The following is a 144,179-nucleotide window of genomic DNA, read 5'->3' on the forward strand; positions in this document are numbered from 1 at the left end:
ATCTGCAGGAACATATGGGGGCACTTTCGATTTTCCCCAAGCTGCCACAGCAGACTCGTGATGAACTAGCCAATAGGCACTTGAAAAAGTGTTTTTTTAAAGCCAAAGTTGAAGCAATGGGCACTGCTGTGTGGCAGCACAAAGTATGTAAGATTTAAGCATTTGTTGGACTTCAAAGTTGGAGGTGAACACAATCACAGCGATCCATCCCTGTCATTTGGCAGGCACTTTGAGGACAGTCTGTGGACCTCTCAGACCTGTGTTCAAAACACACAGTGGCAGTTTTACTTCTTAAAATGGGCCATTTATTCAGAATTATGCCTCCCAAAAAATGTCCATGCCTGCAGCCATTTTCACATCACCATGCATGTTTAGAAATGTGAAGCCGAGAAGTAAAGCACCAAATGGTGGTTACTTACCTGAACAACTACCTAAACAATGCGTCAGATCAAACATACTCCAAACACAGCCAAACCAAACCAATGCTTTCAGGCAACTGTTGTATAGAACATACAAAAAAAAAAAAAAGAATTGAACATATGCCACGCACCAATACACTCTTTGATGGCAGTGACCTCACCAGAGGGAAAATACACCATAAAGTGCCCGAGACATCAGAGCACATTCACAAACACCACATGGACACCAATCTGTGGATAAACCTTGCACACAAACATCTCATGCAGAAATCCATCATTCAGTAACTGCTTTTTATTCATACTTAGGTCTACCAAATTTGTTTAGAATTACCCCAGACCACAAGTATAAATATGTGATGGGGGTATGGTTATGTTAGAATATTGCATTTGCTTTTTTCAAATGGACTGGTACTTTCTACTCAGTTGAGCATACCAAGTCTTATTCACACAAACATTCACACAGCATTTTTATTTTTATTTGTGTCTAAGCACTTTCTAACATTTGCACACACTTCAATAGATGCATCAGTAGCAACTTGGGCTTGAGCACCTTACACAAGGAAGCTTCAGCATGTGGAATGGAATATTATTTAAGCCTTTTTTTTAAAGAAAACCATTGTGGTGTGGGCGTGGTCTCTGGCCGGCTGCAGAGGAGAAGTGACGCAGTGAGCTCCCGGGGCAGCGCAGGGGCGGGGTGAACAGGTGTGCTGGGATGTGAAGGTGATTGTGACTCTTTATATGTTCACAGTGACAGTCGGAGGGGAGGAGAGCAGATGTGACAGCGGAGTCAGTAAAACAAAACCACAGTGAAACCAAATCTGCAAATAAAGAAGTGCTATCATTACGTCCGTGTTCTGTTCATGTGCAACGGGTCCAACGTCACAACCATAAAGACAGCCTGAAGGCAACCATGACTTTTTCATACTTTGTTGAGCTATGGTAAAAGTATTTTGATAATTTTCGAATGTTCCACTTCCAGGCTTACACCGTATATAAAAACTGGTTTAGGCACTGTGATATCAACCATGGGTCTGTGGTATATTAAAGCCTCGCAAGTAGCATTTTGGCCATTGTGGCTTTTTTTTTCAAAGGCTAAAATTGTCTTATTTAGATGAATTACTAAGTTATCACTAACTAACTATAGTGAGCCTAGTTAGCAATGGTTAGATACCTGCTATTCAGTAACATGCTAGAATTTCACTTTAGCATCTTACTAATTAGCACCAAATCTGAAAGACTAACTTCTTCTATCAGTGGCCCAAGTTATCAGCTAGATAATTCCATTAAAAACCACTAAAAGTGAGACCCAGCAGATAGCAGTGAGCTGTAGCTGCCAGTGCTGGTATACCAATCAGTACAAGCAGGTATACATAACCTTTAACAAAATCTATAGGAGACAGTTATTTGAGAAGAGTCACCTGCTCTGCAGTTGTTACAAAGGGGACCAAAATATTGTTTTGAACTAGGTTTATTTCTGCTGTGAAGCTGGCATTTTAACATGGGAGTCTATAAGTATTACCCAGCCTCACATAAGATAGCCCCACTGTTGGGAAGTTTACATTCAAATACTAGCACAGACTTGCCATAGTGGATATTTTTATTTTTCTCCCCCTATAAAAAAAAAACATAGAAAATGTGTTGTTTCAACTATGCTACAGCATATTGGGTAGATATTATCAGTTAAATAGATTTTAGGTACATGAAGTATAATCACTGAATCCACTCCTGTCCTTGGCAGAAATGGTGCGAGAGGATTTGTACTTTGAGATAAAGGTCAGCTGCACAGCGAGGTCATCCCAGAAATTAAAGTGCCATTTAATACAAGTGTGAAGGAAAGATGAGAACTAAAGTAAGAATAAAGGTTAACCTTGTGCACCTTCCTCTCCACCAAACATGGTTCCACATTATTAAGCCAGACCACTTAGACATGAACATGACATTAACTTTTTAATAATTGGTATTGCCAGGCCGTAAACAATATAGCTGTCATCATAGAGATGAAGCCTGTATTTACCGTGTTCCCTCAGACTGCAACTACCGCTCACACCCAGAAAAGTGTGGACCATTAAGTGGGTTATCATTCTTTATTTGTGATCAATTATGGGTTAATATGTTTTCCAGCCTCCGGGCATGTTTTCTAGCTATATGTGATGCATGGACTTTTGTGTTACTCTTGCTGCTGTAACACAATTTAAAGCATTATGAATTTTCTATTGACCTTCTGTGATGGTGGTTGTTTCATTGCTGTATGGGAAATAAGAGAAATATATCCTTCGCAGATCCATTCTTTTCGCTGCAGGCGCACAGCGTTTTCATCATCATAATCATATTGATTTTGGCAAAACATTCATATCCTTGGTGCAGTGGTAAGAGTGTAATTACGCAAGGACATCATCTTCATCATATCAAAGTCTCCTGCTTGGGGACAAACGACTATAAAAAAAAAAAGCAGGTAATGATCTGCTTCACTATTCACTCCACCCACACATTTAAAAGACGTTTTTGTTTTAGATATTGGTGTAAATTGGGTGGCGAATGCTTTTTTAATTTGTGCCCACTTATGGTTTGAAAGCCTGTGTGTGTGTGTGTGTGTGTGTGTGTGTGTGTGTGTGTGTGTGTGTGTGTGTGTGTGTGTGTCAGCACACAGGTTGGAAGTGTGCTGACACACTGAAAATGTTTTTCTTGGCACGTCGTCACACACTTATCAGGAGTCTACCAGAGAAATTCTGCTCTGAAATCTGTCCTTCAACAGATTTTAGATTTACAAATGACAGTTTGATTCATGGAATGAAAGCAAATTTGCATGTTGAAGCACTACAAGTAAATCCTAGAAAGAGGTGATATTATGAAAACTAATCAAAGTGTTTTAAAATATTTTTATTTTGCTTTTAAACTGTATAAAGTCAGCCACAAGAAAGCATTTTGACCATGAAATGTACATTTATGTGATAAAGTGGCTTAATATGACCTTTTTAATCCCCAATATAACTGATTTACAAAAAAACAAAACAAAAAAAACACACGTGACTGCTGTTACATGTTTTTGCATATGTTTAGTCTATTAGATGTCAGGCATCATATTAAATTTTAGACTAGCAGTTTTAACTTCCTTAAATTAACATTTTCCACCAGAGTATTGTTTTTAAAGCAACTCATAAATCACTAATCAGTCAAGACCTCCTTGAATAATATATATATATATATATATATATATATATATATATATATACACACATACATACATACATATATACACACAGTTAAACCTTTAATCATTCAATACTCAAAAGTAACATTTCTAAAGCTGCCATAGAATGGAGCTGATGGCTGCCTGCAACACAGGAATCAATCTAGAAAATAACTTAATGAGTCAGAAAACGCTTTATAACAGCATCCAAAATTGCAGTTAATGGGCTAAAACAGGCAAATCCAGCTGTTTAATGTGGTGTTAAGCAGCACTATTATATTATATAAGGCTGAAGCAGACAGGAGCATCCCTCTGACATGAATAGAAAAAGTCAAATATCTACCGCAACACAAGGTGAGATTAAAACATGAACATAAAGACAAATATGATGCCTGTTGCCCTGGAGGCCCGAGACCTGTGTACCAGGCAATCACGTTGTCTCTACTTACTTTATTGCTTATCGTCTTAGTCACTCTTTTTCTCCCTTTCCTGCCAATCTTTGCTTAAAAATAAAAGCAAAAAAAACCCAAGAACTTCTGTCCATTAGCAGACAGTTTGTGTCACTTGACCTTTTTGCATCCTCCACATTCCTGACATCCATTAATGCATTTCAGTAACCGTGAAACCAACAATACTGAAACCTGTTCTGAGGACATCTTGGCCTTTCCAATCATATTTCATTTGTGGGGGTGGGATCCTCTCAGCAGGAGTTCTGCCCTTTGAAAATGGCTCAGCAATCACATTTTATAGGAGAAAAATAAGCGACTGGGCAAAAAATATCAATTTAGTTTGTTTTGCGGGGATTTTTTCATAGATTTTTTTTTGGGGGGAGGGGGGGGGGTTAAAATTGTCTTGACTTTTTAACCAGTAACTACTAATCTTATTATTATTAATTTTAAGAACTGTATTCAATTCAGTGGATTGATTGTGCCTCACATGCATTTATCTGACAAGGTTTATCAGAGTTCAAAAGACAAATGAATTTCAATGATATTCAGTGTTATCATAACCATAAGTACCACCTTAGGGTTAAATTCATCTCAACTTTGAGGTGAACAATGGAAGTGATATCCACAGAAGCAAAGTAGTGATCGGCTGTCATTTACAAAGTGATAACCAAACTGTTGGGTCTGTGTTTCCACAAGCCCCGCTAATTCTAGAGACTTATTCATCATGAAGAAAACAAGACAGTCGATCGATCAATCACTTGCGCAAGGGAGGCCTTTGTCCACCACGAAAATGACCTCGACGACGACCTCCCTTGCTGCCTTTTTATTGAGAGACAGTTCACACAAAACACGTCAGAACAAAGCCACGCCCACATGGTTCTCAGACAAGGCATTGTATGTATATGTGTGAACTTCTGTAAGAATGTGTGTGTGTGTGTGTGTGTGTGTCAGACCTCCTGCTGACCAAAGGGTCATATAACATAAAAGCAGGAGGAACATCCTTGGTCATAAAGAGGGTAGTCTCCCCCACACCCAATTTATGGTTCACCCTAGATAACACAGTGAAACCATACAAAGGGGAGGAGGTTTACCAACATCAAACAGACCTTCACAAGGATGTGCCTGTGATAAAAACACTACTGCCCCCCATCCAGAACCTCGAGAATCTGGGGAGGGGAGGACAGAAAGAATTCATTTCACAGAGTTAAAACAATGTACAAATGGTAAACATAAAAATGACAAACATTTAACAATTCACTCTAACACAAACCACTGTGGATGTGATAGTAATCTCCCTGTCACTCTCAGAGTGGATGGGAACTGTCTTTGAAGCGACATCTACTTTGTGTAATCGGGAACAGTTTACACTTATTAAGTAAAATAAGTGCACAATATATCCAACCTTATGCAAAATCCTTCCTATATTACACAATATTTGTGCACATGCTTTTTGCAAACTCCTGCTAGATGATTAAGAGTTTAGCGATGAAAATTGCTACACAGGTACATCTTAGGTCCCTGAAGCCTCTAATATTAGATATTATGATGTCATCATGTTACCACCATAGCAACCATCTTCATCCAGATAAGTTTATCCATCTACAGCCCATTATGAAAGCATTGTATCATTTCTATTTTACAACAAAAATGTTATTATGTATGATATATTATGATCCCCTGTTGTCTAGCAACTACCTAACAATGGACTAAATCGTAGAAAAAACAATACTGTAGCATGGGTAACAACTATTTTAATATACCATCATTGCCATCACTGATGGCACATTATATATTAGATTAATTCTTTGCATTTTTTTGTGGTTTTATTATTTTTAGTGGCTCAGTTCTACATTGCAGCAGTTTAGTTGCACGAAAAGTAAAACTGTGACTCTGAGAGCTGACTGTGTCTTTCTGAAGGTGTCATCTTATGTGCAACATTATCGTCTGTTACACCAGTTCTCAAGTTTCCGTCTTCCCCTTGACACCTCTTTGCTTTAGATGTGTATTAGCACCTAATTTCATGTAGCGTGAACAATTTCCCTTTTTACTTTTGTCACAACACAACTGCTCTGATCACATGCCAGTGACAGTATTTTACAGTTAGCATTGCCTATTGCTCTAATGAGTCTATTTACACTACTAAATTTGTTGTTTGTTAGTATTTGTTTATGGTATCATTTCAGCCACCTTAACAAAGCAGATTAGGCAGCATTTTAAAGCGATTCTAGTGCTGATTACTTGATGGGTCAGACTGTCCACTTCAACAACAACAGGTATGAGTTGCCAAAGTGAAGAAGGATTTACTGTAGGTTTGTACAGAACAGCTTATAAAAGAATGGGTAGCACTTTACTAATGCTTCATAGTGTGACATTATTATAAAGTATTAGCAAGCCTTAACTCATCATTTATATAGCATTACCTCTCCTTATTATGCTATCTATATATACAGATATATTATTATGACTATGATTATGATTATTATAAGCAGTGATAGCTGTACATAGTTACACCGTGCACAGAAGTGATGGTACATGGTGTAAAGGCAACAGAACAACATATCTGTTAACTAAGGATGAGTACTGATACATATATGATCAGTTAAGCACTTACTGATGCTTAATAGTGAGACATTATTATAAAGTGCTACCAAAGAATGATATGAATCAAATCTGGAACAGTGAACCTCAGAGAAAATAACAACAATTTAGGAATAATAAAAATGTATTTTCTTATAAATTTATAGGAGTGAGGCCTAAATACCTATCTAGATTTCTGAACATACTTATTATCAAAGCTGTAATCCAACACAGCCTTACAGGTGGTAGCAACAAGTCACCTTCTTATTTTATTGTAAAAAAATAAAAACACTTTTAGCTTAATGTTTTACTAAATGTAAGATGTTGAGCAAAGGGAGTCTGTACATATTTACTAACTCATTCTCACAGCTTTGATTCATAGTGGTACATGACAGGTTCAGTGATTTACTTATTGCATTTTTAAAATTTTGAAATAGTTTGGTGTGTGGTGGAATGGTTCTGACAGTTAATGACTGTTAACTCATTGTGTGTGCGCACTAATTGATGTTACAGCTTTGGGCTCTAACACAGTTTGCAACATAAAGAGCTGAAATGACTAAAATGGAAATGGAATGGATTCATTCATCTTCCTCCTGTTCCAATCGCCCAGATCTGTTTCCACCTACTGTTTCTGTTTGCTTGGATTTCTCCTGTTTGGTGCTATGCACGGAGTTAAGGTTTGTTTCCTTTGGTTATTCCAAGGTTGTTTCTGTGACGTCACGTTGTGTCCCCACGACCCATTTACGGCACATAAATGCCTGTAGGATGTGATCGGAGAGTTTTTGTTGCTTACTTAGAGGAAAATTGTAATTTGTTCAGCTTCATATGCTCAACATTTAAGCTTCCCAGAATTTTCTTCACACTTAAGATTCATTCTTACCCTACAATAGCTAATGCCAAACCCAGTAAGAACTAGTTAATAATGATTTTAACGAAATATAAATAAACAGCTCATTAAATCAGTATTATCTTATTGCAGATAGTGAGATTTGTTTTTGATGTATTTTGTATTTGTGCCAATAATAATTTGTGCTCTCAGAGACCCACAAAGAATCACAGGCCTGCTTCACTAAACAATCCCTGTGCTGTGAGCAGTTTTTTGACATGAAGGTCAAAAATTTCAGACAGTTCAGTCACTGTCTCGCTCTGTCTAGGGCCGTGTACAAAGTACAAGGTTGTTTGCTGCAGAATTTAGAGTTACATCAGCACTTGAGCTAAGTCGTGATATGAGGTGAAATCATTGAAGACAGAAAGTATAAATAGTAGTGCATAAGTGATCCGAGTGGCAAATCTCATATGGGACACACTATTTTAGCTGCTATAGCCTGCATACAGTTGCCTCTGCAAGCCACATTGCAGGCCTACATCCACCCAGCTCCTCTATTTCAAGCATTCATGCCATTTCTGACATAACGTCAGGCCCATTGTAATGAAGCCTGATCCCATTTTGACTAAAGTTATGATTACTGTAGTATGCAGCATGAGTTCCACACTTCAGGAATTCATTGAAAAGGATATTTATCCAAGTATTTTTTAAGAAAATTTGATATTTTGTTCAGTTAATGTTTAAGCCTGTGAAAATAAGGGGATAATATGTCTAAAAATGGCTCCAGGCCCTAAACAGGTATTGCAATACTTTTGTCAACACCCTTGAATTAAAGCTGTAAGCTCACCCTTCAATCACACCTTGATTGTTTGATTTAAAATCCACTCCGATTGGATACAGAGGCAATTTTACAAAAACTCTGCCCCATTACAGCACAGGGCAACAAGTCCTTCAGCTGAAGTATCATAATGGCTGTTTGTTCCTATCATTTGAAATGAGCCATGTAAGCGTTCCTGAAACAGCATGTGGCAGCGATTCTCTGTTAGAGTTAGAAAAAGATAGAAGAAGAGAAGAGCTTACTTTTAAACCTAAGTTAACAGGCTTCCAGATCTCAAGGTGATGGCTCAGAACACATTTTCGTGCTCTCACTATGTTCTGGAGGGTGTTTAAATTTAGAACACAAACGCAGGTCATGATGAGATGCTTGTACAAATGACCTATGGTTTTGTTTTTTGAAGGAGGACAGTCTCCTGCAGAAACAGTTGACAGCAAGGAGGGAAACAGACTCAACAACTCATTTCAGACAGTTTCTCTCATTAGCACAAGGGGCATCAGTGGCAGCAAGCCATCTGACCTGGTGCTAACTGCCTGTCAAACACTAAATTCTTTGCCACATTGGTGTCAAGGCTCGCATCCTCCCCATAGCTGTATGTGCTGCGGGGACGCTCTATAAATCTCTCCACTGAGGATTCAACCCATTACAATAAATAGCCACAGTAAAACACGAGCTTTTCTAACAGCTCATCCGGGATAGCCCCAACATGCTGACAAGCAGCACCATATTAACTCTGACAGCCCTTTTTTTCCAGCCGTTGTACAGCACTGATCAACAGCAGCACACATACAAAGGCGTGTTTCCCAAAGAAAATCTCTGCATTAGTGATCGAGCGAAATTCACAGGAGGAAACTGATATCCATAATCCGTGCTGTGGTTTATTGTTGCTGAGGTATCTTCCCTCAGAGAGGAGGTGTCTGAGTTGCAGCAAGAATTGCATGGGCTTTGTGTTACAAATTGTTTCCTTGTTAATGATACCTCATTTGCCTTTCATCTGAATAAAATGAGGAGCCAATCAATGGGATTAACCGAGGGAAAAGAGAAGTGTGGAGTCAGCTGTGGTTTATAATGAGGAAAATTCTATAGTTTGGACTGAATCTAAATCACAAAGAAGTGTTTTTAACAAAGTAGGTGTATGTGTGTGCATCTTATTCTTACAGAAACTGGTATTACATACTGTGAAACTCACAGGAAAACATGGCTGTGGTGAAGCTTTGTTGATGTTGATGTCAGAGGCGAATGGCTAGACGTGATACAGTAGGCAAGAGTACCCCTGCCTACTGCTCACCTCTCAATTTTAAATACATGTATACATTGAGGGTTCTCGGGAGGGGCTATGCGCTAACCTACTGCTCTCTGGCAGGTAGCTCCATGCCCTCCTGGGTTTTAAATGCACCTTAAAGGGTCGGGCCCTTTCGGGAAGTGGGGTCCCCTCAGCCTGGGCCTGGGGCTCGCTCCACTCTGGCACAGCTGGCTGCCAGCGGAGCTCACGGGCATGTCATTGCAACCCCCCCCCCCCCCCCCGGCTTCTGTTCCACGGCTGCTGGGTGACCCCTCATCTGGGACTCTCCTTATCTCTTTCCGGGAGATTGGCACGGTTGGTCTTCCCTGGAGTCTTGCACTCTGGGGGTCTCTGGATGTCTAGAGCCTGGATCTCCTCCATACCTGCCTTATCCCCTGGGGGATTAGGCTCTAGCAGATTGTTACATGAAGGAACCTTTTGAAAACAAGCGCGCTCATGCTCACAGGTGTACACACAGGTGCTCACAAACAAACTACACCTTTTTTGGCTTCTACCTCAAAGCACACCGTGCGCTGTCTATCTTACGTGCTGCACAATAATATTCAATATTTAGTATTTACTGTTATATACACATAGATTATTGCGATGTAGTTTATCATATTGCTCTCTTTTTTTTCTCAACAGGTGATCCAGGTAGAAAAAGAATTAAAAAAGGCAAGAGTAACTCAAACAAAAGAAGATTGTAAGAATGCCATTGACTGGTCCAATGATTCTTGATTTCCGCAGCAACATTTATATTAGTGTCAGAATTTGGTGTGAATAATATGAAAGCAACATCCTTCCTTGTGTCAGCAGTTCAGGCTGCTGATGGTGGTGTAATGGTGTGGGGGACATCATACCACACACTGGAGTGAGCATCATTTAAATGTCACAGTGACACAGTGCTTGCTCCAATACTCTTGACCATGTCCAACAGTGTGTCCATCTTCTGTTGGCTGCTTTCACCATGGTGACATTCCATGTCACGAAACTCAGCCAATTACGTCACTGTGCTGAAATACCTTCTATATTCACCAAATCTCTGTGTGATGCTGCCATCAAAATATAAACCAAAGTCTTTGATATTTCCAGCAACTTGATAATTCTATGACATTATGAATTAAGGCATTGTACCAAACAAAGTGGCAGGTGAGTGAAAGTTGGTGAAAGTGGTGATGCATGCTCGATCAGCCTAGTAAGGAAATCCCAGAAATTTGATTCTGTTCTAGATTTTCCGTGGGAGGAATGTTTCATCCAGATGAGAAAATTAGCTTTAGAGATCAAAACTGTTTGTTTGTTTGTTGTTGTTTTTTACACCACATTGTAACCTTGTTTCTGTTGTCAAGTATTGATTATAAACTGTATACAAGATGGTTATAGCTACTATAATGTCTCCAGCTGCTTTTGGGTCATGCTAACTATTGCACCAGTGCACAAACACACTTAAAGTGGTTCAATTCAGTGACTTAGGTTAGCAGAGGTCAATCACAGATGACACCTAGAAGCTACAACAGCCTTTGCCAGCATCCCTGTGCTGTTAGGTAACAGCCTGCCATCATTACCTAAACAATGACCTGATAAATTTAATAGATTTAGGCCTTAATATAATTAAATATTTGACTAAATGAAATATTTAATAATGTTGAATCAAGTAGGAAGCTTTAGTTGCACACATCGAAACTGTTTTGTGTACCAGGCTGTGAACATGTTTATTTCTCCTGTAAAGATGGGTATGCTAACAATGCAGTCTATAGGAAGTTTAAGAATTGGCTCCATGTGGCTATTAGAGAAACTGCACTTTTTTCTCATTTCTGCAGTAACTTTATTTTTCAGACCTGGAGGGTCTGATTAGAACCTAAATTAAACAACAAGGTCTTTAGAAACTACCGCATTTCAAAGTTTAAGCTGGTGACTGCTCATTTTAGCAGCTATAATGAGATCTGACACATTTACTCAGCTGGGCTTCATTACGTTTTAGTTCGCTAAACAAACACAAAAGACATCTTGACATTTTACTGATTAATGTGCTCTCTGCTCATCAGTGTCTGTGCCAGTTTAGTTAAAAGGCAGGAGATGCTTCACACTGTGCAATTTGATTTTTTTTGAAGACGTAACTTGTGGGCCACGTGGGTTTTGTGAAAATTCTCCTTGCATGTCTCAAAGGTGCAACTCTTTAGAAGAATAGAAGATGTCGTGTGATGAATCAGATCCAGTTTAATATTCATGCTTCTGGAGAGAAGGGCACAATTATTTGACAGTTGCTCTATGAAGGACTTCGTGAAGTGAACATCAGAGGCTGACATCAGTACAAAATTGATTCATTCAGTCGTGCATTCAACTATTGGTTGTGTGTCTGGTTATAGCTTTTTTTGAAATATCTTGGACCACCTCAATGCAGCAGAAACTGTTTCAGTCAGTAACTGCTGCAACACTGTGAGGCCAAAAAGAATAACCTCAGGCTCTGAAGATACAAAATGCTTGGAAGAATTTTCAAGTATAATAAGTCACTGTGCCCCAATCACTAGACCAGGGTGACATGTGAAAAAAAAATCCTCCCATGAAAATTACATTTTGCTTAATCAAAACTGAGAACAGATGACAGACTTACAACAATGAGAGAGAAAGAGAGACACAGGTGTTATTATCTCTTCTCTGAAAATTCTCAGCCAGCAAATTTGACAGAAGAGAAGTAAAGCACAGCAAATGCTACATCCAATTTAGGGAATACAGAGGCATTGTTCTTTTGCACTCAAAAGCAGAAGGAGGAGAAATCGATGGGAGAATTCTCGAATACTAAAGACGGCGGTTATCCTGGCCCAAAAGTGTCAATCAGCAATCATAGTGGAAAACACCCTAGCCAATTATGTTATTGCACACAGTGAAGTTTCAGAAGCTGTAATCATATAAAAGTGTAAGCAAGCAGAGTAGGAGTAGAACCAGTGGTTTAAGTTACAGGGTTAGTAAAAGAAACAATAGAAATTTCTATTGCGAACTTCAGCAGATTTTCTTTGCGTACAAGCTTTGAACATCTGACCTTGTGGATTAAGCAAACTGAATTCAAGAGAAGCAGATGTTACATGATATATAGGGCTGATTTCCAGCACCTAGACAAAAGGTAGAATCAGGTGTCTAATCAGTGAATACCACATCCTGGTCTGCACCAGGTTTGCATGGCATTTCACAAAAACACCATTCAGCACAAATGATGTTTAGATCTGGTCTCTAAGAAAAAAAATATTTAAAATTAATTAGGACATTACATTTTGCACTGGTTGTAGCTCAGGAGGTAAAGCAGGCCATCTACTACTTAGACGGTTCGATCTCTGCTCTCATCTTCATGCCAAATCTCCATGAGCAAGATACTAACCCGAAGTTGCTGTCCACTGGTGCAGTATGAATGATAGACAGAGCACACTTAAGCATAGAAAAAAGTGCTTGTGCATCAGTGGATGTGGCATGATGTATGAAATCCTTTGAGTGCTCTGGGAGAGTAGAACAGTCCTATATGAGAATCAGTCTGTTTACCATTTAAGATTTAAATTTCACTTCATTGCAGTCCTTGCATTTGAAAAAGCTCTCTTAATCTCCTTCCTCTGTTTCTCCATCTTTCTCCATCTCTCGGTGTCACTCATTAACCTTTTTTCCTCTCCTTGGCAAACACAGCAGCTGTACATTTGGCTAGCAGACACATTTATGACTAACCGTGCAGAATCCGTGTCTGAGTTTGCTGATGTTTGTTGATTTGTATGAAAAGATGCATTTGAAATTGCCTGCCACTAAAAAAAACATTACTCGATTCATGGTCACCCCTCTTCTGTAGTTCTAGGTACATGTCAACCACAACTTTATTTATCCCTGCAGTGCATCACAGCAACAGAAAGGAAAAAAGGATGTGTTCATATGGCTGCTGAGGTGAAATGCTTTATTGTAGCAGGACTTTGCTTAGACACCAGTGTACCTCGCTCAGCAACCTTCCAGTACCAGTTACAGCCCGGTTCTAACTGAGGATGTGGCAGAAAGTTTGAACCCTCTGCTCCACCTCTCCCCCTTCAGCTGAGTCAGTGTCTAGGAGTGACAGAGCAGCTGTGATTATTTTCTAATCAGTGTCTCCTTTTTATGCAGCAGCACCCTGGGACCTGCACACTCCATGGAAGCACAGCTAAAGATGGCAGCTGGTGTAGATGCAGACACAGAAAGCCTGGGCGATTGACTGGGCGTGCACGGCCACACTAGGCTGTGCTGAAGGTCTGTGTTGTATGTGAAATTATAAATAACAGTGAGCAAACATGAAAGGTAAGTCCATTTGTGAGTGAGCTTTGCCACACAGGAGCATACAGCATGGAAAGATCTAAAATCCCAAATGGATTACAGTTCACTTTCATTACATTGCACCTCCTCACAACAACAGCGACTTTAGCACATTGTAAGGTAAAGAGTCTACAAGATTATAGATAGAAGCACAACAATCTAACGATTCCCCCATGAGCCCTTGGTGACAGTGAAGACAAAAACAATGAAGTATAAAGAGCATAGAGTGACAGGCAAGTAAAGAGAGGAGAGAGTATAGAGATGCCACAAATAAAGAATGAAATCATAAACTCTTGGCATGTTGGTGGGGCCAGCAGCCACCGACCATGAAGGTGGTTTAAGAGCCAGAGAAACCTGAAATAAAGGGGCAAGGACAGAGAGGACATATCACAAACTACAAGGGAGGGCATAAAAAATTAATGACATGATATTTAAATGCATGCAGAGTAGAAGAGAGGAAAGTAGAGGAGAAGTGCTTGGTGCGTCATGGGAGGTCCCCCAGCAGCCTCAGCCTACAGCAGCGTAAGGGATGTTTAAGGGACATCAAATTAACACATTATCAAGTCACACTGGTGGGTCTTATTCTACTTAAATTAAGTAAAATTGCTTCACTGCAGGCGCCCTGTAGTTAATCCACTAATCTGTGTAATGCCACCATATTTCAATCCAATAATTGAAATGGACACGTTCATTCTAATAATGTTGCAATTGTTTATTGTTTTAAGTTGATATTTTATGTGTCTATTTTAAAGTCATGACTACACTGTGATATAAAAGTCAAAACCCGATTGAATATTTGACTTCGGTTTGTTTCCTTGGATGCTCTGGAACAGGACCTGGATCGGGTCTAATACATTCAGACAGATCGGTGATTCTCAGTGGGGCAGGTCCTCCTCTCATGTTTTATTGTGCATGAATGCAAAAACTTTTTGCTTCTGAAGCGTAAGAGACACTTCATTAGAGCAAGCAACTAGAGAATAATTTTTAACAATATGGAGCCGGACAGGACGCTGACACTCAGACTTGCGGCCATCTTTTCTGGGCTACAACCCTTTTCCCCATGGATTGCAGTGATAAAAGAGACTGTTTACAGACAACCTCCAACTGTCGCAAGGCTTAGTTTTACTCTTTTGACTTTTTAATGAAACCACAAAGGCTTCATACTTGCTAAACCCCCAGAGCTCAAAAAAAGGCCTTTATTCTCACATCGTCATCCAAATGTGAAACCTGTGGGGCCCAGCAGGAACCTACGGGCAAGACCAGCAGGGGAAACACTGATGCACAGTAAAATGTGAAGTGTAACTTATTAAAAACCCATGAAATGACTCTTTACTTTCAGAGTCTGTATGGTACCAAATCACTTTCAAAGTCTAGAAGAGCCATATGGCTAGGAAAAGCACAGCTATAATAATGAGCATTAATAACCAAACTCAACACCTGGAACCGAGCCATTATTAAACTAATGTGTGTGGCTTCTGGGCTGGAACTGCACTCATTAGTAAAGCAAATACACAATAAACTTGTTTTGTTGCTCATTTCAAAATATATAGTTTAAGTCTACTTTATATTAATATTAATGACAGCGGTCAAGTCTTAGCAGACAAGTGTCATTAATATCTATAAGGCTTAGGAGTAATGTCCAGTGTCTCATTCCAGCTGTGGAAATGTCAATAAGCAATAATGGCTCTCTTTTAGTCCTCTCAGGTCTGCAGTCAACAAAATAAATTGGACCTAATTGCAGAAAAAACAGAGATGGACAGACTGTGCAATGAACACATGGACTTTATATACACTAAGAGAGGAATAACAATGCACAGTTGTCCATGACAAAAATCAGTCATTGTTGCTCATCGACGACAAAAGATTTTTTTATTTTGCAATAATCGCAGTATATAGAAAGAAGGTTGCAAATACAATGAAAACTACAGATCCCTGAAGTTCATAGAGGTGGGATTTTTTTTACACTTGCTTCATGCTTTTAAATGTGACACCAAGAACCATAAGTGTTGAGCTAGGAATGAGAGAACAATTTCACTAATCAGTCAAACCTGCGTAAAAATAAAACGGCAAACCCTTTGCGTATAGGAAAAAAAACATTTGCGTTCTTTTGGTCACCCACACAGAGGTTAGCTTGCAACATCCGTAACCTCTGGGTCACTGTTTTCAATCACTTGGCAATTTCGCTGGTCATGTACTGGTCTGACACAAACTGACTGCACTCCGTCACAAACTGGGAAAGGTTTGCAAATAACTTGCGTGTTATTTATAAACACAGACAAATTAAGCAATCAATCTGAGTCAGTCTTCACTGATGAGCACAATTTATCTACGGCACATCCATTTGCAGCGGAGGAATCGATTCAGCAGGTTGCCAACTGGTTGTATTCTGGTTATATTCTTGTGTATCCCATCCCGTACTAAGTACTTCACCATATTTGGAGGAATACCTGAATATCTGTTTCTAATCTAAATTTATAAGGTTCTGGCTGGACTTTGAGTGTAAGTAATTCACTAGCTGGGACCACATCCTCAGTTACGATGCGCGATGATTAGGGATGGGTATCGTTTAGGTTTTATCTGATACCGGTGCCAAACCGGTACTTTTGAAACGGTGCCGGTGCTTAAACCGGTGCTTAACGAATGGAGAACACAAAATTGGTCCAAAAACCTCTCATGTTCAGCTGTTTTTTTAGTAAAAAGATAACAATGTTAGCCTTTTCTGCAGCTATAGGGCATATATGGTATCACTCTTGGCTGGAAGCAGTGCTTTAACAATGGAAAAAACAAAAACTTTATCCAAAAACCTCTCATGTTTAACTGTTTCCCACTTTTTATTTGGTCATTTTTGCCTTTTTGGCCAGGGTGAAGGGAGTATCTGCCATCAAACAAGAAGACAGCCGCATGTAGCTATGATGGTGTTTGCTAGTTCACCTTACATACATTAATGTAATAACGTGGTTAGCCTACTCAACGTAAATTATACACGAACAACATTAAGCTACTCACGCAGAGAAGAACGGCTGCTGCTGCCATCATCATCCTCATCATTTCTGCTACACTGGCAGGGCTAGGGGCCAGGACTCTACTCTTCAGCTTTTTGGGGGATGTTGCTAACTCTTCGTCCGATAACAGGCACCACACCTGCAGTAGATGCGCTCGGTGTGAGGTCTCGCAGCAAGCTATCAAATACGGCGCATTTTTCGGCTTTTAAAAAAAACGCTATGCGTCGCCAGGTGTTTCATCGGATTTCAGGTGTTACCTCCTTTCCACAGTATCACCTTAAAGCACTTGTTGCAGGCTGCTGAGTTTGCATCTTTTGCTGTGAAGTACAGCAAGACTTTTGACCGCTTCGCCTTGGGCATTTTTAATCTGTAGCTCTGCTCTAAAAGAACGTACGTACCTGGACCCGCCTACTATCCCCGGAAACGTAAAATGATTGGCTAGAATTCAAAGTGTATCACATCTCAGGAAAAAAAAGCACCGAAATAAAGCACCGAAATGTGCGCTGCTTTTCGGTCTGGTTACTACCGTTTATGTCAGAACCGGTGCCATCATGGCACCGGATACCGGTACCCATCCCTAGCGATGATAGATGAGGGACCATTTAGTGGTGCTGCGGTTTGGGGAAGGCCTCAAAGGGGACTGGCAGCGGCTCCCGGGCCGGGCAGATCCCCATGTACTTACGAGAAGTGAATAGAAGGGGGGTGTTGTGGATTTTTTTTACCACCCTTGCCCAAAGAAGGGAAAGGCAAAGACATAAATTGAAAATCAACTCAAGTTAACTCAGTCAGCAAAAATGCTCAAAATCTAATTGTAACATCCTGAGTTGAATCCACTGCGGCTCTACTTTGTTGAAATGTTTTCTCTACAGTGATGTGGCTAATGCAACGTTAATGCACCAGCTTTAAAGGGGCACGTCCTCCTAATGATATTAATATGTAATCCAATATAAAAAATTATAAACTGTCATGCAATACAAGATTAAGCATTGCTGACAGAGGTTTGCTGAGAAAGCTAATTTGTTTAGCCAGATCATTTCCATTTTCTTTCTGTTATAAGAGATAAGAAAGCTCTCAATCAGAACTGCTTATGAAATATAGCATTTGATATGTACAAGTCACAAGCTGTAAAGCGTCTGCATAATGGAAAAGCTGTTGGATGAATGTCTTTCAGTCTGATAATGAGCCTCTTCAGGCTTACAGCTTCCATGCAATGTTGAATCCTGTAGGTTTATTCTTATATAAAACTCCTGCTGCACTTTGAGAGTATTCCTTTACAAAGAAACTTCTTCCAGACACATTTATTCCAGCAAAATGAATTCAGTCGTTTATCGCCAATAGATAAATGTACATCTGACGCAAAATCTGGTGTTCATCTGAATTGCTCTGCAAAAAGAAACTAGAACATGAGCATTGCAACGTTTTCTGAGTATTTTGTATTGTGTTTGTCTTATATCTCAAAATCTATTGAAATAAAATTTATTTATTTTTTTTAAAGAGGTTTCCTGTAACATCATAAATAAGTAAATAACTTGTGACTGGCTCCTTATATATATTTGCGTTAACAAGAAGCTGAACAGATGTACCTAACAAAAAAAAGCTAGTGAGTGTATTACAAGTTTGACCATTTGTTATATTTTTCAATCCTTGGTTTCTGTGTTTACTTGGTTCCTGTTCTTGTGAAGAGTTCAGCTTTATTATTCTAGCCTCTCTGGTATTCCTTTTGTATGGTTTTCTTGTCTCACCTCTCTCATTACTTCCTGTTTTGCTTTGGTAGTTGTCTCCTGGGTTTTGTTGAGTTTTACTTGCTGCCCATTGATTGCGTTGATTATCTGCACCTGTGTCTTTCCTCAGCTGTTTCTGCCTCTCTGATCATGTGAATAAATAGTCTTGTCCCTCCACTTAATCTTTGTATTCTTAGGTTTTAATTAAGGATTTTGATTTATTTTATGCCATTGTGGCTATGCTTTTTGGACTTTTTTGACATTATTCAAAGGTTTTGTTGTGGCTCCTAAATTAAATTTAAACAATATGAACAGAACCAAACGTGTAAATTTCAGGATGAACTGATCAAAGTTGAGTCATTTCACATGCACTCACTATTGTAATTTTTTTTCTGAGTAGTTATTTTATCATATCAGTCACACTTAGACTCAATTAAATGTCATCACAGATATTATAACAGATATCCCAAAAACAATTCGGTCTTAGATAACCAAACAAAGAACCTGAAGACTTTTTTTATGATTTTGTTTTGCTTTGTAAAAACACAAAATAGTTTCAGGTCATTTCTACAACCAAGGTTTTGCTCTATAATAGCATATTTGCCTCTTCGTGGCAGCTGTTGCATTTTTAAGGCAGTTATGAAGCAAATAATATGACCTTATGTGTGGTTACCTGTCACTGACCATCTATTAAATCTGTGTTCCAGTTTTAGTGAGTGGAATTCTGCTTGTTTAGCCCTAATTGGCAGGTCTGTGTGACAGAGTTTATAAGCATATCATGGCAGCTGGCATTTTCTAAAAAATTATTACTCCAACCACTTGTTCAAATAAATGCACCTCTTCTAAAAAAAACAAAAAAAACCCCAAAATCATCTCAGTTATAATGTTAAAATCGTCTATCTTGCTTTTTATTTATGTGCGTATTAAAGTGACGCAGGATTAAAGGTTATTAAAAACGGTCTTCTATAATTGCGCATTTTAAAAAACTGAATTAGGCTTAAGTTGACTGATTATGCTGCCTTTTGGAGCAGCTTTGTGGTCTCAGGTTAGTCACCTCCATCTAAAATGTTGACAGGTCAGTTATTTTTCCCTTTAAATTATGGTACTAAGCTGTGAATATTCCCCTCTAGTCACTTTCCAGAATTACTCAGCTTTCTCCAGCATCGTTCACGCTTGTTTAGGTGGATCAGTTACAGCCTGCGCCATGTTTTTTAGAGTCAGAAAATACACTCATCAGTGTCTTAACTAAAGAAGAAGCGGCACATCACAGACACAAATATGTGCAAACATGCTGAACTAAAGCAGGAAGTTATTTTTATTTTGATATGAGAAAAATATCATCTGTAGAGGCTCTGTGCAAAACAGGGATTCTCACAAACTGCTTCTGATGTTATGCTTTGAGTTAGAGAAATGGTCAAAAACTAATAAATAATGACTTCTGTTTGGACTGTCAGATACCCCAGCTGGAAGACATAATCAATACAGTGGATTAGTGCCAACAACATCTGATTCAGCAGCACACACATACACAGGTGCAGATGAGATCAAAGGGAAAACTATTTTTCTTGCACACTAAAAGACACACGGGTGTCTTGAATCTTTAATTTTCAATAGATCATTTTGTTTGCTCTGTGATTGTGAATGATCACAAAGTCAAAAAATGTTTTTAGTTTAAAAAAAAAATCAAAATTAAATGAAAAATTAAAACTCGAATTTAGAGAAGTGTTTGTTGTAGAACTGCAAATTATAGCTATGAGTTGCGTGTTTGCTTTAATTATCCTGGATGTGTGACCACCTGAGGCATGACTGAATACAGAAAGATTCGAGTCTCTTCCTGAGACTTCTGAAAAAATGCAGAGCTGCCGCCTGAAATGCCCACAATCCACAGAACAGAGCACACTCACCAGCCATTTTATACCCCACACCTGTGCAACTGCTTGCTAATGTAAATATCTAATCAGCCAATCATGTTGCAGCAACTCAATGCATTTAGACATGTAAACATCACTGTGACATCCTGCCGAAGTTCAAACCGAGCATCAGAATGGGGAAGAAGATTTAAGTGAATTTGAACATGGGATGATGTTGGGGGTAAATGAACTGGTCCGATTATCTCCCATACAAACAATTCTAGGGTTTACAGAGAAGGTGGGTTTGCAGAAGGACGGCTCATTGCAACCAAGTTATGGAGAAGAGTATCTCTGAACATATAACACAGAACAGAAGACCATACCAGATGCCACTCCAGTCGACCAAAAACATGTTTTCAACACCAACTAATGACAATCAGTGGACTCACTGAATCAGTTGATAAATGCACGTTTTTACACAAATTAGATCCAGCCTTTGATCTTATTCTGCATTTAAAATAAAATCAACAAAATAACATATTTTGGGAATATAAGATATGCGGTAAAAGGAAAAAGAAACAAGCAAGCAATATTGTATCCCAGTGAAAATTACAGAACTATAACCAATAGTTAAAAACTACAGTGTCATGATGTGCTGTGTGGCAGGCAGGAATAAGGACCCAAACGCAGGCCTCAAAACAAAGGAGTGAACAAGAGAAGGCGGCTTTATTTCTGATGTAGATAACTCTTCATAGAAAAAACAAAACAGAAAGCCAGGAACTAAAATATAAACACTAACATTCTGGGAAGGTAAGGAACTAAAGTGGGAAACAGAGCTAGAAAACTACTAAGCATACAGAAGGGGGGGAAAAAAACACACTGCATTGTGAGGGTACGACACAATGCAGAGCAAGGAAAACACAGGGCTTAAATACACTGATGGAAAACGAGGGAATGAGACACAGGAGGAGAGCACAGCTGGGAAAAATCAAACATGACAAGACCAAGGGGAAGCAAAACTAGAAACACTGACATGAGACGAGGGACCGTCAAAGTAAAACAGGAAGTATAACGCAGTGATGCGGACTTGACACTGAGACATAGAGACCTGACTGACCGGGAAGACAAAGGGAACAAGGAGACAAGACATAACACGTGGAACATGGGGAAGGCAAAGAAACAAGAATCTAAAGCCTAAGAACTAAGAATAAACACAAGCAGAAAATAACCCAGGAATATAAATTGCTTAATAAACACAAAACAGTGGGTCAGACCCTGGACCATGACATACAGTTAAATCTTCCCAGTGATAACTAAAACAAAAGTGGGAAATGTTGTCAATATCAATTATTAACATGTGATGAAAGAAATCACTGATAAATATCTCTCTGTTCCGCCAATTGGTAGAATCAATGTTTTTAAGGTCAATGTGTTACCACAGTAACTTTGTCTTTTTCGATACATTCCTCTGCCACCTCCAACAGATTTGTTCTTTAAAATCAAATCCTATTAGTGGGATTGGCGTCCTTTCTCTATTATACCTGCCTTTTGATAGTGGGTGGTTAAAATGTCCAAATGTATTGCTGTATTATCAGGCTGCACAGCTGGGGTCTATTATGTTTTATTTTTCAACAAATGGTATGTCTCATTATGCACTATATACAACAAAGCTTGTCAACCTTCCAATAGAAAGAACGTAATGTTATAAAGAAAGGCAGTATATGTTTGAAAGGCTTTGGGGGCTCTATTATTTAGCTTCGTAAAGGATGCAACAGAAAGTTTATCAGAATAACTTTATGTGGCAAACATACCATGTTTTGAACTGGCATAAATCATTTATTTATTTGAAAACACATTTGCTTTTTGAAGGGTAAATAGGAGAAATAGTTCATTATTTGTTTTCTCTTTAATTGCGTTGTTTTACATTTGTTTGAATGTGTTTATAAACTAATTAATAAATTGTACTTTACCTATCGGAGGCCCCTCTTTGATTGATCTGTACACCATATGGACAATGGAAGTTCTGTTAGAACTTCAGAGGTCCTTTGCAGAGTTTAGAAAACTTACTGGAAGGAGAAACATCTCAGCAGTGCTTCATCAGTTTTACAGTACAGACGGATGTAAGCCACTGAGTAAAAACACATGCCAGCTGGATGGGAATGTGCCAGGCAGAATTTAAGACTTCGAGAGCATATGGGATGTTCTGATGAGGAAATTTTTAACTCTTTGAGTTGAACATCATGTACCATGTGAAGTAGTAGTAGTAGCAGCAGGAAGCGCATGTCCCTGTCATAGCATTACAGTGAAACATAGTGGTGGCAGCATCATGCCACTGAGTTCTTTTTTGGCATTTACAATGACAGTAAGACTGTCTGGAACCGAGATAAAGATAAATCCAGCCAAATACAAGAGAGGCTACGTGACCTGAGTTGAAGCAAACAGTTTGTTTTTTCAACATGACAAAGCTCGATTAGTCTGGGAAAAGTCTCTAATTTAGTGGACCAGCCAAAGCAAAGATCTGAACCCCACAGAACCCCCTGTAGAGAAACACAAGTTTCACTTTCTTTCCATATGTGAAAGTTCGAAGCTGCCGTATTTTATGTTTTATGTGTAAAACATGTAATGTTCAAATGTGACATTTGTCCAAGGAGGGCTCTGTCTTAAGCACAGACGAAAACATCACCAATGGATCCTTGAATGAACACTCAAAACCTTAACAATTTAGCATTGTGAGGCATTTAAAGTCACAAAATATGAAGTCAATCCAAATAATTCTCTATGAGGTGCTCATTGAAGTGAGACGCCTGAAAAAACTGAGGTAAATTTGGGCACTGAAATCTAAATAGTTGATATCCTGATGTGGTTAGGATATGGTTCCTTAAGATAGGAAATTCAGCCACATGTAAAGTACATGCTTACATGCTTTTTGCTGTTGAATTATTATTAATATTTGGTAATATTTAACTGCTATATATATTACATACATACATAGATATGTATGTATGTGCGTACGTGTATATATATATATATATATATACACACACACACACACCTTGTGTAAGCCCTTTGAACTCTTCCTAATTACAGTGCCGGTGGTTTCTCTCCTAAATGAAACAACATTATGAGGAAACAATATTCCTTTCAACAGCCTGCAGAAAAAATAGGAAAGTCAAGCATCAACATCAGGCCTTCAGGTGATTTAAACTCCCCGAGAGAGTCATTGAGGCCATCCAATTATAGCGGTAATGAAATCAATTTAGCGATTAAGATAGAAGGAGCAGGTGGCCACCACCACACCCAACTGAAAACCTGAAATCCTCTTCCTTGAAGTTAATGAGCCAGAAAAGGAGGAATGGTCTCCGTGTGTAAGTATGAGGGAGGTTTGTATGCTTATCAGCCTGTCATATAATGACTGTGACTGGCTGCGTGACTTAATATTATGCAGTCTCGTCATCATCCTGCAAGAATTGGAAATGGAAGCCAGAAATGTCAGCTCTGTAATCTATGGGCAACAGCTTTTAGACAATCCTCAAACATATTATTAGGTGCAATAAAGTAGAGAAAACATCACATTCGCCCTCAAATGTCCCTGAACAGTTGTCAAAACACATTCAAATGTGCACTTGCAGCATGTGTGACAGGCTCACACACAGTATGCTCATCTTCTATTTAAAGCCAAAGTGAGGTACCCTTCACCTCGTCTGCACCTCCACTGCAGCAGGCTTATCAACACCGCAGAGCTCCGAATCACTCATGTGCGACCAGCTGCAACCGTGACGGACCGCCGGGCCAGGGGAGAGATGTGAGGCTCTACGACCCCCGGATGGATAATCATCGGTGTGTAAATGCCGGTAGAGGCACACCAGCTGTGACCGTGGTCCCAGAAGAGAGCTCTTTCGGGGATCTGACCATAGCATGGTCAATTAGTATGTTTCTTTATGAAGTGAAAAGACTGCTTTTCACTTAAAGATACAGTACACACCTTACGGACAGGTGTGCTGTGCTGTATTTTTAAGCACAGTCACTGACTACTATATTTTCTCTAGTTCTGTAAACAACTGTATTAGAAGTATTAGAACTTCTAAAGCAATTTTACATGCACTATAGAGCTGAACTACAGGGCTGTAATTTACAAGAGAGCATATCAGAATGCAAATGTTCTGCAGCTGGACTGAAAATGATCTGTTGTAAGTTTGTGTTGAGATGGATTACAACAAAGTGCATGACAAAGCTTACTGCCAACATGTGTTTGTCTGGTTTTAACAAGCCTTTCAGAATAATTGTTCAAAAAGACATCTTAAAATTCTCAAGCTTGATTTTTTTTTTCAAATGCTTACTGTTTATCATGCATACAACTATCATGCAAACTTGTAAATTTTTTTCTCTGGATAGACTCTAAATTAGGCACTACTGTTTGCATCTGCTGCTTGGTTTTGCCTTGTTTTGATTTTCACCAGTTTCTCAGGGAACTATCTGTCGTTACAGATGCTTAAAGTTACGAGTGTGCTTGCCAGCATATTGCTAAGTTTGTGTGTCTCTATTTAGACCTCAGCAGCTAAGGTACAGTGAATGCAATGGTAACAGAAACTGTCAGCTGTATCAGAAAATAAACCATGAGAGCGGAGGGAGTGAACCAAAACAGTTGAGCTGCAGAAAAACAAAATAATGATGTTGAAAATGCTTCGTAGAGGAGAGCTGAGTATTTCTTTGCAATTTGTCATTACAAGCAAAATATTTGGCATAAAACTTTAATGATTGGTAAGTGCAGCTTTAAATTGAAAATGTGAAATGAATGAGTGCATAAATGAGAAAACTAAATACAGATGCTTTTATATAAACAAGATAAGTGGCATTCTCCAGACCGTGCAACAGCTTCGGAAGTTGCAGTTCCTCTACTGGCCACTTTTTGGAGGCCGGCTCCAAAAAGCGAGTCAATCCCCATAGACTCCAATTTTAAACTGTTAGACTTTACAACAGAAATAAACGGTATTAACTTGGAGGCATGTCCACTTTGAATGGCAGGTGTGTGTAAACACAGGCAGCTATAGCTGCTAGCAGTCTGACAGGCGTCACTTCAACTAAACAAAGCTGACTGAGTTTGTGCTGTTTGTGCCTTTTACTGTGTTCCTAATGTGATAAATGATATGACTTCCTTTTTGGTTAATTATACTAAGAGATATCCCAAGACTTCTAGTATTTTATTAGTCTGCAATTTAGCCTTAAAAAGCAGGTGTCTGTGCATTTGCATATATTTATGCAGTTTATAAAAGCAGCTTGCTATCGTTAGTTGATCATTTATATTTGGCCCAGAGGGAGATAGTTAGTTAGACTTAGAGTTAAGAGTTACATTTTACATTAATTCACCAGGAAGCTGACAAAAATGTGTCTATTATTTTTATTCCACAAAGTGGAATCAAATGGGATCAACACTAACTAAGCCACTAAGTGGTAGACCACAGAAAATCACAGAGCGGGGTCAGCGGGTGCTGAGATTCGTGGTGCACAGAGATTGGCAACTTTCTGCAGAGTCAGTTTCTACAGACCTCCAGACTTCATGTGGCCTTCAGATTAGCTCAAGTGCAGTCAATGGAAAGGTTCATGGAATGGGTTTCCAGGCCCAAGCAGCTGCCTTCAAGCCAGTTTGGTGTGGAAGACCTTCCAGAGTCCTGACCTTAACCTGTTTGAATACCTCTGGGAATTACAGTGTCTCTGACACAAATGCACTTCTGGAAGAACGGTCAAAAATTCCTATGAACACATCCTTCCCCTTCCCAGGAGTCAAACCTGTTATAGCTGTAAAGCTGGCCAACATCATATTAAACCTTACGGATTAAGAATGGGGTGTCACTCAAGTTCATATGTGCGCAAAGGCAGACAAGCAATTACTTTTGGCAATCTAGTGCAGCTCTGACCCACTAGGTTATGGACACTTGTCCTCTAGAGGTATACAGTGGGGTCTTGTTGCATCCTGTGATCACACAGTAGATTGTTCTGATTCTTTGAGTTCCAGGGTAAAACCTCAGCCTCTGTGGTCGGCTTTTTCCTGCCACATCATGTAAAATTGGCTTTTTTGTGTTCCTTGATCCGTCCCTAAGAGGTTTGTTGGGACACATTGTCCTGCTTTGGGATACAGTAGCCTTTGGTAGAAAGAGTAAAGAGGGTTACTTGTATTCTCAGAACACCATTAGGCTTTTCTTTTTACAGGACCTTTGCACCAGTGCAGTCTTGTGTTTAAAAATGCTGATCTAAGCTAAACATGAGGATGCAGAGACAAAAATATCCACGATCCATTACAGAGACACGGGTGGTATTGAAACTCTGGAAGATGCTGTTCAAGTAAGATGGTATACCGAAGAAAAAGATTCCTCACCACATTTTCATCAAGAGATGAGTGTACGTGTGCATGTGTTCCCCAGGAGGATGGCACAGGCCTGAACTTGACCCTCACAGTGAGGGCGTTTGATGGCTGTGCTGTGCCATCAGGGAGAGAAAAGGTTTCTACAAGACAAAAAATAGTAATCTCAATCACATGTGGGGAGTCTTTTGGGAGCACCGAGACATTTCCTGATGGCTTGAGGGCCATTTTGGACTGCGACAGGAGAGCACGCAGAAATGAGCTCACAGCCATTTCAGAAACCATGCATCAGGACCAACTGTCACTCTCAAAGCAGGATATCTATGCACACTCCAGAAAGATGCAAATAAACAGCACAACTCGGTCACGTTTTGTATTCACTTTCGATTTTTATTTAATTTTGAGCCTTTGTTTTCGAGTTCACGATGACAGTCTGATTTGTCACCTGTCAATATCACTCACGTGTGGTGTCCATATTAATCTCAGGCCTTAACATTTAGAAGTTAATTTGACAGGAATAAAAAATAATGGCCAGGCTTCAACAGTAGCTGTTTGCCAAACCTCTCTGCTTTTTCTTTTTTCTTTTTTTTCTTTTTTTTTTGGGGGGGGGGGTAATATTTAATTCTGGCCTGCAGCTTTAAATCGGTGATTCATAACTGCAAGCTATCAGCTGGAAAGACCTCACCTCTGGATTAGTGAAAGGTTTATTTGCATCCAAAGGAGCTAATCTCCTCCAGTTTCTTACTCTATGCTGATCTGAGAGAAGATCCTTATATGCATATATTCACATAGTTATGTGCAGGTGTATACCCTATAGCTGTAGGATTAGTGACAGATTAATTTTCTTATTTTAGATCATTCTGATCACATGATTAACTTGTGCACAAGCGGGGATGAGGTCTAATGTAGTCAGAAAACAATACAGTAGACTCAATCCTTCCACTATTCTTTCTCTGAAGGCCTTTTTAGATTCAGATGCCTTTAGCAAGTATTTTCTGTGTCAACAGGGTAAAATAAAAGTCATGAAAAGTTAACTCTGCCTCCAAGACAGAAACAAAAGCACAAAACTTTACCCTAGAACCCAATTTCACTGAATTTCTGCAGATGAATACAGGGAGGTAGAGGCTGTGGGATGCTGTTTTTTGTTCAAATGATTGCTTGAAATACCAAAGATGGATTCAGAGCTGGCGCGTGTTGTTCCTTTGTTACTTGTAGATGCCAGAGAAAGGAACTGAATCTTCAGCTCTTCTTCGCTGTAAGACACATCCCTGACTGACTTTCATGCCAAGTTTGGCTGCTCCTGCATCGCCTCGAATCACAGCTCCGTCACTGAAGTCACAGCAGAAAGGAACAGGATTGAAACAGGAAATCCTGGGAGAGACTCTTGAGAACAGTGTGGACTAAGTGAAAATGCTGTAGCACTTGGACTGATGCTTTAAAATGCATGTCACACGCCTGATGTGAAGTTGAAGGGGGAGGGCAGGTCAGTGCATTTAGCTGCAGAGCATGAATGTCTTTTAGAAAAGCAAGCTTACGAGTCACTAAATGATGCACCAACACAGCTTTGGGGAGGAGAAACAACTCTGCTTAATGCATTTTAATTGTGCAGCTAATATTCAGCATCTTTCCTTCATTTGTAAAACAGAATGCAGCCCTTAATGATGGCTTGGGGATGGACCTCCTCGCTCTGAAGTACTCCTTCATTGCAGCAAGACTGTCAGGAATCTGCTTGATGCGATTTGAACATTGATAATGCAATTTAATGACAAAGAAATGTTAAAGCTCTGTGCTGTATGCCGTGTATTTTCAGGGGGCTTTTAAAGTGACAAAACGGAGCTGAGGTCAACTGTGAAAACAAAAGTAAAATGAAGGCTGCTTTCATTCGGGCATAAATATGAATATCTGTGACACTGGAGAATGTATTTCACGCATTTATCTATTCAGTCCATGCACTGAGTGCAGTGGGGCTATTACCAGTTTTTATTTCCTAGTTGCGGCTACATCGTTAGCATTTATATCAACTAAATGTTGTTAGTGATATTAAAGCTGCAGCGATCAGTATGTTTATATTTTCAAAGGTTCGGTTTACTTTCTAAGATGCAAATGTGGTCACACCGTGGGTTCGGTGATGTGTTAATCATCTGTGATTGCCCATATAATTGCAGAGGTGTGTGCCTGTGTGTCTGTGAGTGTGCAGTGTACCAAGCCTCTGCCAACTTAATATTAATTGTAAATAGAAATGAGCTATTTGGCAAGGGCGCAAGGTGCTAAATTATCAAAGTAAATCAAACAAAAAAATCACACAAAAAAACCCAAAAAATGTCCAATCGCTTGTTCACCAAATGTACATTACTTGGTCATATTTGACCATAAGCTGTATGGTGTGAATACGCTGTAAATCCCCTCTTGTTACAGAGGCAGAAAGACCTTGGACTTCTGTGAATAAGAACAGAGAATGCACAATACAGAAAAGAAGCCTTTATAGGTTTTTTTTTTTGATTGTTTGTTTTTTTAAATAACATCTCAAGTCTTTGTGTTTCCCCTGTGAGCATCAGTATTGAACTATAGATGCATACCAAATACTTTATTCCTTCATCCAACCCCCCTGTGTGCCAACGCTTGAAGGATCTAAATATTTCCAGGAGCACCTGTCTTTGCATATCCCTGGTGATCACTAAGAGATATTAATTTTTAGAGGCAACTCTAAACTGTTACTGTTATAAAACAAAAACAAATAAATAAAAATAAATAGAAATAAGTTAATATTGTAAAATATGAACAACTTTATAATATCTTTTATTGTTCTATAAGCATTAATGAGCCTAAAACAGAACAACTATTTGTACTTCCTGACCTTGCCTGTAGACTATTTCTGCATTGCGTTTTTATATTTATTCTCTACTTACTCTCAAACCATTAAACTCCACTGAGGCTGCAGCTGAGACAATAAAAACTAAAACCGTCTTTAAACATTAATTTGATAAAATACTCAAGCACTCAATGATCCATCTAGTGTGTCTTAATGATAGATATGTGATATTAAGTCTGTTAACTTCCACAGTTTGATGGCTTTCTTTCCAGGCTTCAAATTGTATAGTCTTATTAACCAAAGTGCTTGAAGTACACATACATTCACTGAGCACTGTTGATGCTAAACTACTGTACAGTGATCGTCCTCTCACAACCCCGATTTATCTGGAGCAGCTGCGATTCTTTCTTTCTTTTTATATGTGTAAGTTCCTCATATTTTTTTTTTATTATACTTTATAGTTACTTATGTGGCCCATGGCACCCCTTTCATGTAAACACACATCTGAGTTCAATTTAGCTACGGTTTATACAGTATATCCAGCTTTTATACTCCCTGAATAACACCAAACAGCTGACATGTAAACTTGGAGGCTAGCTGGTGAATATAAAGATTCACCAATCATCTCGAGAGCCTTGAGAACAGAAAGGAGATTCGTTATCTGTCTGTCGACCTGATAAATATAATGCAAACAGGATGCTAAACTGACAATTGTTTGCTATGTTTATCAGAATTTGAACTATGTCAGTATTGTCTTATTTCACTACCATAAATCAGTCACTAAATAGCACAGCTTACCATAAACATCTCCCCATCCATTCAAGCCTCTTACCTTCAGCTTGTCACATGATGCTTGATGTAGGCTCCTAAGGCATCACATCTTATTGCACTGTTAAAGGGTCATTTATCAGCCTGCAGGGAATTTAAGTAACTCAAACGTCTTTACCATGATACCAAAGGCTGATACCATCATTCATGCAGGACACATAGACTGCAGTAACCAAGGGAAATGTAGTGAAGCTTGTTTCAGGTAAGAACAAACGTCTCTGAATTTTTTCCAAAACCAGAACCAGCTAATTTTTGTGCCTGAAGTAAAAAGCAACAATGAAAACATGATTTGAAGTGATGTGACTGTGCCAGCTAATCGTCATCTTTACGTATAAAGTTTTGGTTGGCATTCATGCTCAACTAGGAAACGAAATCTGTGCTAGGGCAGCATGTTCAAATCGTTTGAATCGTACTTTATTGTAATTTCTTTATGAACATTACTAATAAGACAAAAATACTCTGATACTCTTTCAAAGACTGCTTAAAATGTATTTTTTTCCTGCGGTCGCTCTGAGCGTCACCTCCAGAAGCCTCAGCAGTGAATTGTGGCCTTGATGTTATTTTGGCTTACCCCTGTTTAGTTGCTTAGATTTTCAATGTCAGGCTGACTGAGCCAAAAAAAAAAGGATAGCAAAGCATTTGCTTAGTGATTCTCCCACGGTAGATCCAAGAGGGGAGTTAAGATTCACATTTCCAAATGCCAAGATGTGATTATTTTTATTGCAAATGTCAGGGGGAAAAGTAGGCTGCAATTTTGTGCAGTTTGATACATTAGGCTTTCAAAATAGTTTTCTCACCTTAAAGGTGATAAATATTTCATGGCAGCATAAATATGAATGTGTATGCTTAGCAGTGATGTTTTAATCATAGTATGTGCATGGTATAGACTGCTTTGGAACAGAGAATGACTGGATTTTAATTCAGGCCATTAATGCAGCATTTATTTTAGGACTATTGAGATGTAGCAGAGGAAATCTGCCAATCTTTAATTAGTTGTAATTTTCTGCATTAACATTCTGCATGTGACATCTTCCACAGCCTGATTAGATTTAAAAAAAAAAAAAAAAAAGATAATTAAGAACTTCTGAAATAACTGGCATGTTTACTTTGTTCTTTTCACCCTTCACTGCATTATCATAAAAACTTGATTTTCCCCAGTGTTGTGTCTTTTTTCTACACAATCACTGCATTCATTTAGTGTTTTAATGCCCAGCGTGGCCCGAATGTAAATAAGGCAAACTATTATTCTTCTGTTTGAAGTGAGAATTCTGACTTCCTGCTACACTTCAGTATCGACCTGATAGAAAATAATAACCTGAAACAGGCTGAAGGGGAAGTGTGGAGATTTATATTTGCTGTGTTTAAAAGAAAAAGAAAAAGAAGGATAAGAAACTCGTGTAGGAAAAGGGAGCACCTCAGCAGTTTTACTGCTAAATGTCAGTTTACTTTGCGTGTTTACCGTGTGTCAGAGCAAACTTGCATATAATATGTTCCGCACGGATGTTAAAGTCGCTATCGTCTACCTTCTTACACCAACAGCCAGTGGCGGTCCTAGCCTGTTTGGCGCCCTGGGCGAACACTCCCTCTGGCGCCCCCCCCCCCCCCCCCCCCCCCCAACCACACACAAAACATATTAAGGATTGTACATTAACATAAAACTGTTGTACACACACACACATATGAAGAGAGAGAGTATGCATAGTATGCAAACGGCTACCAAACAGCCATCATAATTCATCATATAATTTAATAATAATAATATAATGAGAACAGGACAAATCAACAATTGACAATGACTAATTAATATTAAAATCTGTAACATAATGTATTGTTTGGAGTTTAGTCTGTTACTGTTGCTATTTTTACCATTTCTTCTTGGAGCAACTGTAACGCACATCATTTCCTTAGGGATTAATAAAGTATTCTGATTCTGATTCTGATTGTTTCAGGATGACCTGCCATTATCCAATCACACATCTGCTTACCTGTATCTTTTGCTCGTTTCTCCTCCTCTTCTTTTCTCTTTTTTCTAAACTGAGCACCTGATGGCTTAGAACTTTTCTTGTCCATCTTCCATTGGTTTTAATTTTGCACTCCAGTATGAACACAAATCCCCCAACTCGAGGATCACCACAACATAACCTAACAGACCTACACCTTAGTTCACAGAATCACTTTGTTTATTTCTGGTTTATTTCTGAGATTTCACACAACCCAGGACTCAAATCATGAATACATGATGGGCTTGGATTTACAACATTATGAATGAAATGTGCTCTATTTGGAAGCAGCAGGCCCCTCCTCCCCTTTCGACGGGTTGTGTGTGAGACTTTAAATCATCAAACTGTAAATTATAAATTTTAAATCGTTATTGATCTCTTTACCCCGAGTCCTAAAGTGTGTATTTACTTTCTTACTCTTCTTATATTTATTGTTTGTTTACTTGCACTGCTGTAACTGGAGCCTCGTCGTCTCGTCTCTCTATATACTGGACTGTAGCGGAGATGACAATAAAGTTTACTTTGACTTCAGCAGCGAGCAGGCGCACCGAGGGCTCTCGCGCTCACTTTTCGTGTACAGAATTTTGAAAAAACATCGGTGCAAATTATAAGTCTGTATCATGATGTCTGGTGTTTTCATGTTTGTTGGTTTGTTTTAATTTTGTTTTATTTTGCGAGTTGGTTATTAGATGCCGCTCCAGCCAGCCAGAGACTCCCCCGCCGCCCCGCCCTCTCCTCCCTGTGTCACAAGCAGCAGGCGCACCTCGCAAACGGAGGGCGCCCTTACTCCCAGCAAATGGGCGATAGAAAATCGATCAGTGCCTGTGCCATTCCCAATATGCGCTGGCTGACGTCGGGGAAGCATGAGTACAAGCATTTTTTTTTTTTGCCGATGCCCGTGATGCCGCCCCCCACCACGATGCCGCCCCGGGCAACTGCCCATGTCGCCCGTATCTAAAACCGCTACTGCCAACAGCAACACCACCAGCAGCATTTAGACTCCAGGGTGTCCAGTCACTATTTCCTGCCTTCATTTGGTATATTGCTCTATGAAGCTGCTTCTCATTGGAGTCTAACCACCAAAGATATAAACTGTGTGTTCATATTTTTTGGAGTAATTTTCACTCTTTTCTTCAATCTGAATTTTTGTGTGTGATTTTATGAATGACACAAAGTGGCACACATTTCAGCAGCTTAAAAAATGCTACTTGGTTACTGAAATATGGGAATAGGGGTTTCAAATAAGTCTCATATGAACATACACAGACTTGCTTTTGTTTTTTTAATTTTGCACGAGGCGTGGGGTTGTTTTTTGACATTTCTTTAACTTGAAAATTAGTAGCCAGTAACATCCACAGTATAGGTTATATATTTATGAGACATGATTGCATTCCATCATAATAGATGCAACTCAAATGCATTCAGGCATGTAGACATGGTCAAGATAACCTGCTGGAGTTTAAACCGAGCATAAAAATGGGAAACAGAGGTCATTTTGTAGCATAGCGTGCTAGTGACAGATAGCTGGCATGAATAATATAGAGCACGTTTGGGATGTGGTGGACCATCATGGCTGTACTGCCGACAAATCTGCTGCACCTGTGTGATATCATCATGTGAATATGGATCAAAATCTCTAAAGGATGTTTCCAGCACTTTGTTGAGTCTATGCCACAAAGAATTAAGGCCCAGACTGCCTGTCTCCTGATTCTGTTGAGTTTCTTGTGTTCCCTTTGCCTACATTTCCCATTGTTACTTTATCTGCTTTTGGATTTAATAATAAAGATTTATTTATTAGATTTATTAAAAGCTATACTCAATGTCTACACTTCAGCCCACCTTAACACTAAACCCGAAGCTAATGTGTTATAGGGACTTTCTTAAGACTCTCTGAAAGACATTTTTTGAGTCTTCGCTGATGGTGCATCTTCATCTGGTACGCGCTGTTCCAGCTGCATTGTCCATTTATGCTCTTACTCTGGATATCACCAGCTAATTTCTCTTTGATGACATCATGCACATTGTGAACACGTAAAGCATAAAAGATTGATGCCGCTATTGGCAACCTGTTGGAGCCATTAGCGTCTCTTTGCAATGTTCTCAATTTAGGTTTTTTTATAAATTAGCTGGAGACATTAGTGAAGTACCAATTCTCGAAGGTAGTCAAATTAACAAACTACTTTTGATGAAATCATTTCAGCTGCTTTCATACTAGTACTGATACAGCAATTAAACCACAATATAACACAAGGGAAAGTCCTTCAGTTGTATTAACCTGATTAATTCATTATTAATCAAATCCATGACACCCCCACCAAGTGGGAACACTAACAAATAACACATATATAAAATAAGGATAAGGAAAATGAACATACAAAAAATGGCACTACCAAGTATATTAATAACAAACTGTTGCTCAAAAGGTATTACAAGCCAGCCTTTATGTAAAATCAAAGTGTGATATGTAACATTTTGGAGGAATTTCCAGTAAAATGCCCCCTGTTAGCATTTATACCCTGCATGTGTATAAGAACTGAAGGTTTGATGGCTTCACAGTTGAGAGTTATAATAGTTTTTCAGGGACTTTACTAAAAATGGCTCTTATCACCTCGAGCTTGCATCACTTGTTTTCCCAGCAGCTTTCACACATTTTCAGTGCGTCTGTCTCTTGTTTAAAGCAGATATTATGTAAGCAGCAGTTTGCTCAGGTAACTATCCCCTGTGTATTTTAATGCAATACAGTCCGTTCTTCTCTTCCACCTTTTGTGTGCGTTTGCCTGTCTCCTCTATTCACTATCCAGCAGATGACTTGAGAGCCAGGATCAACATTTATTTTATCTCCCAGCTCTCTTCCTCCCCACTTGTGCATCCCGAGCACATCCCTTCCTCGTAAAGCGAGCAGGCAGAGGAGAAAGTAAAGGAGAGCGATGGTGCCCTGTAGGAAGGGGGAGGGTTGACTGATGATCCAGCCCCGCTACACAGTTGGTTGTCAGTGTAAAAATGGCCCCAGCATCACATCCATTCAGTCTAAACTACAGAGAGCAGGCGGGAGCTCACTTCAGCTCTTACTGCTGTGCAGTTGCACATGCCTGGTTTTGACGAATCCAAGTGAGAGATGTCAACAGAGAGCACGGGGCGTGTTTCCCACTGCTTTCTCTGGATGATATGTAACCTATATCATATTCCCTGTTCTCCTCTCTGATGTAAATATCACTCTGTTTATTTAGCATTTCTCATGCAGCTAGTATCCACCTACAACTTTTTTTTTTAAATGGCCTCTTTAAATAGTTTTTGTTTTAAAAGTTATAACTACTTTTTAATTATTTCTTTTAACTTTCAAGCAGCAACACTTGGATCTCATGGCTATCAATAAATCAAGGCTTGGCTGACTAATTTCCTTGGAGGAAAATACGGAAATAACAATAGAACTACACAGACGACAATTTTATATGAAGGCTGTCGCTGTTTGTATCCCAGTGCAGCAAGAGGACAGACATTCGATTATACTGGCAGTCTCTGCCATTGACGTCACCACTGTGCACGCCTCATTTATTGATGTCGAATCTTCCCTGATATTCTCAGTATTTGTCTGCTGAAAATCAGGTTTGAAAGAGACAGGGCCGTGAAAAGAGAGGCACCGTGAGGGAGGATGGACGTGTAATGATGCCGGCCGGTCGCAGGCCGATGGAAAATGTCATCTGTTTGTTCATGTGCATGGCCATCAAGTGTCTTTTTTTTTCATCGTGCAGCAGAACTTTAAAATGTTAAGTCAATCTCAGGATGTGGAGATTTCAAACATGTAAAAAGTGGCTATATGACAATTTAATACAGACAAAGAAGCTATTTATTCATGTCTGGAAAATTAAGCAAACGCAGAAATGCCATAAACCTGCATTCTTTCTAATTGCCAGCAGAGGCGAACCTCTAGTTGCAAAAATAGATCTCGAAGTCTAAGCGGAAGCACAGTAAAGACTTTGCTTTTAGGCTTAATGATTTGAATGGTCAGTTTCAAGTCTCACTAATTGCAACATAATGTTCATTTGAGTTAATTAGAAGCCCTGATCAGAGTTTAAAAAAAAAAAAGTTTGCAGCATATTGTGTTGTGTACATGTAACCAGAAAGACGTGCATTTATTAATTAGACAGCAAATACTTGCAAACCTTCAACAATCTCTCTGAGAGTGACTTAAGTCAGGTCAAGTTAGACTGCAACTCTTTGCAGAAAAGTTGTCTTTTATCAGGTAACCTGTGCAACTGTCTCTCTTTGTTAGCCTTGTGACAGGCTGGTGACATGTCCAGGGTGTACCCTACCTCTTGCCCAATGGTAATTGGGATAGGCTCCAGCCCTGCTGTGACCCTGAATTAGATAAGTAGAAGAGAATAGATGAGCGCATATTACTATTACTACTGCTACATGCAGTAGCCTTAAGGGTGGATGAAATTAAGCCAGTATAGAATTAACAAAAGCCACAGGTCCTCTGATGGAAAAGCAAAGACCAGCAAGTGAATTTATTTTTTAAGGCTTCAAATGACCAGGTGTGCTAACACTGCTGTAGCTGGTCACCATCCTCACAATATCCCATTCACCAGTTTCACTTAATGAACTGAATTTCTCAACTGTAACAGGGGTGTTGCTACCTGTTTGTGCATGTCAAATGCAATGACTGAATAGGTAACACTGATTTCTGTATACAATACACCATCCAAATGTATGAAATTGGAGCTCTTTGTTAATCTCTTAATTAGCGATACTTTCCAATATGGCAGAGGCCTAAACACCAAAAGTGAGGCTTTAAATTTTCCAGAAAAGTTATAAGATAACAGCAAGTAAAGCTCTTTGGCTTCATCTGGTGACTAGTGAAAAAAAACTCCACTACTTCAGCATTATTTTCAAAGTGGTTTGCACCAAAGTGGAAGCATTTGACAGCTCAGGTCATAGCAAATCAAATGAGCATAGCAGCAGTTTATAACCCACAGTACTTCAGCATGTATATCAGTGATTATGTCCACTCATCGCTGTGCATTGAGACATGTGCAGGTGTGCTGATGTCTGTTCTCCTCTGCTCATAATTTGCTTATATATTTATGCAGAAACCACTGCTGAGGTTTTGCTCCAGTTTTTTCCCTCACTATTAAAAGCTTTCTGTGATGGCTGTCTCAGTACTCAAAGGAACTATATGCAGTACTGATGCCATCAGGTCATGACACCCACCTCAGATTATCCACAGTGACTAGTGTCCTGCCTGTCTGTCACTTCCTAAATCTTGCCAGATCAGACTCCCCCGCATCGTCGGCATCTACAATGAGGGATCTTGATTCTGGGGAGAAATGGTGTAGGGGGGTTGCCATAGCAACAGCTCATCCCCTGTCTGTCTGTGCAATTTGATCTTGTTTATCGAGTTCTTCTCCTTGTCAGTGCAGCTGCATGGAAACAACTCCGCATGCCTCGCGGCCAAAGGAACAGATCTGAATAGAAATTGATCACAAAAGAGAAAGTCCCAGAGAAGCTCCAGCTATAGTGTTAATTATTCTGTGTGGCCTAAAGTAAGTATAGTAGGTGCTATACAGACTCTATAAGTTTCTGTTGCAGACAGAGTAATTATTTTTGCAATGCACCATTAAGCCACCAGGCACTAGCCAACTCCTCTCTCTTTACTCCAGACTACTCAGCCTTCTGTGCACCACTATAAGATCTATTCTAATAATATAATAATAAGGACAGTTACAACAGCATGTCATTTTGGTTTCCTTTATATAATATATAATATTGGATTGGCAAAAAATATGAAGACAGAGCATCACACCTTCAAAGGATTACTAAAAATATAATTCCAAAGCCGTGGGCACTAAAGGATAAGTAAGGTCCATTTCCTGTTAAGCTGGCTATGTAGACTCTAGCATCCATTTACATTTTAGAGATTTGAGCAAATGAGAAATCATTTTGAGGAATTGTGTTTAAGTCTTGCTAAAAGTAAACACTAAAATTTGCCATCTGGAGCACCCATTTTGCTAACTGCATAAGTGGTGAGCTAATCACCATGCATCTCCAACATGTGTTTACTTTGTGAGCAAAAGACTGTAAATAAAAGATGAACAGGGCAATAACATTGCCTGCTGTTTGCCTCCACTATAGATTCATGGTTATAACAATCTTGGGTTTTTGAAGCCAGAAGGGCTTTTTTTCACAAGAAGGTTGATTAGTTCTTAGCTAATAACAGCAAGTATGATTGGCAGTATCTAGAAACTTCTAGAAACAGTTTCCAGATTTAAAATAAGAAGCAAAGATAATCACCGCCTGCTTTAAACCTACATTCTTTTTAATGGTCAGCAGGGGGTGATTCCTCTTGCGCCAGAAGGATTTACATAGAAATCTATTTGACGCTAACATGATGCTCATTTCATAAATTACTGTAGTCAGAGTAAAAAAGAATGATCAAACAATGTTTGCTTTTTGGGCGGCTAACTTTGGATTGTGTTAAGTAACATTTAATTCACTCGGATTACTGCTTAGTAAAATTAACTTTTCTGAAAGCCATAATATTTTTGAGAGAAACGTATTTAAAATGATTGAAATAACACCAACAGCACAAACTGTCAACTGATCTGGTTCAGTAACTTTACACTGTAAAAAGATTTAATTGAAGGCTGCAGAGAATAGAAGGCTGGATATTTACAAAAAAATACAAAAAAAACCCATCTCCAATCTCCAATGTCTTCAGATCTAATGATAGAGAAAAGTAGCTACAGAAAGCCAACCTTTTTCATCTAGATAAAAATAGATTTTTTGCTGCAAAGACAGATTTTAACAAATGTGCATGTTGGGTAAAGCTAACCACAGATTAGAGGTCCGAATCTCCTTCAGAAGAGTTTTCATTGCAGCATTTTGATTCACATTCTCCTCCCAACTGTTGATATTAAGATGGCTGCTTGAACTCTGGGAAGCACTGATGTTGGCTTTAATCTGAAGTGTGGTAATTGGTGATTTTGGAGGCTGGTAACTCTAATGAAGTCATCCTCAGCAGCAGGGGGAGCTCTTGATCTTCTTTTTTTCTGGGAATGTCCTCATCAGACCTAGTTTCATCAGTGTGAGTTTCATCATAGCGTTTGATGGGGGGAGGGGGTTCGCTGAACTTGTAGAAACTTATGATCCTTACTGAAATTTTTTTTACTCATATGCCAAAGTAATGATGGCCTGCTGTGTGTCTTAATTAAGTAGTTTGTAGTTTATTGCTTAAGTATGAGACCTGCAAGAGGTAAACCTTTAGACCCACAGACAAACTGTTTGTTGTTCAAATGCCCCAGAACACTTGTAAGACTTCACCAGGTCAACATCTGCAGACTGTCCCTGATCACCAGTTCTGATTAGTTCCTGCCCTGTTGATCTCCTTCCAGTTGCTAATTCAAAATGTTCTGTCAATAAATCTTTTGTACCTTTTATCAGTAGTCTGTCTGCTCTTTGAGTCCATGTTTTGCAAAATCATGACACAGAAAGGCCTCAGCTGGCCGGTGCATTCATACCCACTGCACTACCATGTGGTGCATGTATAGGGATGGGTGTTGACAAGATTTTCACGATTCCGATTCCATTTTCGATTCTGGTACGACCCGTCTAGGGCCAGGCAATAACATGAGTGAGGCACTCGCTGGGGGGACCACCTCCTCACAAGAACTCCATCTTGCACAAAAAAGGAAGTGGGGGATTTACTTTCTGCACTCGCAGCTGCGGATATAAAACAGGGAGCCAGTGATGAGTCATTCTGCTGAGCGGTTATCAATGCATCCCTACTTAACTTTTCATTCAGCAGTGGCATCAGTTTTGTCACATCATGGCCGCTTTCTATTCTGCCACTCTCACAGCAGGGAGACTTTCTTTCATCTAGCGTCGCCATAAATGTGTCAGCGACATCCATAACATCGTCAAATTTGCGCGATTGGGCACGAGTAATAGCACAAACAGGAAACACACTTGATATAGGGGTGGCAGCATCAGTGACAGAGGCAACAGGCGTTTCCACCACTTCAGGCGGTGGAAAAACTGTCCCACCAGCCAAGTCATTTCCCAGAATAAACGAAACCCCTTTAATAGGCAACTGGGAACTCACGGCAACTTTAACATGCCCCGTTATTACGGGCGAATGCAAATGCACCTTGTGTAGCGGCACCCGAAGAACGCTCATCTTAATTCCCCAGACTAACACATCTGAATCACAAGCAGTTTTTTCTGACAATGGCAGTACACTGTCCAACATAAATGACTGATGCGCACCTGTGTCCCGAAGAATAGTAACAGGCACCTTATCCCTCTCTTCTCCCATCACAGAAACAAAGCCTTTGGTGATAAACGGTTTAAAACGTGGCTCTATTTCGGCATCAGCATGGTGCAAATCACGGGTGGAATGCATTTTAGGCGAAGGGACAACTTTTAACGATTCTTTATCGATTCTCTTATCGATTCTTTTTAAAAAAGGAGAACACTAAGGTCGATTAGCTTAGAACTTTGTTTTATATCTTCTCTTTGAACAAGATAGAAATTTAGGAGTAACATGGCCTTACAAACCCAACAATGAGATCTTAAGAGATCCACAGCCTACGGCTCTTCAATGGGGCGTCACAGGGTCCCCAGGAAAAAAATTGTAAATGTAAAATAATAAAATAAATATTCTTCTGTAGCAATAACAAAGTATAACATAAATTATTCTGTAGCAATTACACAAGAATATCCAGTAATGTCCCTGCCTACAATTAAACACATTCACTTACCGAAAATCGGGGGCATCTGCTGTGGCAAATGGGTGCAAACCTTTGACCACAAACTTAGTCACTGCTCGGTGACATTCGTCTATCATGGCCTGAAAGGAGACGCTACCGGTAGACTGCAGAGAGAACTGCCAGCATCTGAGCCAGACTCTGTCTCTCTCATCATGGTCACCTAAATGCACAGTAATGGCAGGTTTTGTAATAAGGCAGATCACACTAACATAATATGCACTGTTAGTTGATTATTTACCTGCCGCATTAACGTTACCGCTGCTGCTGGGTTGAGATTCACGAGTCCGGAGCGGAATTAAAAACATGACATTCATTTAAGGTTATTGCGTGTTTTGTGAGCAAATTCTTTTGCATATTCGTAGTGTTTCCTCCCTTAAATGAAATATCTACGTTGCAAGTTGCCCTGTTGCAAGTATAACCAAACTTTTGAGCGTTTGAGCCGCTATGCCAGGTAAATGACGCTCCACAACGCTCCACAACGTGGTGACGTCATTCGGGGCGACTGGAATCGATAAGGGAATCGTTTGCAAAAATGGCAAACAATTCCAAGGAATTGAAACAGTGGGAACCGGTTCTCAACAAGAACCGGTTTTCGATACCCATTCCTATGCATGTAGTGAATGATTTTAGATGTGCCAAAAGCATAGACTAGTAACGATATTGTAAACAATCTGTCGGTTATTTTTATCATTTAAAGAAAGTTTTCGAATTAATGATAATTGCCATCTGGTTGGTGTAAAAACCTATTTTACTCTCCCAATATTTTAATAGGATTTTCATTACATTTGTGGCCACACCATCAGGAAGTCTTTCATTTGAGAGATCACCTGAACACAAACAAAAATTAGTTTGGGCAAATGCAGAGACGCTTCTCTTGTAGAAGAACTGAATTCATTATAGGAAAGATAGGGTTTTAATAGAAAATCATAATACAAGTGTCGAGGGCAGAGGGAGTTAGCAGAGGTTAATTTCATTCTCTCCTCCCTCTCTGGCAGCATAACGCTATCTTTGCTTGCACATTTAAAAGGAGGAGTAATTGAATCATTTATGTTGCAAAGACATTTGAAGGCCATACTTTTAAAACCAAAGAGCATACAGCAGGAACTTCTCAGAAAAGGTGTTTCAGAAAGCTCCTTTTTATAGGTTTGACAGGAGGCAAGTCGCTGTAATTGTTTTTCTTTACTTTTTCTACAAAGGGAATGCAGGTTTACTTGCAACACGGGAGAAAAGTGGAATTTGAGCCATCACTTTACGGGCAGCTCCGGGTCAGAATTGTATCATCCTGCCTGTTAAACTCTGGTAGTCCAGACCAGGATGCCGCACTGGCACGAAGAATATCGTGGTGCTCGCAGCATACCTTAGATCATCTCACAGAATAAAACGTTATAGACTCATTTGCAGTCAGGACCAAAGTGTACCCAAACAGTACTGCAGTAAATTTGAAACATGGTCATTCTGGTTCCAGTGCTCCAGAGAACTGAAGTGAAGATGATAAATGTCAACTTCCTTCCCCTGTCTTTTTCAGTCTGTCATTCCAAGCGTCATGCTATATCGATCATGGTGTGTCTCTTTGGAAATCACACTTAAGTTGACCAAGTTTAAACAAAAGATTAAAGCTTCAATGTGCGACAAATTCAAGTGATACTTTTATGAAAATATTACAGAATATACGGCCTCAATAATCTGTAATGTATTAGATGAGTTAAAGCGATTTGCATAATTCTTTTCAAGTGCTTTGGATTACTGCAGCATTGTAAATGAATGTGACTTACACACAATACGACTGCCTAAAGACTGCATTCGTCACTTTGATGATGATTTTTAGTCTGGGAAAAAAAAATTTCCTTGACCTTTTATTTTCTGCCAACTTAAAGCAAACAACGGTAAACAAGGTGAAAATGTGTGAATTCACAGTCGTATCGAATACCTCGTTTTCACTTTGTTGCCTCAACTAATCCTCCTAACATATATCTCCTGGTTTCCCCACAGAATAAAAAAAAAAAGATGTGGAAAAGATACAAATACAACCATGGAAATCTGTGAGACAGCAGAGAGCAGAAAAGACTGCACACAGAAAGTTTGTAGTCAGTATATTTTTGCTGGTATTTATATCATTGGATTGAAATAAGTTGGCAAAAATCTAATGAATATTAGGCCTGTTGTAAATGTGTTTGTTTCTTCGTGACAACTGCTTAGCAACAACTGATCTCCAGTTAGCAATCTGCTAATTTGAGGTTTTTTTCAACCACTTTTATTAGATAAATCAAATCAGCTTGTTGGGAAGCATTTATCTAACAAAGTGTTTTGCAGGTTACCTCTGTGGTGGCCATCTTGTTTTCCCAGTAAAGAGGAAGCCTGCCTCAATTGCAGCTCTTTTATAGGCCAGTCTATATTAAGAAGGCGTGGTCTTTAGAGTATTTAAAGGGAGCAGGAAATGGATTGGGAGCCATTTTGAGAAGTTGTTGTCTGCATGTGCATGATGTTGGCAAGAGACAATAAAACAATTACTTTAATTAAGATAGAGTGAAGTCTGATGTTTCCTTCACCGCCCCTCACTGCGTAACACAGCTATTTTTGGATTGCCTAAAATTAACTGAAAACATTTATATGTAGCATTGTACTCTTGACTGTGAGTGCAGAATGACTACAGTATCCCAGTTCGTGTAGAGTACTTCATGTGGCTGCACTTTGTAGTGTGAAGGCACTTATGCACTAAAAATATTACATGGTTTGAGACACGGCAACAGTTTCAGCTGTGAAATCATTGGGAGTCAAGTAGCTGTGCTCAGGGGGAGTCCAGCACTACCAGAGCTGCTGTGACACATTTATTGTCAGTGAAATAATGTTTCCTATGAAAAAAATCGGTTACTTTTACAACAGGGAGTTTTCAGTTTAAATTCAATAATATTTGCTGAAATATCTGTAGAAGTACCTTTACTGCAAATCTTTTACCACACTGTAAAAAGATTTAATGTTGATCTGTTCTGTTATACACCCACCCCCTTTTCACTTCAGAACTTAATTCTTCATGACATCAATTCAACAAGATGCTGGAAACATTCCAGATTTTTGTTCCATATCAACATGATAGCATCACACAGTGGCTTCACTTCCAAGAATCTCCCACTGTACCGGTTCTCTATCAGACTTGGATCTGATGACTGTGGAGGCCATTTGAGTACAGTGAACATGGGCACACACGTGGCCATAACAGGATCAGTAACAATTCTTAAGTAAGGCTTGGTGAAACAATACCCAGTTGGTACTAAGGAGCCCAAAGTGTGCAAAGAAAATGTCCTCCACACAATTAGACCACCACCATCAGCCTGAACATGTCATGGTTTCAGCTGTGGGCAGACAGGAAAGGACCCAAACACAGACTGAAACCCAAAGAAACACAGCATCATTTGCTGAATGGCAAAACTATACAAGGAAATTATAGCTAGCACACAATGAGGGACATAGGGGAAACGCACAGCCGTGGATGAGGGAGATCACGACGCTGGACAGAAGACAACAAAGGGCTTAAATACACAGGGAATGACGAGGAAACAGGAAACACATGGGGAAAACAGCTGGGGCAAATTACACACAACAAGACAGAGGACGCAAAGCTAAACATAACACGTGAGACGAGGTACCTTCAAAGTAAGAGAAGCAAAACAAAACATGGCGCACACAGACAGGAGACTACCAAAGTAAAACAGGAAGTAACTGGAACACACACACAGAGCCACAGACCGACACAGGCTGTATCCCAATTCAGGGTCTGCAGCCTTAAAGGCTTCATTTTAAGGCCGATTACGTCACAGCGACACGACGAAGGCTGTTCCAATTCAAAGGCTGCTCAAAATGCGGCCCTCAAATGCGTCCTTCATTTCCCTGAATTTTAAGGATGTGGCGGTGTAGACTTCATGGCCCAACATATCCCAGACTTCATAGCACGGCGGTGGGTGTGGATAATTTTGCCGAAAAAAAACGGTGGAAGCGGAGCGACCAAAGAGTAAACTTTCAAAAGTAAGTACTGAATATTATGTCACTTATTTATGTGCAAATGTTTAATAATGAAGAACATTAAAACATTCCTGTTGGCCACATGTTGGCAAAGTTATTACATTAGCGGTGTTTGTACTTTTAGTGTTTACTTTGTTTTAAAGCCGTTACTTTATACGCCGTTCAATAGTTGACTTTAATCTTACAGAGAATGTGATGATTTTGTGGATAATTAAAGTCAGTCATATATCCACAAACACAACAAGCTGAAAGTCAGTGATGCTGCTCGGTTTGCAGTCCTGAATATCACGGCACAAGCAGGATTCACTGCACTGTTAATGTTAGCTATGTTATATTGCTGCCTCTGTTCGGTGGTGTCGAGCCAAACTGACTTTAACGTGTGTTTGAACGAGCTGACGGTTCACTCGTTAAGCTGAAAGAAAGATGCTTTAATCACAGGAGTCACACGTGTGTCCACTGTACCATCTGGGAACTCTTCTTGTTTAGCACTCGTAATAACACAAACACTAAATCCTCCTTCTCTTGTGCTGTTTTGTAGCAGTGTATACACCTGAGACTGTCACCTGTCTGTCTGTCCTGCACTCTCTCTCTTTGTCTTTCTCTCTGATTGTGTAATAAAAGTATGAACATGTATTTATAAGTTATACTTGTGTTTGAATCCTGCAGCTTATCATACATTTGATTTCCATGTGTGACGACTGCAAGTGTTCAGAGTGAGGACAGACTGAGGGACCCACTGCAAAGCCCAGTGCAAAGCCTCATCTGTGAGGCTTTGCACCCCTGATGATCCACCAGGACAAACTCAGCAGTGTGTGAGGAAGAGGAGGAGGAGGAAGAGCCAGCAGCAGCTGACAGATGGAGAGAATAGACAGACTGTTCCCTGTTTGTGAAGGACTGCTAGAAAAGTTTAATATAACTAATTGTCTGTCCTGAATCAGTCTTATTAGGTAATGTTCAAATAATGTTATCATTCCAGTGTTTTCAGTGTGGGAGAAAGTACTCAGATACTTATCAAATCACACAGAGCTCATGTAGAAACAAATGTACAAAATATGTTCTCCTTCATTTCTGTCAAACAAAGCTGTATGAAACGTTTCCAGCTGTTAGTATCATGGTTGCTAGGCAACCTGGGCAGCGAGACGGAGGCTAGACCGTCCCATTTCACAAGCCTACAAGCCTTGCACTTCCAGCCTCAGCGGTCTTTAAGTACGCGGCCCTTGAGGACTGTTAAGGCTGCGTACTTTAAGGCTGCAGAACCTGAATTGGGATACAGCCACAAAGACATGACTGGCTGGAGAAACATGGAGAAACATGGCAGGCAGGGGAAAACAGAATGAAACACGAGGAGGAAATTGGTTATTTGATTTTTTTTAGATCAGCAGTTTCTGAAACATTCAAACCAGCCTGTCTGGAAACAGCAACCATACGACGTTCATATTCACTTAAATCATATTTACTTCCTCATTCTGATGCTCAGTTTGAAGTTCAGCAGTTTGTGAAGCATTAAAGTTCAGGATGTGGCTGCCTTGACTGGTGTACCAAACACAGGCAGCCATTACTAAAAGTTATCAGATGGGTCTTGATGCATTCTCAATCATCCAGGAAAGTAAATCTCCAAAAGTTGATTCTGTTCATCTGGACGTAGCGTTTTGTGGGAGAAACGTTTAAGGAACGGACCTCCCAGCCCATTGTTCCTCAGTGGGCTGGTTTCAGTCAAATGTACTGTTTATAAGATTGGGGAAACCTGCAGTCATCTGAAACTGAAGAAGTCACTTGGATGAGTGACGAAACATTTCTCCCACAAAACGCTACGTCCAGATGAACAGAATCAACTTTTGGAGATTATCACATGGGCTTTGCTACCATCAATTTGAGTCACTAAAGCGGACCTCTCAACCACGTTTCTGGTTCTGCTCACAAGATTTTTAATGGAAATATCAAAAATATATGAGTGAAATGCTACTATTTTATTTGTATGAAACTTAGCATTAATTAGCAGGAATCTGCTGTACCCAAACAGCCTATGAATGGAGTTTGCATGCTGCCCTCATTATGTTTGATTACAAAAAACATGTTGGTGGCTATAAAAGCTAAAACAGAGACTTAAAAAAAACATAAGATGATATAACGGTGAGTCCACCTTTTGCAAATTCTTTGTTGGGATGATGCGTGTATGTAGGTTTCCATTCATTTGTCCCTTAGTCCCAAGCAGATTCAATGGACGTGGAAGCTATAACACTGGCAAGACAGTGCATGTTCTACTGAAGACATAAGGTGGATTTATGGTCTGTCTAAACCAAATGTCAGATGACTGGATAGGTCCCCTTAAATAGGATGTAACTGTGCTGTTCTCTATAACTTTCTCAAACTGACCTTCCAACATTTACACCTGCTTTGAGGCACTTCTTATGGGAACAAACCTATCAGTGACTCCCTGAAGGCCTGACACCGAACAACGAAAAGCTCCCACACCTCACAAACCGCATGCAAGCACTGTTATTAATTTGAAGAAGCAACAGTACCGATTACTGTTTTGTCTATCGCTGTTTATAACAGAAAGGCACTAGGGTGGTGTCATTCTTTTCTTGTGTCTGTTGGCAAAGCGAATAACTGCATCCCTGAAAATGTCAAACCATTTCTTTAGCTGCTGTATATCCTTTCAGCCGAGCCAGGCTCTGCCCTGCTGTTTCATTGCTTGACAACAGTGCAGCGAGCAGCCAAAGCAGACAGTATTTTTCCAGTGAGTTTTCATTTCAGGGACAATCCTTGCCAGTAGGAAATATGCTCTGTCACCTGAATTTTTCTGAATGCCATGGAGCTGCTGCAGTGCGCTTCCTGAAAGCGCTCATTGTCAACAATGTGCAAGGTTATCTCAATGGCAGCAGTGAATAAATTGAAAATTCTGAAGTGTGAGTCAGCAATGCAAGGAGACACAAATCAGCAAGGTTAAGCATTTAAACTAAGGACACTTTGTTGCAGTTTATTGATGTGCAGTCTAACAAAAATCAACAAGATCTGACAAAAGGCTCAACTTCTGACAGAATTCAACTTTAATACAACTTCAAAAAAAACATTTCTAAAAAGAGGCCTTAAAAGTGCTACCGTGTACTTTATTGCACCTGACAAAGTGGAGTGAAACAGCACTGGGCTTCTCAGCATGAGCTCGCCTGATTCCTCCATATCTTTTCTGTGACAGTAATTGCCAATGAAAGAAAACATTTCAGAAAGCATGAAAAGTAGTGAAGATGAAAATAAAACATGTTCCAAAAACCTGTGAAGTTGGAATTTATAGCTTTGAATGTGAAAAGTAGTTTGATGACTAAGTTTGAGTGGGAGCTGAATAATAAGTAGCAGGAATATGAGGAGGAAGAGTGTTACTTTGCGCTGTTAAGCTGGCACACTATTAGACACACTGCAAGGATTGTAGAAACTCTCTTCTCTGCATTATCTGGCTTCTTGGCCTTTTTGATTGGGATTGAACCAGACTGTTTACCTCGAATTGTGCTCTGATGGGATTTTACAGAAAGGTTAGGTTACCGTCTTATCCCCATTTCAGCATCACCTTAAGCGAGTAAATAAACCTCCTCTCTGCCAGGCGGCCCTCTGCACATCTAATTCCAGCAGTTTTGGGAGGGAACACCAACAAGCAATAAGCATCATGATTGAATGGTGTCACACTTATCAAACGATGAGCGCCTTCATTCCGAGCTGCAGCATCTTCCTGTCAGGCGCCACCGCTTGCTTGCACTCGAGTTTAGCACAGCCTCCAAAGTGTTTTGACAGTTCCGGAGAATGTGCCGACGGATAGCAGACGGGGAAGGGATGGCGTCATATATTCGGTATCAACAAGCTGACACTCAGGACTCATCAAAGCATCACAGCTTCACAACCGCCGTGTGACAAAATGACACAGGCTCATGTCAGCGTGTCAGATTTTAACACAGCCACTTTCCAAGAACAGGCCACGAGGAGGAAAGTGGACCGACCCAGTGACCTGTTCTTTCCAGAACAGTTGTTGGACAATTGCGGTTTGAAGATACAGTGCATGGCCCGTAATAATCCCCCTCCCACTGCATCCCAGCCTGTCAGACTGACAACCTAACATTTTATAAGCACTGATGAATCCAGTTTTGTGTTGTGCTAACAGCTAATGTCATGCCTGCAGCAGAGGTTTGCAAACTGGGCCACAGAGGAAGGAGAAAAGCGAGGTAGAGGCAGTGAGAGGGAAGTGATAAATGCATGCTGGTGTTGCCTGCTTATCAATGTGGCCACACAGCTCATGGAGGCATTTTAAGTATTTCAAAATCATTAACACATAAATGCATAATTTTGTGTCAAATAACCAATCAATAATTCAGTAACATGCTTGACACTAGAGCTGGGCGATATATCGAGTTTTTAAAAAATATCGATATATTTTTATACGCGTTATAAGATGTGACAATATCCTTTATATCGATATAGTCTATGTTACGTTATAACTATATTTGTGGAGCCGCAAGTTTGCTTCTCTTTCGTCCACTTTTGTCTTTATGCAACATTACTCGCAGTGTTGCCAACTCCTCAGTAAGGAAAATCGCTATTGGTTGTCCTAAAAGTCGCTAGAAGTCGCTAAATGACGTCATCACCTAATTTGCATAATTGGTCATGCTAATGTAATTGTAACCTACGCTGCTGGAGAGAGAAATAACATCGTGGACGAGACAAAGTGAGCAAAAAACGTCCTAAATGCATTTGGAATTTATTTAGAACTACAAATTAAATTTCTTTTAGCAATTATTGTTTTTTGTAATGTCTTTCACGTCTTTTTTTAGAGACTTTTTTTTAGAAAAAAAGTCGCTAGGGGGTCTGAAAACTCGCTAAATATAGCGACAAAGTCGCTAAGTTGGCAACACTGATTACTCGGCCTCGCCCCTCCTTCACTGAACACAAATCCCCCTCCTCCCCCATCGCTTCACCTGCAGGAAGCGACAAGGTGGCCACGGCAAATCTCGGTTAACGAGTTACTGCGCATCGCCCCGTGCGTGGGGCTGGACGCCGTCAACGTGTTAGCTAGCTAACCACGCTAACGAGCTAACCACGCTAACGACATGCAGCCCAGAGGCGCTGCACAGCCTAAAATCCTTTCATTTTCTCAAAAGTTGACAGAGCGCCTTATGTATGAGTTCAGGTTGTGCTTGATGACCACCAACCGATTTTATGTGGTACACAGCGCTCAGCAATCTGTCAAAAAATGTTTTAATACGACTTTGGTAAGCTACGGTGCTGCACCGGTTGATGGATTGTCAGAGCATTACGGCGACCGAGGAGCCTCGCGGAGTGATACGTACGGTGCTTCAACGTAATATTACCCTACTGTGTATAAGGACCATAAATGGCACCTGTTAAGAGACGTGGTTACGAAGAGGATTTCAAACTCAATGCTGTCAGTCACACAGTAGAAGTTGGGAACAGAGCAGCTGTGAAATCTGTCTTTGTTACTATGCTCTGCGTCTTTTAGTTTACATTTTGACTGCACAATTGTGAGCTTTTTGTTATGCACAAAAACAACATTGTTTTCTTTTATTTATGCAACATTATTATTTAATAAATGCTCATCATTTATTTTTGAGTAAATTTTATGTACATCTATGCTCTATGTTAATAAAAGTGCCTGTGTGACATCTGGGACACAGCTTTGACTAAGAACTCTCTTTTTGTTCTTACTTTATGGCTTAAAATGGCTTAAAAAATATCGAGATATATATCTTATATCGCCGTCCAGGTAAAAAATATCGAGATATGAATTTTGGGTCATATTGCCCAGCCCTACTTGACACACATATCAAGGATGATATAACATCAATCAATACAGGGGTTTTCTGAATCACTCTTTGTCTCTTCCCTCACCCCACCAGTAGGAAGCCCCGGAGAAGACCAAGGAGTTGCTACAGATTATTTATCTCGGCTGGCCTGGAAATGACTCTGTGTGCACCCCCTCTGTGTGCACCCCTCGATGAGCAGGAATAGGTTGCCTGGGTGAGGGAAGTCTGGACTTCTCTGCTCAGGCTCCTGCCCCTGTGACACGGACAGACAGACAGACAGACGGAAGGAAGGAACAGTGACCCTGCAAACCAAACAATGACGCTTTCACGGTTACATTTGGACTTACACGTCATGCAAAGTGTACATTTACAAGCAGTGTTATAAGTGTTGTTACTCCAAAAAAAAGTTATATGATACACATTGTCACTTTTTGAAAGAGTAACACATTACATTACTTATTTACCACTGCAGAAAGCCATTCATTGTGCTACTTGTTATATTACTACATTACTCTGTAACATTGCCTTTATTGCACTGTTACTTAATTATCAGTTAACAATAGAAACCTAAGGCTGCTGTCCCACGCTCTGGACACAAACTCTTAGCCTAATGAGGACACACACAAGGTCCTTCTTTGAATGTTTAAGTACAAACACAAACCTGAAAGCAACGCTGAAAATCATCCCAAAGAACATTTCACAAAACAATTTTGGAAGCGCAGTGACTCTGCTGTACAAATAGAGACAAAGTAGAAATGGAAGCTACAATGGCACAAACGCGACGGGTCATCATTCCTCTTCTTACCTACTGTAAATTATGCTTTGGCTGCCCGGCTAGCATTGGCACACACTCGGCTTTAACATTGCTCTGCAGCTTCTTAGCTGCTAGTTTTATATATGGATGCTGTGCTTTAAGAAACTTGGAAAAGAAACTGAAAACCTGGAAAGAGTCAATTGCATGTTACACAGATTACACTTTCCCATCACATTCTTGTTCTTTTGAGCATTAAAAATAAAAATAATGTTTATATCACCACTCCTCAAAAGTTGTAGGTCATTCTTCTATTTTTTCACTCCCTGCACAAGAAAGGGGATAACTCTAAATGTGATTACTTTATTTTGTGCGATTTTAATGTGACTAATGAATATTGTTCAAGAGCATCCATGTAGGATGACTTGGAAACGACAGGCCTATAACACTAATACCATAATCCAGTGTTTATGCACTACCTTATGTGTAAATGGGACACTGCAGCAGCTTTTGGCAACATGCAGAATTTGACGCCTTGGCCAAAGAACTGTACCATTTAAGAAACAGACTTGGGATGATATTTTTGTGAAAGCAGCTCTGTGAATTCAAAAGCTAAACCATATTAAATTCTTCTGCTGCTCATGCTCTCCAGGAAAGGAATGTTTCTCTACAAGACACCTCATTCTCACTCTGACTCCACCTGATTTGCGGTGATAACCCACTAATTATGCGCATAATAATTTAGCGGAATTTATTTTGTCCCTTGCGAATCCTGTTGTTGCAAGATGACATCACCAAAAACAGTCCAATCAGTGAGTCACCTGTCAGTTTTGGTATGCCTTTTTGTTATACAGACCAAACTACAGGTTTCATAACTTAGATCATTATTATGCCCTAAGCTGAAGTGAGATAAAAAAAAATAATTGCCTGGGCTCCAAAAGTGTCAGACTCCTTATTTATGAAAAAAAAAACAAAAAAAAACATAAAGGCCAAAAACATACTGCATAATGATGAATACAAAACTCAGCATACACAGCTCCCAGCCACAATTCAGCCCTGCGACTCATTTACAGGCAATTTCAGGCATGTTTAAATTTAGGTTGAACACTGAGAGCTCACACTGTACAGTGGATGTTACGGGGAGGGACTGAAGGCTTCTTTACCATATCAATACCACCATCTAAAGTGCTTCAGTCCCTGATGTGAATACATTACCCACAGTTATATCAGCTGTGGTAGAATGAAATGAGAAAATGGTGGTGCTATTTCTGTGCGCTGTCAGCTGCATGCAGGCACAGTCCCCTAATTGCTCACCTTGGCCCTTGTGCAGCAAAGGCAGATGTGAGGAAAAACACATAACTCAACAACTGGCTCCGTGAATTAAATTAGTGACTGAAAAATTGATTTTTACTTTGCGTTTTCCAGTGAAACGAAATGCGAAATAGAAATCGCAACAGGCTTCACAGAGGGTATTATCTCAACAGTGACGGGCCTGAAGAATTATTTTATATCTTGATGAGGAGCAAATCCGACTGTGCATTGCGCTCATGTTTTGGTTTGTGCTTCTTAGATGCATCCAACCAAAACACCCCGAGACACGCATGCATTAGCAGCAGCAATCTAATTATTGTCATGTGTGGAGGAAAAGGATTCACTTGGTAACGTCTCAGGAGTGACGTGATGCCATAAAACCCTGGCTCACTCAGAAGGATTGGGAGTGCCAAGGTCTCTGTGGTTAGCTGTAACAATGCAAAGTCCTGTACTTGCAGGACTCCACCGTTTGGCTGCAGGATGTCTGTGGCACAAGACTGCCCTCCAGTGGAAGAGAGCGAAAAGAACCAGCTTTTCCACAGAAATGTGTCATTTCAAAAGGCCAGCACTGTTTCCAGTAAAATGGATTTGCTACAGAGTGGCTCGTTTTCAGAGTCGACTTTATTCCATAAAGATGAAAGCCACAGAATAAAAGCACATTACCCAGAGCGACATGGAAATGGACCACACAGGATATTGCCTTTGAGCTAGTACCAATCAAAGCCTTTGACATCTGGTTGCGCATATGTGTTAGAATCTGCCAGTCAGTGTGACAGTGGTCGGTTGAGGGCCTGCCTGCAAGACATGACTGAGGGCAGATAGAGTAGTCAAGAGGCCTTGATTTTTTTTGGTTAGGATGTGCCGTTTGAATAAAATTATATGGTGGGGCTTTTGGTGAGATGTACCTCAGAGAGCAACTAAGCAAATAAGAGCAGATGTTCTTACATTTTTGGATTTGTAAATCCGTGAAACAAATGTCTGGGAGTAAGGGATATATCCTTGACTTGCTTATAATGAATTTAACTGAGTGGCACAGAAATATGTGCTCTTTGCATTGCAAATCCTCAAACTATCTTGTTAACCTAAGACCGCAGGCTGTGTGAAGCATTTTGGATGTGATACCGATGCAATATGTAAAAACACTCCAGTACAAGCAAAACTGATGCATTCTTATTATAAATATTGCAAATGTGTTGCATTTATTTCCAAAAATATAACTGATGGAAATCATGTCGATTTGGGTTTTTTTATACTGAACCGGTATGCCAATTTCACTCACTAGCTAGTGGAGGTAGAGATAATTAAACTTGCTCAATTTTTGCCAACCTCCAAAGTGTAAAAAAAACAAAAAAACAATTATCCCACACCTCGCTTGATGTGACCTCACTAAACACTTTCCTATTACATTTATAGTTTCAACCACTACTTTCAAGTCTTACTGATAATGGTATGATGGTGATTTTATAAATTATAGTCCCATTAGAGTCAAAAAGGAGGATGGAGTACACTGTTCTTTGGGTAACTGCCCTTTTTCGAGTTGCTACTGCATTACTGTATTTTATCATGTTTCTTAGTTTTCAGTTAAATCATAAACCACTACCCCATTTCCAAAAAACGTTAGAACACATAATGGGAAAAAAAAGAAAAAACTCATGTACCCATTTTTTATTCATAACAAAACACAGAAAACACATCAACTGTTTAAACATAGATATTTGAGTATTTCATTTTGAATGTGATGGCAGTCTCGTAAGAATTGTAACAGGCCCATGTTTACCGCTGTGTATCACAGTCCATAAATGTTTTGGAAGTGAGGCGAGCTGCTGAACTTTTGGAAGAGAAACTCTTGTCTGGTAGAGGATACTAGCTTCTCAAATCTTGAATTTTTGTGTTTCATGATGCACTCGGTAGTTGAAAGGTCTGGACAGTAGTCAGGCCAATTCTGCAGCCAGACTCCTACTACACAGCCTTGCTGTTGTATGACACACAGTATGCAGTTTTAGCACTGGCTTACTGAAATACTACTTAATACTAAACTTAATAAAATATGCCAGGCCTTCCATGAAAAAGATCTCATCTGGATGGGAGAATATTTTCTTCTAAAACCTGTATATACCTTTGCCGCCAATGGTGCCTTTCCACATATGCAAGCTGCCAATTCCATAGATATTAATGCGCCCCAATACCACCACAGGTGCAGTCTTTTGAACTGAGTGCTAATAATGAGCCAAATAGTGACGCCCATGTTTTTTGCCAATCAGCATATCCTCAGTAGAATTTATAGGATGCATCTGCAGGTAATGCCAACTGGTGACCAGTGTCTGGTGAGTGTACTGAAATCACATTACATTTTTCAGGAATGTAGTAATGTAACACATTACTGTACTAAATTCAGTAATTACATTACAGTTCCAATCATGTTGTTACTTTTATTGCAAAAGTTCTTCAGCTATCTGCACGCTGGGTTGATAAAGAGGAAAACAAAAGATCAAACAAACATGCTTTTTTCTAGTTAGCATGCTGAAGCGGTCTAGAACTTTTCAGGATACTATTTTTATTTTTATTGCACAAAAGGACAAGAGCTCATGGTAAAGTGGAAACTGCATTCGGGACAGAATTAACCAAATAATCTCTACTAAGTGTAGTCACCGAATGGGACCTCTCTACCATGATTGGTACAAAAATAGGGTTTGCTTCTGTTGCTTAGCACTAATTAGCAGGTACTTAATGAGTGACGTCATGTTGGCTGCATCCATCATACACTTCATTCACATGGCTGTAACTTTGGTTAAACTCAACTCTGAACTTTTTGATGCGCAGTTTTCATTATTGTGTTTCTGGCCATTCGATCAATTGCTTCATTTTACGTTCTTAGTCACATCACCCAAGAGAAAATTTTCATTGATCGAGTCAGGCTGCGACTCTTGACGCTATGCAATCAATTTTCTCATCTCTGGGGCTACAACAGTGGCACGAGCCACATGGGACACTTTGTACCTGTCACATCCCATATGTCTGCCAATTCATCTTTCTGTTGATACGATCATCTTGACTCATAAAATATTATTTGTTCCCACTGCACATGTAAAGTATCTCTTATGTGATTACAATACGTAGAAGTCTGAGAAATCAGATGATGGCACTACTTTATAAGGAGCGTCTTATTTCCACTTTTCTTGTGAGTCTTTGATAGACAAACATGTACCCTGGAGAATTCTCTGAGCTCACTGTGTAAAAATTAAACATATTCTTCATTCTGCTCACAAACTCCCAACTCAGCTGGAGAGATTAAATTTCATGCTAAAAGAATAAGGGTGCACACAGGAAGGTAATTAATCACTTGTTTGGGGGTTTTCTTTGGCTCTCAGTGCGTTCTGGCCCCACTCAGAGACCCCTTCTCCAAAACCATCATGACATTTTTGTAATTACACCTTTTTCCCCCAGTGTAAAGCAGCTCGGCAGCTGTTGACAGACTGGAAAGGGGGGGGGGGGGGGTCAAACAGAAAGAGCACACTTATAAAAAGACTGAGCTTTAATGCATTTAATTCCACCAGCCACAGCAATGACCATTACACCACAATTTTAATAAGTTTGTAAAAAAAAATTTTTTTTATCAACTTGTCAACAACACATGACAGAAGTTATTTCAGCAATACACTTTAAAGTGAATCATAAAAGCAAAAGTTTAGAACATAATGTTTCTGTATTGTTCAAATAGATATTTAGTATAGCCTAAGGGGGCACGCGTCGCCTCAATCCTCAGCACACATTTTCTTCCCTAATTTTCTACAATGTTTGAATAGTGGGTGCTCATTTTAAAATGACCCAAGGTTCAAATAACAAAGGCAGTGAGGCCTGTAAGCTCACAATGAGAGCAGATGATGATCTTAAGCAAACGACCCTGGCTATAATCAGAGGCCCCGCCCACCTGCTGTTCAAATCTCAGGTTTGCGAGTGGCAGCCAATAAGAAAAAAGTCAGCTTAAAACAAGGGTTGCCTTAAAGGGGTGGGTTGAAAAGATACAAATGTGGCAGGTGGGGTTCCTAAAACTACTTAATGAATTGTGTGTGTCCAGATATCTGGGCAAATTGCAGATTTATGTTGGTTATTTGCATTTTAGTTACCTAAGAGACGGTGCTGGCACCTCTTGCTGCAACAACTGGCACAGAATTTCCTTCATGTTCCATCTGTGAAGCTTACCAGCTGTATGTCAAAGCAGAAAATAATCCAGACGTGGCTTAGAACTATTATTGTTTTCCCACAAAAGTCTAGAATATTGATTTCTTTTTCCACCTGAGGGACGTCTAAGGGGAAAAAAAGTTCTGGAGCTAGAAATTAGCATAATGGGTCTGCCTTAAGTTGCTCATTTGTCACTGAAATAGTTTTGTCTTGGTATAATCTAAATATTACCTTCATGTCAATGCCACTGATGAATGTAAAGCCATGGCAAAAAAAGAAAAAGTACACTATGACACTGTGTCATTATTTATTTAACAAAAATTAAGCCACAATGCAGGACTGTGTGAAAACCCTAGTATACCCCCTCACTGCTTCCATTGGAGTTAGAGTATATGTAGCAGCCAGGTGTTAATAATAAAATGCAGTTGACTAAATGGTCATCAGCAAGTATGAGCACCTCTCTAAAAGTAGAACTATTAATGGTTTGCTGGTCTGCAGCATTCAGATGTGTGTTAGCACAATGCCAAGGAGAAAATACATCATGATTCTGGAGAATAAAATATTGCTATTCATCAATTTGGTAAGGATTATAAGTCCATCATTCTCCAGTGAGAAAATTATTCACAAATAGAAACATTCAAAACAGCCACCAATAGGGATGGGTATCGTTTAGGTTTTATCTGATACCGGTGCCAAACCGGTACTTTTGAAACGGTGCCGGTGCTTAAACCGGTGCTTAACGAATGGAGAACACAAAATTGGTCCAAAAACCTCTCATGTTCAGCTGTTTTTTTAGTAAAAAGATAACAATGTTAGCCTTTTCTGCAGCTATAGGGCATATATGGTATCACTCTTGGCTGGAAGCAGTGCTTTAACAATGGAAAAAACAAAAACTTTATCCAAAAACCTCTCATGTTTAACTGTTTCCCACTTTTTATTTGGTCATTTTTGCCTTTTTGGCCAGGGTGAAGGGAGTATCTGCCATCAAACAAGAAGACAGCCGCATGTAGCTATGATGGTGTTTGCTAGTTCACCTTACATACATTAATGTAATAACGTGGTTAGCCTACTCAACGTAAATTATACACGAACAACATTAAGCTACTCACGCAGAGAAGAACGGCTGCTGCTGCCATCATCATCCTCATCATTTCTGCTACACTGGCAGGGCTAGGGGCCAGGACTCTACTCTTCAGCTTTTTGGGGGATGTTGCTAACTCTTCGTCCGATAACAGGCACCACACCTGCAGTAGATGCGCTCGGTGTGAGGTCTCGCAGCAAGCTATCAAATACGGCGCATTTTTCGGCTTTTAAAAAAAACGCTATGCGTCGTCAGGTGTTTCATCGGATTTCAGGTGTTACCTCCTTTCCATAGTATCACCTTAAAGCACTTGTTGCAGGCTGCTGAGTTTGCATCTTTTGCTGTGAAGTACAGCAAGACTTTTGACCGCTTCGCCTTGGGCATTTTTAATCTGTAGCTCTGCTCTAAAAGAACGTACGTACCTGGACCCGCCTACTATCCCCGGAAACGTAAAATGATTGGCTAGAATTCAAAGTGTATCACATCTCAGGAAAAAAAAGCACCGAAATAAAGCACCGAAATGTGCGCTGCTTTTCGGTCTGGTTACTACCGTTTATGTCAGAACCGGTGCCATCATGGCACCGGATACCGGTACCCATCCCTAGCCACCAATCTTTCCAGGAGTGGACACACAGAGGGTCAGAATGAAAGCTCAGAGAAACTGCCCATAAAAAACCCAAGATCTCCATCTCAAGCCTCATTTAGCATGTAAAATGTTGATGACAGTATAGTTAGACAAAGACTGAACAAATGTGGATTCTTGGGAAACATTTCCGGGAGAAAAGATTCTTCTGTCTAAAATGAATATGGTACCACAGCTTAGCTTAGTAAAGATGCAAACCACAATAAAACAAAGCACAAAGCATCTGGAACAATGTCCTCCTGACAGAGAAGACCAACATGGAGATGTTTGCTTTTGGTACTTTTTTTTTGGTACTGTGCATTACAGGCAAAGTATAGAGTCAAATGGGAGGCCATCTGTCCAAAAACTAAAGCTTGGCCAAAATTGACATGCAGCATGACAATGACCTAAACACAGCAGCAAATCTACAACAGAATGGCTGGAGGAGAAAGGAATTAAAGCGCTGCAGTGGCCCAGTCAAAGTCCAGACCTCAGCCTGACTAAAATACTGTGGCTGGATCCCAGAACGCTAATTAAGTTAATTTAAATGTAGCTTAATTTCCTTATCCAATCATGGAGCATGTATCATGACTTTGGCAGGAATTTTAAAACCTGGTAACAACTAGATAATTTATTATGTCCTAATATGTAAAACCTTAGAATTTATAGAGGGTGTACTTGGTTTTGACCGTGACTGTAGCTTGCGGCTATGACATGGAGAAATAGCATTAGAGTGTTATGTAACAGTTTGGACATATCCCACTGATCAAACAAACTTGGATCCTGAAGAGGAGTTTTATCCTTGAAGGTCCCGGATAACAGAAAGAGCTAAAACAGCTATTCTCGGAATAAAGTGAGGGGCTGTTTCAAGGCACGGTGCTCGAGCAGTTTGATGTATGTGTCTAAGTACGAGGCCAATCCCAAAAGTAAGGTCTTCTATTTTTTTTTTTTTTTTTTTTTTTTTTTTTACATCATTTTAAAGTTTGAAGACTTATTTGTTTACATAATCGCCATTTCGGTCGATGCATTTTTGTAGAAATTTTTGTAGGCAGTTTTACAATACCCATGTCATACCTGCTCGCCGCCGCCGCAGAATCGCCTTCCGAACAAATGTTCTTTCACCTTTGGGAACAGGTGGTAATCACTGGGTGCGAAGTCCGAACTGTAGGGTGGGTGGGTGATGAAGTTCCAAAGTTTTGCAGGAGAGCGACAGTTTGACGGACGACGTGTGGACGCGCGGTGTTGTGGAGAACGCTTGCACGCACAGTGCGCCGGTGCGCAACTGTGTTTGGGGAACGAAAGGGGGTATTGTTGACTTTCTCACTCTCAACTCAGAAGCGCATTTCAGAACCGGAGAAGAAGAATGCTGAGCAAGGGCGCTAACATTCTCTAAAAACGTCCATATGACATGGGTATTGTAAAACTGTCATAGAGTCTACAAAAATGTATCGACCGAAATGACGATTATGTAGAGGAAAAGTCTTCAAGCTTTAAAATGATGAAAATATTCTGAAAAATAAACGTATTTCGAAAACAATAGGAGACCTTACGTTTGGGATTGCCCTCGTATCTCGGGAAATTGTATTATTTGAATGGATTCATTGTATTTTATTCGCTGGTAACCTGATGTGATCTGTGAAGCTTACCAGCACAACATCAGAGCAGAAGCTAATCCATATAACGTTAGTGAAACATGGTGACATGTCCTAATGACAACAATTCTAATAGCTCCCTCATAAGTTGGAAGACTGTTTTGCGCAGTCAGACACATTCAACTGCAGAAAACAAATCAATAGATGCAGCTAATTGAATATCAATAGTTATGACCCCCATCAGGACCTACCTGAGGCACAGACAATTACCTGGCTAATTGTAAAAACCAAAGAGGACCACACAAAAGCAAACCACATGTATTCAAACAGGCCTGCTCATTGAACATGCAAAATTATGCCTGGCCTAATTAATTTGCCATTAAGACTGGATTGATGTCGCCCTTCGCGATTCACACAACCAACCCATAATTGCCTCTGGTGTTGCATTCACAGGTTGGCCTCATTACCGAAACAGATGCTAATTCTGCAGAGCGGCTTCAGGTTGACAGGTGTGTGACGTGTGTGCAGATCATTCCACTCTGTCGAGCCACGCGTAAAGTGAACCGAAGCAGGGAAAGTTGAGAACACATCATAATCGCATGCAGAGACATGCTCACGAGAACAAGGATTTTCTCTTTTTAGAGCATCTTTTAATGATAATGAATTTTAAATGGTAATAATTGGTGTGTAGGGAGCAAGAGCCTTAATGGCTCCGGAAAACAAACCCTGCAGCTGAATTATGAAGTTGTTCAACTGAACAATTTGTATTAGAGCTTCATAGTTTTTCCTTTTCCTCTGTTCATTAAGCTAACTGTTGACTAACTCCGTATAGATTTGTTTATGAAAAACACTCCATGACCAGAATTAGTGCAGCTGGTTACCCAGAAGATGTTTATTCTTTTGGTGATTAACTCCATTAATATATTTAGTAAAAACAAAGAACTACAAAAGCCCCGCCTTCCACCATGAGTTCAGCACTCTTGTCAGATTAACGCTGGTGTGTTTCAGCACTTTGGCTCAGAGTCAATTTCTCTGCCAAAACAGCCTCACATCTTCTTTGTCCGTTTCTTGGGTCTCTGGTCAAAATCGTCAACCATCATGGAGTCGGGCGAATGGGAAGCATAGCTTCCATCAGATCCCACCCCTCCGGGCGAGGGCCCCATTACTCCTCCTGACTCACTCATGGTGGACATGGGCCCACCGTCCTCAAACACATCTCCGCCCAGGACCCCGTGGTGGTGGTGGTGGTGATGATGATGGTGAGCCGAAGCTTGGCCTTCCTCGCCGTCCTGTGGCTCCACTTTTACCTGAGGCCACAGAGGGGAGTTGTTTGCCACACCTCCACCTTGGAAATGCATGAAACAAAGATGAATTAAGGAGCGGATTGGAATTTTTTTTAACCACTAAATGGGCAAATGGATTTAGTCACATTTATTTAAATAAACCTGCTGTAGTGAGAAAGCTGAAGGAGCATGAGAGAAACCAGTTATGTATAACTTTTAAAATTACAGTCGATGCTTTGAAAACCTTAGTAAATGAAAATTACGACTAAACAGAACAATCATTTATTAAAGTATATAAATGTGGTTAATTCCATGCTGTCGCAGTTCTATAATATATATTAACTTCTCTTTGTGCTTGAAGTGACAATTAAGATTAATTAAGAATCCCCATTAATTAAGATTAATTTAAGAATTCCCATTACCAAACAAATAACATTGCTACAAACTAGCAATGTTATTTGTTTGATCCCTGGCTGTCTGTCCTGGTCGTTGTGTCCTTGGGCAAGACACTTTACCCTACCGCCTACTGGTGTTGGCCAGAGGGGCCGATGGCGCGATATGGCAGCCTCGCTTCTGTCAGTCTGCCCCAGGGCAGCTGTGGCTACAACCGTAGCTTGCCTCCACCAGTGTGTGAATGCGAGAGTAAATGAATAGTGGAATTGTAAAGCGCTTTGGGTGCCTTGAAAAGCGCTATATAAATCCAATCCATTATTATAAAGTTGCTAATGGAACAGTGGAAAATGTCTGCAGTTCTCTGAGCCTGCTTCTTTTAGAAGTGTCTTCCAGTTAAAAGGGAGTTCTTCCTCCCCACTATCGCCAAGTGCTTCTTATAGGGACTCATTAGGGTTCTCCCTCAAATATTGTCAAATCTTAGAACTGAGTTAAAGCTTACAGACAACTCTGCAGTTGTAATTGAAAGAGGGTAATGCAACCACTTGGATCAGTAATGACCTGTTGTGGACACAAAGCATTTCAAACACTAAACTACTGAACTTGGAAATGACTACTTATCAGTCCAAGTGGTAGAAAACATTTAATTAGGATGATCTCACCTGAGGTATGAGGAGAATGGTCTCCATCCAGCCCTGAAGCCAGCCTCTCAGCATTGGCACCAAGGACCCCCATTGGCAAAGCCTGGTCCCCGGAGGCCAAGTCAGCCTCAGGCTCCTCACTAACAGGGAAGGGAATGTCACTCATGGCCTCCACCTTGATCTTCGGGGACTTGGAGTCCTCAAGAGCTTTCTCTGGATTTACCAGTCGCTCGTATTCCTCTGATAGATCCTTACTGAGCTGTAGGAATAAGATATTTCTGCGGTAAAGTAAGAGTCTGGATGATGTAACTGTTAAGGGTTTTCTATGAAGTCATTCAGCTCTAATTTAATGTAGAAAAAACATACAGTTAAACAGCCAGAGATATGAAACAGATTAGTATAAGACTTTGGAGGATGACAAATTGATGTTGTCTCATGTGTTTATTTTTAATTTCTATTTTCTTTCCAGCCTTACCTGCAGCATGTAGCTGTGATAGTCCTTGATCCTCACTTGCCAGAATCGCTGCAAGGCCAGGACGCTGCCAATTCCCACCTCATGGAACACCTGCTCCACCACATCTGGGAAGGGACTGGCTCCCAGTCGAGCCTCCCTGTCCACTGCCACCCGCAGCAGGCGGGTTAGACGCAGGTAATGCTCGTGGACCAGGTCTGTGAGCGTCTCCAGGACGCTTTCCTGAGCAGATTCGAAGCCAGCATGGGCCAGGACGGTCGCTACAGACTGATACAGTAGCTGCCTACAGGAGGGCCAACTCAGTTCTGTGACCTGTTCGCCTTTACCTCTAAAAACAGAAGAAGGAAGGAGATAACAAATCATTGTTGACTAAGATTTATATGAGAAATGTGGAATACACAGAAATTTGGGATTTAGAGTCCTTCAGTGTCTAAATCTATTACTTCCTTCTCCCATCAGCTGATCATGATGGGAGGTGGTGTTTGATTTCCCATGAAATTAATTTTTATAGATATAGAAGTATTGATTTAGAAAAGAGGACTGCAATCTGAAACTTACTTATAAAAGTCACTTTCAGGGTCGCTGTGGCGGAGCTGAAAGGGCTGTCGGGGGGCTTTGCTATCCACAGGTAGCAGGTCATCTGGCATAACAGGTGGGGTGGGAGGGCGTAACGGCAGGTTGGTATCAGCCTCGTCCAGCTTGCTGCCACCCTCGGAGGATGTTGAGCTCTGACCCTGAGATTGGGCTTGGGCTGCTGCCAGAAGACCTCGGAGACGGCGAACGTGCTGGCACAGCTGCACTGTGTGGATGGTGAGGCTGCACGGCTCAGAGGGGATATCAAGCATTGTGGTGGGCCGTGGGCGCTGTGCAGAGGGCTGGTGCAAGGGAGGGTCCTGCATCTCCACGGAGCGAAACTCACGCTGGAGCAAGTCAAAGGAACTGCGACTGGGAGGAGCCCCCGCAGGCCCCGGGATCTCACCCCAGTAACGCATCATGACGACACAAGGAGAATATAGACTGCAGTTGAGACTAAAACAGAAAGGGGGTATAGAAAATGTGAATAAGTTTTGAAAACATCAAGGCAACTATTGTTCATATTAATTTGTTCAGTATGAAACTGATTTTGTTTTAAATTCAAGCGATTTTATTCTTTGTTTTCCTGCATTACTGTCTGGTTTGGCTTTAAACCATGCATTAAAATGTAATTATTTCACTGAACACAGTGTGCAGCTGCCAAAGGAACACACTGAGCTTTGCTGAATCAAAGCTACCCTTTTGTCAGGTATTTAGTTAAGGCAATGAGCCTCTCTTAACATAATTAACAGTAAACCTATAAGTATTTTAGGCTCGCGTAAATTAAAACCTACTGTGCAAAACAAAAGATTGTCACGTATTTCTGTTAAACTCTTGTGATTTAGTTTGCTGGGATTTCAAAGCATCTTTAGAGAAGGACCAAAACTGTTTTATTTCTCACCCTAACAGAAGTCTATGAAGCTTCCTGCTATTTCTTGCAATGTTACAAGCATAGGTGTAATTCAAACCCCACTGTAAAATGTAAATAAATAAAAATAAAGTTAGTTATTTACAAGAAAAACACTTGAACAATTCAATTTACGTTATTATCCTGATCCACTCTGCACCACCAGTATTGCAATTACTTTAAATATTCTGCGAGGCCAATCAACCTCAATAATGCCCAGCTTTCGGGTTGTACTTAAATGCCTCTTGACAAAAGGTCTCTAAATAAAACCAATTCGTTAAATGTATACGACTCCGGTTAATTTTAGAGCAAATTACGCCAAATGTTGATGACAGGCGAACAATTTTAAACAAAGTTGAAGTTGTGAAATACTGGTTTTGTGAAAAGCTGAAAACGCTAACACAACATTTAAAAGATCTGTTGCAACTACATTGTTATCTCATGATCACTTTTCGTACATTTGACATACTTTAAGGGCAACATTTATGATAAACCAAGACAGCGTGGCTAGCAGCCTCTCCAAACTTAATAACTGATGAAAGAGCGGCAGGATACATGTCTATTCGCTATGCTTTTATGTGCCGAAAAGAAGATCAAACTGCATTGGTTCCTTTAAAGTCGGAAGTCTATGATTAACAAAAACTGATGTATTTCGAATGACAGAAAAACGCACAAAATGTCTGTTGTCTGGCTGGAGTATAAAGCTGGGTTCCAGGACCTTTGCGGTTTGAGTTACTGATGCCCTCGTTTATTTTAACTCAACGCCGAACTACATCTTTTTAATGCATCACGAGCATGTTTATTAATGTAAATGAGCTTTAAAAAACACATTGCTGTTACCCTGGGATGGAGGAAACGTCTGCTGTTGATTGAATGTTGAAGAAAGCTGAACAGGAAACTAAGGGTTTTCGTCCTTGGAGGAAAAGAACTCGGGTAAACAGCTATGTTGAATGTTTAGTTCCACAACAAAACGTTCGTTTTGAATTGTACAAATTAAAAAATATATTCATGTAACGTGAGACTGTTTAAGAATTTATAATATCCGACGGCTTTCCTTCGATTTACATAATTGATCAGATGTAGTTGTAAATTTTTAAAGGTTAAAGTACCCGGTCAGGTTTCAGAGCTGCACCAAATAAACATGGCCGCCTCCCCGCCAGCAGCAGACGTGATGGACACAGGCGACGAAATGAACTCTGTAATGGACTCTAATGAGCGTTTGGCACCAGAAAATGGAGAGGAAGCCGGAGAGAAAGACTCGGGTAAAACTAAACAACCAGAAGCGGAGGAGCCTTTCAAGAAACCGGCTCTTTTTGCGGCGCCTAGCTTCACCGCAAAACGCACCAACGTCACTGCTCCGTCCAAACCCATCACAGAAAATAAAGCTGACGGTGAAGGCAACACTTCTGAAAAAGGCCAAGAAAAGGACAAAAAGTCCGAAAAGGACAAAACCAAACCAGAAGCTAAACCTCGAGCGTTCACTCCTAATGCCTCCCAAGTTGGCAAATTACCCCCTCTCCCTTACACAGAGCCTCCCTGGGGTGGCACTGCTTCAGATACCCCGTACGCTCTTGAAATCCTAAAAAATGGCACCATAGTGGATCAGGTACCATTAGTGGACAAGAGCTACTTTGTGGTTGGACGTTTACCTGTGTGCGATCTCTCCCTGGAGCACCCCTCAATCTCCAGATACCACGCAGTGATTCAATACCGTGGAGAGGCCGGAGAGGACGCGGGCTGCATGGGAGAAGAGAAGGGCTTCTACATCTACGACTTGAGCAGCACGCACGGCACTGTGGTGAACAAGAACAAGATCCCACCGAAAACTTACATCAGAGTCCGCGTGGGGCACGTGTTGAAGTTTGGAGGAAGCACGAGGCTTTTTATCCTGCAGGTAATGTCTGTTGTGGTGATCAACGATGGCAGGGAGGGTCTCTAAATTGTCTTGATTTTAGCTGTTTGACTCTGTGCTAATCTTGCCTGGTTGGGCTGATCAAGTTCTCTTATGGATTCCTTGCAGCTACACAAAATTGTTTCTCTGTAGAATAAACAAAGGAAATTGTATTATGATTGGGCGACCGTGGCCTTGTAATCGGAAGGTTGCCGGTTCGAGCCCCGGTGTTCCAGATCTACTGGCGTTTAGATCAACTGGCGTTGGTCGAACAGATGTGTGGCAGTCTTGCGTTTCAGGAGCTGCTACCGACAAATAAGCAAAAACACGCCAAATGTGTCATCTGTGACACTTGTGAGGTTATCTCAAACACACTCCGTCAGTCTTGATGCTGTTGAACAACACAATGTTTAAAAATGTCGCGAGTTTACCTGGTGATATCCTCATGCGCGACGCGATCGCGAAAACAGCAAACAATTAACACCACGCCGATGTTGTTCACAGGTCAGCAGGAGTAAACGATCGGGAGACTCGTGTCGTCGTTATCGTTCCCCTCGCACGTTTTATTTCTCCGGTTTCAGCGTTTTTGCTTCACAACTAAAGCGAGCATTTTACTTTGTGCACTAACATGGACTCGAGTCAACCAGCGCCACCTCTGGCCAAGTGCCACAGCATACAGCCAGATCAACTTGTGACACACATCTGCAGCACGTTTGAATTCGTTTCATGCACAACACATTTGTACCTTTCAATTGTCTCTGTTTGTGCGTCATGCAAATAAACCTTTGACAAGAATGAAATGATATCATATATTCCTTATTGGCCTACATTTGTACAAAATTCCAAATTATATACACAAAGTCATAGAAATCACCACCCCTGTTCATCATGATTTTAATATTCTCTTTTTCCATAACAATGAAATACGCCTTGGACAAATATGACACATTAATATTTCATTAGCGTTGTCACATCACATCCTGTAAGCAGAGTCTGCCTGTGTCTTTTCTCTGGAAATGAATATTTCCAGCCAATATAGACAATCCATCAACATGGCTGGAGAGTTGGTAGTTATATACAGTCTGTATAAGTGTAGTTAATCTAATGAACATTTGCAAGGAGATGGCAGTTACTGTGAATTTACAGCAGTTACACAGTGATTAGTAATAAACAGCCAGTGAGAGTGAGTGGATTTAAGAAAGTCAGTGACTCAGGTGTGTCGCTTGGTTTGTCATCTGTTTGTCAGACTGGAGGAGACGTAGAAATCTTTTGTTTTAAATCTAAGTTAGGAAGATTCCTGTTTTAAAACAAGCACTTTTTGTGAGAAATGCAAGAAGTACATCTGCAGAAAGCACACAGTTACATTCTGTCCATCATGTGGACAAAACTGAAAATGTTGAACATTGAAAAACTGAGAACGTTGGGCAAGTTCAAAAGAAATGTTTGTAAGAACGAAAAACCAAATTGTTCCTACAATAGTTATGGAAAGTCAAACTGTTGTATGTCTGTGTTCTACATGTTTATCTCGTGGAAAATAAAGTTGCTATTGTTTCAGTGCAGTTTTTTGACAATCCTGAGTGGATTTACACAGTACGGGTCAAAATGACCTGCAACAAAATCAATGTCATTTTTTTGTTTTTCAACATAATACAAGCGTTAATTTCCAAAACTTGCATATGATCTTCAATTTGAAGCAGATCCACTATCACATAGCAGCTGGAGCAGTCTCCAATGGAGGTCAGTCCACTGCTGCCACCTGTGGCCAAATACCACAACCTACTACTAGATTAACTTGACACATCTGCACCTGCTGCTATGATCACATTGAGTAGAGGCTGAGTGGCTGCACTTACCCCTGGTACATCCAAATCTACCCACAAACATGTTGAAAGATGCAATCCCAGCAATGTGGATTGTCAACACTAAAAACAATCAGTAAGCAAAGACAACAGGGATCAATTTTCTCTGTTTATTTAGCACCCACAACATTAGTAGTCGCCTTCTGCACAGGGGAAGTCCACACACACTGTGTGGTACCACTTTCCGCAGAAGGTGCAATCTGAAATATTGAATGAGATTGTCGGGGTCATTGTCTGACTGTTTATTACTAATCACCTGCTGTACATTCACAGTAACTGCCATCTCCTTACAAATGTTTATTAGATTAACCATACTTATACAGACTGTATATAACAACCAACTCTAAAATGTTTGTTCGCAGAGAAAAGACACAGACAGACTATGCTAACGACATGTGATGTTACAACACTAGTGAAATATTAGTGTCATTTCATTCTTGTCAAAGGTTTATTTGCATGACGCACAAACAGAGACAATTGAAAGCTACAAATGTGTTGTGCATGAAACGAATTCAAACGTGCTGCAGATGTGTGTCACAGGTTGATCTGGCTGTAGGCTGTGGCACTTGGCCAGAGGTGGCGCTGGTTGACTCGAGTCCATGTTAGTGCACAAAGTAAACTGCTCGCTTTAGTTGTGAAGCAAAAACGCTGAAATTGGAGAAATAAAACGTGCGAGGGGAACGATAACGACGACACGAGTCTCCCGATCGTTTACTCTTGCTGACCTGTGAACAACATCAGCGTGGTGTTAATTATTTGCCGTTTTCGCGATCGCGTCGCGCATGAGGATATCACCAGGTAAACTCGCGACATTTTTAAACATTGTGTTGTTCAACAGCATCAAGACTGACGGAGTGTGTTTGAGATAACCTCACAAGTGTCACAGATGACACATTTGGCGTGTTTTTGCTGATTTGTCGGTAGCAGCTCCTGAAACGCAAGACTGTCACACATCTGTTCGACCAACGCCAGTTGATCTAAACGCCAGTAGATCTGGAACACCGGCTCCGACACTCTCGGTCGTGTCCTTGGGCAAGACACTTCACCTACCGCCTACTGGTGTTGGCCAGAAGGGCCGATGGCGCGATATGGCAGCCTCGCTTCTGTCAGTCTGCCCCCGGGCAGCTGTGGCTACAACTGTAGCTGCCTCCACCAGTCTGTGAATGGGTGGATGACTGGGTGTGTAAAGCGCTTTGGGGTCCCTAGGCGGGACTAGTAAAAGCGCTATCCAAATACAGGCCATTTACCATTTTTACCATTGGCTATGGCATTTGAGCAGCAGATGGGTGCGGCTTCTGTGTGCCTAACTATAGCTATGGCATCATACAGATTAAAGTGTTGGGGAAAACTGTAAGAAATGCCAAGTTTAGAGCTTTCAGCTTAAACAAATTATCTACACACTGAAACAGGATATATATGACGGAAAATACAAAAAAGACAACAGGTCTGTTTTAATATAGAGGCAATATTCATATGTACCAGAAGTATGATAGTTACTTTAAAAAGGCAGAATGATGTGACTGCTATTTGCCACAATATATAATAATACTTAGTAAGTGGTGTGAAAACACCACTTGTCATACCACCATATGTTACACTACAGGTACCACACACATCAGTTACCGCAAGCATCTTTTGCCGCATCATTGTTTACTTTTGAAAGGTTACATCAGGGTGTATCTGACACGATACAAGAAAGAATCGAGTTTTGTTTTTGTTTTGTTTTTTAATTTTTATATTAAGCTGTTAACCCATTAATCATTAAAAAATATATTATTGATTTTGAGATTTTGAGTGCCGTTTTTAGCCAGCCTTTTACATCAGGGATGTTTTGGATGCATGAATTTGGAGAAGGCATTCAACTTCATACCTCAGGGCAGTCCTTTGGTCAGTGTTTTTGGAGTATGACCCTTTATAATGAGTTATTCAGTCCCTATGCAACTGTATATAAACCTGGTTAGCATTGACTGCACTAAGTTAGACTCATGAGAGTCTAACTTAGTGCAGCCAGGGCTGCACTTTATCAATGATTCTTTCCATAACTCTTATGGACAGAATTTTTAAATACAGCCAGAAGGTGGAGGGTGGCTGGTGGCCTTAGAATCACAACTTTCCTTTTGTGAATGATGCCTGCTGGCTTTACCGAGCAGTGAAATCCAGCTTGTGCTCAGTATGATGAGTTCAGTTATCTTGGGGACTTCCTACCCTGGGGAGAGGTGGGATGAGAGAATAGACTGGTGCTGCTCAACATCAAAAAGAGCCAAAAGACGTGTAAAGCTGCTCCTGTATGTGTGCTTGCTGAGGTGTTTCTGGGCATGTCCATTAGGGAGGAGATTCAGGACAGGCTACAGAGAACATTTCTTTTAACTGGTTTGAAATGCCATGCTGTGTTTCTAGAAGAGCTGGGGAGAGGGAGAGCTGGCTGGGGAGAGAGAAGCTTGTGTGTTATGCAAAGAAAAAGAATCATCTATCAACCAAAATTACAAACATCCAGTACTGTAACTGATGTCTGCTTCATGTACCAGAAAAATGTTTTATGCATGTAAGATTTTCTGTTTCTAAAACGGTGTGAAAGGATATATTTAACAAAAGAGTAAACATTTTTGAGTGTTCAGCTTCGTTTTCTTTTTGCAGGGTCCAGAGTTTGATGAGGAAGACGAGTCTGAACTGACAGTGACAGAGTTGAGGGAAAAAGCTCGCAAACAGAAGGAAGAGCTGGAGAGGAGGATGATGGGAGATGGTTCTGATGAGGAAAAAGAAGAAAAGGAGGAGGATGAAAACAAGGGCGATGGCAGAGTGTCAAATGAAGACTCTGGCTGTTCGTGGGGAATGGGTGAGTGTGTCACTGCTGTTGCTGGATGAAGCTGGAGTGTGTTACATGTCATTTGGTTTGATACATGATTTCGGTGTTTTGGGTCTTTCTCTTACCTTTCACATTACCTCTGCACAAATCCTCCCTGCAGCCGAAGAAGCAGCTCCAGAGGAAGACGAGAACGAGGAAAACCCCTTTTCAACAGAATTCCACGAAGACCAGGAAGCAGCCTACCTGAAGGACCCCAAGAAGGCTTTGCAGGGCTTTTATGACAGAGAAGGTGAGAAGTATTGCAGGGCATTAAAAGACTGAAATCAAAATCAAGGAAATTAAGGTCTGTACATATTTGCTGGAAAAAAAAAATCAGTTACTCCAAAAGGTCGAGGGTTATTTTGGGCAAGTTGGCCTAAGATAGTTAAAAACCATACTTCAAAATGAAGGATTCAATTTCTTTGTTTTTTTTTTTTTATGACCAACAGCTGAAAATCAAAAAAAAACTTTAACTAGAACTCACAGACAACAGATTCTGCTTTTTTTTTTTCACTAAACTTCTTTCCTTGTCTTCTGTAGGGGAGGAGCTGGAGTTTGAGTATGAGGACAAGAACCACGGCACCTGGCTTTGTAGAATAAAGTAAGGGGAATAAATTCTTTTGTTTGTTTTTTTCCAGGCAGGCTGTGAAGTGTTTATTGAGCTGTATGCGCTGACTGTTAATTAATTAATTTTTTTAAAAACAGGCTGCCGGTGGACGACGCTACGGGTCGTCAGCTGGTTGCAGAGGTGACCCACACAGGAAAGAAGAAAGAAGCTGCCATCCAGTGCTGTCTGGAGGCGTGTCGAATGCTGGAAGCCAGAGGGCTGCTGCGCCAGGAAGCAGGTTTGTGTGCTCAGTCCCGTGTTGAGAGGACTGGAAGTTGTGTTGGAAAATTCAATAAGAGTTTCTGCATCTGATTTTCAGTGTCCCGTAAGCGCAAGAAGAAGAACTGGGAAGACGATGACTACTATGACAGCGATGATGACACCTTCCTGGATAGAACCGGCACAGTGGAGAGGAAAAGGCAGGAACGAATGAAGAAAGCGGGAAAGCTCGAGGAGCGGCCCGAGACCTATGACTCACTGGTAAACATCTGCATAGTTTTATAAATGACAGGAGCATAAAAACAACAGACAACAGTGAGAGCATCAACTGGGTACTGTCTTTCAGGCTGTTTTCTGAAAGTTTTAAGGGCTCCACTGTCTGTAAGTGGACCTACTCTGTAAATTTCCAGCACCATATTTATATGCTGGGCCATGGTGCCGTCCCTCAGTTCATCCTGTCTAAAACAAACTTTCTTAGCTCCTTGGCTCTCTTTAACCATCTTTCTTATGACTGGCTTCCTTTCACAGACAGAAAAGCAGCAGGTGGGTGGAGCCAGAGGTGCATGCCTAAGAATACATAAATGGGATATTCTGTTAGCCAAGAGTAGGAAAATGAGTAGAGAAAACTCTGTATTTAGTCATGTTTAATATCAACATCCAGCACTTGACATTGTTAAAAATCTTTACACTTTTGTCTTCTGTTGGTCTGGGATAGCTAGATCACCTGGTAAAGGACATCCGTTACCAGGCCCCACTACAATCTCTAGTTTTTTAGAGAAGCTGGTGCTAAATAACTTGTAAATTACCTGTCACTGTCATTTTGTACATTATCACAAATTTCTAAGCTTCAATTATTCATTGAAGTCCTAAGAGCTTCCAGAGTCTGCTTTGTGCACAATATACTCAAAAATGATACTTGACCGTCAGATAGACGGACATTGTAGACACGTGGTCATATCCTCTATCATCATGATGTGGCTCATGCAGTGTCCGGCACCATCACAATTCTCCTTTTCTTTGATGAGACATGAGAAAAAATATTAACAGTATTTTGTGAAAGGAAAAAGGTTGCCCATGGTTACTGGCTCATTTTTAAAAAATTCCAGGTTCTCACTAACTTTGGTTAACTCAGGTGTTCTTCCTGTGTTACGGTGGACGATTTATACTGGTCTACATTTCCACCATCTGCATAGCACAATTGTTAGGTTATTGTTCAATCACAACAAGAGGAATTCTGGGCTCAGATCTCCTGGTCTGCCTACGCTAGCATCCTCCCACAGTCCAACACATGTAAGTCAGCTTAAGTGATTATTAGGTAAATAGATCACATGTGTTGAAAATATGCTACATGACTATAGGTGAACAGGTGAAATTTGGCTTATGTTGCCAGTGAGACTAGAAGAGCTTTATATAAATGTCCCTTTTAATGAAGTTTACTCATATGTGTCCAGGACTTGCTGCAAACTGAGAAGGAGATTTTATACCTGGCAGACAAATCAAGAGCATTTGAAGCATCATCAGCCATTAAAACACATCTAAAGAAAGAAGCGATTTTCTGTACGTGTCCGTAACTGTTGATTATTTTTCTTTAGGTGGCCAAACTGGAAGAGGTGGAGAAGGAGTTGGCAGAGACTCAGAAAAAGCTCAGTGCTGGAAAAGGAGGTGAGCTGTGATCAGCTGTTCACACTTCTACAGACTTTAAAAGGTCCAGTCTGTAACTTTTCACTCCTATCAGAGTCTTTGACGTCATCGACTGAGGACTCGCTGGAGGCCTTCATGACCGCAGTGAAAAGCGAGGTAGCGATGGACGCGGTGGAGCGCAGGAAGCTTCACGTGCACATGGCCGACTTGCGGAAAGATGCTCAGAGGCTCCGCAAACTGGTTGAACTCACGAGGCCAGCGCAGATGCCCTCCTTGCTGCCCGGGTCAGACGAAGCAGCAGTTTTTAACCTAAAAGTTATCTTTAGAAACGTGTCAGATTGAAGTTGATATTTTGATCTGTCTCGATTTGATAGCAGCTCAGAGCAGAAGTCGAAAAAGACCCTGCCGATGTTTGGAGCCATGAAGGGAGGAAGCAAATTCAAACTGAAAACTGGTACTATTGGGGTATGTGCTTTTTGACGTGCTTGCATTTCCACTGAAGTTGGTGCTTTTAAGTTGTAACTTTATGCATGATATGAATTCTTCAAATGCTCCCCTACCAGCTGTGACTTTTAAATGTACTATATGTAAAACCTGCATTAACTGTGCATCCTTTGTACTCAAGGTTCTGATCAGATAGAAATAAGTTAATATAAGTCAAGGGTTTCCTGCATAAATTGAGCCTTTTAGGGTGACTACATATGAAGTCTGGGTTAATAAAAATGTCTAACATAATAACTGCACAATTACTAAAAAGCTTGATAGCTAGCCAGATGGCGTAGCAGACTTGGGAAAGGCCTTGCGCTGTAGTAAAAATAGATGAAGGATAAAGAAAAGAGCAAGGAGCTCATTGTTGTGCCTGTACTGGACTTTTACTGTGGGCCAGGCTCAAGTTACTCTGCCCATGCAGCAACAGCAAACCATGAGAGGCAAAGGTAACTGTAATGGTGCAGGGTTCTTGTAAGGGATTTCACTTATTTGGTTCTTGTTATTGGGTTTTTTTGGTCACTGCCCTTCTCCTTATTTCCCAAATTGTACATTCTCTCCACGAGAATGAGAGCCAAGCACAGGCAGTGAGGAAGTCTGTCCTTTACTATCTTAAATAACTGATACAACATGAATAAAAAGGACCAGTGGCTTTAAGAGTCCTCCTCTCACCTTGGCTTTTACAGTACAGCTGTTAGTTACTCCTCTTTTATATCTGAAGATAAAAACACTGTTACACAATTGAAAATGACAAACTCCAGTGCATCATTAGGAACTGATACATCCTTCAGCATGGCATTGTGAGAGCGACATCCAGACCACAGGCAGTAGGATGGAGGATGAAGGAGAGAAGGAGGCACCTCTGCCTGCTTTCCTTGTTTCCATTTCCTGCTTTATTATGATAATTGCTTTTCCTTGTATTGTATGTCACCCTCCCTTAAGTTGTGGCCTTTATCTTCCTACTAACAGAGCTCAGTTGTTTGTTTGTGTGGTTTGTTTTATTTAAATTTTTTTGTACTTAATAAAATACTTTGATGCTAATTTTAGATCAAAGCACCCAGCACTAACTGCATTGTCTTTTCTCTTGCAGAAGTTGCCTCCTAAGCGGCCTAACCTGCCTGCTGAGCTCTTCAACATGAAAGAACTTCCACCTGATGGGGAAGAAGAGGAGGATGAAGAAGAAGAAGAAGAAAAAGCACAAGAAGAAGGGGAGGCAGTGGCAGACAAAAGTGAGGATAATGATGAACTACCTGGTAAAGGTATTGCTGAGTCCAGCGCATCGACATCTAAAGAATTGTCTCCCTCTGAGAATAAAAGAGATCAACTCAAAGTCTCAGAACACCTGAAAGGTAAAAGCACAAAAACATGCAGAATGCCTTTTTTATGTTCATGCATTTAATTGCCACTGGATGGCAGTAAATCTGCAATGCATGCTGCTGTCATACTGTAACGCCTCCTCGTACATATAAACAGATTAAATATGTCGCAGTGAAATGCTTAGATCTCCTTCTTTCATGTTCTATTTTTTGCACTTTAGGTACAAAGTCAAGTAATATCTGTCCCTGTGGCTCGTATTTAAAGTCTTAACAGGATGTGCTGAATCGTGCGTGTCCTCATTATTACACACTTTATTTCTGTTTTCATGCCTTCATGTCAGATCAAAGCCACAAACAGCAGAGGAGGAGCGGGGAGTCTGAAGCAGCGGAGCAGGTTCCCGAGCATAGCACCAACAAGCCGGCGGCCCTTTCGAGTCCAGGTGTCGTGTTTTATTGCTTTAAAATATTTCTCTGTACTCTCTCTTAGATGTAGTGTTAAATCTTCTTTCCCCACTGGCATTCAGTAAAAAACAAAAAAAGATTAGCACAACCTTTATAACACATAAATGTCCTTTTTCTGAATTTGAACTTTATTGCTAAGACTTTGACATCTGAGTGACCTTTGCAAGAGTCGAGGTGGAGGAATGCAGCGAGGGCGGTTTTTTTTTTTCTGTTTGGGAGCAAGATCGCAGAAAAACAATCTGGATGATTGTCATGAAACATGGTGGAGACCTGGTGCATGAAACACAGAAGAAGTCTTGAGCTTGTCCTTAAAATGATTGTATCCAGTTGGTATTATTGATGCTATTTAATTCCATTCTTATGAACAGTACATTTGCAGAATGACTTAAACTAGCCCACTATCAGTCATTGAGCTAATATACTGTTTATAAGATTGGGGAAATCTGCAGTCAGCTGAGACCGAAGAAGTCACTTGGATGAGTGACGAAACGATTCTCCCACTGAAAACGCTACGTCCAGATGAACAGAATCAACCTTTTGGGATTTACTTATCTGGATGATGAGCATGCATCAACTAGTTGGTGCTCCACCACTAATTTACATTACCTGCATGTCCCCAGAGTCCAAATCCAAAGGTGCCGGCGAGCCAGCGACAGACCCCAGCCCCAAGAAAAAGAAGAGAGCGATGGGCCCCGGCAGGGTAGGCCCATACTCGCAGCAGTAAATGTATACCTGTACAGTTTATTGCCACATGAATGCATAAAGGGAATTTCCTCATGTGTCTCCACAGCCTCCTGTGCAGCTGTCAGCACAGTATCCACAAGACGACCCCGATTATTCTGTGTGGGTGCCTCCTGCAGGTAAACCTCCCGAGCTGTGTGACTGACGATCAGCTGATCACTTCCCTGCATCACACTCAATCTTGTTAAGCAGCAGGAACAGTAGCGGTTAGGTTAACCCTGCTGTTGTTTTAAGAGATAGAATTACAGCAGTTCTTTTGACTCGCTGACACCGGCCGGGTTGCATGTTTCCTCTGCTGGAATGAAGAAAGGCCCAAATATTTTCCTGACTAAAGGAATCAAACAGGCTTTCATGGTACATTTGCACAGCTGAAATAGCTGCAACATTTTCATTGTTTGCTGAGGAATGCAGATCAAGTCACAATTAAGGGATACGATAAGCTTGAATTGCATAAACAGCTGCCAGATTGAGCTTTTATTCTAGGTCAGATTTAACTGCACTGCTGCGATTAGGTTAATGATGAGGTATGCAAACGCATGTGATACTCCTGTTGCTCAGTTTGACAAGAATTTGCTTTTTAGTTTCTATGCGTGAGGAGGAGGATGCACCTTTTGTGTTTACTCGTCTTTTCTTCACTTGTAGGTCAGACTGGAGATGGACGCACACACCTAAATGACAAGTATGGCTACTGAGGGGGAAACATAACAGAGCTCTTCTGTTTCTACGCGAGATAATACCTGCAGTACAAAGCCTCCAGTCTCCTTAGCCCCGACCATTAACCCCCTCCAGCCCAGCCCAACCACTGCTTAACAACACAGAAGCCTGTAACAGAGCGGGACGGGCTGAGACAGTAATGCTGCACGTTTTTACTTCTCTCTCTAGGAGATTATTCGAAACGGCACACCGTTTGGGTTCACATTAAACAAGCAGAGCGGACTCTGGGCAGCCAGTGTGCTGGCACTCTTTCCCGCTCATAATAATGGAGTTGGGCAGCACTTGAATTTTTTACTTTTTAAAGAAAATTAAAAGGAAAGGTGGGAAATTTCAATTGAATTCTATATCATCTGAGCAGAAAATATGAGAAGACAGAGCAAGAGCAGCAACTGATCCAAATTCAGCTTTCTAGTCTTTGGCTGCTCCTCTTGCAGTTAAATCCACCTGACATCCAATCTGTATCCCTCCCCTGTTTGGCTTCAGTCGCTTGCTGGCATAACCTTTTTTTTCCTCCTCCAAAGGAGTGTGTGTAGCAGGGAGGGAGAAAGAGGGAGAGCATTGGAGCAGCTTTTCTGACCATCTGGACACTTGGATGGCTTACTGGATGAAACGCAAGCTGATAATGACTCAAGCTAAGTGGAGTGTGTGTGTCTGTATCCATTCAGACACACACACAGAGCCCAACCTTCTCAAAGTTCTATTTTTTTTTTTTTAACAAGATTGCCTTTATGAGCGAGTTAGCGGTTGGTGTGCGTTTGCCCGGAGCAGGATTCCTCGCTTTGCAAAATCCCACTCATTGCTGTTCTCTTGGTTTCCTGCCAGACTTTCCACCCTCTTTCCTGTTGTCTTTGCTCAAAACACAAGTTAATAAACTGTATTTTGTTACATAAATGTATAATAAAATTGTGTGTACATAACCTCAGAGCTACTCTGTTTTGTTGCTTTAGGATGATCTGAAACTTTCCCTCTCTGGGGCTCCACTTCTCACCGAAGCCGGTTTTGACGTCAGACTTTCTTTTTCTCCCTTTCAAGCTCCCTCTCACACACACAAAGAGCGTTTCTCTGGCCGCGATGGAGTACAAAGAGGCTTCTGGTCTTGGCTGTAGGTCTTTGCAGTGACCTACTAATCAGCCGATAGATTCCTGAAACACAGGGAGACCCTTCTCAGGCACAGACAGCATGATGAAACATAAGCTTGAACACAGGCAAAAGAACAGGAAAAGGTAGCAGATTAGATTAATAAATTCTTGGTTTTTCTTTTGTCCTGTCAAACTCTAGAGATCTAAAACCATCATTTTTGAGAAAAGCCCTAGAATCATCAACAAGGATTTCTGCTGAATACAGTCCCTTATGTTTTGTTCGGTGGTGGTTTTATATAAGCAACAACTTCCTGGATTTTGTTTTTGCTACCAGAGAGCACCTGTCAGATCAGCCTTCAGAACCAGTTAGCACTTCCTTCCTTAGAGCTAAACTGTAGTTTGGGGTTGACAGCTGGCCAGGAGGCAGTGAACAAAGTGGTAGAAGATAAATATTTAAATAAATTTTTAACTTTTGCAGAAATCAAACTGAAAAAAAAAATGTGGCTGAGCAACTTGTCCTGGGTGTAATTTTAGGCAAGGTGGGGATTTGTCTCTACCTCTTTACATTTCACCTAAACCAAGAGTCTTCCATCAGCAGAAAATATTTTACTGGTGTTTTTTTTTTTTCCCTCCCACTTTCCAGGTGTTGCACAGAGGAGAGCTGGTATGCAATTCACTTGTGAGCTTTGTTGTTGAGTGAGCAGTGAGTGTCCGCCTGTTGGCTTCATTTAAGTATTAGGCACACCACAGCATCACAAGCCACTTTAAGTGCGCTTTAATTTCATGCATTTGACCTGGAGCAGCTGAGAATTTGTAGCAGCAGCCTTGTAGCGATGACTAAAGGAAGACTTTGTTTTGTTAAACTACAGCTGACAAATGGCATCAACATTAGCTAACTAATTGTTTATTAGCTTCGCTGTAAGAAAAATAAAAGGCTGTATGTGGGTTTAGTTAAATTGACATGGTATTATTTACATATTTGTGAAAACAAACATATTTGATACTGTATATAGCAGGTGTAAATGTAAATATTTATTTAAGTCGTTTAGCTGTGTGCATGCCTATCCATTAAAAAAAAAACTGCTTTGCAAGCGCCCCCTATTGTGCCTCAGGCTGAACTGCAGCCAATTTCTGTACAACGTCATTATTGGGAGGAGTCGCTGCTCTATACAGATCTACCTTTGCAGAGTGCTGCAGGGATTTTTCTTTTTTGGGGGCTAAAACCTTGCGTCACAAATCAGAAATCCAGATCCATCTGCTGTGGCAGTGCCTCAGGAACAAGGGAACAGCCAAAAGACGCTATTGGTTACAACTGAAAGTTTGGATCCATGTTTTGTTCAGCAAAAGTTTCATAATCAATTATTGCAGGAAATAAAGAAAACAAGATTTTTTTAGTCATAAACCAAGGCCATTTTGAATCTAAAATTTAATCTCAATATATAAAACAAATTTTAGGCTATAAAGCACCACAATCAGCATCAGTTGTCCACTTAAGGATTTACGACACCATAAACTCTCTCGATGGTCCCCAAATACAAATGATAACATGACATTGTTAAACTATGAAGGGGACCGCTGCTTCAGAGTATTAACTGAGCATGCTCCTGGTCATACTTCTCACCTGATGTGCTGACTTCAGGCATGGAGACAGTGGACCGTCAAATGAAAAGTGCCCTGTAGCTGCCAGAGACCCAGACCTCATCACCAGCAAGGATCCTTCACACAAGGATAAACAGTCCAGAGAATCCCATGAAGGTGAGCTTGAATTTTCGATCCAACCTTAAATACTCATAATATCACATAGAAAATTTAAAAAAATAATAAAAAAATCACCTCCTAAACAAGAGGCCACAGGGCATTTATTGACTAATTTTTGTGCAACAAGGGACGAAAACATGTCACAATGTTACATTCACTTCAGCAAAATCCTAGTTACAGTGGTGACATTTCGCGTTTAATAAGTTCATCAGCTCAGTTCTTGGGGCCGAGATCGACCCCAAATTTCATTCAACACAACAGGAATGTCATTTCAAGGCATTAAGAGATCTGCAGAAACACTGGGACATCTTAATTACACCAGCGGTCCTCTTCTACCTAGACAGTAATGAGGTACAATATTGGAGAAAAGAAATGGCACACTACAAGTAGGCTATGCAGAACACAGCACCGTGTACACTCGCCGAATGTGCAGCAAACTATTCTCATCCACATACCTCTTTCTGCAAAGCAGTGAAATTCATGCAAGGAAAGAGGATACAAGTACTGAACTTTGACCTGGACTACAAGTGACAAATTCATTAAGAAATGTACATCATCAAAAGGTCAAAGGTCGACTATTCAACTACAGCCATACATGTTTGTTATAGCTCAGCCTTACATGACCTGCATATTCAATAATACATCCAGAGAAGCTTTTTTTTTTAACTTAATTTCAAACAGACAAATGTGACCACTGATGTCAGAGGACTCACCTCGCTGTGTTTTTATGAAGCTATCACATCAAAGGAAGAAACCCTGGAAGCATTTGATTGTCTTACATGCATTATTTCCCTTGAATATTGTGCTGAAAACTTAAGTTCAGGTGGGCCGTGTCCGTTTCCGGTGCGTTCTTCCTCCAATCACAGGATTTCTAAAACCTGAAGCATCCTCAGATGGGTTGTGCTGGGCCCGCTGTTGATTTCAGGCAGAGAGCGACGCTCAAAGTGACAGGGTGGGATTACCTGAGTGTGCAAGAATTCGACCTTCAAACAAACGCTTTCATACCAGCCGCTCGTTGGTCTAAGAAGGGCAGACACCACAAAAAAAAGCAGCCGTCTGGGAATGAAGAGAGGAGTGGGGAGGATTATCTGGTGGGAGGAGGTTTCCTTATGAGCAGGGAGGATCCTCGGACGGACTCAGAGGGCTGCAGGGGGGGACTGTGCTCAGGGAGCGGAAGGCGAAGATGGAGGGGTCGTAGGTGTACCTGGGCGGGGGACGACTGCCCGTCAGGTTCTGAAAGACAGACAGAGAGAGCATGTGTTTGGGTGACTGCAGCCTTTGGTAACGATTACCTGCTGACCTTAAGAATTTGTAACATGTAGTTTTGTTAAACTTTAAATATACAAGGCCATCAGGTAGAGTTAGACCCAAACTGAGCTGTTTCTGACCAAAAAAAGCCATCCAAGGGCAAACCCCAGCCCCTGCCACTTCACTGCCTCCACTGTGGGGTATGTGTTGCTCCAAATACGAGCAAGAAGAGGCCCAAGCAGCAGGGGATGTGAATACCTCAAGACAGCAGTCATTCTCATGTTACGCAAAAGGAGGTTGGGTAAGAGACCCTTGGAGATCCGTAGACAAAGGCAACCGTTAATGAACCTTACACAGGTTCACCTACAGAAACATTTCACTACTTTTAATCTTGTTGGCTTTAAGCCCTCTTAGAGTCATATTGGTTTGAGATTAACTAAAGAGCGAATGCACCACTGGCTCACGATCCATCACAGTTCACAGGTCATTGCACATAAAATGACAAATGTGACGCTGAGGTTGAGCATAGTTTGGGTGAAGACCCAATAGGTTGCTAGTTTAGCTCATGGGTTTAGGAGGCGACCACACGCCGAGTTTGATTTTGACCCGTTCACTGTACTATCTGGCAAGGGCAAAAAAGCACCAAAAATTCATTGACCAATGCTGAAGGAGGAGTAGTGATCCCTGTGAATTATGGATGTATCACAATGGGATGAGCTAATGAGAAGTTCACAACACAAACAAATTCAAATAATAAATAAAATCAGAATTTTCTTGATTTCATGTTTGTTGAAAACAAAATCTGTGAGCAAAACTAGGACTTGCATCAATTAATCACACGACTTGAGTGTCAACAGTGGCCTTTTTGGCAACGGTCACGATGCATCTCCTCAATTTCAGCGAAAAATGAACTTCTTGTGTCTGCTCCTAGATTTCAAACAATAACCCAAACAATAATCCATAACCCAATCCTATCTGGACTGAGTTAAGGCACTGAGGTAATGCTTTCCACCCTCAATGATGCATTTTGTGTTGCCCAAGTGCAAAAAAGCCCAACATAACCCTCCCTTGAAGGTTGATTTCCCTTTTCTAGCATGATGGAGGAGAAAACGGTGACTCTACCAGTAGTTCAAATACAAAGAGTGACTCAGCCTGACAGCTCAACAGTTATGTAGTGTAAATTAGTAGTAGTATATATGTAGTTGCAGATGAGGTCACTCAGAGAGACATCGGGTGATCCTATTATAGTCATTACAAGTCCACGTAAATTCTGCACAAAGTATTTGTTTTCACATGTGCAGTCACTCATCATTTATAAAAAGCACAGGCGCTACGAACCTACTCAAAATGACAACAAGGAAGAAGAGGAGCTGCTGTGTCTCTTGTGTTGTTTTAATGAAGAATTGCAAAGATGTGGGTAGTGAAAAATGTCTTCACACAAAACAGCTCTTTGAATTCAGTGCACACTGGTCCCCTTATAATGACTACACGGACTCACAAAAACCTGGCCGGCACAAAGACATCCACACTCTCATCACTCTCCCTGTTTGATCAAAAAAATCACTGACCATAGTGGGCCCGAGGCTTCAATTGTAAGCAGTGAATGTGCAAAATTACAAATCTATTACTTATTTACTTTGGTGTCGTATGAATGGTCATGGGGGAAGTCTGTATCTGTGCCATCTTGTGGGCCAGATTGGAGTCTTGGGCTGGGCTGATTCTGGACCCCAAGCTTTATGTTTGACAGCCCTGGTTTAGAGGCTGGATATTTCTGGTTTGCATAAAGTAGTCTTGACGACGATACCTGGGCGCTCCATACGTGCGACAGAGTCCAGCACACATCAGGTTAAACTGACAGTCTGTGGAGAAGTGTGGAAATGCTGGATCCTCAGGACACATCAGAGCAAAGTGAAAACTCAACTGGCACTGTTGGAAAGTTACTGCACCTAATTAGAACATTTTCACGCTAATTATTTATTTATTTATTTATGCACACTGCAGGTTCAGTGACATAAATGATTTTCCACTTGCAGAGACCCCTCTCTGAGCTTCTCATGGCTCTAGAAGGCCTCCGTCTAAATTTAGCCCTCGTCATTCTCCTCCCTACAGGAAACAACAGGAAATGACTTTGTTGGATTTGGCAGTGAGGCGGCACTTTCTCCCTCAGAGCCAAATCCAAGGAGGGAGCACATTTCTTCAGAGACAGACTTGTTGCAGCGAGCTGATACCATGGAAAAACTGGAGCGTGTGCTTATACAGAGAGCTGTAAATTGGGAGACCGATGCATTAGAGTAACTAAGTGGATCCCCTGAGATGCAGGGAGAGCACCCGCCGCTGCTAGAAAAATCACCCAATAACATCAGTGCATGTGAAGCTACAGGTGTTGCTATGACTTCAACCGACATCTTCAGGGGGTTCAGCTCTACAACAGTAACTCAGCAACAATTCCCATCACCACTTAGAGCCGCTCTGTGTGCTCATGTTTGAATAAAGAGCCGAAAAAAGAGAGAGAGAGAGACATGGAAAATCTCACTCTGAGACTGAGCCACAGTAAACTTGATGGATGTGAACTCTGCTGAGATGTTCTCCATATGGTAGCTGTGAGCTACTCCAACAGCAGAGAAAAGTCATACATCAGGACAACTCCCTGTCCACATTAACAATCCTCCTCACAGAGTTTACATCTGCGGCATTCAGGGTCAGACCGAGTACAGATCTCTGCAGTAGGAACGATGGCATGAAAGATCAGTTAAACCAGCGATCCCCAACCCCCGGGTGAGTCGTTTGGTACCGGGCCGCGATAGTTGAGGCTCAGGTGTGAAATGTATGGTTTTTAGGGTTTTTAATCGGTTTTCACAGTTATTTTGTTATCATTTTTATCGTTAACTCTGTTTTCCTGGGTCTTTTCACGTGTGTTATGAATAAATCTTCTTTTTTTCGGTACCGGTACTAGTTTTATTTTGTTGTATTTATCCGCGACACCTTAAAGGCCGGTCCGTGAAAATATTGTCGGGCATAAACCGGCGCAAAAAAGGTTGGGGACCGCTGAGTTAAACCATCTAAAAGAATCTTAAACTCTAAAGATTTAACAGCCGCTATTGGCATCGAAGAGCCACTGACGGAATTTACTTAAGAGGTTACTGTGCCAATCATGTGACTTCAAAGCACGGAGAAAGTTTTTTGCATATTTATTTTAGGAGTCTCCCTTTCAGAGTTGCAACATTTGCTATATTTAAATAAATGATACGAACGATACTGAGGTCTGCAGTAAGCAACTGCGCCCTATTTAACACAATCGCGCCTAGCGGAATGCGATAGCTTCTCAGAGTGTTAATTTATTTGCAATGCCAGGGGGAGATGTTATCAGGACAAGAGCATAACTGGTGCTGGTGGATGGCTGAAAGCTGTGAGCATGGATTGTAGCTCTTCACTGAGCCCTCACCTCGAGTCCATTTCAGTCTTGCTGTAATACAAAAGTTGGATTTACCTCAACCAGAAACCAAAGGGTCATGCACCATTTTTTCCCTACATTTAGCTCCCTCACCCTCCCTCAATTCCGCCTATATCTGCACCACTTCCCTCAGCTCAATCAATTTTTTCCCTCCTCCATTCTTTACAGTGGTTGAAATCAGACGCCATCACTCTCGCCTGCTACAGCCGGGGAAGCTCTCATCAATAAACTCTCCTATTCACCTCCAGGCCCTGAGGGGGAGGCCTCAGCAGCAGCTACAGTGTCCAAAGCTGTGTTTTCATTCTGCTTACACAAAACCCCCACCGCCGCCACCATCAACCTCCTCAACCCCTGTAACAACTCCCATGCTTGAAAACTTGAGTCCAGTTTCAACGCCCTCCTGCACCCACCCAGCAAGATCGAGTGCCTTTGTGCTGGATCTTGGCCAGGAAACCGTGGGTCGACAGAAGGAGATGAAGGGGGAAAAAGTGCACAAAGAGTGGACACAAGCTTCCAAATGGCTCATCAATCCACTGTGCACTCACTTTGAGACAAAAATCTCTGAACTGGAACAAACACAGTGCCCACAGACGTCACTGACGGGGACATCAGCAACACTACCAGCTTCACCAGTGAGAACACGGGATAATGAGCAATATCTCCACGTATCAGTGGAACTAAACAGATAGCAGCCGGCCAGGCTATAAATGGAAAATGACTCCATCCCTGGAAATACACCACAAGGGAACCGCACACACTCTACCTCCTCCTCCTCAGCTCCATCTCTCATCGCCACCTCGGTTTTTTTTACATTTTCACTCATCATCATGCAGGACTGAGGTATACTCGATGCTGTTACAGTCGTTGTGTGTGTACGTGTGCGCGCACATGTGTGCGCTCATAAACAAGTGTGTGATAAGGTTCCACTGACACTATCCCACACGACGTGATAATAACGTCACTTTTCTCACCACACTGTGCCTCCTTCTGGAGCGCCCTCCTCCGTGCCAAGACGACAAAGCTTGTTCCAGCCTCCAGCTCTCCGTCCTTCTAAGCAAAAATCACCATGTACAGTCGCATCGCTGATGATTAATTGTTGGCTGTTGCGTTTGGACTTCTTTGGGAAATTCCTGTTGTATTTACAGAAGTATTCAGGCTGGTAAATGTGCACTAATGGGACAAGCGGAAAGCACAGCTATTAAAGGCTGTTGATTGAAATCAAGAGATCAAACAAACGTGAAAAGGAGGGCATTTTTTTCATTCTTAGGCTAATGTATCACTGCAGTAAACTGAGTTTGCAAAAGGAATCCAATGGCGCTATCAGATTTTCCACAGTCTCTATAGCTCAGTAGCTAGTGAGGCATGGGAACAAACGCTGCAGCCAGATGCTGTCCCAGTATGCAGTTGGATGGAGATCAAGGTGCTGGCAATAAGGCAGGCCGGTCTGTTCACAGGGGCTGAGCAACCTCGCAACCTTATCGCGACCGTAATGGATACCCTGATCTGGACTGCCCATCAGCCAGCATTAAAGGAAAGGCTCTGCATGCAAAGTTGTGTTTAAATTGATTTAAATTAATTTACATGTAAGACACACTTGATAACGATAATCTGCTTTGACTGGAGATGACTGTTTTCGTCACTTTATTTTTAAACTCTGTTACAGTAGCTTTGTGTGATTCACAGTTCAAAATAATTCTTATTTATCTTATACTGCAGCCTGTTGGTGCATCCTCTGTAAGAGCTGACTATATCAGGAATTAGACCTGTCATGATTTTAGATTTTCATAAACCAGGCATTTCTAAAGACTGCCGAGACCCATTTGGAAATCTGAAAATTGTCTGCGGCTCGCCCAAAACTATAATTACAGCTGTGATAATGACATGAGCCTAAGTAGTATTTCCTTCTTGGTGTTTTCGTTGCTTCTTTTTTTCCAGATAATTTGCAAGATGGAGTTGATTCATTAACAGCTTTAAGTCTGCCACCTGATAGCCAGCTGCTACTGATGAGATACAAGTTCACGATCAAAAATAGGTCCAAAAATAAACCATAATGTCTAGTTTATTATAAGAATTTATCCTCATGTCCCAATATCCACCCTCAGCAGTTGGGTATAGGACCACCAGGGCCTCCGCCCTTGACCACAGCCCAACACATTTCCTCAGTGGCAGAAATGAGCTTTCCTCAAAGGGTGACTGATCTCTCCTTTTGAGTTGGGGTGAGAAGTTCAGTCATAGAGGAGGAAGTAGGAGTAGAGCCACTACTTCTCCCAGCCAGTTGAGGTAGTTTGAACATCCGTCTGACCATGATGCCTCCTGGGCACCTCCTCTGTGAGGCGTTGCAGGCATGTCCTACCAGATGAAGAACCGGAGGTAGACCAAGGACATGTTGGAGAGATTGGATCACTCGCGTGGCCTTGTAACGCCTCAGGGTCCCCCTGGATGACGTAGAGGAGGTGGCTGGGTAGATGGAGGTCTGGACTCTGCTTAGACTGCTGCCTCCGTGACCCAGCACGGATAAGCAGCAGAGGATGGGAGGATGGATGCATGGATGGATCTTAATTTCAAACTAAATTTTCAAGTTAACTTTAACCCGTTCATAGTTGGTTAACGTTCTAATCTACCGTGAGTTGGACGACCTTCAGCACCGTTTTGAGTGAAGACCCATTGTTGAGTGCAAGTTTCATTATAATCCGACCAATACTCAAGGAAAGAATAGGAAGAATGGTGTGAACTGTGAAGGAACGGACAAACAACGGACGTCTCATCATTGGATAAGCTCACTGGTGCTTCAGCTAAAGAAGCTAAATATATATAACTATTGTAAATGACGTCTTGTAACCATTGAAAATTATCATTGAAAATCATCCTTAGATGTATTTATTTTGTTAACATGACTCTCTTAAGTCACTCTTATCTCAATAAGGCTAAACCAGTATGAGCGCTGGTTCAAAGTGATACACGGGGAACTCGGTTTGTTCAAGTCTCGTAAAGTAAAAATAGTGCAACTCACTGCAGTGACTCAAGGCCAGCAACAAATTGAGCAGACACCTCTGAGTCAGTGTGTAGCTAGTGTTAGCTCAAATGAGAGAAGAAAGGAGAAGACAAAAAGGCAATTAAACTAAGAGTGAACTCAGCCTAGTGAGTCTCTCGGTGTGCAAGAGGAAAGTGAACTCTGTTAGCAATTGTCACATTGCTCTAATTAGGCATTTAGTGTGTAGATGCTGTCTGCAGTGAGAGAGCTGTGATAAACTGCAAAGTGAATCTGTGGCTTTAACTGATAGCACTGGGGTTTTTTTTTATATTACTTTTATCTTCAAGTTAGCAGCATCTGTATATCATGATGACGCCCCTGTTAAAGATATTACAACCCATAAATGGAACGCTTCAGCCTGAGCAGAAAAAAAATATTTTTACCCAGCAATAAAAGTTCAAAACGAAGCTTTTATTTTGCCCTCATTTAAACATGGCTGCAGGCACTCACTGTTGGACCGCTCTACATACAGATTAACAACACTGTCAACCAAAAAATGTGGATTCATTACTCCATAAAACTTGTTGTCACTGATCTTCAAGCCAGTTCTTGAGTAATTTGGCGTACCTTAGTCCTTTCAACCTGGTTCCCTTTCTAAAGAATAGCTTCTTGACAGCCACCTTCCTCTGAGACCATTACTGATGAAGGACATTACCTTCAAATACTTTTCATCTTCTGCAAATACTTATTTAAGCCCGCCACTTCTTCCTGTGTCCTCCACTTGTCCAGTTTCCTCACATTTATTAAGGACACACTGCACAACCTGCCAAGTTTTCAGCTATTAGTTCTTAGGGAATCACCTTGTTGGTGTCAAAATACTTTTATATGCCCATCAAATTGTGTTTGTGTGTTGAGTTTTTCATAGATCCTATTAAAACATGGGGACAGATTTTTGCTTTCTTCTCTTTTGCGTAGACACAACACTCACTGGGTTGTGTGTCTTGGCTCCTTGGAAGCAAAATATATGGAAATGAGGCTTGGCTCAAGACTTTTGCACAATACTGTCCACTTCAAGGGTTTACAGATGGACTGACTGATGTGGGAAAGCTTAAAAAATATTATTATCATCTGTTATACCAAAAACCTCTATATGTTGCAGTCAAAACTACTAACTTTGCTAACAAATGCCATTAGAGGAACATTATGAGCGCTTTGTCCCTTCAGAGCTCATAACAGCCTGAAAACGTCACCAGCTGTTGTGCTGACAAGTTGTTTTATTTCTTTTTTTACTGCTATCAGCTGTAGGAATGTTTCGTACAGCTGATAGCAGTAAACTTCATAACCTTCACTGTGACAATATTCTCAAAACATCTCGAGTGTTGCAGTCAAAATGTTATGTCTTAGCTGAGCTTTGAAGCTTACAGGAATACTATTCCAATGTTCGCCAAAGTTGTGGGAGCATTTCCTGCCAGCAGGGTATTCGTGTGGCAATGAAAATGAACTCACCCGAATCTTTATGGTCCGTGTTTTCCCTCCGCAGTTCTTTTTCAGCAGCATCTTCTGTGAAGACAAGAAGAAAGCACAGTGACTTTTCTATCGATATTAAAACTTCAGCAGCAGATCCTCTGTGACAGGAAGAGTAAAAGCTCCACACCTTTTCTTGTAGGCTGAACTTTTTATGAGAGAAAATGACTGGTTCAAGCTAGTGTCTGTGCATGTGAGTATTTTTCTATAATCAGCCATATCAAAAACAGCAAAACACCAACACATGAAAACAAAGTAGGCACCGGCTGTCGCTTAATGTTTAATTCGGGATGATCGAGGAAGTCAGCAAATCCAGCTGTCTCACTCAAGTATAAACAGTTGGTCAATGAAGCTTATGCAACATCCTGTCTCCCACTCCCCTCCATGACCACGCAGCTCCACTGTTTTCAGAAAAAAAGAAAAAAGAAAGAAAACACAGTGGGGGTGGAGGGACCACACAATCATCGAATTGTCTGGAGTCGCGGAGGTAGCTTCCAAAGAGGAAGGGAGCGCAGGAGAGAATGGAAGCACCACAAGACTCCTGCTGCTGTGATGTGGGAGACAGTCAGCGTGCACTTGCCCTCATGCTCACCTCCTGCCAGCCCTCATCTTTCTTTTTTTTCCTCTTCCCATCGGTGACTCTACAGTCTATTTGGGTGCAAACTGCTTGAAGAAGAATTTAAAAACAAACCAAAACCAATGTTTATTTTAGATGCTACATGTTTGAGCTGGCCTCATGCAAACTTTCAAAGAACCCATCTTACAGAAAAATCAAAGTGATAATTTTATCCACCCCTGCACACCACCCTCACCTTAAACAGGTCACAGCTTGCCAACGAGCTGTAGAAACGTGGGTACAGAACTTGTCTTCTATGCAACATGCTACAAAAATAGCCTTGACTTATCTAGGCTAATCCTTGGTGAAAGCTATAACCACTGTTTACATCCATGGGCCGCCTAGTTAAGATGGATGTAGACTCCAGGTTCTGAAAAGTGAATCCAGGGCATATGTACCTTAACACTGCACTCTTATAATGGATGGTAGTGTAAGGCCATCGTTTGCGCCTCTCCGGGCTAAAAAATTTGGGGGTCTTGTTCATGACCTGAGGATGAGTGAAGTCGAAGACGAACAGATGGGTTTGGTACCAGCCTGTTGTGCTGAATAGATATCAGACCAGAAAGCAAGCCTGTTGATTTACTGCTCAATCTACATTCCTTCCTCACCTACGCCCACCAGCTGGACAGAAGCAGCTGAAACTAGCTTCCTCCTAAGGGGAGTTACGGATGGAACAGGTAACTCTGAGCGCTCCCTCTGAACGGCAATTGGCTTGGTACTGGGGGCTTCCCAGGATGCAGTGGGTTATCTTCATTGACCTCTTTTCATGATATATGCCTATACACCCTTCTGCATTTAATCATTAGTTATTTTTAATCTCTCACTCTCTTTCACAGTGCGTCTTCCTCCCACCACCCCCAACTGGTCCCAGCAGAAGGCTGCTCCTCCCTAAGCCTGGGTCTGTCCTGTTAGAAGGAAGTTATTCCTTCCCACTGTCACCAAGTTCTTGCTCAATCCGAGCTGCTTTATTGCTTGGGTTTTCTCTCTATTCTATGCTCTTTACCTTACAATAGAAGTGCATTAAGGCAACTATTGTTGTGATTTAGTGCTATATAAATAATATTGAATTGAAGTGAATTTAATTGAATCTTTTGCTTTTTAGTTCCACTTAGCTTTCACAGTGGTGTTATTCATTTCAGTTTAACACTTAGTGTTTGGATGACGGTGCAGAGAGCTAACAGGTCAGACCAGAATCTCTCATAGATAACTGACTGGGTTGAGACCTGGTGGGTGTGAATGTTATAGTATATGTAGCAATCAACACCATTTTCACTTACATCGGCATATAGTCGATCACTTAGAACAACATCTGTGCAGTTTGTGGGAATGGACATGGACAAGCAAGCATAAGGAGTTATCAGAGACTAAATGAAAGAACCCATAAATAAATAAAGGCATGACTCTAATTATTTACGGTCACACTGGGGAATCATAGACCTCCACGTTAGCCCCTGGTCTTAGAGAGGGAGCACCTGAGCCAAAACTAAGTGCACTGTCAATATCCTTCAGCATTTAAGGACCATTTCAATCTGAAGAATTAATATTTTTTCACTCTTATGGTAGTCTGAGGCCATTGTTTTCACCTAGAAGAAAGTGGAGTGCCCACTCTGTGTTTGGGAAGTTGCTCAAACATTTTGGGGTTTATTCATGAGCTGAGTGAAGACAGAGACCAACAGATCAGTTTGGTACCAGCCCGTTGTGCCGAATAGCGATCAGAGCGTGAAGGCAAGCCAGATGACTTACTGCTCAATCTACATTCCTTCCTCACCTACGCCCACCAGTTATGAGAAGTACTCAAAACTATAAGATTGTAGATGCAAGCGACCGAAATTAGCTTCCTCCTAAAGGAAGTAGGGCTGGAACAGGTAACTCAGAATGCTCCCTGAGCTATGCTGCAATGGTCTTGGGCTGCTGTGGGTGCAGTGGGTTATCTTCACTCATGTCTTTTCACTCTGTGTTTATACACCACTTAGCATTTAATCATTATTATTATCATTAGGGAGGCTGTCCCTCCCTAAGCATGGTTCTGCCCTGTTAAAAGAGAGTTCTTCCTTCCCGCTGTCACCAAGTGCTTGCTCATAGCAGGTTTATTTTAATTGTTGGTTGGTTTTCTTGCTATTCTCGGCTTTTTACCTTATGATATAAAGTGCTTTGAAGTGAATTTAATTCAATCTTTTGCTATTGTCACTCACATCAGGATACAGTCGATCACTTGGAAGAACTTTGACCAAGTCACTGTACAGTTCAGGTGTTCCCTTTAAATTGTCCTCCAATTTTTTGTTTTGTTCAAATGACCAGCATCTGCCACACTAACTCAATTGAATTTATATTGGAGTATGCTACTGAACATAACCCGGGATTTAGTTTGCAGTATCTGCAAGCCTCATTTTGAACTAAAGGAACAGTCTTGTTGTTCTTCTTCTTCTTTTATTGTGTTCAGATTTGCTGTACAAATATCTTCCTGTAAGATGAAGCTGTGTAAGCCCACCCACTCTGCATGTACAGAGTTATGGCTCTTGTTTTTTTTTTTTATAGCCGTCTCTTCAAAATGAAAAAAAAAAAATAGACTATGAGTCAATCTAACTGAAAATAAGCCTGGGAGGCTATATTTTGGGCCAAATATACTTATTTCTTACTCTTCTCGTTTCTGGCCTTGAAAATGCTTTTCCTTTGCTTGCATGTCCATTTGTATGGTTTCAGGATGTAGTCCCAAAAATATTAAGAATATGTTTCAGGTGTTCCCTGCACCTTTGGCACAGAATCCCCATATTTGACACCTTTAAATTACATTTTTAACAAGAACCGCATCTCTTTCCCTTTCTTGCTCCCCTGGGGGCCAGATTCATAAAACTCATGACTGAAGCAGCGTGTACGAGCACAGGCAGAAATGCATCCTTTTCATTAGATTCATAAAGCCGTGCATTGGCATGGTCGTCTTTTATAGAGCTCAGTCTTCTTGGCTTGTGCTCCTTAATTAATCATTTGCATATAAAACACTGTTTGCACCAAATTGCTTCTGGAACTCCGAACAGAATAAAAACCAGAGGATAAAAAAGGCTGTCACCTTTATGTTCATAGAAAAAGAGAGAAGTGGTTGTACTACAAATGCGTGGGCGAGGTCCTCCACTAAATGTCTGACCGCAGCATTCTTATGGTGTGCTCAGGCCAAACATAATGTGAAGCTTTGCCATATATATCTTTCTAACGCACATTCAAGATCGCTTTTGGGGGTAATAAGAAATTCAAGGTTTATAAGCTAACTTTTTCCTGTACAAACACCAGTGAACATGTGCTATTTGTTCTACATCAGACCCTGGATGAGGTGTAGAAGTCGAGGCTGATTTCATGACTGGGAGATGTCCAGCTAAAGGGTTAATGTGTCTGCTGGCTACCTCTGTAGGCCCCCTTTTGTATTCCCTGCAGCACCTCCCATTCCACTTCACTGAGCGTGCACACACACACACACACACACACACACACACACACACAGTGACACAGACAGGAGGATGTACACATGCAGACACAGACAGACAGGCAGGATGATGGATGCACACACATATACACATCGACACACTACTTCTCTTTTTACACTTCACCCCTCTCGAAGTTGCCCGCTGTCTCTTATCATCTGTTCGTTCACTCTAAAAACCCCACGGACATATGGACCCCTGAAACCTGCAGTTTGTCTCTTTGCAAAGACACACACACACATACACACACACACACACACCCTTCCCCATCCACAGTGTGGGCCAACAAGTCTATTGGATTTTAATGATTAGCGGACCAGCTTCGCCGTGACTCATTAGTGGCTGTCGTTTTTCTGTTGTTTATTTAATCCTCTCCTTCTGCCTCCACCCCTCCATCGTTTCCCCTCGCTCGCCAGCCTTTGTGAGAAACGAGGGCGGACATCTGCCGTCCGTGGCTCCCTCTCCTTCATCCCTCTCCAGCCAGACCACCGTGGAGGCGAGCGTCCGGCTATGGAAAGGGAGGACTTTGTTTGCGTGTGTGCATGTGTATTTGAAGAGTATTCACGATTGTATTTTTGGACCAAATGTGCGACCCAAGATCGCTGTTTGATTTGCTCAGGGGGGTGGAGACGGGGGGGGGGGGGGGGGTTAAGGCTCATCTGGCATCATCTCATTTGGCACACATACTGCTATAGTGTCAGAATTAAATATGATATTACATAAATAGGTAAAGTACAGAGAATCTATTTCAGCATACAGTGAAACGGGTTGTTGGACATGAAAAGACTGCATTCTGTGAATGCATCCAAATATTTGAGGGAAGAAAATCTGGCTCCTAATACAACATCCCCACATAAACTCACTGATTATCCAAAATTATGGCATTCCAAGCTCCAAGTTAAACATCCTACTGAGAGAGAAATGGTCTGTCAGTGATCTGTTTCAATTACAGCAATAACGACTGATAGCAATTAAAAATTGATTATTATTAATCAGTTATACAGTCCCCTGGGGACTAAACGGCAGAGCTATTAAGTAAATGTAGATTAGAGTGCTATACTGAAGCATAATTTGGAAGTACTTAGTATTTTTACTGTGCTAAAAGCTAGAAGTAAGATTTAAACGTTTGACCCATCTACATGCATTCACATTTTAGGAAAATTTTAGTGTTATAAAATATATAATGCACTGTAATTCTTTAAACTAACCAAAAGTATCTAATCAGTTCCACCCGAACCATTTACAACAACAAAATATTGCTTACATGTTAATCCACTAGTAAAAATAGGGATTCATACTGTTATGCAATTTCGTGTATGTGTTACTTTTAAGCAAGGTGACCAGATATCCTTCTTTATGTGGGATTGTGAAGCCTTTTTTATCCCGTGTTCCCTTGTCTAACATCTTGAGATATTGTCCCAAATATTAACTGGCTCTGCAGGACATACCCTTTTTCTACAGTGTGTGCATGTGCAGTGAATGCTATAAATGTTAGCCTAATACTAAACTCATTATGGAAAGTTACAAGTCTCCAAAAAAAAATCAAAAATCAAAAATAGAAATCACAAGCTTTGCAGAATTTTGGTGAATATGATGGAAACTACCATCAAAAAATGAAGAGGAAGTGAGTGCTGCATACACTGCCGTAATTGCTGGAGTTTCAGTTTTGCACAGAAGAAAACATGGCCTGATGTGATGCAGTATCTGTGTCATAAGTTAGCAAGAGAGTTTGAAAAACTGCATTTGGCCTTTACATGCTAAATTACAATACCTTTGTTAGAATCTGGTCACTGATTTTTTTAAGTCTTTACCTGTCCTTGTAGCCAACTCTGTGTGTGGGTGCTAGGCTGCCAGCACATATCACATACCTGTAAGTGCCAACAGCCAAACTATGAGCTGGTGAGATGTGAACTCTAAGTTTTCTGTGATGCACTTTTACTAAATGTTTCCATAGACTGCTTGGATTTATGTCCTTATACACTGACAACTTGATACACTTAATGTAATGAGCCTCCACTGAAGTGTAGCCAATGTGGTACACGGTGCTGCAGGATATATGTGAAAGGCAAGTGCCCCGGGCCCTCACAAGTTACCTCAAAAACAGAGTTCCCTGTTATGGTCAAGGAAGTATAAAAATGCATGCCATTTTCTCCAATATGGACAACAAAACCATTTCCTTCAGGGCCCATTGATACTACGATCGTTAACAGGGTTTTTACGGACTCAAAATTGGCTGTTGGGGGCTGACTGAACATAACATAATAAGTCTACATGAAGACAACAAGTTTGACCTTAAATTGCAAAATTGTAGGCATTTTCTTGTCATTTAAGGCAACATAACAAACAAGATTGCTCAGAGGGCAAAAGTCCTCCCGAAGGCAAGAGCTATACTACAGTAAAACTTTGTTTTTATTACAATATGATGACTTCAACTTGTTATTGGAAACACAGACGTTGTTGGACATCAGATGGGAAAAATTAAAAGTGTGTTGAAGAGTTCTTTCCACCACCTTTCAGAGGATGTATTACTCAGTACGGTTTCTTGGGATTTTTTCAAAGGTCAATTTTGACCATGGGCTCAACGAAGGTCAAAGTCAAATGTTTGGCCAACCTAGATACTCGTGTCTCCTGAGGCCTAGTATATTGTTGAGAAGTTTGAAGGCAATCCATAAAAAAAACAAATTGTGGGTAACACAAAAGTTTTTTTCACATTTAGTGTGACCTTGACCCAGATTTTACCCAAATTTAATCTGTTTGCGCTGTTTTTTTGCATCTACCATCACAAAAAATATGAAAATGACATCTTGAAAACTGTAAATCTTAGACTGCTAAGAAACAGACAGACAAACAAAATGAACTAATTACATACTGCCTTCTTTCAGGGGAGAATAAAAAGGGTGCATTATACTAGCTGCAAGAAAAACCCTGCTTTAATAATTTAGTGCTAACATATACATGCTCCTCGTATTTAACTCACGGACCTGTTGCATTTTCTCCAAGTCCAGACTGGGTCTCCCTGGCTCCCCCCCGTAGCTGTGCCGATACTTTCTGTAAGGTGCTGACTGGTCAAAGTGGGTCAAGATGATGGGTCGTGCAACCGGCGGCACCACCTGCAGCTGAAATCGCATGGAGGGTGGCTTGAGGCTACGTGGTGGGCTGGAGCTGAAAAGTACAGGGCTGGGGGAGGCAGCCAGGCAAGCACCGGGCTCCCCCAGCGACCTGGCGGAGGCAGCAGGCGACCTGCAGCCACAGAGGTCCCGCACCTCCTCATCACTGGAGGCACTGCTGTGGTGATCGCCGTGGCGCTGGGATAGTGAAGACATCCACTTCCTGTTATCGCCGCAGCTGATTCGCTCGAGTTCTTCCTCTGAAGAGTGGCGATCCAGATTGGCATCTAAAAGGAGGCGCAGGCGTCGCAGCCGTGCAGGAGAGAGGGGACCCTGGTTGTGCTGCTGGCTGGTGGCCAGAGGGGTGAGGGCACAATTTCTCCGCCTCTCTAGGAGAATTAAAAACTCATAAGTCAAATTTAAAAAATTAATAAGATTATAATTTAATACCGAACAGACCAGTTACACTGAAACAAGGTACCCCTCTGCTCTCATCTTTTCCCTACTTTTAAACTAACCACTAGTCAGATTTATCTCTCTCTCCCTCCTCTAAAGGACAAGGAAAAAAGTCACCAGGAATCCTAATAAAGGCTAAGTAATCATTCCAGATTACCCCAAGTCTACGCTATCAAAATATATATTTATTTTCTATTATTCTCCCAGTTCTTGGAAATCAGGGGACAAAAACAATCGCTGACACGCATCAAAAACTACTTGGATTTGTTACATAAATCTGTTGCATTTGCTTTTTTTTTGTAAGGTAAAACATGTCCGGTAAAAGTGGGCATTCAGCAACTTATTTTTTTTTTTAATCATTTGCACCTCCTTCCAGTAGCAGAGCACTTTTTTTTCATCTTGTTTAAGTGAGAGAAGATCCTGTAGCTTTGTGCAAACTATAAAGTCAAAATTGTGAAGTTTACCAATTTATGTTACTATGAATATTTAATTTTACGTTGACGAAAAGTTGAAATTGTTTGTACGCGCTGTCAGTTATAGTTCGGTATCGGCAGGTCACATTCAGAATTTAAAAGAAAGACAAAATCTGAATCAGTCAAGAAAAGTGCAATGAATACATCTACTTTTTAAGGTGTCTGAGAGATAATGAGATCCCAGACGACGTAGATGCTTTAAAAAGAGCCAATGAAATTTTTTAAAATCCTAAAACTAGAAGCTTTATAAATGACCTTAGTGCAGCTGCTATTTGGCCGTATTTCCTTTTTCTAATGAAACTTCTGCCAGCAGGTTTCTGAAGTAGCTGAAGTTGATTGAAGTGAAACGCTTTTCAAGTTTCCTGTAAGCAATCTGTTACGGCCAACTACAAGTATAAGTATGAATGGCTCTTTCAGCATCCTCTTTTCACCTTTACTGCATTTCTTAGGTGATTAAAACTTTTTTCGTTTCCCAGAAAACACTGTAATAATTTGAAGGACATTTCCAGAGTCAAAATTCTCCTCCAGTAATCAGTGTTCCCCTCTAATCTTTATTTTTGACCCAAAACAGAAAGTCATCATCTATTTTCAATTAAAGGTGATTTGCCTGGCAGTGGGAACATACCTCTGTCAATCTGTGCAAGCTCCTGGTTCTCCCCTTCTGAGTCATCGCTCTCCCCTCCCTCTCCGCTGCCATGGTAGGAAATCTGGAAAAAGCATCAGCTTGTACTGTAGGTCAAACATGCAATGCTAAATTAACCCCTCATATCCCCTGCTGATATGAATCTTAATATTACACACACATACACAAAAAATGCAAAGTTTATCATACAAGGATATATAAGGGTCCTTCTCTTTCAAGCCAAAGAAAAGAAAGTTTTTGGTCTTAGATCGTGACACTTGGTGTGGGTGTAAAACTGATTTCTTTGCAGTTTTAACAGGGCTTAAAAGTGTTTTTTTAGCCCTGAATATTTCATGTGTATATCTCTTTTAGTTCACAGGTTTTGCAGCAATAATGCAAACTAAAAATCACCAAACTTTAACTCACTTTTGTATAATTCCAGAGCCTTTACATTAGAAAATATTCATACCTTGAGAGTAAAATTTTGCCTGGCTTCAGTAAACATACACAAGTTGCTGCACAGAAAAACATTCAACCTAAACCAGACTGTCTCTTTAAAAATCGTTTCCTCCTCTACAGCAGCAACAACAATACAGATACCCTGCAGACTGCAAAGCTAACAGTTAAGTAATGCGCCTCACACTCAGTAATTACCACTCCGAGGCTTCGCTGAGCAGCTGCCATCTGTGCTTGAGCTTGTGTGTACGATGACACACATACATCCACACAAACATACAGTGTCCTCCCTTCTAGTGTGTAACACACACACACACACACACACACACACACACACACGCCACCTCCTCCTCCTCCTCCTCTTTCTGAAGGCCTTCAAAAAAATACAGTGAAAAAGGGGAAAATGAGCCAGGGTTTCAAAGACAAATACAGGGAGGACAGTATTCAATTCATATTAAGTGGAAGTTCCAGAGTATGCTGTTATGCAACAACATCAAGGCCGTTGAAATCACATTATTCACATCTTATATCAGCAGTAATAAGTAACAGGAGTTTTGGCCGACTTTCTGTCAGCCAAAACTCCTATTAATCATAAACGTAGTTTCCTTAAATTGCTACAGACCCATGTAGGCTAAACTAACTGAAAACATGTCATACAGCCCAATGTGTCATATCAGTGCAGACCAAAGAATGGGCCAAAGCAAGTCTGATGATGTAACACTGCAAACACTCTTTCCACACTTTATGTTGCTAGCTCAATGATTTTTGTCTTTCACAAAGTAGGACAGTGTCTAAATGACCCTTGAAAACAATGTTAATTTATAGATTATATTTTAGACTAGACCAAAAACCTTTGGGACCATTTAATAAGAGGTTTTTTACCTCCTTGTGATTGGCCATTTACAAATGTTTAACTGGAGTGTCCCCTTCATTTAATGCTTCCTTTAAAAACTTCAGTTGCTTATACTCTCCAAGAGTAAGTCTGATAACATCAAAAAGTCAAATCTGAGCAGGTTTTAGCAGGTATGCAGGTAAACAATCCAAGCTGGGTGTGAAAGATGGACATTTTTCCCAAATGCCTATTATCAAAGGCTTAGCTTTTTATTATTTTTTAATCGATTTGAATTCTTAAACAAAGATTTGCAGAACAAAAAAGAAATTTTGGTCCCAGATATCAGCTGACTACATCAGTAGTGCATTCAAAATTTGCACCCCGAGGCTAAGTCAGCAGAGAAGCCCAGATAATGGATCTGGTGGTAGGTTTGTGAAATGAACGTAGCCTGTCCCAGTTTACTTCCACCAAGAGCTGAGGTGCTCCACAGACAAGTCCCTAATCTATTCCAGATTTTATATGGTCTAACACAGAGAAACAGATAATCATACATGTCATTTGCCAATTTAGAATCACCGGTTAAATAAACATGTGTGTATCCGGAGTATCTAGAGGAAATGCAAGCAGGTTTTAACAGAATATCCACAACTCCACACAGAAAGGCAAAGTAGATTTGAAGAAGGAACCTTCTTGGTGTGAGGTGACAGTGCTAGCAGTAGGTAGTAAGCACTACATGCCAAAGTTTCCAGTTTGACCAAGTGCTATGTGCTAAATTAATATGACTTATTCCCCGAGTATATAGCATACTACCAGCAATGACATGGCTCATCAACTAAAGGCCATTTGGGGTCGCTATAGCTCAGGAGCTACAGGTCCTCTGTTAATCAGGAAGTTGATTGTTTAATCCCTTGCTGCTCCAGTCTGGATGCCAATCTATCCTTGAGCAAGATACCGAACCCCAAGGTTGGTCCCAGATATCAGCTGACTACATCAGTAGTGCATTTAAAATTTGCACCCAGAGGATAAGTCAGTAGAGAAGCCCAGCTAATGTTTCCCCAAGTTTTTCTCTGATGCATCCATTGTAGTATTAATGTTAGACACCAAGCACTCATGTAGGAAAAAGCATGGAAAAGTGTACAAAACAGTCCATTTCCTATGAATGTAATTACTACATTTATTGACAATATAACAACAAGAGTTTAAGGAGTTTAGGGAACAACATGGCAATGCTTAAAAATGAAAGGCAACAATTAACAGAACTTTTTAACCCTACAGGAACATTAACTGAAGCAATAAATATCCTACAAATACTGAAACGAACTGAAAACGAGCTACAGCTGAAGATGCTAAATTGGAAGCTCCACTTGCTCAAAGTAATTCATTCATTTTAAAAAACATGCCACCTTCAGGAATCTCAAGGCAAGATGTTCTAACAATGTTACCGCTAAAGATTTTTAAAAAGTTATCACCAACCATTTTCTAGAACATATAGAGGATGCTATCCTATCTTAATGAAGAACATTTTGGGAACAAAATATAAAATTCCATTACAGTAAAGTCATCTAAAAGTGTATTATATTCCATGCAATAAAAGAGTGTAGCCGTCATGCTTTTCACTGGTGCATGAGCTGTGGGAAGAATACTCAATGAACAGACCCAGAGCCACTTCACAAGACAAAACCCCTTGGCTGAGGGAGTCTCCAGTTAAACAGCTTCACTTCATGAACTCCATATGAAAAAGACGTTGAGGAATAACTGTGAGGAGGAAATGTGTTTTGGCAAGTGGTTGGCTTGGGATTCAACTCCACTGTATACTACAGAGAGTTATTGTTGGGCAGCATCCATAAAGCAGTCGAAATCCTGTTAACATTACTGTTGTAGGATACCAAGAGTGAACTGGTACTAGTTGCGGGTTATAAACATTTTAATTGTACTCAGAAGAGACAGGAATTTAGTCTGAGTCTCTTAAATAAGTTTTCACTCGCAGTGAGATCACCACTGACATCAAGTTAGCAGCTTTTGCTTCTCTGCTTCTTTGGAATTCTGAAAGCTTCTCCACAGACAAATCTCTGTCAGTCGGAAAAATGAATGAGTCTGATAAATTCTGGCACGTTTACATTTTACATTTTCATGCCAATGTCCATGAACATGCTCTGTCTGCATCTTGACCCCCCACGCCACCTGCAAAAAATGTCAGCTTAAAAAAAAAATAAAAATCCAACACTTACAATTTTGCCCATAAAAACAGCAGTCTACTAATTCTAATTGGTTGGCTAAGGATATATGGTATGAAGTCCTCCCTCGATGACAACAGTTTCCAAGTGATAACAGACATTAGTAAAGTGGTTAAACCACAACAGAAACCCCATGTGTGTGAGAAGCATGTGGTTGTGGTGGCTGAAGGTGACTCGTGTCTGGAAAAAGACAAATCAAAATGGCAGATGGTGGAGTGGCTCATGGTCCTTTGACTGTGACTTACAGAAAGATATTTTAATGCAATCAAAATCTGAAAATAGAGCAACAGCTATTCTCTTGACCCCGGCTGCGGTCAAACAGACCAAAAAAATGACTTCCTTTTCCTAATCACTTTACCTTGATCTCAATGGAAAACATGTCAAGGAAATTTGTAAAGGAGAATTTCTAAGGACTTAGGAAAAGTGAACCACTGTGCTCAGGGAATTCGACTATACTTACATAAGACTACTTAACAATGTGAATATTGTTGACATGGAAGTAGCCAGAGATGACAATGACATCCACATCTTAAATACTTCATCTAATGGAGGCCACAGTGATTGTGATTAGTTGCTTATCAAGTCCACTCATATTTTCTCGTCCTACTGGAGAGACAATCTTATTCTGACTTTCTGGGACTGAAGTCAAGACAGTCCTAAAGACTGCAATACAATAATGGACATAACTAATGCAAACTAAATGATAGTGAACCTTAAAATGAATTTGATCACTTTGATAAAGCTCATAATCTTATTTGTTTAATCATAGAAAATCTATTCTCAGAGTTCATTTTTGGGTTTAACAACACTGTGTTAAAGAATCATGCATATTAGCAGGTTATGTCACAAAATGGAAAATGCACTGTTAATATTTACATGATTTCTATTACTTGTTATTTATGTTTATTTGTTTTCACAAACTGATGGTTGCTATGAATTGTGGGACTTTCCTTTCATAAAGGATGCTCCAAAGTACCCTTTGCTAAAGGATGCATTATATGAAGCATTGAGCACTGATATAGTGGTATCGTTCATTCACTTGGAAATCTTCCTAAGCAAAAATGACTTTAACTGGAGACCTCTTCAATTAAAAACGTGATAAAAATTGACAGAAGAATAACTTTTACCACATGAAAGTTTTTTGAGGGAGAGGATATGGCTCCATAGGGCTACACTATCTGGCTATGAGACTTTAGAAGTTCTTTGCTTCTAGTTTCTCACCAGAAGGGGTTAAAAGACCAACAACAGCTCAAGCATGAACAGAACGAGACCCCTTCCCATGAACTCAAAAGCTACTACAGCATCTGATAAATTTCTCTTAATGCAAAACAAGTACATATCAACAGATGATAAAAAATAAGCTATGCAAAATCTCCTCAGGGAGTGTGAAGCAAGGCCGTGGTGCATGTATGAGTATTTGAATAAGTTTCACTTTGTTTTTCTAGACAGCAAAAACTTGGCGTGTGACAGTTATCTGATATCAGGTATTACTATGAAAGAGAGAAAAACTCTGCATGTGTTCTCAGTGAACCACATCTGATACGGGTACTCCTTTGGCACAGCTAGCTACAACAAACTCTAGCTATTGCTTAACTGACATTCACCATCACACTGTGCTGTAGCACCAGCTGTTCAGCTCCAGGATATGGTGCTAATGGTTGCTCCCTTGCTACTGTAAAGTGAGCAGTATTTCACTTAGTAGTCTGCATAAGATAATGAGTCCAGTTCATGCATAATGCTCTGGTCAAGCCTGGACTGCATAACTCCAACTTAAAAAGGCTGCATCATAGACTATAATCACGAACAAATACAGATATTACGATTTTTTATTTTCTTAGCATTTTTATCCGTCTGATAAGAAAAAGCGTAGAGCTTATGGTTTACCTTATATCCAACCTAGTATTAGCAAAATGTGCCTAACAAAGTATCTGGTATGGACTTCCAATTTAAACTTTTGAGCAACAAACTAATAAATACTACAATATCACTCACTAAAAAAATGAAGCCCAGACTCTCTTGGATGCTACGAAAAAACAAACAAACAAACAAACAAACAAACAAACAAACAAAAAAAAAAAAAAAGAAAAAAAAAGAAAAAACCAGAAAGTATGATGTAGATAACTGCATTAAAATGCTCTCACTCCAGAGCTCTGGTTCAGTAAAACCAATCAGCTGACAGCAAGCCCAGCAGACAGGTAGCAGCTACAGTTGCCCAAGTCTAACCTGTGACTCAAACAGGTTCTAATAACATGATTAAAATACAAACGTTTGCTTTACTTAAAAAATGAAACCATATACAGTTAATATATAAATATGGAAATGAGCAATATAGACTAAAGCAGTTTTTCCGTAGCAGGCAGTAAACATGTTCATTTCTGCTGTAAAGTTGGACATTTTAACATGGTAGTCTATGGGAACTGCCTCCTTTTTTATCCAGCCTCAAGTGGCTATTAGAGGAATTGCAACTCTTTAGAGAATATGTAATAACAACATGTTTGACTTGTCACAGCACCACACCAGAAAAGGTATGGATTACAGAAAAGTGGGTGGTGCCTTGCAAACAGTATTTCTGCAAAAGTTTTTGCATGTACACTAGCAATAATATATACACACAATACAATATCGCTACATTTTTGTCCATTTAAATGTTGCAAACTTAGACACTTTCTAGTTCTTTCAGGCTGCCAGTTTTTATCCAGTTTCAAAACAATCCCAACTATTTACAGACTTTGTTTATCTTAATACATTTGCTAAAAATGGCATATAAAGCAGTAGTGCCCCACCTGTAAGGACATTCTTGAAAATTCTTTCAGCTCTCATAAATTAATGTTTTAAGATTAAGTTTAACATTGCGAGAAAAAGGATTTACAAGGTTCATCGACATTAGAAGTGAGCAGAAGCTTACCTAGCTATTCTATATCTAAAGATTATATATTATGTTGTGACTGAAGTACACATCGAGAGCCAAGAATGAAGCACAATTAGACAAAAAAGACAAGAACCTAATCCAATGAAGGTTATGTTTGGATATGTCAATATTTAGAAAATAAGGCAACTTATTCTTGGGCTTCTTAATAAATGTTATCATATGTCTTATGATGAGTTTATGATCTCCTACAATCACTTAGGAAGTAGGTGAAAGCTGTGCGAGAAACATCTGCTTGGCAGGAAAGTTTAACCTCTCACCCAGCCTTCAGTCCACCAAGAAAAGCTGGCCAAGAACTATATGTGTTCTTTTACTGATATAGAGAACTATATGCAAAGAAAAAAAAACACAAAAAAAAAAAAAAAAACACAAACACAAACACAACCTAATCAGGAGTTCAATCGGCACAACCTGCCATGCTCATTAGCATTGCACTAATATTTAAGGTCCCAATCGCGTTGAATCTGAAAACAGGTGTGAAAAAATATTTGAAAAAGCTTAATGACCCTCCACTGTCATTCTCACATTGTTGGGAGGTAGCTCTGCAGTGACAGCATTCAAATATCATTTTGATGTTAATCACTGGTGGTGATTTTCATCTTCCGGTCCAACTACTACCCAGGTCTGTGCTGCTACTTTGCATGACAAATATTCAAATTAAGTTTGAGGTGAGGGCTTGGACTGCTGTGAGCTGTGGGTCTGCACTACACCTGAGAATAACTCCACCAAACTAACTACAAAGCTCAGTAAGAGTAAAGTTATATAGTACTTAAAAATTTTTTAGAGAGTTGAAGTATGACAGAAGAACTTTAAAATAGAAAAGGTGACCTTTATGGACCAATATATCAGCTGATATACGCCCTGTTGACTCATGTTGGCATAACGGCAAATAAGATAGCATTTACAGATGTCAGTGGCCAATATGTTGTTTGAGTTTAGAAAGCCTTCAATGGAGAGCTAAAAGTTATCCATTTCCCTGGAAGCAACATAAGAATAACTATCCACAAAATCAACATGATTTCATTTAACTCATTTAACTGTTGGAAGTGACTACAAGTTACGTTATACAAAGTTATTATGACACACAATGAATCACGGCTACAGGATGAGCCTGGAATCAATGTACGCATATGCTGCTTTGACTAGCCACTTATCCCACATAGTATTAAGGCCCTTGAAAGTTTACCCAAATTGCACTTTTCACTTTTTCTTTCACTGAATTGTGGGAAAGGAAATTAAACATTTGGGGTACCAATGCCTGCTTCTGCTACTCTGTATCACAGATAATAAACTGCTACTGTGTTGCTATTTAAATTATGATACACATTTCACCATACTGATGTTCCTGAAACATGGATACTGGGGGAAAAAATTCTCATATTTTGAAGGTAAAATTTTGCAGGGCTTCATTAAATGTGGTATACTTATTATACCAAACAAATTAGCTGATTCTGAAGCGGTCAGGTAAGAATTGTGTTCAGATTTGGTTGACCCATACATTTCCTCACCTGGTGATTTGCTGATATTTCGAGGAAAGTTTGAGTCATACTTTTGTTTTATTCGCAGTACAGTGTTACATTAGTCCTGAATAAAAAGACAGAAAGAAAAAAGAAAGAAAGAAGAGAGTGCTTGAAGTTCATTTGGACAAATAAGCAAAAATGAAAATGAGCCTGCAGGAATAAAGCATAGAAACTGCTATTGTGTACGCATGCAAACACATACAAAGACTTGTGTGTTTGTGTGTCAAGAACAGTTGAATGAAATCCTTGTCAGTGCCTTGCATCACTGAGCAGCTTGCTAAGCTGGATCAATGGCAATGTCACAGCGTGCGCACACACAAATACACACCACCCAGTTCACACACATATCAGCTTTGCTCTGCCCTTCCACACTGTCATGGACACTGTCACACTCCATTCCCCCTCTCATAAAGACACACAGCATAGAGACAGGCATGCTTGCTTGTCTTCAGCTCACACTCAGCTGGTGGATCTTCCTCACAGTAGTGTAGCTCTAAGTGGTTTTAATCTGTCGAAGCTCCGGGACCTTGAGAGACCGTTTAGTCTCTTTTAAACTATCCTGAAGCCAATACATCAGCTTCTTTGGGTCTGTAAGGGCCAAAGCAGCAAGGGGAGGAGTCAAAGTGTACAAGAAAAAACTGCTGCAAAGATTTAAATCTGGACCATAATTTCCCAACTTTTACTAGGAATAAAATATCAGCAGCGCCACACAGAGTTCAATAGTGAGGTTCATGTCCTTCGTATGGGTTTATGGATTATGCGTCATAGTGGTGTTACTATCCAAAGTAGATGAGCTACAACACTGTGAAACAATGGTATGTGCTCTTGTAGAAACTAGAAATCTTTAAGATATCAGCTTTAACAAAAACTATGTTTTGTTTCCAATGTTGTGGAAAAGATCTACTCTATCCACAATCCGCAATTTATACCGTGATCAATCACGTCTATGATTGCTGGTGGTCATTGTTACCATGGAAATATGAATGTTTAATATTCACAAATACTACTATAAAACATTACATGGATTAAACTCAAAAGGTTTGAAGGTTGCTGTGGATTTTGCATATGCTGTGCATGCACTGTGTGATAAGTAGTTCCTGTGGCTCCACAGTGTAGTGGTTTACACACTCCCTTAACAAATAAAATATTCCCTTTAGTGCTTGGGAAAAGGCACAAATCCCACTAAGGGTGTATTAGGAAGGGCATCTGACATAAAAAAAATCTGCTAAAACATATAATTAGAGCCTACTGAACCCTTATACATTCAATTTAAATCTTTTTATGGTCATGATTCATTTCAAAGCTGGTTGGCTTGGTTTGAGGATTAAAACTCTTTGTACAAGGATTTTCTGGAACGTCAATGGACAGAATGAATAGGAATTTCAAATTCCGGAACTGGAGCCCTTAAAAAGTGGGCAGTTATTGTTAAGCTCTATTTAGACAAGAGGCTAGATAGCAAAGTTATCAGCTAATGGTAGCTAGCTTGGTTAGGTCTCAATCACACAGGGCTAAGGACTTGTCACAAAACCCGGGAATCACCGGTCACTAGGGAAACGTGTTTTCCCCAGATAGTTAGGAGGTGGTTGCCAGACGGTACTTCAACAAATGAAATCAGTGCAAAGATGATGCTGCACCAAAATCATCCTTGTGATTATTTCAGTCGCTAGCAGATTTCAGATAGAAACTTACATGGAAGACACAGACTTGGATGTGGACACTCACCATTTACCCTTCGAGCTGCAGTGCTACTTGAAAAAGTGTGACACGAACCAGAAACATTCATCTACAGAAAAGTGGGGCTTTAACACTCCAACCAGCACATTAACAACTGTTGCCTCGAGGCGCTTTATATTGAAAACATGCAACAATAATACAAAGAAAACAGAAAACCCCAAAAATCAGATGACCCCATTTATCGCTTTGAACTTTTACTTCAAAGTAAAAGTTGTAAAAGGCACTTTTACTTTGAAGGTGGGAGTTCTTCATTTTCAGTTTGCGTTGTACTTTTCAATCTAATGACCACTTGGCAATTAGTTTGCAAATTTGTGCAGACAGTTAATGTCTTTCATGCAAACTATTAGCGACAGTGACAACATGCAAGCGACCAAAACAATTGCAAGGAAGTATTGCCACTGCATACTTCTTTGCAACCTCCACCAACCACTTGCAAAGTGGTGGGAGTATTTCCAAGAAGCTAGTGATTACAGGAGCTCAATGTCTGGTCTCTAGGGCTGCATCAGTAGGACATTAATAATTGTTTTCCACAGCAACTGCCAATAACCACTTACAATAAGATCAAAGAATACACATCTTTCCCTCATGACTCAAGGTTGCCAGATGGTTGCCAACCAGTCTCTAGGCCTCAGCGAGCTTCATCCCACCAACTGAGTGATAAAATACTAAATACTATCTTAGTGACAACAAAAAGCAGGACCAGAAGAAAAAAAAAAGTCAGCCATGATGGAAAAAAAACAATCAAAAAAACATTTTTTTTCCTGTTTGTGGCTTTGTGTCACAATAATCGACATGAGTACACTTTCTATCACTAACTAAGATTCTAATATCATACTAAACCTTGATTATCATTTAAAATTCCTTCAGTCAAAGGTGCTCCATTGGCTGCCTCTTCTTGAATCATTACACTGCATTAGTGCAGGTCCTGGAGCAGGGGTCATACCAGCAGAAATTCCTTATAAATCACCATTGTACTGGTTTAAGAGTGCTGTGCAGAGGCTTTCACAGGCCATCCTGTGTCAGTCCAGCATGAAGGCAACCAGCCTTGTCACAACCCACAACTCACTTTTCCCATCACTACGACAGGCAGAACGTTTCCACCAGTGAGCAGATCAACAAACACAAACAATAGCAGACAATAGGGATGGCACACTTTCCCCCATATCCACCTCCAGGCCTTTGAATGGGCGCACTTTGGCACAAAATGGCTGCCATGCGACTATACAGTTGGTTGACGCACAATAGTGTTGTAGATGGAGCAAGTCAGTGACCCGTGCAAGATACAATTCACCGTTCAACTCCCCAAAAAGAGGCATTATGCAAGCTGAACAGCCAGCAACAACTGAGGAGCACTTACATGGATTCTGTGGTGGACAATTGGAGGGTAAAGATGTAGATGTGGGGGCAGCTTGCAGCAATAAGGTTTTTACTGAAATGTTTGTGTACATCCTAAATGAGCTTCAATTTGTACCCCCACACCCACCCCGAACACACATATGCACACTCTGAACTACTTCCACCAGCCTTTCTCTTACACACAGGAGGCCAATGTTTCTCAGTGTTTCTCCTTTCTTATATGACAGCGAGGCAAACATGTTTAGCTCAAGATGGATTTTTAAGACCTTAACTTGTAAACACCAGGGAAAGACCTGTAGTAGCCATGAAGAGTAAAATGAATTGATAATGAATGAGGCTGAGAGTACCTCCAAAAACACACACAGCAGTGATGAAGCTCTAGCCTGTCCCACAGAAAGAAAACGCTATTTAGGAATTGGTCAAACAGTAATAAACAAGAAGTCAAAGTAGCTCCTAGAAAGACTTTACCTCAAAATTATGAATAGTAGATAACAACTATTCGTTAAGATAAAGGATACATTGTTCAAACAGGCAGCTTGATGTAATGAATAACTTGTAATTCAATTTGTAACTAAAAGTAATGGACTAATGGTTAAAATAGCGTCCAAGAGTCATGGGTAAACAGCTGAGACAATTTACTAACCAAAACTGATAAATGGTCAGCAGAATGTAATCACTAAGAGTAAACAGTAAGCTGAAAGTGGTCCAGATTCAGTTTAAATAAGTCCAAATGAACTAGTTTGACCACCAGAGGTGGTGCAGATGGAGGAGTCCATCTGATAGGGCTTTGTGGCCACTCGGGGTGTATAAGGCTGGGAATGACTGCTGCTCTGTGCGTGTGAAAGAGAAATAGTGTTAATAAAGGTTCATAAGCGAGTCACGAGACAAAAGTAAAGCCACGCTGCGCTCAGACACGCATACACACAGACACGAGTCACTTTCTTTCTCAGCTGTTTGTGCTGCGAGTTTCATGACAACCATTTCACGGTGTGTAATGAACTTACCTTCACTTGGAAAGGATGGATCTCATTGAGTGAATGTCTTCTCAGCTTCTTCGTCAGCGTCTTCAGCATTTTGTCTTATTTTCTCGTGTATGGCTTATCCCCGCTTTACTGCCTCCTATAGCGTGACGGTTACAACAACTTCACCAGCGACTTTGAAAGAAGGCACACAACAAAGCAGCTGCACTGACTCTCTCCGGTGTCGATAAAAACACCGACACACCGAGATTCCTCAAACTGCGTAGATGCGGCTTCTTTTCAAAGGCAGTGCGCAGCAAACTTATTTTCGAGTTCATCGGAGTCACTCTGCCTTTGCTGTATGTTTAACTACTTTTATCTCTCCCGGAGTTTAACTCAAATATGTTTATGATGAGGGAGGAGGGGGGGTAATAAAAATTTAAATGAATATCAACTTGTTCGCATTCACACACGCACACTCACACACATACACACAGCCGAATGCACACCAGCTTCACCAATACATGGGAGATCTCCTCTAGCTAGAGCGTATCGCTCTCGGATTGGCTGCCGAGCCCGGTGACGTCGTGTTACTCTCTCTAGGAGGAGGCGGGCTAAGAGTTAAAGCCGTACGTTCTCCTATGTTTATTTCCTCAACAGGGGCGTATCCAGGATTTTCATTATGCAGCTTGGGGCCCATCTGCTGTGAGCCAGCATAGAAAAGCCAGGACAGGAAACAAGATTATTATATAATGGTTTTTATAATGGTTTTTATCCTATACAACTGACCATATACATGGCAAAAAAACAGTTCAGTTAGAGTAAGTCTATTTTTATATTTTACGTTTGCTGCTAATTTTAGTTTTTTTTTATCTGTAAGTACTTACCTATTTTATACATTCTGTTTATTTGTTAATTGTATATATTTATTGTTATTTTAAGTTCTATCCTAAGAGAAAGGCAAACTGAATTATATTGTACTATTTATAATGACAATAAAGATCATTCATTCAATCATAATAAGGTCCTTGTCATATTATATTTATTTTTATCTTTCAATTTCAGCGTAGTCAATATAAAAAAAAATTTAATTCTCCAATTCTCACTTCATATCCCGAAGCTGTTAAATGAGAGGAAACAAGCACATATGAGGCTGATTTAATTTTCCTTCATTTCTGATTGTTGAATCAGGGATAGGTGTTACATAACCTTGAGCTTCAGCCTGCACCTTTCAGTTGGTCATTTTTTTCCTTTTAAATGAACCAAAGAAAGGAAATTATACTTACATATTTATTTATTACAGTATTTCCATGATAGCTTAATAAGTACTTATTTTTATCTAAGCAAAATAAATACAATGAAGAAAACAAGTGAAGAAAATATTTGGAAGAATAAGGTTTTGCACATAAGTTATTCATAAGGCTTTTCTCAGTTCGGTACTTTTCCGTGTCCTCCTGCCTGTGACCTGGAAACCAACATTAGTGTCGTATTCTCAGTGTTAAAGGATGTCTCACGGAAGTGCATTTGGAAAACTTAGGTAAGAGGAGGCTGGTAAAAGGAACTACAGTAGAGATGTAGTGCATCCTTTTACCTTCAGTGTATAAAACAAGCATAAGACATTATGGTGAGCAGACAGTATTTTTTGTTGTTGTTTTTTAAATTAGAGTAAGGATGCCATAGTCATCTGAGAAAGTTAGAGGGCACTAAAGAGTAAAAAGCTTTGAATTTTGTTGACATTGAATGAAACTACTACAAAGAAAAGGAAGTGGCAGTATGTTCTTAGAATTGTAAGAAACTATATATGTAATTGTAGAAACTATGACAAGAAGAGTATTCTTTAGACACAGAAACACAGCTCATTAGCTGTTTCAGTTACTTAAGATGTGCAACTGCCCTACACCGTTTGTGTCTGTGTGATCAAAATCTGGTCTGAATTCTTAGGGTGGCTGTAGCTCAGGTGATAGAGCAGGTTACCTACTCGCCGGAAGGTTGGTGGTTTGATCCCAGTATCCTTGGGCAAGATATTAACCCCATGTTGCTCTCTCATACATCCATCGGAGTATGTGTGGGTGTTTGTTAGGAAGCACTTAGAAATAGGTGCTGGGTGAATGTACAAGTTGTGTAAAACACTTTGAATGCTATATAAGAACCATTCCATTTACCATATATCATTCTACCATGTGACTTTAATTAAATCACTGTGACATTGTGATTAAAAGTGTAAGATAAACATGAGCTCTGTGGCACGTCTCACACAAAATATACACCAAAAATGGCCCAAATGTAGGACCAGAGGATGGATGCTATACAAAAAGCAGAGCTCTGTTGTGGCTGGCTAAAAATCCAAAACAAAGAGAAAATGGTATAAACAGTAATGCTAAAGGTGAAGGGCAAAAATGAAAAGGAGCACAAGAAGACAGGAAGTATACCCAAAGAACATAACATAAGAGATATTTTGGCTAAGGTGAAGACTGAACTGTAGGGTTTAGAAAACAGGTAGTGAAGAAGACATAGATGAATGCAATCAGAAAACAGGAAGCACAGCTCAGAACAAGACATAAAAGAATTCCAGCTATCAAAGTAAAACGAGAAACAACCGAAAACAGAGAAAGGGAGGCACTGGAGAAACCAGAAACTTAAAATAATCACAAAAAAACACTGACAGTATGCAGTTGAAAGTGAATGAAAACATTTTAAAACATAAATCAAAGTGTACCCCACAATAGATCATAGTAATAGCCAGTAGTGCGTGTTTTCTAATTGGGGCTACTTTTTGTTAAGGTCCAACAAAACACAGAGGACTGTTTTAAAGCCTGGGCAGCATGATACAGTCATACAATCCTTCTTTTCAGCGATAATTCAGGTTTGAGGATGAAGGTGAAACAGTTGCAGTTGCTGCAGATATAAAGCAAACAAATACAGTGTATCAGACCATTTCATGAAACTTTCCCATAAAGACAGAGAGAGAATTCAGCAGAGTGGGAGAGCATGGCAGGTATAATTGGTGTAAGTGAGGCATCCAGTTTCAATGATGTCATTCTTTGCAAGTGTGTTGCACATGCACAGATAGTCCACACATGTCCTGCTCTGCAGCATACTGCAAGCATTGCTAAATCTTCTAATGCATTGCACTTCAGAAGATTATTGATTTGAATTTTTTGGAGAGTTTCTGCAGGTCTAGCTCTCTTTTTTTGTCCATTCAGCCATGACACCAGTTACTTTTCATGCCACATCAGTCCACCTCCTTATGAGGTTATTCGTAAATGGACAATAGATTAGTGCACCATAACCTTTCTTCTGATTGTTCAACACTTTTCCACACACGCTGTATCTGCTGCACCTTTAAAGACTTCAGGCTTTGGTTATTTGTGTGCATGTCTGTGTGTGAGAGGGAGAAAGAGAGAGATAGAGGCTTTCTTTTTATGGAGTAACACATCCGGTCAATGACCTGTTCAACTTTCTAAACAACCTGTGTGGCTTGGCTCTCGGTCAAGCTCAATGAAAATCCTATTTGCGGCTGAATATAGGTAAGCTGTTAACAACACAGTACTCAAGACCTGAGTAACGTCCGTGACACACTTACTGTGTTTTTAGTCAAGTATAAAAAATTAGATAATTTTTACCAAAGAAAAAGAACATCACTGTTATTGTAATGCCTTAACAGAGGGTCTAATGCTACTTTTGGTGTTCTTGCTTGACATTTTCCCCCACATGAGGGCAGTGTTTGTATGCAAGACAAGACTAAGAGAATCATGTCAAAGAAAATATCCAGAATGTAAAAGAAAAATCATGTGTGTGAGTGCTGGTTTAAGTTTGAAGTGCTTAAAATGGTCTGTTACATTTTATAGGATGATAATTTGATTGCTGGTTTTAACTGATTTATTGTACCAATTTGAAAAGACACAATAAAAAATTTACAATGTAACAAGAGATCTTTACGTCACCTCTTTGAAACCTTTCAGGCGTGTTTGGCCTTCATTATTGTGCTGCAGGGTGAACTGTTCTCCACACAGATGCAGTTCAGAAGGTCAAGCAGGTCTCTGAAACCCCCAGCAAGCCTTTAAGAAACCATGTTTCACTCTGAGTTTGATCCACGTCAGTCTTGTCTTATCATTCACGTGTTCTTACTGACACTAATCTCTTTACCCGTGAATTATGAACTGTGATTCAAAGTATATTTGACTTTTTATCATTCTTTTTATCAACTATGAAATGCTAGTTTGTCTGAAGTCATCTAAGTATTTACACCTGTTTCCCCTTCTGAGAATTGGTTCAGAGAATACTACTATACACACTCCCTTCGACAAGACTTTTCACTTCACTTTTACTTTTATTTAATTAACTGGGTTCTGTATCCCACAAATTTGTTGTCATTTATTTCAATCAACTCACCTTCACATTGATTGGTACTAATTTGGGATTGGTTTTGTTTTTGTGGATTGAGTTTCGCATTTGCTCAGAGCCAGCGCTTGTGCTTGGGAGTTAATTGAAGGCAGGTGTGTTCGAGTGTGCCGCCACACTCCACATCCCTATTTATAACACACACTCCAAACACTGTCTCTCAGTTTCTGTCTGCACGTATGCCATGTAGTTCAGATTTAGGTGGTTGACATTCTTGGGGGTTTTCATTGGGTATTTTAATTAAGATTCAGCTGAATACTTATGTGTTATCCTCTTGTTTCTGTCTGCAGGCCATGGTCTGCTAAGTTCTGCAGCCTAAATAAAAAGGTCAGTTTATTAAGGGTAAAGTGGCTGATGGCCAACTTCATGCAAGGTGATGAGTGTGAAAGGACGAGTGTGTTTACAATTTTATGCAGTCTATTTTCTATCTATATTGGTTTTAATTAAATAATTGATTATACTTTGGGTTTATAAAACCGTATTTTTACCCATTTTTACATATATCATTTAAGCTAGTTTTTTTCTGAGCTAATTAGCCAGTGGCCTATATTTCTATTTTTAGCAAATAATTGTGTTAATATATTTTTTTAATTGCTATATTTTAGCTAATACTTCTTTATTTATTTGTGATAGTAGGCAGTTGCAGTTTTGCTAATAATTTAATTTATGAATTAATACTAAATTTTCTAGCTATTGGCGTGTATTTAGATTTTAATTTTTATATTTTTATTCAGAATGTTTTGCAAACTATTTTAACTTTGCCAGTACTTGAAATAATTCTAAGTCTAAAAAAAACCGCAAAACTTTGCCAGTAGCCTATGGTTCCCTATCATTTATTTAGTCTACTAGCATTTAAGGAAGTTTGTTTGCCATTTCTCAAATTTTCAGCTCTCTAAGTATCTCAAAATTATAAGACATATATATTATGAATTATGACTTAAAATTTTAAATAGTAACCTATTTTTTTAGCTTACAGGTGGCACAAAAAGTAGTGAAAACTTCCATAATGATTTTTTTAAGCAATTTATTTTCATATTTTTATTTATAAAAACTGTTTATCCAATGTAAATTATTTAGATAATTTCAAAAAGCAATTTTTTAATTTAGTTTTTATTATTTATTTTTTATTTTTTTACCTTTTTAGATGACTTAATTTATACTTTTTGGGGGCTGTCTATTTTCATTTTTCTGCAGTTTTTTGAGGTCCATTCAATTTAATAGAAATTGTAATTTGTTTTTAAACTTTTTTTGTTTGTTTTTGGTAGTTTGAGATAATGTATAATTTTGAGAGTAATCCTCACGGAGAATCATGTTGTAGTGCAAACAAAGCACCACACAAAGATCTACTGAAAATACTAGTTTGACTCTGAGAATTATGGCTCTTTCAGTTCAGTCTATATCATGCTGGGTAATCATATGTGAATATTTACTTAATTACTCCAAATTTAACTCCAGATGTGCATTATAGGGCCTGGTCCTCTATAATTTTCTGTTGATTTTCACTGTGTGGTCTCCAGTGCCTGCTGCTGCAAACAGCCACAGTTTCAGCAGCGCTCTCTGCTGGCAGCTCAGTCATACTTCATGCATGAGTTTAGGCTGGCCAGGTTCTTATTTGGAGTGTGGAAGATATTTATTCATTCTTCTGTGACATCCAAACACAGTGCAGGAGTCATTTACTGTTAAAGTGAAGAGTTCAAAGTTTATCTCTTTCTCCTTTTACCGTATTATGTGTGTGTGTCAGTAATTCCACTGCAGGATGTTAAGATAAAGTTCACCACAGGATTTATCAGTGATTGCAAAAGATTTTGTGCAATTCCTAACTGGCAGTGACAGAGGGCACCCAAAGGTGATGGCGTGACTCCTTTTGTCAGCCACTTTGGCCTCGTGGTTACCAAATAAGGCATGATATTAAATCCAGGAAACTGTTTTTTCTGCCTTCATGATTACACAATCAGAGGGACGTGGGGGGAAAGAAGTGATGTGAGCATTCACGGTGATGTCAACGTTTTTCCCTCTTTATTATCACTTGTTTAACATTGCTGAAATAGCTGATGACACATCAACCAGCTGACCTGTGAGCGTCATTGTGTCTGTTTTTAGCAGCGCACACTGTAAAAACCTCGGCCCACTTGGCCTCAGAAGCCCTTGTCTTTCTCTTTCCTGCTGCCCGTGTCGCCCACACTCTCCCCTGGATAGCGGCATACGGCCACAGCCTCTTCTTTCGCCCCCACTCCCCTCCACTCTTCCCTCACCCACTGACCCACTGGCGGAAAGCGTGGGTGCCATCTGTGGTGGAGAGGCTACTTTTAGCCTCCCAGGCTGCTATTTTTCTCTTTACTGATTTTTTTTTTCTTAAATATAAACACAAAGCACGGGCTTACTTACGCAATACTTGTCTCCCTCACTGGTTCTCTCTCCTATTGCTTCACAAGTCCTGTTTACACAACAGTGCACATGGACCATGGCAGCACACTCTTACAGGAAGAGTAAACTGTAAAATTTAAACATGATTAATTCTTTTATGCAACTGAATAAATTGCTTGTAATTGCAATCAGCCTTGAGGTATGCTGAGCTGAGCTCTAATCCCCTACATATCTGGAATAATGATATGGTGTCAGAGGTACATTAAAAACACCACCAAGTGTCATGTGTTACTTCACGCTGCAACACAATATGACAAAGGGAATTACAAAAGCACCTGACGGTAATCATATGACAATGTGAAGTAATCTCACTTACTGGGATTTCTGACGACTATTGGGGAAAAAAGAGGGCATGATCTCAGTTATAGGTCAAACCACTGATGCTGACACTGCAGCTAAAGATAACTGCTCATAACCACAACTCAGCCTTGTGGCCTCCACCACTGAGTCCATACCTTTTTCATCAAACACCCCAAAGCTCTGTTGATCACCCTATTCATCAGCATCATGTCATATTAGACTAAACTGTCATGCTGCTTTAAGTTTGCTGTTTAGTGACCAATTAGGCCTCCATTGTTAACTTTTTATCCTTAGTTTGAGTCATTAGTTTGGATCTTTTTAATGGTTGCTAATGGCTGCTGGCTATATCAAGACTCTATTTATTATGTTTATTTAACAGTTTCAACATTTTGATTGTTGGGGCTTCTTTCTATTATTGTAGGGTGAAGGCAACTGAACATTTAGCTAACAGTTTAACATTTAAGTTTGTATTTCTTTAAAAATTTGAACCATTATCCATATTTTAAGTAACAATTTCCAGTTTTATTTAAAGGTTTATGTAAGTATAGTATATTTTAAGTTTTTTTTTTTAATATCCAGACATAACTGATCTTTAGCAGATTTTAAAAAAATTAAACATAGCCTTAGATGAACAATAATGCATGATATATTACATAGTTTTAATATTTATTTAACAAAAACTAAGGTGAGAAGGTGACTGGAAAACTAAGTACGCCCCATGACTCAATAGTTTGTATTGTAGAACCACTTTTAGCAGCAGTAACTTGATGTAATCTTTTTCTGTATGACTTTATCAGTCTCTCACTTCATTGTGGGGGAATTTTGGCCGATTCGTCTTTGCAATGTTGCTTCGTTTCATTGAAGTCTGAGGGCACTTGTTTATTCACTTAAGGTCATACCACAGCATTTCAGTCAGGTTGAGGTCTACATCTAGGTCGCACTTGACTGGTCCCATGGCTGCAAAATAAGGTCAAACCCTCACCCCTCCGCCACCGTGTCGACAGTTGGTGTGAGATGGTTGTGCTGATATATTGTGTTTAGCTCCACTTTGCTGTCATCTGTCCAAATGTCATTAAACCATAAGTCTTGTAGTTTATTTAGATTCAACCAGGAAAACCGAAGCTGTGAGACCAAGTTAATTCAGAGCATGTATAAAGTATTCAAGAGTCAAGTGTTGTTCAGTCTTTTTCTAATTGTGTGTTTGGAATTTTAGCAAGTGCTAACAAAGACCTTTAGAGTCTGAGATGAAGCTCTCTGGTTTTTGAAACTTCTCTAAGCATTACACAGTCTGACGTTGGGATAAATGTGTTGGGATGTTTTTATAGCTACAGTTTCATTTGTTTAATTTCCAGCTAACAAATACAACTATAAGCCACACATTTTAGAAAAATATAATTTATGTAAATCTAAATGCACGTTTTTCAGTTAGATTCAAAGCTCATTATTGAATTCTCTTATACATATTAGCCGAGTTTAAATTGCTTATGCATTCTTTTAACACACAGTTTCTGCTGTTTCTATACTGTTAGCTGACAACATCTCTAATCATTTCCATCTTATCATTGCTAATTTTATCTGTTTATCCTGCTTTTTTTTTATCAATAAAATCACCTACATTTTGACTTTAGTCCCAGTTTGAACAAGATATTTCAACAGTATGTTATTATCATATTCTCTATTTAAGGGTATGTGGACACATGCAGTGTCCACATACCCTTCATTTCTCTTCTCTTTCTCTAATGTTAATGTTAAAATGATAGTTCCCTAAATTGTTCAGTTCCAGTTTAATTTGAGCATTAAAACTGAATGTTGGCACAGTGAGATCTCCTTAGGAAGATCTCTGGAGGGTTGGGGATTTATACACACATGTGCAACCTTTTCCACACTGTGTTGGCTAAGAAAAGGTCACCATGCTGACCTTTAAAAACCATTCCCCTGTGCAGCGTGCTTCTATTTAAGTTTTATTCTAGTTATTATTGTCTTTTCTTTTTCTAGGGAAGCTGGAAAATACAGAATAGCTTTCTGGGAACACAGCCTTTATTTATGTTCCAGCAGTCAAATGAATGTGCACTTGTGTGTGTGTTCCACTCAACAGGTCATGGTGGCCTGAAAGGGCACATTTAATTTTCTCTGTTTCTGGATATTCTATTTATTGGAACAAATTATTTTACCTGTGGTGACAAATTCAACAACAAACCCATTCAGTCATTTATTTGCTGAGTGTTCTGTGAAATGCTGCAATTTTCCACAGAATGTCAATGAAATCAGCCTTTTTATTATCTCATTAGCTGCAAGGGGCTGTTTGCTTTGTGACTGGCAGATTTCCAATATAACTGCAGCTCTGTGCAAAAGTTTCTTATTTTTATATATTTTGGTAGGAAAATAGGAACTAGAGACTGAAATATATTGAGATGTCTGCAAATGTACACAGAACAACAACACATAAGGCAAAAAATAGAGTTTGTACTGTTCTAACAAACATGAAAGTCAACATTTGGTGTGACCACCTGTATTAGTTAACACAGCCTGAACTCTCTTTGGCAGATTTCTTGTAATTTATATAATTAGTCTTCAGGAATAGTTCTCCAGGCTTCTTCAATGGTATTCAAAGCTCTTCTCTGGATGTTGGCTGCCTTTTATTCTCTTGTCTGCTAAGATGATTCCACAATGTCTCAGCAATGTTGAGGTCTGCACTCTATGGAGGCCAACTGCATGTTCTTCTATCCAGGTACACTTTTACTGCATTGGTAATCTTTTTGGGATCATTGTACTGAAAATGAAGCTTTTCCAGATAAAAATCTGACATTATTTTCTAATTCCTTTAATTTTGACAAGATCTCCAACACCACTGGCTGAAATCTAGCCCAAACCATGACAGAGCCTCCACCTTGTTTTATAGATGCCTGTACACACCAACTATTGTACCGCTCCCCTTGTTTCCTGCTTACACATTGCCACCTATTTTGAGCCCAGTTCTTGTGTGATTTGGCGTATCTCAGCATTTTCCCCTGTTCTCCTTCCTTAAGAAGGACAGCCACCCGTCCACTGAGACCATTTCTGGTAGAGGAGTGACTGACATTTCAGTGTTCCAGAAACATTTCACTGATGTTTCTGGATAATTTCAGGCCTCATACTTTTCTTCAATTTCCTCACTTTTGTTCAGGACACAGTGCACACCATGCCAAAACCAAGAAGTTTGTAGCTAGTGGGAATCATCTTGTTGGTGCAAAAAATAAATAAATACAGTTTTATCCCTGTCAGACAGTTGTTTGACATTTTTCATAGATTCACCAAAAGAAATTGCAACAAACTGCACATGTGTGTGTGAGTGTGTGTGAGAGATGTTGCTAATAACAAAGTGTCCAAAGAGAGAATTTGAAATAGATTCTTTATTTCAAATTCTTTCTTATTTTAAGAAAGAAGATATAAGGTTCATCTCTTGAGTTAATTGGATTTTTTTATATTCTTTAAGAATTCAAGTGATTTAATGACCAAAACAAAAGCATTCTTTAAAGGGTCAGCTACAAGGATGTAAAATAATTGAGAAGGCAGCAAGAAAAAAGCCTGGAGAACTATTGTTAAAAACCACTTTAAAAATTACAAGAAAGTCTGGCTCCTTGGAAACAAACTATAAGGAAATGAGGTGTGACTCGGGACTTTAGCACAGCAGTATATTTATCAGTTTTACTTTCTTTTTCTTTTTTTATTATTGTAACAACAGTGCTCGTCTGCTATTGTTGCCACCTAACCTTGGCTCAGGTCAGTCTGAAGAAGAACAGGCCTTGAGAAGTTTGCTTGCTTTCTTTTTTCTATATTAAGTGACCCATATGAGCAAACATAAGCATTTCCATTTCCTTTTTGAAAACAGTGACAAAGTCCATGTCAGGTGGTAGTGGGGGTGGCAGTTGCACAAACAATCTTGACTAAGGAGGAGACTCTACGAGTTGCCTCATCATAGCTGGGCACCAGGAAACTTCTATTATGCATATGTACAGTTTTACTACATTACAGCTTAATTTACAATCTCAATCTGGAGCGCTGACATGTTCACCGTCTGTCGCTCATACTATGAGAGCACAGAACAAATGCCATGCTAAATCACTTCATGATTACAGTAGGCAAAGAAAAACAATACATACAGTTACAGTATGTATATCTTTTTTTTTTTTTTTTAAGAAAAAGCTAAAAAAGAAAAAAAAAACAAAGAAAAAAAAGCTTGTGAACCTCATTTGCACATTTGGCATTTTCTGCAAAGTTCAGCCATCTTTAAGGTGCAAATCTTCTTAAAATATCCCAGGAAAATGCCGTGGATGTGGGTTAAAATGGTTTCTTTCACCCTTTTACTCTTTCACCAGTTTATTTAAAAGACTGCTGCATATTGCTGAATTTAAAATGACAAGCTTGTGTGATCAAATTTTGCAGTAATAGCGACAACATACTGGACAAAATTTTAAACAAACTGATTAAGCCGTTGTTTTTAATCTGGGAGTGTTTACTTATTCTGCTTGGATGTTTCTTAACATTTATTTTTGCTGAATGTAGTTTTATTCGTGAAGAACACTGAAAATATTTCAGTTCAGCAACAAGAGAGGGCAGCAGAGTGTTTCGGTGCAGTCGCTGAGCTCTTCTTTTATGCGTCCTTGTGGTGCAGGAAGCAGAGCTGATTTAATGAGAGCAGTAGGAAGCGCAGCGTGCTGCAGCGGACCTCGTCACTGGCCTGGTATGGAAGCACTGCTCTTAGATGACGGATGACGCCGGGCCGGCCGTGGCCAAGACGAACAAAGGTGGGGGGGCCTCGGGGTGCTACTTCCTCCATCGCTCTCTTGGCAGTGGCATAAATTGCTTAGGTTGCCTAGCGACCGGAAGCATGGAAACAGAAGGTGTCACTTGTTACCTCAGAGCTGGATTTAGCCAAATTGTAAAATAGCCATCCATAGATCATGAGGGGGATGGAGTTACTAAAGATAAGCAGGAGAAGGCAGCAGGATCAGAAAATAGACAGAGGTCACTGCGAGGTCCACTGATGCATCATTGCAGCACTGGAGACATTTAAAGCAGCATTTAATTGAAAAGAAGGCAGTGGACAAATCCATATGTACAAAATGAGACTAATATGCGAATGTATGTTTTTTGAAAGTGACATAAAATTACATTGCCAATATCTTAAACACTGAGACAATGGTGAAACAACTTAAATTTATAATTGTTAAATTTAACAGTCCTAAAAGGCACTCCATTTTTAAACCTTGACTAGTTATATGGAACATATGACTATATTTAGAAGGGGAGAAGTGCTAATAAAGGTAGCCAACTATTAGCTACTTGATTAGCATGTTAACGGTTTAGACACCTTCCAGTTATTGCAGAGTAAAAAATTAAATCTCAAATTTCATTCAACAGAACTGAAGCTCTAAATTCTAGCAAGTTGTTAATGCATTTAACTGCCCATAAACCCACATTCAGATAATTTACTAACATCAAAAACAGAGACATAGTTCCCATAACCAGTTTCCAGTAGTTCAGTTCCTCAGAATTGTTAGTTTCCTTGCATTTCAATCTCGCTTATCAGTTCAACTTGCTTGCGGAGGAAAATAGTGGCACAGTCTACAGCACCTTCGCAGCTGCACAGACAAAGTGCTAACGGTAAGCTAGCCAAGAACCCAGATTGATGTTAAAGCTGAATGAATGCTAACTCCAGCCACAGCCAGACCCTGAACTTCAACAGGTAACAAATTGACGAACACTCAGACTCCACCGTCTGTTTTTATCTCCTCATGTTTCTAAAGTAGAATCACTATGGCGATCAATTTTAAGTCTGTTGAAGGCTTTGTGTTCATACCTAAATACTAAGAGAAAGATCATATGCGTGCCCTTACTAGGATAGACATTTGTGTTGGTGTGTGGGGCTGTAGCCTCATGTTTATAATGTTAAATGGTTATTATGAGACAGTAAGATTTTAGGTCACTTTACAGAGAAACATGAAAGTAATGTAACAAGTAGTATAATGAATTAATGTACTACATTAATTTTAAGTAAAGTGTTTTGTGTAATATGTGGAATCATTTTTTTAGTAACAATTCCAACACTAGGACAAAGAGTGGAAATACCTCCAACATGCAAACATTTCACCCACAGCATTCAATTAATTTGCATGAATATAATGTCTTTGATGTGGTGCTTAGCAATGATATTGACTCTCAAAGCGGAGCCAGTGAGAACCCAGTGAGAACCGATAAGGAATTGAATTCATAAGTGACATAAGTAAATTCTTATCAGTTCCCATCCCTAGGTCTGGCACAGGCTGTTAGAGCAACTGTAGCTTTCAGGACTTCCACACTGACTTTATTTTTTAGACTCAGATTTTTCCACTTGTCAAGGCCTCTTTGGTAAATGGACTGGTTTTATACAGCGCTTGTCTATTCTGCCTGAGGGCTCAAAGCCTTTATACAACATGCCTCATTCACCCATTCATTTGCTCAATGTAGTGGTCAGCGCAGTGCTACTTCCTATGGGAAAGGGCCCCACTGACAGGCATTTTAGTTGCATTTCGCTAGCTGATGACTGCTTTATCTATTCCAGGCTAATGCATGCAGAAATGTCAAACAACATGAACTAAATTCATCTAAATATATTTTTGCATGACTGTTTTAAGATTGACACATACAATCACATACAGTAGCCACACGGGTATTACACTTATCAACTAACATTACGCAGTGTTACGTAATGTAATGCTACATAATATTATGTTAATTAATAATTTAATTTGAGTGAAATGAGATTAAGTAAAAGTACTTGTCAATTAGCATTTTTTAAGTTTTTTGTTACAGTGTCAGTCCAAATATATACACGTGGATTGATCACTGGGCAGATAAGCCTTCTAATGCATGTTTGTCTATGGAGGCGTCCATGAATTTCAAATGGATTTTCAGCCAGTTTCAGTTTGTTACAATTGCTAAAACTGGTTTCATAATATGGGATACTTAGTTACTTTCTATAATGTCATGCTAAAAATACAGATTTTAAAATATTACAGTTCTGTAGGTGCTTTTTTGCAGTGTTCTGTGTAACAAACCCACAGCAGACCCGGTGACATTCCAATGCTCTTCAGCATGCTTTATTAATACGGTTGCTTGTATACACACAACGGCCGCTGCTCTCCCACTGCCAGCCGCACTCACATCAACAAGAACAACAATACTGTAGGACCCAGTACCATATTTAAGTCGGCGGGGCATGATAGCGGATGCTGTGCAGGTGCGTCTGCCTTCCCTGCACAGCACCACAAGCCACGCCCCGCGACATTCTGCTTTAAAAGTTGACCGTGAAACATAAAAACTGAAGGGGCTACTCAGTTATTTTAAAGAGCTGCCTAGTCCTGTGGTCTGACTTGAAATGAGAGCTACAGACAAGTCAATAAGTCTCTCTGGCTCTGTAAATCACAAGTCTTAACTTTATCTTCAGGCAATCTACACACAACAACGTAAATCTTTGTAAAACTGTGCAGTTCTGCATGTCTCTGTATCTACAACTTGGGTATATACAAAAAATAGCAGTTATTTAACCCTCAGTATTATAAATGTAATGTTTTGTGTTTTTCTTTCTTTTCTCAGAATACACCTGCATTAGTTAAATTAAGTGCCAGAACAGTCACAGTAATCCTTTTAAACTGACTTAATATTGAGACCTATCAAATTTAACATGTTTGTAAGAGTAAAATATTGGAAATACAAACTCCCACCAGGGGAGTGTTATTTGCTGTTGCTATGTTTTGGCATTTCTTTCATTACAGCACCTGAAAACAACACAAGGTTGGTATTTTATTCAGGATTGGGTCAAAGCCCACAGTCCGAACCTCTGAGCAAGATGTTGGCAGCAGAGATGCATCTCCTGGATGCGCCTTATAGCAGCATAAAAAATGGAGTGGACATTAAGTTTAAGTTTAAGGCCCTTAAACTTGGATTATAATAGCCACCAGGGGAAAACCACCAGGCTTGACCTCTGTAAACACTTTCCTGATGAGTTTATGCGCTCAGTTGTTAAGTTGCATTTAAGTTTTTTTTCTACGTTTTTGAAAAGGATTTTCGAGATTATTCATGGTATGCTCCGTGGTATGCTAGCTACTTACTTGGATTCACAGTTAGAGTCAGTTAGAGAGGAGTGGCTCTAAAGTAAAGTGTCAAAAACTGCAGTTCTTCTAATGACCACTAGAGGCTGACTACAAAAGTGGGTTAAACCAACAGACTGTCATGTAAACAGACCCAACCTTACAGCAGAAATAAAAATGTTTACAGTATGGAACTGTTTGGGTATTTTTTTTAATCATTCATCCATCTGGATGCTGGATTTAGGGAGGCAGATTGCAAGGTGTACCCACAATGTCTTCCAGGGCTCACATAATTGCTATGACAGAAAGGGTACTCTCTGTTATTCTTTGTGCTGTCGATGCCTTCTGGGGTATTTTTAATGGAATTAGTATAACTTGCTACGCACTTAATTGTGCTAAAAAAAAAATCCAAGAATTCCACAGCTGGAGGATGAGGGAGATCACCACAACGGACAGAAGGAAATACGGACAATAAATACACAAGTGGGAGCCGGAGCACAGAGGAAACACCTGGGGAACATGGCTGACCATAGTCTGACTGACGAGAAGAGGGAAGCAGAACCAAACATAACACACACAGGAATAGAGACTATCACATTAAAACAGGAAACACATAAACACACAGAAACTCACTGACTAAATACCAAGGATGAGAGCTAGGGAGCGAGGGACAAGAGAGAGAGACATGCAGACACTTTGGCTTGATACTGACACCATGGCTAACTCATGCGAGCTTGAAGAATAAACACACATGACTGACTCCTAATATTTTACTAATGTACTTATCACAAATCATCAGGTATCTTTGTTTTTTTGTATTGTATCTTTAACAGTTTATGAATCCACCTTGCTAACTGAGCTTGCCAAATCTGAGCTTATCACACAATTTGGGAATCCACCACCTTGTCTTAATATTGTAACTTTTGGCTCTTAAAAAACAACATGGCAGTATCCAAAATGCTAAATTGGAAGCTTCAAAATGCAGTGTCCAAAACTAATGGGTGGCATCATTCTGTCTTTTATATAAAGTCTATGGTATATGCATTTTTTTTAACCTTCTATTTGCAGACACTCTGAGCTCCACAGGTGTTTTGGCAATTACATTGCATTACAGTGTGAACTGAACAGACACCACAGGTAAAATTTTATGATTTAAACAGTCACTTTATTTAAAAATAACTTGTTCTCACAATGATTTCTCAGCAACGTGTCAGTGTAAGGCCTGTCCTCCTAAATCCTGATTTCTTCTTTCTGCCCGGTCCTCTCTCATTGTCATTGTCTTCCGCTTGTTTCCGCTCATCTCTCCTTATCGCCCTGCTATTAGGCTCACATCCCATCTCTGCATTTTCTCACTAATCCACGTGTCATTCCTCCCTCCAAAAAAAACACTCGTTCCCTCTCTGCCTTCCTGTTCCTCCCTGTTATTTACTTTTTCTCTATCGATCACCGTCACTTTCTCTCAGGCCTTCACTCACTTTTGTTCAAAAGCTTTCCCTTCTCTCCCCTCCCCTCTCCTCTACCATATACCTCCATCTCTGCCTCCATCTCTGGTGCGTGCACAGCGGATGGCGGCGGCCCACTCAGTCCTCTCAGGGAGCAGAAGGTTTGTCCACTCCCACTCAGGCTTTGCGTCATGGAACACAGAGAAATAGAGACAGAGGAGAGAGAACAGATGGGAGGAGGACACACTGGCTGCCTGTTTTATAACATTACTCCTGACAACACTGTGGTCATCAGTACGACTATGTAAAGTACCAGGCTATTGTAGACTCATCAAGCACGCCTATATATAGCAGAAAGCCGAATATAGAGGGGCAGGAAATGACATGTTTGGTGTGAAAAGGAAATGTTGTACAACACTTTTTCAATTCAATTAATACAGAATCTTATTTGAGTAAATCTAAAGAAGCAACAGGATTTTCCTTTTTCTTTTTCAGGCCATTAACTCACCCTGTAAAGACCTGTTGCCTGTGTGGAAATCCAATCTGATGGCTCCATTATCAAGAGATTGGTGTAACCATAGCGACCTGATGCACATCAGTGCATGACATCATAACTGACACAATCGTTCCCATTTACGCAAGTGGAAAGACAATTCAGATCCTTCTGCTGTTTTTGTTTTTGCCTGTTCCTGTTCCTGCTTCTGACTTTAAACCAGCATTGCATAAGATGCCGTCTGCAAAATGACAATTAAAAAAAAAAAGAGAGAGAGATTTTACAATTATAAATGACACAGAGAATACTAATAATACAGAAAATGCAAATGTTGTTAGCTGGATTTACACAAGAACAAAACAAAAATGAGATTTGGGTAAACAAGAGATTAGATCTTCTCACTGCAAAGCTAAACACAAACAGTCAAATCTGGGTCACATTGAAAGCAAAAATCCACCCTGGGATACATTTCCCACATTTTTTCCCCAATGATTTTGGACAGCTGGATTTAGATATATAGACACAGACAAGTTGCTTCAAAAGCTCCAGAAAGAGCCGAGACCAGTATGTGATGTGATCATGCAGCATTTTCTGGAACAGCCTCACTGGTAATGAATTAGAGGCTGAATGTGAGGACACGCTGACAGTACCCAGGGTGGTTTTGTGGGTAAGCGAGAATGTGAGAATGTCTTTTGGTTTAGAGCTGCAGTGCAAGTAAAAAAAAAAAAGATGTGGGTGTAAAAGCATAATGAAATATTCTAAAAGTCCACAAAATCAGCCACCTACAAATTGTCAGAGGTGTAGATCTGCTGTTTAGCTTGATTTCAGTATTATGTGAGCTGCTCATTTAATTATGAGCTTCAGCATGAAATGTATAATTGTACTGAGCTGTGTCTAAATAACTTTCTGTAACAGGTTTTTAAAAAATAAATCCATCCTAATACCAGCTTGCACAGAAGGTGTTTGATATAGGAAGGAAGATATGAGAACTGTAATTTTCACTGCACTCATTGGCTCCAAGGAGTCACTACTCTCACCCAAGAGGAATAAGTCAACCAAACCAGTATCACATAACGAATGGTTATCCCTATAAAGAGATACAGTTATCATAAGAGAGTACACATTCCTTAAATTTAAGGACATAATAAAAATAATATAATCCTTAGCAGGTCTTAAAATGAGGGAAATGTGACCAAAGATAAACAACAACACATGACATATCGCACTGTCATCATTTATCAAACAAAAACTAGGAATCAGTAGTTTGTTAAGCCACCTTCAGTAGTGGCTTGAATCAATCGTTTTCTGTATGACTTTCTCAGTCTCTCACATCATCGTCAAGGAAATTTGGCCCAGTCTTCTTTCCAAAAATGCTTCAGCTCTTTGAAGTTTGTGGGCATTAGTTTATGCACAGCTCATTTAAGGTCCTCCCACAGTATTTCAGTCTGCCAAACATGGTGCTGTGCATTGTGGCCAAACATCTCTGCTCTGGTCTTGTCTATCCAGAGGATATTGTTCCAAAAGCAACCTAAGCTGTGCTACCATTTTCCTTTTAGAGAGAACAGGATTTTTCCTGGCAGCCCTTGAAAACTGTTCATACTTGTTCAGTCTGTTTCTAATTATATTGTAATGAACTTTAACATGTAACTGAGGCCTGTAGAGTCTGATGTGAAGCTCTGGGTTTTTGGCAGTTTCTTTCATCATTGCACACTCTGACCCTGGGTTAGAATTGCTGGGACATCCACTCCTGGGAAGATTGGCAACTGTCTTTAATGTTTTCCACTTGCAAATAATCTTTGTCCTTGCAGAATATTGGACTTCATGTTGTTTGGAAACGACCTAATAGCCTTTCCCAGATTGATAGGCAGCAGCTGTTGCTTCTCTATCATCGTTGCTGATGTCTTTCCTCCTTGGCACTGTGTTAACACATACCTGAATGCTCCACATGCGCAAACTGCCAAAATCTCTGCTTTTATAGCGCGCTCACATTTGCTGATGATCAGTTAAACCTTTGATTATCACCACCTGGCTGCTACTTACCTTGGTATTTCCTATGGAAGGAAGAAGGGCGACTTAGTTTTGGCTTAGTGTTTGTTAAATAAATAATAACACTATGTTATCATGGTTTGCTCATCTAAGGCTTCATTTAGCTAATTTAAGACCTGCTAACAAACATATAAATTTTTATCATGTCATGAGACATAAAACCTTAGAAATCAAAGAAGACATACTTTCTTTTTTCCTTGACTGTATCTGTTCATTAATCTGTAAATTCTATAGAACAGAAACTTATTATTGAACCATCTTTTTAGATAGTACCATACTTTGTATTTTATACCACATATGTCTGTCTGGATATGTCTATCCAGCCCTTTGTTATACTACCATAAGCTGAAGATGCTGAGGAACTTCCCATGATCCAATAAGCACTTCTTCTCAACTGCTCATAATATTAAACTTTTATGCAACGACTGCTTTAACTTTTGTCTTTTCTCATCTGTAGTTTGTGTTTTGTCCCGTCTGTTGTTAATGGTCTCTCTGTGCTTCTCTTTTCTCTTGTCTTTCTCCTCATATGCCTGCTGTGTAACCCTTAGTTTTATGTTTCCTAGTTCAGCTCTCACCTGACTCTGTGTTTGTTTGTTTTTTTGTCTTCTTTGTAAGTTACCAGTAATAAAAGTTAAAGCGCTTTCACGTCCTGTCTCCTGCGTCCTGCACTTCCTTCCCTCGGCACAGAGGTACATGACAGTTGTTGCAGTTTGGAGTATTTTAAAATCAATTATCCGAATAAACGGGAAGCTAAGGGGGGAAAACATGAATAAATCCCCACCTTTGCTCCCATTTTAAATACTACAGCAACTGAGGTCACTGTCACAAATGTTACCATGGGTTTTGGATTTACTAAAAAAATCAAGTGTCAAGTGGTTCCACTCAGCTGTGTTAAATAACTCCTAAGAAATTGTTTGTATCTTACTCTAAAACCCTGAACTGCCTCAAGCAAAAACCAGTGAGTTAACCTGCCAAAATACAGTCTTTCATTGAAAAAACACAAATGACTCAAGTAAATTAAAAAAACAAAGAATCCATAATTTGTTCAGTAACTCCAACAATTGAGGATTTTTTTTTTCAAAAAAAACCCAAAGGTTCATTTTCATTTTCTTTTCTTTTTTTTTTTTTTTAGTGTAGTTGTTTCTTGCAAAAAGATCAGCATTTTTTTAACCCAGCAATTCTGTTCTCCAGCAGGGGATCAACCTAATGTGTCTGGAGGCTTGTGAGTCACAACAGAGCTACACTGAGCTCAACAGTTTAATCAATTACAACATTTTGTGTCATAATTGTTGTCCATGGTGCTGATCTTTGGACCACCAGGGATGCTGGGACTCTCCAGTCCAATAATCATCAAATATCTGTTGACAGACAAGATGAATTATAGAAGATGGTATTCACAGATCCTAATGTAGGTTATTGCCTTGTTTCCTTCATAGTTCTTCTAGGAAATGTTATAATTTGAGGTATTTTTAGGGATAATAATGTCAAGTGGGCTTTCAGCTTTCAAAGCAAAATGCAATTGCTCATTTGCTACATCATTATGAGTTTCCATTAAAGTCCTCAGTTCAAGATTAGACAGCTTTCACATTTCAGTTTTTAAAAATACATCTTTTTCCACATCCATTTACAGATACCACAAAACAAAAAAGTTCACCAAAGTTTATCATTATTATTTCTTTCAAAGTGGTTGTTTTTCTCCTAATAAACGGTTAGACAGACACAAATCTTGTCAATTAATTGATACTTGTACTCGCTGTGATAGTTTAAAAAATATTTATAAATCCTCTGAATAATTCTGGAGGACTTAGCCAATGAAGAATATTTAGCTCCTTGAAGTTCCATTATTTCCTGACTCTAGACTTTTTGAGAGGCAAAACAATTAATCCAAAATGATTTTGCAGTTTTTCAAATTTAGTGACTTAAATTGAACATTTGACAGAATTTGAGTTTAAAATAAAAATAAATGACCAAATGGTTACTAAGATGACAAAATAAGTCATCTAGATTTTTCCCTCATTCATTACCATCTAAAAATGCTTTCCACACAAGAACATTTATAAAACAGACAAAACAAAGTGCCAAAAACTGCAGTTCCTCAAATGGCCATTGAGGCAGGCTCAAGAAGTAAGTCTTTCCCAACAGACTCATGTTTTCCCAGTTGTCACTGGGTGAGAAGTGAGGCCAGTCTGTCACAGGGCTAATATATAGACAGACAACCATTCACACTCCCATTCACACCCCACAGCGAAATAAAAGTCACCAATTAACCTAATGTGCATGTTTATGGACTGCAGAGGAGCACCCAAAGAGAACCCACGCAGACACCTCAAGATAATGCAAACTTGACACAACAAAGGGCCTGGACAGAATTTGAACCCAGGACCTTCGTACTGTGAGGCGACCACCGTGTTACTCTGTGTTTACAGCCTGGAACAAAAAGTAATTTTGGTGTCAATCGCTACTTTCCCCTTTCTGCACAGGGGATAGATTTTATACTACTTAGCACTGATTAGTAAATACATGTGTTGATACATTTGGAGTTTGTGCATGGAGCTACCTAAATGTGCAAAACCATATGCATATGACAGCGACTACCTTCATCTTCTGTCTATCATCTATATTTATATATATATAGCCTACGACTGACTTCCATGAGTAATCAAGGAATAAACTATCAACAGTGTGAGATTTCACCTTATTAATCTTTAAACAACCTCTATTTGTTCAAATATGTTACATGCTTCATTTTATGCCTCACAATCACCAAATAGATGGAGGCAGTGGACACACAAAGACTACTGTCCCTTCTATGACTGATCAAAGTTCCTCTGACGTTAAACTGTAGGCAGTTTTTTCCCCCTCATTTGTTTTAATAGCTGACCCCCTAAACACAACTCTGAAAAGACAGACTGTACCACACATGGTGGGGTGAAAAAAAAAACAACCCTTTTGTTATTCATTCCTTCCTTTTATATAATACTTAATAGGACACAGTGCTGACGCAGGCTGGGGAGTTGTGAACCAGTGTGTGGTGTTTGGTGCCTCTGACTCTTCATGTGTGAGTCATCGTGTCACCTACTGTGATCAGGTTGGTAAGTCAAAACAACAGCAAACCGTTGTTGTGACAGCTAATAATAAGCGAGCTGAGACTTGTTTGGTGGAGGTGGTCAGTGCGTTTGTGTGTGTGCATGTGTGTTTGGGGAGCCGGGTACATGCTGCTTCAAGTTATTAATAATCATCAGACAGTAGTGGAGGGAGTCAATATCTTTTACAGCCTGTGCTTTGTGCTTATTAAATTAATAAGCCGTTTTATTCAGTTATCAAGCCCAATATGATGTACCCTAACACTAATCCTGCCACTTTTCAAAATAAAAGGACTTAGTCCTAGAGTGTTTCTTAATCTAAACCTGTGTTAACCAATATTTTAATATTAAAAATAGATCAATTTACTATATAATAACATGTCTGTACATTTGTCCTCTTCTGGCTTGTTGTTTTCAGGCTGACTGAGCATTATTTCCACATATGCAGACATCTTATAAATTACAGTACAAGTTCACACTACTGCCAACAAGGTTAAGTATTTCCTGCTGTTTGTTTGTCTTCCAGTAGCATTATGCAAAAACAGTATAACAATATTTGGTGGTGAAATGGAACATGTGTTTACACAGGCTGGAATTTGAATATCGTTGATACGTATCATAAAGCAATTTAATTTATTTGAAGTCCAGGCTTTGGCTGGGCCACCCAAGGACATACAGAGTCTTTATGTTTTCTGTCACTGTCAGGCTGGGAGATGAATCATCCACCTAGTGAGGATCTGACCACCCTGAGCAGGTTTTCATTAATGGTACCACCATAGTTATCGCCATTCACCTTTTTCACAGCCCTGTAGTCTCTGCTGCTGAAAAACACCCCAACAGTATAAAGTTAATGGCAACGTGCTTCACTGTAGGAAAGGCAAAGAATAGGTGTGCAGTGAAAATAATGCTTAGATTTGAGCCCAAATGGTTCAGGTTTTATAATTTGAGAGTGTTTTTGAGGTCATTTGTTTACAATCTCCAAGCAGACTTTTTTGTGATTGTCCTTCTGGCAGGTTTCCCTACAGTATCTGCAGGAAAGATCTTGACCAAGAGATCATCAGGTTCTTAGTTGGCTTGACCAGGAAGCAATTTCTGGGAAGAGACCTGGGGGCCACTGTGCTCTTGGGAACCTTTAATGTTGCATGTGTAGATGTTTCTTTGCCTGGACATAATCACAAGCTCTCTAGGGCTCTGCGGGCAGTTTGTTTAACCGTGTGACTTGTTCTTAATCAGGAATAAAACAGACTACTTAGATTTTTTTTAGTCTGATAATTGGCTTTGACACCGACACAAGCTAAGCCACCAACGCCGCCCCCCCATTTTTTAAATTCTCTCTTTTTTCACCTTCCTTCACTTTTGCTCTCAGTTGAAGATATGAGTACACTTAACAAACAAATGTTTTTCTTCCTGCACACTTGCGCCAATATCGGCTAATTTCATATAGTGTGAGGAGGAAAATAAAGGAGCAGTCTGCTGTGGGGATATCGATATTACTTTTATTTATATTGCACCAAAGGATAGAGCGCAATGGTAGAATGCAAAATGATTCTAGGACAGAAACAACTGCATTATACTGCAAAATTAACTATTGTCATTCGCAAGCAAGAATCCAGATGATAAAGCTGAGTGCATGCAGACCCCAGCTCAGCAGCCAGAGCCTGAACTTTAGCAGATAACAATGGCAGTCATGTAGTCATACTTGCAGCCTCCATTTCCCCAGTACGCCTCGATAGTGGAATCACTGTTGCAGTCTAAATAATGTGATTTAGGTTATCGTACGTAGACTATATACAGCGTATATGGAACATTTAAAGATTATACTTTGCAATTGAAATTACGTTATTTTTTTTATTTCAGTTTCACTCTTTCTACAATATTAAACGTGTGGACAAAGAGTAATGGTCTTCAGATTGTTAAGGAGGAGGGGGTTCAGAGGAAGTTGGAGCTTGTTACCATCATGGGCTCATTTGGTCAGAATGAGAATGAGCAGTCATCAATCACTTGCAGGTTTCTCGTTTTATGTGAATAATCAGTATAAAAGAACACACATGGACTGCTAAGTCTCAGCTGCCGCCCCATGCAGGAGTGGAGAAAAAGTGAGCTGTAGGTGAGTGCAGTCCTTATATAACGGGTGACAGGTGAGCGCAATTAAAGGCAAGCACCACACCCAATCAAAGGTGAGAAAAGGAAACAAAGTGAATCTGGTGAAGTGAGTGAGCGTGCTGAAAGGTAAGTCTTTACAACAAGATTCTTAATGAAAGAAAATTATTGAATCTTGGTGCCGGTTCTTCTTCTGGACAGTGTAAAGTGGAAAGACAGTACAAGCAGGGCAGATATGCACTGGGTGGAGAGAGTCTTGAACTGCTGACCTGTAGGCCCTGAGGATGAGGGGAAGATGGTAGTTCCACTCCTGCTTGTGTTCTGAGGTAAGGATAGCTAACTGCTGGGTGAGTGTCCTGTTAAACCTCTCTGGAGTGGGGTGGTGTGGGTCTTATTAATCCCAAGGCATTTGCACATGGCAGCGACAGTCTGCCATGTCTCTGCCTCCTGGTCTGGGATGGCATATGCCTCATACCACTTGGTAAAATAGTCCATGGGCCGCAAGGACATAATGGTTTCCGCTAGCTATACAGGGAAATGTCCCCTTGACATCCGCAGCTACGCCATTGGTGCTCCTGCTGATTGTTGCTAAAACTGAGCATGGGACTGGTGAGAGGAATATGCATCACAGCTGTGGCAGAAGTCCTCCACATCCCTCTGCTGCTGACTCCAGTAGTAGTCCTGGCAGCACCACAGTCAGCCACCTCTCCTCCCCTGTGTCAGGATCACGCTCCTCCTTCAGCCTAAGAGAACTAAACTTGGCCAAGAGTCCCTTGGTGGAGTTAAAAATCCCAGTGACCTCACCCCAGTGGAGTCACTGCAGGACTGGTAGCAGGTCTGTGTCTTGCTCCTGCTGTGCCCTCCACTCTACAGCATCCACCACAATGGAGCACCCTGCAAGAGAGCTGTGTTGCGCCGCCTGAGTTCCTGAACCTTCTCTTCTTATTTCGCACAATAAAGGCAGCCTGCTGCAGCACATGGGCGGCAAAAATGAGCATCGGTGTTGGAATGGTGTGCTTATGCTCTGTGCTCCACAGTGAAATTAATGGCCTGGAGCTGCCTGCCCCCTCTTGCTCCCTGAAAGACATCAGCCACGGGAGGGCAGCATGGTCAGTTCACCTTTCCATCACCTTGCCTTTCCCATTTTTCATCTAGTAAGTCATTCTCAGTGTTGACTCTGCAGCTCCATGTCTGTCTTGTATTTCCTGTTTTACTTTGACAATCTTGTGTCTTGTGAGATGTATTCAGTTTTACGTCCCCCCCCGTCTTATCAGATTATGTTCAGATGTCTCCTTTTGGTTACTCCTTCGTTACTGTCTGGATATATAGTGTGTGTGTTTTCCTTTGTTCCCTGTTGGATCATCTTTGTATCCTCCATGGTGTATTTCCCCCATGTCTCCAGGTTTCTTGTTCCTTGTTCCAAGTTTATAGGTTTCATATAGTGTTTAGTCTTCCCAGTTTAGGTTTTATTAGCTCCATGTAGTCGTTCTTTGCATTTGTTTATTGTTCTGTTCAACATTCATCTTCATTTCCGGTGTGTGCATTTTGGTCCTCGTTTTCATCTCCACACTGTCTGCCAGCTCAGACCGTGACAGTATCTCTTCTACTGAATACTTTAGGTCATTTCATTTCCATTAGGGTTTTCCCTTCCCTGTGTCTTGTCTTCAGTGTCTTCTCTCTGTGTTTACTTACTTATCTGTGTCCCTTGCTCTTGCTCTCCTCACATGTAAAGGTGTGTTTCCTGCCTTACTTTGACAGTCCGTCATCTCATGTGCATTTTCCCTCTCTCTTTATGGCTGATTTGTTCCTCCTGTGTTCCCATCTGTTGCCCATCCTCTCTTTATGCTGTGTATCCACTTAATTCCTCATTATCCCTCTGATCATTGTTACATCGTCCCCTTTTGCCGTGTTTCCATTTACTTCATGTTTCCCTCGTTAATTTCTAGTGTGTAGTATGTATGGCTTATTTTGAAAGTGAATAATACTTTACCATTAGGCCCATAGCTCTGGATCTCAAACCTGTGAGCAACTGGCTCTGCAGATGCTTCTCAGTTTTTGCAAATAAATTTCAGTTAAAATGGAATTTAAACTTCCTCTCATGTCGTCTTGAATATATACTTACAAAAGTTTCATAATGTGTCCATGCATACCCATCTTTTATTAATATTAAACAGTTTTTTATACTTGGCCTCAATCTTTTAATGACATAAAGAAATACATTGCAATATCTGCCTCTCCTAATGCCTTATATAAAAGGACTGTGAATCCTTAAGTTTTCAACATAGTTTGACCATGAAGCGGACATATCATTATCTTTTAGCTCAAACAATTGGACAAATTAGCAAATAAATAGACAGCATTTGGGAAAGAACCATGGCTTAATTTAACAGTGGATAGTATTTTCAATTAAGCTCCTCAAAATGTGCTCTTTGGTTACAAAGCTCCAGATTTTTCATTTTAGTTAAAATGGGATTTGTGCTCCTTCACGTCTTGAAAACGCACTATTACATGTTCAAACCTGCACGGCACTGACGACATACTTGTTTACCAAGTAAAAGCTTCTCTAGATACCGACCACAGCTCATTTGTTTAAAATATAAAAGTGAAGAAGCAGTGAAATAATAAGTGTGTGAATGAAAAGGAAGATGAGGACTATCAGTGCAATGAAGTAGGAGAAGGAAAGCAAACGTCCGGAGTGGCTGTGGAGAGTGCTGAGTGGGCGGGGTGGAGGAGGAGGAGGAAAGCTGAAGCTGGAGCTTGTGGTCTCAGCCTCCTTCTCAGAATTATCCCTCAGTGACGCAAGCTCCTCCACACACATCCTGACAGCTGCTCCCTGCCTGGTTACAGCTTTCCTCAGCCTGTCCAATAACATTCATGTTCATTTCCGCTTTAATGCATGGCTTTCCCTGCCGGTTTTACCGATACAGCTCCACTTGGCCTCATTACAACTTCATGTAATGTATTGTACTAGTGGGACTGTGATACTGTAGTGCAGAAACTGGATCTTCTGTTTTTAAATGCGAGTAAGCTGTGGAGAAAAAGGGGCTAATAGTTTTATGCCACTTATACCACGCAGCCAAACCATAATACATTGGATGCTCAAGAGGTAGCGGAAGGCCCTTTTGTGACTGCAGACACATCCTACCCCCTGTTTTTATAGTGGCTCTTTCACCATTAAAGTACTGTAGCAATATGGCATAACTCCTATTTGAGGAATCCCTTAATTCAGGGGTGGGCAATTCCAGGCCCCGAGGGCGGTGTGCTGCAGGTTTTAGATCTCACCTTGGGTCAACACACCTGAATCACATGATTAGTTTGTTACCAGGCCTCTGGAGAACTTCAGGACATGTTGAGGAGCTAATTTAGCCATTTAAATCAGCTGTGTTGGTTCAAGGACACATCTAAAACCTGCAGGGACACCGGCCCTCGAGGCCTGGAGTTGCCCACCCCTGCCTTAATTAAATGGCTACAAAGACCAGCGACAACCACTGAAAGCACATTTGTCACAGTCTGGAAGAAAAGGGTAAAACTGTGGAAACAGATTTCAGTTGCTTGATTGTTTGAGTTTTTATGATAGAGTATTGGCTGATTTATATTAAACAGTTATGGTTTAAATGATAAACATTCTAAATGGATGTAAAAAATTTAGCTAAAAAAAAAAAATCCATTGCCTTAAACACCACCTCCATCTCTGTCAGAGGGGACACTGAGGCCCTCTGTCAGCCTAGAAATTTAAAGACTATTTTTCATTAGTACCTACTCCGGGTGGCGATTCGCAGGGGTTTCCAAAAGGTCATAGTACCTGGTACCATGTACCTTTTTAGTGCCTACTCTCCCAGCAAGTTATCCAAGGTGATCCAAAACTGTGACATCAACACGCTCCTCGCCACCAATTGGCTAGTCAGTGGGATCATTGAATGAGTCATAAGAGTGTCTCCTTTTCAAAAATCAAGCTCGCCATTTTTAAACCTGGCAAGGAGGGAAACTACAAAAAAACAATGCCGTGATCCCCAAGTCTGTCAAAATGCCACAGACCAAGCAGCAGGTATATCGTTGCCTCGGCGTCCACCTTTGTTGTGGTGTTCGTGTTGCATACTAATTACGACCCACACATATTAGGTGGTTCTAGATCTTAACGGAGATCTTGAGTCGCGTCAAGCCAATCCGAGTAGATACTAATAGAAAAAAGGGCTCAAAGTTCTCCAGTGTGATCTGGGTCTGCTCCAAAACCTCTTCCTGATATAGGACATGCCCAAAACACCTGATCTAGGAGTAACAGCCTTACTCTGAGCCCTCCAAAATCACCAAATTCTCACCCTGTGTAATGATTAGTTTTTGTGTAATGGCCCCAAAACTCATCACAGCATAGGACAAGTGTCAGGATACACACTGGACAGGTTGCCAGTCTATTAGAGAGCAGGATATATAATAGAGCTTTTTCGTTGTATACATTACAGAGATGAGAGAAAAGGGAAAAAACTCTGAATTTCAGTCATAAACTTCCACCTCGGGTGAGAGTGGAATATTCCACCAGTGACTGTCTACCCACAGGAGTCTTCAAACTTGGACAGTGTGTAGGAGTCTAACATATAAAGAGATAATCACTGATGTTTTTACATGTTGATACCCAGAAGAATGTTGTTGTTTTTTTCCCCAGGGAACCACATCACTAGACACTTTAACCTCAGAGACTTTTCCTGAGTGTTTTCTGTACTGGAACATTTTTCTTCTTCTGCCTTCTTTATGACATAAAAGATGTTCCTATGAGCTTGTTTTCAGGCCATTCTTAACTCGTGTTGTACATTGTTGTTGCTGTTCACTCAGTTTCTAAATATGCCCATTACAGTATGGAGCTACATCATTGTGTACACATGATGTGTCAGAGCAGGTGACAAAAACAGGAAAACGCAGACTATGAATCTATGATGAAGATATGTTTTTTTTGTAAAGGGTGGGAGGATTCCTATCTTTAGTCAAACATTTTCAATCAGTTAGAAAACACCCTCACACACAAGAGGTGATAGGTGAGACAGTGAAATGTTTCTCTCTTAGAAAAAGATGGACTGCTCTGTGCCTCCATGTAGGTTGGGGGATTTCAGATATTGAGATCTTGTTCATAAGTACTGGAAGATCAGCAGGCAGATTGGTGCTCCATCCACAGTGATCTGAATGTTATTCCAGCGTCCCTATACAGTACTAAATTACTAGTATAGTAGTTAGCAGTTTCAGCTAATTTGTTCTGGATAAAGTGCAGATTAACACTGTGTGAAAAATCATTTTTTATTTACTTCTGACATGACGTGGTATCGATTTTTTTTTAATTTTGTATGTGAGGCTGGATGACTCTTGTACTGGGGGGAAAAAAAAAAAAAAGATCCAGGCAAATCTATCTAAATAACCGATCTTTGGGTTCAAACAAAAAGAGTGCTGACAAAATCAACAAAATACTGACTAAGTATTCTATATCTTAACAATATTTAAATTAAAAATGTCAACTGTTGTTTTTGATCAGACTCCCATCATACAACCTTTAATAACACCAGGTGACAACACTTCCTGTTTACTACTTTTTTTGCATCAAAGTGCATGACGTACATTACAGTGAGATGAAATGAGAGTCATGAGAGTAAAACCAGCGAGCTCTGTTAGTCACGCAGTGAGAAGCAGGTTAGATTCTCACCACACGCTGTTCTCTCATGGCCACATTAAAAAGGCTGTGAAGTAACTACTTTCTGAGGTCTTGGGGGGGATTTCCATGACATATCAGAACTATTCATCTGCCTTTGAGAGATAAGCTCTGTCTAAGATTTTGGGACATCTCAGAGAAGCCCTTGGTCTATTTCCTCTGCCTGAGGTCAGAGACATTATGACCACCAACAACTAGTATCTTTGTCAACTTGTTCCATGATGGCCTTCATTTTTATGTGATTTCTTTGAATCACATTTTCATGAATTCCATTTAGGTTAAATGGAATGAAGCAAAGCTAACTGAATGACTTGGTTTGGAGCAACAAAGCTCAAGTTACAGGTCTGCTAAATAAAATTAACATGTCCTCTGGAGCTAGACTAGGTGTTCCACTGACTGCACAGCATGTTTGTCCCCTGCTTGTTGGCTACATGCAAAGTTCAAACAACAATTGTTAAGGCAAAGAGCCAATCTCAAAACTAAATTCTGAAGGCGCTTAAGACATTAGCAAGGAAGGGGATGAGGGAAATCAGAAGGCAAAAACAGACTCTGGGGGGAAAAAAAGTCAGGACTAAGCATAAACTCACTGGATACTTTGCTATGCACATTTTGCTAGTATTGTGCTGGACCCCTTTTTGCCTTCAGAGCTGCCTTAAATCTTTGTGGCATCAGTGATGTTGAAAACATTTCTTAGATTTGGGTCCAGTTGATGAGATTTGTCTGCTGCACATTCATGTTTTTTTTCTTGTTCCACCACATCTCAAAGGTGCTCTATTAAATTCAGATCTGCCGCCTGTCGAGTTAATTTGAGAGTAGTGAACTCTCTGTCATGTTCAATAAGCCAGTTTGAGATGATTAGAATTTTATGAAATAGCATATTATCCTGCTGGGACCGGCCTATAGCTAGCGTATAAATTGTGCCAGGAAAATATTCCCCAGACCATTATACCACCACCCGCCTGAATCATTGATACAATGTAGGGTATTTTTATATTTGTCCAGAGATAAAACTCAAAACTGCAAGCCCCACAGAAACCCCATCTAATTGTTTTCTGGGGTTAGCCAATTAGAATAAGATTAACTTAAAATGGAAGGAGCTAATGTTTTTCTGTTTGTTTTTTTTGTTTTTTAACAGAGGATGAACTGAGGTGCCACACCAAGTGCAGTATAAAAATAAGGATTATTTTGAATGCTCAGTCACACAAAGCTGCCCTATGGGAGTTGAAGAACTAAGTATAAATCATTATTATGCATTGGGATTAAATACCATTATGTTTTTTTTTTTTTCTCATGCGTACTTGCATTTCTATAGTTTGACAAAGAATAAAACATTTCGAAAGAAGCTCTTGTTTATTCTGCGTGGGACAATGTGTTTTTAATTGCAAGAAGAAGGCACATCTTAAATAACCATAAGAGAATTGGAGCAGCACCATCCCAGTATTGCTGCCAGTGAGTGCACAAATATGAGATTCACCTGGTCACAATAATAATGTTAGATCCAGAATAGTGGAGGCCAATTACTCTTGTTTGAGAAAATAGCATTTTGTTTTTCATTTTTAAGGGATAGGGTACCATTAATTCTGGTAACTTAATATTGAAAATAGCCAGGTTCTCAGTCAGACTAGCTGAATTTACTGTGCAAATAAGTGTTGCATGTAGTCTGTGAAAAGAGCTTGTTATTTGCAGAGTGGAGGAAACTGGAAACCAAGCAAGCAACACCCAACACCTGAAAGAAGCAGAAAAGGAAAAAAAACAAACCCACAATAAAACCCAAAGGAAGTGTTTTGTTTTTGTTTGTTTTTTTTAAATCTCATTCTCTAGCATTGAAATAAACACTGTTTTGAACATGAGATGCACTTTATACTTTAAGCAGAGTTGGCAAAAGTTCAGACACTCTGTACTTAAGTACAAATACTGCTGTTAAAAATACTCCAGTAAAAGTTGAAGCACTGATCCAACTTCTTTACTCAAGTAAAAGTAAAAAGTACAGGCTCTGAGATATACTCAAAGTAAGAAAGTAAAAAGCAGCTCTTTGGAGGACGTTTCTATTGTTGTGCAAAGCTAACTGAATCTTGTGCTATATTAACATAATAATAAAATAATATCAGTAGATGGGAACAGAAACTTTAGTATAACAGTTTTGTAATTGAACTCAGCTTGAATCTGAAGAAAAAGAAGCAAAATAAATTGATATATTTTCTATTTCCAAAACTGTAGAGGGTGACTTTGCCTCTAAACAAATAAATGTGTACAGTCAGGAATTCATGAGGTGGGGGAACCCTAAAATTGCTCAGTGTGGGGAAAAGACTCATAATTCACAATAATTTCTATTGAGAGCTCCATTAGGTTTTCTTAGTGTACAGGCTGTGATCAGCTGACCTGTTGCTCTTTGTGGATGTACTCAAATGAATTCAACAACATGTCAGTAGTTCTGGCTGATTTCAGTTCTCTACACTGACAGCACACTGTCTATAGTAGACTATATAAAGTTGGTATGAAGGTGGAATTAGGTCAGTAAGTATCATCAGCTAAAATTCTAATGAATCTCTGCTACACTTCATGTAACCTTACTCTGACCATGAAACCGCAGCCAATGTGCACCAGTCACACACTGTTCTTTAATTTAAACCCATCGCACTACAGCAAACTAACCTGTTTATCTTCCATTAACATGCAGAGGATTTTCATGCAACCTTTAAATAACAGTTAGTCTACCTCAGTTTGTTTAGCAGCATGTTTCACAATATGAAAAAAAAATAACAAAGTCACACGTACAGACCCAATATCTCATTTAAAAACACAAGGACTTCCATGTATTTCCAGTTTATCAGATCCCACTGAGCAGTCCTTACCTTTCAATCTAACCTCTCTTCTTCCTCTACTGTCCTGTCTTTCTTATCTTTCTCCATCTCTGAGTGAAGCTAGCTCTCTTTCATTTCTCTCCCTGTGAAATACAGAAGCTGGACCTTTAGCTGTGACAAATTACAAAGGAACAGTTTGTGTGTTTGCTGATGTTTGTTGAGCTGATCAACAAACATCAGCTGCATTTCATGTGACCTGTCACTTAAAAAAAATGTTACTCCCTTTAAGCTCGCTCCTCCAGAATAAAAAACAAAACATCGTTCCACTGTTAACCCCTGACTTTTGCACACGTTATCTCTTTTTATGCGCGATAACGCATAAACTTTCTGTTTAGGCTCAAATCGGTTTGATGTTTGAAGGCTCGCAATGATAAAATAATAACTCGACCCAAATGCGTTAAAGCAAAAGTAATGAGGCTGTTTTGAAAATGTAAGTCCAAAGTACAGATATTTGTTTAGAAATGTAGGGAGTAAAGGTAAAAAGTAGTCAGAAAACAATTCTCAAGTACTGATACATGAAAATTGTAGTTAAGTACAGTAACGGAGTATTTGCACTTCGTTTCTTCCCACCTCTGACTTTAAAACAGTAAAAAGGAAAATTCTAGTTATGGGAAAACACATTATTGCCATAATAAGTTTGTTAAATTTTAAACAATGAATAGAAATAAACCCCAAAAAAAACCCTAATTAAATTAAATTAAATAGAAACATTTGAGCTCTGCGTGGTTGAAATATTCCGGGAAAAAAAACCCTCAGAAATATTGGGATTAAAGTTAATATATTCACTGTAAATCAAATCAAAGGGCAAAAGATCAGGTATAAATGCACA

At 40.1% G+C, this 144,179-nt stretch overlaps 4 protein-coding genes across 9 annotated transcripts in view; 1 reads left to right on the forward strand and 3 right to left on the reverse strand.

Annotated features, from left to right (window-relative positions):
- Positions 1 to 61,024: 61,024 nt before the first annotated feature.
- On the reverse strand, positions 61,025 to 66,602 carry supt7l (SPT7 like, STAGA complex subunit gamma). 3 transcript variants are annotated; one of them, XM_085142869.1, is made up of 5 exons: positions 66,486 to 66,602; positions 63,915 to 64,385; positions 63,360 to 63,684; positions 62,906 to 63,143; positions 61,025 to 61,915 (listed from the first exon to the last, which is right to left on the reverse strand). In XM_085142869.1, the coding sequence occupies exons 2-5, from the start codon at positions 64,349 to 64,351 to the stop codon at positions 61,617 to 61,619; spliced, it is 1,299 nt and encodes a 432-aa protein (XP_084998995.1). In that variant the 5' UTR covers positions 64,352 to 64,385; positions 66,486 to 66,602; the 3' UTR covers positions 61,025 to 61,616. The 3 variants fall into 3 exon arrangements, with proteins under 3 accessions (XP_084998995.1, XP_084998994.1, XP_084998996.1); XM_085142868.1 differs by lacking the exon at positions 66,486 to 66,602 and adding an exon at positions 65,677 to 65,883; XM_085142870.1 differs by lacking the exon at positions 66,486 to 66,602 and adding an exon at positions 65,510 to 65,666.
- Positions 65,957 to 78,536, forward strand: slc4a1ap (solute carrier family 4 member 1 adaptor protein). Of its 2 annotated transcripts, none has more exons than XM_085142865.1 (14): positions 65,957 to 66,730; positions 71,221 to 71,419; positions 71,550 to 71,678; positions 71,969 to 72,029; positions 72,134 to 72,273; positions 72,355 to 72,515; positions 73,847 to 73,916; positions 73,990 to 74,179; positions 74,270 to 74,360; positions 75,472 to 75,730; positions 76,039 to 76,137; positions 76,780 to 76,859; positions 76,950 to 77,019; positions 77,543 to 78,536. In XM_085142865.1, the coding sequence occupies exons 1-14, from the start codon at positions 65,978 to 65,980 to the stop codon at positions 77,590 to 77,592; spliced, it is 2,352 nt and encodes a 783-aa protein (XP_084998991.1). In that variant the 5' UTR covers positions 65,957 to 65,977; the 3' UTR covers positions 77,593 to 78,536. The 2 variants fall into 2 exon arrangements, with proteins under 2 accessions (XP_084998991.1, XP_084998992.1); XM_085142866.1 differs by having other exon boundaries at positions 74,273 to 74,360.
- A 1,994-nt stretch (positions 78,537 to 80,530) lies between these two features.
- Positions 80,531 to 110,975, reverse strand: LOC146495873 (uncharacterized). Of its 2 annotated transcripts, XM_085142876.1 has the most exons (5): positions 110,452 to 110,970; positions 98,393 to 98,474; positions 96,713 to 97,227; positions 89,628 to 89,681; positions 80,531 to 81,684 (listed from the first exon to the last, which is right to left on the reverse strand). In XM_085142876.1, exons 1-5 carry the CDS (start codon positions 110,518 to 110,520, stop codon positions 81,559 to 81,561), a joined length of 846 nt encoding a protein of 281 aa, XP_084999002.1. In that variant the 5' UTR covers positions 110,521 to 110,970; the 3' UTR covers positions 80,531 to 81,558. The 2 variants fall into 2 exon arrangements, with proteins under 2 accessions (XP_084999002.1, XP_084999001.1); XM_085142875.1 differs by lacking the exon at positions 80,531 to 81,684 and having other exon boundaries at positions 84,539 to 89,681; positions 110,452 to 110,975.
- Positions 110,976 to 119,727: 8,752 nt separating this feature from the next.
- Positions 119,728 to 144,179, reverse strand: part of rbks (ribokinase) — an 81,188-nt gene continuing 56,736 nt past the window's right edge. Inside the window, exons 11-12 of one of the 2 annotated variants that reach the window (XR_014871105.1) lie at positions 127,167 to 127,815; positions 119,728 to 122,383 (exon numbers count right to left, since the gene is read on the reverse strand). The gene's annotated coding sequence lies outside the window, so the exon portion shown is untranslated. The remainder of the gene's footprint in view (positions 122,384 to 127,166; positions 127,816 to 144,179) is intronic. The other variant, XR_014871106.1, reaches the window with a different exon arrangement.

Source organism: Neolamprologus multifasciatus, chromosome 19 (assembly GCF_963576455.1).
Source record: "Neolamprologus multifasciatus chromosome 19, fNeoMul1.2, whole genome shotgun sequence".
NCBI classification, from domain to species: domain Eukaryota; kingdom Metazoa; phylum Chordata; class Actinopteri; order Cichliformes; family Cichlidae; genus Neolamprologus; species Neolamprologus multifasciatus.

Excerpts from the sequence above, each read along its gene's own strand:
- supt7l (XM_085142869.1), bottom strand. The coding sequence starts at position 64,351 with ATGATGCGTTACTGGGGTGAGATCCCGGGGCCTGCGGGGGCTCCTCCC. Across the intron at positions 63,685-63,914 it reads CCTGAAAGTGACTTTTATAA|AGGTAAAGGCGAACAGGTCA; the intron begins GTAAGTTTCAGA and ends TTCTGTTTTTAG. Across the intron at positions 63,144-63,359 it reads ATCACAGCTACATGCTGCAG|CTCAGTAAGGATCTATCAGA; the intron begins GTAAGGCTGGAA and ends TTATTCCTACAG.
- slc4a1ap (XM_085142865.1), top strand. The coding sequence starts at position 65,978 with ATGGCCGCCTCCCCGCCAGCAGCAGACGTGATGGACACAGGCGACGAA. Across the intron at positions 75,731-76,038 it reads AGTCTCAGAACACCTGAAAG|ATCAAAGCCACAAACAGCAG; the intron begins GTAAAAGCACAA and ends CCTTCATGTCAG. Across the intron at positions 76,138-76,779 it reads GGCGGCCCTTTCGAGTCCAG|AGTCCAAATCCAAAGGTGCC; the intron begins GTGTCGTGTTTT and ends GCATGTCCCCAG.
- LOC146495873 (XM_085142875.1), bottom strand. The coding sequence starts at position 110,520 with ATGCTGAAGACGCTGACGAAGAAGCTGAGAAGACATTCACTCAATGAG. Across the intron at positions 97,228-98,392 it reads GCTTGCACAGATTGACAGAG|AGAGGCGGAGAAATTGTGCC; the intron begins GTATGTTCCCAC and ends TAATTCTCCTAG. Across the intron at positions 89,682-96,712 it reads ACTTGGAGAAAATGCAACAG|AAGATGCTGCTGAAAAAGAA; the intron begins GTCCGTGAGTTA and ends TTGTCTTCACAG.